At 38.7% G+C, this 144,179-nt stretch overlaps 1 protein-coding gene and 1 pseudogene across 1 annotated transcript; both read right to left on the minus strand.

Moving 5' to 3' along the window:
* Window positions 1-3,166: 3,166 nt before the first annotated feature.
* LOC143385941 (oligoribonuclease, mitochondrial-like) lies at window positions 3,167-21,680 on the minus strand. Its single transcript, XM_076841376.2, has 3 exons — window positions 21,359-21,680; window positions 20,649-20,760; window positions 3,167-3,333 (listed from the first exon to the last, which is right to left on the minus strand). The coding sequence occupies exons 1-3, from the start codon at window positions 21,665-21,667 to the stop codon at window positions 3,167-3,169; spliced, it is 588 nt and encodes a 195-aa protein (XP_076697491.1). The 5' UTR covers window positions 21,668-21,680.
* A 19,921-nt stretch (window positions 21,681-41,601) lies between these two features.
* Window positions 41,602-70,060, minus strand: LOC143385942 (E3 ubiquitin-protein ligase RNF213-like; annotated as a pseudogene).
* Between the last annotated feature and the right edge of the window lie 74,119 nt (window positions 70,061-144,179).

The raw sequence follows: 144,179 nt of genomic DNA on the forward strand, positions 1-144,179 counted from the left end.
TTAGAATCAAATTCACACTCTTACCTGTGATCTGTGAGGTCTGGGATCTGTTCCTACCTTCAGCCTCATCTCCTGCTGACCTTTCTTCCTGTTACCACTCTGTGGTCTCCCTGTCTTCCTCTCCATTTATAAGACATCAAGTTTTTTCTGCTTCAAGATAGTTTCACCTAATAGATAACGCAGAGGGGTGGCGGGGGTGGGGGGAAGGGTGGGGACAGAGAGTTAGAAAGGATGGTGGAAGGTGATGGACATCATCATCCAAAGTACATGTATGAAGCCACGAATTGGTGTGAATATACTTTATATACAGCAAGATATATGAAAAATTGTGCTCTATATGTGTAATATGAATTGAAATGCATTCCGTGGTCATATATTAAAAAATCAATGAAAAAAATATTTCACTTCTGAGAATAGCTGTCATTTATTCTCCTTGAGTGTTTTTTGGAGTGTGTGTGTGTGTGTGTGTGTGTGTGTGTGTGTGTGTGTGTGTTTTATATATCCTGAAGTCAGTGCTAAGTGAAACACTTTCACTTTAGATATTATAACTTATGGTACCAAGACCACTGCTTCCATCCATAGAAACCTCACCAATGAGTCACATTTCTGTATTTCATGAGTTTTACGTTATTCTTACACTAAAGTAACTGGGCTATTTGGTATTTTCTGTTGTTATTATACAATTTAATTAACATACTAGATCAGTTGTCTAAAGTCTCTGCCAACTTTATAGGGCAGAGGAAAATACTCATAGCCAATGGCTTTGGGTAGCCAATAAAGATGGACTGCAGTTCTAAGTGAAATGGAAAAAATATATATATATTACAAGTCAGTATTAGCATGCCAGATATAGGAAGTGTGCTGATTTCTCAATAAGTACTTTCATATATTAGCTTAGGTTTATAATAATTCATAGTTGTTCTTCAAGTGACATTGCCTTTACCATTCTTTTTTCTTTCAAGTTTTTTCTGATAGCAATAAACTCTGCAATTTTTCCAAAAAGTGTGGTATTGCTTTTGATTTACCATTTTCCCCAGAGGTAAAGAAGGCAGCTCCTGATGCTCTTACTTGGCTCTTGCTACCATGATAGTCCCTATTTATTGGTCAGGAGATCTATGTGGGAATTAAGCCAGTTCAAAGTATACTTAACTCATTTATGCCTGCAGAAATCAAGGGAACAACCGCAAAATGGGTCTGTGAGCCTACAGAACCCATAGTGACACAAATCTAGATCCACCATTGAGTGTCTTTCTGTAAACCCCCATTCTGTTCATTCAGCCATTGAGTCCCTGGAGTTGGTTCTAATTCAGAGATACCCTCTGAAGGCCTAGACAGCTCTCGTTCATAAAACAACCTTCTTAAGGGCTGCAGTTTACTCGGGGAAATAATTGGGAAGTATTTGCAACATATCCCTGAGGTCATGCCTTAAGAGTCTTTCTCCACTTGTTTCCTGACAATCTCCTTGTTTTAGGGGCTCAGGATCCATGAATTGACTTAGGCTTAGTATCTGGCTGTGGAATCAGACCAGCACCACATTCAGATTTTAATGCCTTTTTTCATCATACATAGTGATTTTAGATTATGTTAACCAAATACTTACTTAATTGGTCTCCCATCTAATTTATTCATAGAAATACAGGAATTAGCCTGGTGTGGTTGTGCATGCCTGTAATCCCAGCAGCTTGAGAGGCTAAGGCAGGAGGATCATGAGTTCAAAGCCAGCCTCAGCAAATTCACAAGGTCCTAAGCAACTCAGTGAGACCTTGTCTCTAAATAAAATATAAAAAGAAAGAAAAGGGCTGGGGATGTGGCTCAATGGTAAAGTGCCCCTGGGTTCAATTCCTGGTACTAAATAAATAAATAAACAAACAAATAACTAAATAAAATTAAAAAGTAAATAAATAAATACAGGAATAAGGCACAGATTTCTGCATGCCAGGGCACCTTGAGTGCCCCTGCACATGTGTGTCATGGTCATTGGGCAAACCTAAGCCTTACAGAGGGGTCTCTGCCACTTTGTGCTCTCATTCTTCCTACTGACATAAGAACATTCAAGTCAATGGGAACATCTCTCAGGGTCATCTCAAGGCATTGTAGGACAGTGATGCCGAGCTCTTCAGGGAGCTGGGACAGTCACCCATGTTTCTTTTTGGTTCACGGTGGGTTAAATTTAGGGGTTAGCTAAGCATGCTGCACATGAGTGGTCCAGTTTCCTTTGTTATTACACAAGAAAGTTTCCATCTAAACACTTTGTTGAAGGCTTCAACAATTCAAGCTATTAGAATCACTCCTAGCTCTGTCGAATAAGTCCCAAGTCCTGGAGTAGTACACCCAATCAATCTCTCTGTTCACCTGTCTCTCTCTCTAAATATCTTCATTTTTCTTATTCAAACTTATGTAGAGAAATATATTCTACAATTATTTTTAAGTTAATATAATATGTAAGATTTAGGAAAGATATTAATATAAATTATATGTTTTATAGATATATGTATAGATAGAGAGATATATGTCATGCTTGAGTATATATAAAATAATATAATATATACATATTTACTATTATATATCTATATGCCTAAATATAGATGTGTGTGTGTGTGTATATATATATATATATATATATATATATATATATATATATATATATAGTGGTGACTGAAGTAAATTAGCAAGAACATCACTCCCTGGCGGGTAATTAGATATGCAGAATCTGGTCCTAGAATAAAACTGACCTATTGACGACCCCATAGCAGAGGGTAGGGGATGACTGTGAGAGCTGATACCCTGGGGGAGGGGCCATGCAGAGGCAGCTTTAGTTGTGTAAGGACAGGGTCACTCTCAGAGACTTAGTACAGGAGGGGCAGCAGATAGACACCCCGACCTCTCTCCTCTGTCTTACAGTCTTTAGGTGACACTGTTTCTGGCTGAAACCAAAAGGGAGGCTGATTGATGCCCCCGTGTGGATCAACTTCCTAGGTCACAGAGTGAGACAGAAAAGGTTGGAGAATGTTCTAGAAAGGGAGAACACAAATGGGCAATAATAAGTAATCCAGTTTAACAAAAAATCACAGTTAATGTTCAACACCCTGAGTTTAAATTTCAGAGGCTCAGGAATTATAATTCTCAGAGATGATACTGTGATTAGTGAAACATGACATTTTGGGATTTAAGAATTGTAAAGCTGCTCTCTGATGAGAAAGAATGTTATTCCTTCAGGTCCATCACGAAGGTAGGAAGCTGTTCCCACAGCTTCCAATTTACCCTCCTCCTCTTGATGTACTGGGGAAACATTAATCCAGGCATTTCCCCTCATTTCCACTTCTGACATGCTCACTGATATGGAGAAGTAAAGATAAAAGCTTTGAAGGAATTTCCATCTCCATGATTTGTTTTTTTTTCTCTCTCTTCATACTCCTGAATGTGTCCAGTGTTCCCTCTTATTCCAACTATGATTAAGAAATGTATACTTGGTGACTGACAGTGTGGATCTATCTGTGCACTGTAATGTTCATAAACACTGCTGCATGATGCTATTGAAGTATTGCAGGCCTCCTTCCCTATCTGCTCTGTAACCCCAGGCAGACCTCTGCTGACACTTCATCTATATGAGGGCTTGAGTCCATGGCCTGCCGGAGCTCAGGCTACCTGGGCATGAAATACACATTGCTATAATAAGCAATATGCTGAGATTCAGTATTTCTTCAGCCTAAACAGGGATGTCAATGCCCTAAAAACAGAGGCTTATATTGACATAATGGTGGCCTGCAAGACTTCAATATTATATGTTGGGCTGAGAGTGCAGCTCAGTGGTAGAAAGCTCACCTAGCACATGTGAGGCTTTGGGTTTGTTTCCCAATACCACAAGACAAAATCAACAACACAAAAAAGCATTACATTCTAAAATAAATATTTGGGGAAAATATAGAAATCTGTAGGGAAACAAAAATCCACAATTACACTATTAGACATTCACTATGAACATTTTTGTATGTATTATTCAATAGTGATTTTCCTCAATGTACCTATATTTACATTTCCACCTATATATATCTGTATGTTACTAAATTTATAAATCTTACCTAAATTTATATATATATATATATATATATATATATATATATATATATATATATATAATATAAAATTGATATCAATTTGGAAATATTTTTCTCATAAAATTATCTATATATTTTAGAGGGGGTTTTGTTTGTGTTGATTGGTTGGTTGGTTGGTTGGTTTTCTTTTGTGGTAGTGCTGAGGATCAAACTCAAGGCCCTGCACATGACAGATAAGTGCTCTATCACTGTGCTGAACTTCCAGTACTATATGTTTTAAATAATCTTCTAAAGTGTGATGTTTAATGATTTTGTGATTTTGCATTATTATATTTTTCTAAATAATTCTCTTTTAAAAATTGTAAACCACACTCTAAGAAGCCCATTACTTACTTATATCTTGAAGTAATTTATAAAAATATAATTACTGAGCTAAAATGGTTATAAGGATTACTTTCTTAAGTTTCCTTTTTTTCAATTAATCATAAACTAACTAATTTTCTATTTTAAGAAAACTTTTAAAAGTACTCTGTCAGGGCCTGGAGTTGTGGCTCAGTGGTAGAGTACTTGCCTGGCATGTGTGAGGCCCTCGGTTTGATCCTCGGCACTACATATAAGTAAGTAAATTAATTAAATTAAATATCCATTGAGAACTAAAAAAAAAATTTAAAAGTACTCTATCAAAACTTGTAATTTTATTCTATGTATTTAGAATACCTAGAACTGCTATTGAGAAGTGTAATTATTGGGTTAAAAGAACTGCATGGGTAATTCATTTTTAAAATTTTGTGTATTATATGTAAAGGAAGCACTCTCACTTGTTTTGTCTGCATTCATAGCAGATACTTTGGTATGCACTGGTTATGAAAAGTGTAAGAATATTTGAAAACTTGACAGATTATTTTGGGCAGAACATTTTCTTTCTTGACAGAATGCTTGCTTGTAGCCCTATCTCTGCTTCACTGGGCAGGAGTGCCTGTTCTGTTTGACTTCATCCATTTTGAAGTTTCAAATGGTCACAACCTATAAGACAGAGTGACAAAAGGCCATCAATCAACGTAAATCGGTGCTCAGCCCATGGGTCTGGGCCTGGGTTGGGAGATGGTCAGTGGCGGTTCTTTGGATGTAAATCTGCCTCTCATATAGCTTTGGCTAGTGCAAAGGCAGGTCACAGTGCATGATGAGGATTCTAATATTAAGTGCATTTTAAAAACTTGAAATACATGTATATAAATTGAGTTTTGAGCAGATTCTGTTTTCTCCCAGCAATACTATTCATTAGTTACCAGATGGATATCATTTTTGAAAGTATTGATTTTCAATGGCCATAGAAACATCTTTGTGTGTCTGCCGAGCTTGGTTATTAATTTTGTTGTTATTCTGAAAATTATCACTTGAGAGCAGCTGAAGTTTGAGCTGGGAAGCAGAATTAAAATCAATGCAAAAAAAATGTTTCTAGAATGACCTTAAAATTGGGAATATTGTAAGAATCTGAACAGCTTTTTATCCTGAATAAGTATAAATACATACATGCACACAAAATCTTTATTACATGTAATACTGCCACTGCTTCTGGGACAATATCTTTAGTGTGAAATAAGAGAGGGGATGCACGGACATGTAAGAGCATTATAGGCTTTCCTAGAATTCTTCGCCAAGCTGTCTGAGAGGATGGGGGACTTTGTGACAAAGACTGAAGTCCTTTTGTGAAGATAGTGGTTCCCACTCCTCCTTCTTATCCTCCTCTCCCACCCCCTCCTTTTTCCTCTTTCTGTTTCTACCTCCCTTCTCTCTTACATTTTCTTCTATTCCTTTCTTTCCTTTTTTCTTCTATAACATCTTTAAATATTTTATTGCCCAGAGTAATGCATGTTAATTGTAAAAAAAAAAAAAAACTTAGAAAATATAAACAATCATGAAAATAAAAATGATCAGAATCACTTGTAATTCTGTTTCACAGAATGAATGCTCAATGTTTGGAGTGGAATATATATATATATATATATATATATATATATATATAGAGAGAGAGAGAGAGAGAGAGAGAGAGAGAGTTAAAGCATGCACACACACACACACACACACACACAGGTATACATGTATAATTAACTAAGATGGCCAGTGTTAAATTCTTTTGATTAATATGAATAATCAGGTTATTTTGATTAGTAAATGGCTCTTAAGATATAATCAATTAAAAAGTGCTCCTTAAAAAAATAAGTTAGACATAGGAAGATAAGTACTGCACCACTTATGTATTTGTAGAGACTAAAATAAATTAATATTATGAAAATTAAATACAATTGTGATTACTAGTGACTAGAATGGGCAGGAGAGAGAGGAGCTGGAGGGAAGACAGATAATAGATTCCAAAATAACAAAAAGCTGGAATAAATTATAGTGTTTTTCAGCATAGTGGAGTGGCCACAGTTCATTACAACTTATTCTATGTTTTATAAAGAATTAGAAGAGAGGAATTCAAGGGCTCCAAACAAAGAAAAAGGCAAATTCTTAAGGAGATGGAGATGCTAATTGCCATGATTTGACCATTATACATTGTTTATATGTATTGAATTATCACACTGTACTCCATAAAATGTACCATTATTGTATATCAATTAAAAATGAATTTTAAAAAGCTGATGCAATTTTTGAGAATATGTTTCCATCGAGTGACATAGACTGTCTCCTCTGTTTCTAGTGTTATTCTGAATATGATTTGAGGAGGAGGACAGGTATCTTTGAAGCTTCTCCATCAGAGGAAGGCATGTGTCTCTTTGAACTCCCTCCTCATGTCCCCCAGCTCTGCAGCGGTGGCTGCTGCCAGCATGGCACTGGGAAAAGGCTCCAAAACACCCTTGAGGAATTGGATCGAGGTTGAGGATGTTTAAAATGTGTTCAAGAGAAAGATTTCTCTAGAGATTTCGCCTGGAAGCATTTAAAATATTCTCAGTGGTAGAGGCAGGCTCTAAGTCTTGCCACACTTCAAAGTAGGATTGATGAGCAAGGAGAACGCTCCATGAATCACCAGCTTCCCTACAGTAGATGTTCATCTCTACCTATGTCCCCCTACCTCTCCACTGGGCCCGCTCAGATGTCTGGGCCCAGGCTATCATGCTCTGTGTGCTGTTCAATGCTGATCAACACAAAGAGGCAGGGAAGGAAGGCTGTTGTGTGCAAAAAGTCACCAGACGTTGAAAGACAGAAGCTCTGATTACGCTCTTACTATGGATCCACTATATTTTTGTTGAATTGTTCATATGAGCTGGAAAGGGACTCCTGTGCCATGAAAAACAGTGAGATTACTTTAGAAGCTATTATGATATTTTCTCAGTAGATGGCGATGTTTTGAACGAAGAGGCTTTGGGTGAGCTCATTTAGAAACGTGAAATTGAATAAGGTTTCTTTAAATAAAAAGGATCCCATTGTCACAACCTACGAAACTTTGACACAAAGAAGAGTGTAGTAATAAGAGCATGTTCCTTACTTCCCAAATCAGTACTATCCTATAAAAATATAACAGGAGCCATGTTGCACTTTTAAAGTTTTCGGAAACAACATTGAGACAATGTTGACATAAATAAAATAGGTGAAATTCATTTCAGCAAAGTATTTAATTTCATTAAATATACAAAATTTAAGGTTTCAACATGTAATCAATATCAAAATTACCAGGGAAATATTATACATTCAGATAACCTGTATTTAAGTCCTCAATAGCCAGTAATTGATAGCTACCATGCTACACCAACTGATATGTTTTCCTTCTTTTATTTCTTCATAAAAGGGTAAATTTTCAGAACCACTGATTTGAACAGGGATTATGTTTTTATTTTTTAGAGTATTTTGTGTTGAATTTGATCCTTGCCAAAGTAGTGTCTTTGGCTAAGCAAAGACATGTGTGGTGTGTGTGTGTGTGTGTGTGTGTGTGTGTGTGTGTGTGTGTGTGTATCAACACAAGTTTTGGTCCTCTATAGAGAAATCAATGCATATATCAGTATCCAGGAAGAATGTCAGAAAGTTTTTTGTTATCTACTAAAGCAGTGAATCTCTCCTATGTACCAGGAACTGTTCTAACAAATAAAGCTTATCTTTGCATTTCTAAACAAGACCTGTATTAAATAAATGTTGATAGAGACTCCCTATGACTTGGAACTTCTCTACCCATTTCTCGCCATTCAGTCCATTAATGAACTTTTATGGAGTTCCTCACACTTACTGAAGGTGCACAATGTAGTAATAAAGCGGCTACCCCAAAGATCCCAGGTTAGTGGGGGAGTGGACCTAGCTGACAATTACATAAAATAGCATGAATGTTTCTAATTAATACTTAAGGGGCCATGAGAGTTAAGAAGAGGCACACACATTTAGACTGTGGCTGCTCATGATGGAGGGAAGGGACTGAGGGGGTTTCTTTAAAGGTTTGCTGTCTGAGCTGGGTCATGAAGAAATGAACAGGGTTAGAAGAGTTGGGAGATGGCATCTTCAGTGGTAGGGGTGGTGGAGGGGTGAAGATGCATCCAACAGGGGCCAGAGGCATGAGACAAGGCAGCAAGTTTGAAGAACTGCAGGTAACTGAGGCTTTCTGTTATGTAGGAATGAAGGGTTCAGTGTTTCAAGAGGTGAACAATGCTCAGATTATTAGAACATTTATGTTTCAAGCTATTTAGCTCAATCTTGAAAATCAAAAGAAGAATTAAAGGATCCTTATCAGGAGAATGATGTGGTTGGATTTCTGTTTTGGGAAACTCATTTTAGCTTCAGTATGGAGAATGGATTTGAGGGCTGTAAGACGAGGCAGAAAAACTCAGTTTTGAAGTTTTTTCAATGTCTGTGAGTGGGACAGGAAAAGAGTGACCTGCAACAGAGGCCAGAGCTATGAATTAGCATTGGGTTTGAAAGAGATTTGCGAAGAGGATTAATAGGAATGGGTGTGCAGTTGTGAGGGAAAAAGACATAGACATCAGGAGATATAACATAGACATCAGGTGTAAGCCATCTTGTGTGGTTTGAACTCCTAGCTGATGGTATAAAGGGAGTAGCAGAGCTTTGATGTTAGCTTGACCAGATAAGGAGCAGAAGGAAAAATGGGAGGAATCAGTCTTGAAAGTTTTCAATAGTTAAACTTCACAGACATGGAGTCACACTCTTCATATCACATGTATGATAGGAATTGAGAGTTGGGTAATAGTGTTGTGATTTCCTTTATTTGCATTTCTATTAAGAATCCCTGTAGTTTAGACTACTTGGGGAAAGAGTAATTACAGTAGTAAAAAGAAAAGAAATTCCTTGCTATTCAAATTTTAGAAAATTTTACTAAGATCATGATACATTTTCTCATCATGAGCATAGGCCCTTCATATGTTTAAGTAGTTACAAGAATAATTAAAATAATAATTATTTGGATTAAACTCTGACTTCTGATTTTGTAATTGTGGAAAACTAAATGACATGTAAAGAAAAGGTGTTTGAAACTTGTATGAATGCAGTCATTAAACACAAAATAATATTATGTGCTCAGAGAACAACTAGAAAGAATGAAATCATTTGATAAAAGCCAAGCAGGATGATAAACTGGAAATTTGATAGTGAGATTTTCTTTAGTGTGGGACTGGCAGGAAATGCTGATCTTCCAAATTAGAGGTTATGGATTAAATGTCCATTTCAGGCCAAGTCTCTGGATCTCTGTGATATATTTTCATTTCCTGTTGTACATAAATTTGTACCCCTGGAACATACACCAAAGTTAATAAAACCAAAGACTATAAATTTTATATATATATATATATATTTTTCATATTCTGCCAAATAGTTCTAAATACTTCACTTTCCATATATTCTGCTTGAAACAGAATTAAAAAGACAACATTTAAGAATTTAATCCACCAATTTGTGCCTCGTGTAGTTTGGAGATCTTATTTACACAGTTAATATCATCTGGTAGCCACTAGGATAAGAAATGATGCTATTTATGAGATGCATAGTATAAACAAATGAAAAGTTATGCTGAAAACACAATTTTTCATTTGGTATCCTTGATGCTTCCAAAATAAATCTGTCCAATAGTTGTTTCACAATCCAAAAATGACAAACATATAAGGATGTAAAAAAATATTCTGTGTTGACTGAGGATCTAGTCTGTTTTAAAAGATTACCTGGACTAGATGATTTATAAAGACTAGGGATCTATTTTGGCTCATAGTTCTGGAGGCTGGGAAGTCCAATAGCATGACATTGGCCTCCATTCAAACATAGTGTAAAGAGGAAGGGAAGTGGACACATGCCAAAGACACAATATACAAAGGGAAACCTGAATTTATAATAACAGAAAGCTCATGGTGTCCAGTCTAATCCATGAGAATCATTTCAGTTCTGCATGAAACCCTCTTAAAGCCCATAACTCCCAACACCATTGAAATGACAATGTAATTCTAACATGAGTTTCAGAGGTGACAAACCAAATTCAAACCATAGCAATTAATAACCCAATAGAAATAATCTCATAATCTGTGGCAATAAAACAAAATCATGATTTTTGGAACTTGAACTAAATGTTCATTTTGGCAAGAAAAATTACACATTGATGAAGAAAGCATCAATTAATTAGAAGAAGTAATTGTAGAAAATCATATGATGGTTCCATCTATCAAAACTAACATGTTGAAAAATAAGGCATATTAAGAATGGAATTACATAATCCACATATACTTAATAGAAATTTTGAAATGAAAATTTCAAGAAAATGAAGAGATAGTATTGACAGAATAATTAATAAGAACTTAGAAACTGATTCTAAAATGATGTATTCAGGAAGAATTAAAGTAAATCTACATCTAAACATCACAGTGAGAATACAGAACAAAAACAGATGACATCAACAGAGTAATTATTAAGTGATAATAATGCATGTGCAAAAAAATAACAATAAGAGGAGAAGCAGTCTTGTCAACTGTTGTGATGGAGGTCATAAAAAGGTATCTTCAGAATCAGAACATTATTAAAGGCTATCATGCCCAGCTGAATAACTATAAAAAATAGAAGTTGGAGTTGGGCATTGTGGGGCATGCTTGTAATTCCAGCCACAGGAGAGGACGAAGAAGGGGCCAACCTCTGCAATTTAACAGGACCTTGTCTCAAAATAAAATAATACAAAAGTAAAATAAAAAGTTCTAGAGATGTAGTTCAGTGGCAGAGCACCCCTGGGTTCAATCCTCAGTACCATGCACCATAAAAGAGATTAGTATACAGGGCTTGCTTGGGTGGACATATCACAATTAACACTATTAATATGTAGAATTAATACATGTCAAACAAAACTAAACTAAAAAATAGAATGATATAAAAATTTTTAAATTGGATTATAAGAGAAGTTACTATTCACTATCAGTAAAACGGAAAAAGAATGTTAAAGAAAATATTTCAAAATCATCACAAATGGAATGCCAAGGACAGAAGTTATTTAAAATGTTTCGATAAAATCAATAAATATAAAGTTAAATCTTTAGAATTTAAGAATATTTAAACAACAATAAAATTAGCAATCAATGTATGGTGTTTCTCACATTACTGTGTCTTTCACAACTGTTCAGACAACAAGGGTTCAACTTCTCTTCAAAATATATTCACATAAAATATATATTTGCAATCATAGATAGTTTCCTTTTTAAAAGTGTCAACAGACAAAATAGTTATAGTAAACATAAGGAAAGTAATCCTAAATATAAACTGTAGTTAGAAAGTAAAATACAGTTTTCTAATTTTGAAAGTAGAAGCATAACATTGACAGTACTTCAGAATGTTAAAATATTGTAAACTCTCTACCCAGAGGAAATCAAAGAGAGTGGGAGATCAGTCTAAGATGGGGATAAAACATTCACTGAATTTTGAAAATATCTTCTAAAAACTTAAACTTTGAATAGCTCATACAAAATATGTTTGAATTTTTTTCAAACCCCATATATTGTTCAGGTGAGGAAGGCCACATTTGAGCACAGTCTACCCCTGGATCACTGTCCTTTGATAAAATTAAGTATTTGCATCTGAAAGCCCATGGAATTTCTGAACACCTGTTAGAATAACCAAAATCCATCACTATATGCCTGGTTGTAAGGCAACAGGAACTCTTACCTATTACTTACCTATTACTGATGGAAGTGGAATAGTAAATGTTGAACATACTGAACATACTATTATCATATGTATTTCTAAACATTTACAAAAATGTGGAAAAAATATATCTATATGAAAAACTGTACCTGGATGTTGACAGCAGCATTATTTATAATTGCCAAAACTTGTAAGCATCCAGGATGCTCTGTAATAGATGAATGGATAAATAACTATATGGTACATTCAGACAATTAAATATTATTGATTGCTAAATATAAATGAGCTATCAGACTGTGAAACAAGAAAGAATTTCAAATGTACATTACTAAGTGAAAGAAGCCAATATGGAAAGATTATGTACTGTATTGCTTCAACAATGTGATATTCTGGAAAAGGAAATCTATGGAGACTATAAAATGTTTAGTAGTTGGCATGAAATAAGCAGGGAAAACTATGAAAAGGAAGAGTACAGGAATTTTTTTGGTGGGGGATGAAGATATTTGGTATAATAATACCAAATACACATTCACAAGCATCTATCAACTCATAGTATGTAAAATACCAAGTGAGAACCCTTTTGTAAACTACAAGCATTTGGTGATAGTGATGTGTCAAAATAGGTCTATCAATTGTAATAAATGTGCTAACCTTTTAGGTTATGTTTATAATGAGAAAGACTATGCATGTGTGAGATAGTGAATATATGAAAACTCAATGCATTTTTCTCAATTTTTCTGTGAACCCAAACTCCTCTAAGCAATCATATATATTATATGAAATAAATTATGGTGATCAAAACAGGAAGTAATCTGATGGTAATTGGCACTACCTGTAGACAGGAAGGATAAAAAATGATTCCTTTAATAAAGAAACAAGGTAGCCAGGTACAATGGCCCACTCCTGTAATCCCAGTGGATTGGGAGGCTGAGGTAGGTGCATCCTGAATTCAAAGACAGCCTCAGAAAAAAGCGAGGCACTAAGCAACTCAGGAAGACTCTGTCTCTAAATAAAATAAAAAATTGGGAGGGGGATGTGGCTCAGTGGTTCAGTGCCCCTGAGTTCAATCTCTAGTACACACTGCCTGCACCCCCCCACTCAAATAATAAGAAACAAGGTAATTGTAATAGATAGTGTCTTTGTTGCTGTTATGGCTCTTATTGCTGTATAACCACCCCAGTATGTAGTATGTGGGATAATGAAGTCCATTCAAATATTTTATGACTAAAGGCTATTTACTTTCAAATTTCCTAACAATAAATATTTATTTATTATAAATTAGTTTTCTAGTTTGTAGAATGTTTATTAGATTTCCAGGAATAAAATATTCAGATTATGAAGTTTTCTTATTAATAGGTATTTGCATGTGTGTCTGTTTTGTATTCTGTATATGTCTACATACTTTTAGTACCTCAAGATGTGTATTGAAATGTATGTATATACAGATGTATTTCCTATTGCAATATAAGTGTTCAACATGTTTAATAAATTCTCGTTGAAAGAATGCAGAAAAATAATTCACAATAAATGCATGTAATTACCTGCTAGAGATTTCAAAAGATACTAATTTGGAATTGCAACAAGTCAATAAAAGAGTAGAGGTATTTTTAAAAAGTGTTTTATGTAAGAATTCTCTCACAATAATGTCTCATCATCACTGGCTGAAAAAAAAAAGAAGTTTAACAGCTATGCCTCTCTGCCTACTTTATTGTACTATTTTCCAATCCATTAACTAGCAAGTTAATACAAATGTATTTATACGTTAAAGAAAAAAACTGAAAGTACTATACATTATGATGGTAGAAATTACAAATTATTCAGAATGCATTAATGTCAGTAACCCCTGAACTATCTTATTCATTTGTGGAAAGAATGTATGTCATAATTGTATGATATGTAAGGTTCCTATAATATTTATGTTCTCATGACTTATGTTCTAATTGCTTTATCAAATTCTAGCAACTGTTCTCATAGCACATTCATTTTGCACACAGAGGGGGAAAGTGCTCCAGCTACTATTTAATGAAATCAACATATGCTGATACTTTATTTTAGTCTTCTTCATGAAATCTTTAACCAGAAAATAAAAGCATTTAGAGAGCACACTATATGTAATTATTGATAAAACATTTCCATTTTTAATTAAGAATATTCATATAAGATATATGAAACTATGAACATGGGCAATACTTTTTTTTGTACCAGGATTGAAGCCAAGGGAGGTTAAACACTAGCTGAATCTCCAGCCTTTTTTATTTTCTATTTTAAGACAGGGTCTTGCTGATTTACTCAGGGCCTTAAACTTCTGATCCTCCTGCTTTCCTATGAGCTAAGATTAGAGGCATATTCCACCATACCTTAATAGTGCAATATTTTAAAATTAATTTTTGAATACATCTTTTATTAAATTATATTGTGAATGCTTTAAAAGTTATTTTATCAGGATGGGGCTAATACCAACTTTTATATTCCTATTATGACTTAGAAGCATATGTGGTATAACAAAAAAAATTTGATTATTTGATTGAGTGTATATTATATATATATATATATATATATATATATATATATATATATATATATATATATAAAGAGTACACATAGGTGTGTGTGTGTGCATATAAATTTGAATTTTCAAAAGACCTCAATAACTTCACACATGTAAATTACTAATTTTTTTGCTCATGTGTAAAGCACATTTTTTTTTAACCAGTGGAATTAGTATCAATCTGATTTTCAGATCATAAGCTTCAGAGGAAATGGGAAATTGGGGTAGACATATTAGGATCAAAATTGAAGAGTGGGAAGTTTAGATGTAGGCGATTTATCCAAGGAAGATAGAACTTGATTAAACATTATAATGTGAGACTGAGGAAAACTTGTGGTGTTTCTTGAGGGAAAGGATAAGAATAGCATGTAAGTGTTAAGTTAGAACTAAAATAGGGAATAGTAGGAGGATGGAAAAAAGTATTTTATTTTGTCATAGTTTTGCTTAAGGCTTCCTGAATATCACAAATCTGTTAAGAAAATGTTCACTGCACAACAAGAAATAACAGCGTGTATGGGAGTGTTCCAAGAGAATGTACTGTTACTTATTCCTCAAAAGCAACTTTTTGAGGCTGGGCTTTTGTTATTCCCATTTTACACTTGAAAAAATACCTACATTTTTTTTTAAAGATCACGTAAATGTTAAGGAATTCAAAAATTGTAAAATCAGAAATGCCCACTGTCCACTTACTTTTTAAAAAAATTCTTTCTTTAGTACCAGAAATTGAACCCAGGACCTTGAAAATACTAGGGAAACTATTGGGAACTGAATTAGAGCAAACTATATTTTATGCTTGTATAACTATGTCAAAATGAGAATCAATAATGTACTAAAAAAAGAATAGATGAAATCTTTAAGGGGTATACTGTTTATAAGGTCTCTGCCCTCATAAATGGACTAATACCATTATTTCAGGAGTGGGTTCACCCCTCTTGTTCTCTCCTTCTGTTATGTGATATCTCCCATGTTATCACCCAGAAAGAAGGCTCTCACAAGACGCTGGTGTCTTGCTATTGAACTTTTTGCCCTCCCAAACTGTGGGCCAATAAATTTCATTCATTATAAGTTACCCAGTCTCAGGTATTCTGTTAGAGCAGTTCTTAAAGTAACTAAGACACAAAGGAAATGGCTTATTGAATCTGAGCAATGGGTGATTGGGTAGATCAATGTTCAAAAACCTGATGTGTAGGAGCCTAAGTCAGGAATGCAAAATATGTGAAGTGGGCTAAGCGGAATAAAATAGAGTCAAGTGATCCATGGTCAGTTGTCCCAGCACCATTCTTTAAAGATTTTTTTTTTGATCCTCACTTAATTACCTTCAAATAAATTCACTAAAAATATGAGAGTTTCTGGACTAACAATTCTGTTCCATCAGTCTATATGTCTATATTTATATCAATACCACAATGTCTTGATTAGTATTATTTCTGAATTTTGTTTGTTTTGATTTCAGGAGATATTACTATGCTGCTCAGGCTGGGCTTAAACCCCTAGCCTCAGGTGATCCCTTAGACTCAGTTTCCCAATTAACTGGGACTATAGACATGCACCACCACATCTAGCTCATAATAGATTCTGAAATCAGTAAAAAAAAGTTATATGAAGTAAAATAATAAAAATCCTCTGATATTTAAGGCAAAGTTATTTTTTATTATAAGTGTTCTTGAGAACCTTTTATTTTCAAATAATTTCTTCTCAAAATTTTCTGCAGTGACTTCTATAAATGTATTTTTTATTCCTGCTTTTTGTTTTGCTTCTAGGAATATATTCAAATATAATGTATTTAATTTCTTAACTTCACTCATGCAATCCTTTGTTATTAGACCCAGAGGCCAATTAATACAGAACAAGGTGTTTTTGAGTAATGAAAAGATGGACCTCCTTCACATATCACTTACTAGAGATGTCCTGTTTGTTCAGACAGCTATAACAGAATACTATGGACTAGGAGGCTTAGAAACAACAATAATTTATTTTTCACAGTTCTGGAACCTGAGTTCTAGATTCAGTCCCATTTCTGTAGTTGAGACCAGTTTAACTGGTAAGTTGAAATCTGTAAAGCAGTTAATGTCTGTGTATGCCAAAAAGTTGAGAATCATGACAATTACTTTATAGAAAAGAAGAGTTCACAGCATTTCGGCAACAAAGAGAGAAAGAACAAAATTAATGAGCATTTTATAGTGATAAATGTAAAGTCCTGTGTCCTAATCCAAAATATCAACCATTCAAAAGAATGGATCACTTAGTTATTAGTAAAATAGATGGCAGATTTGGCTTGCCAGTGAGATCAGTAGGAATCAATCATAAGATGTCACTCCACCAGAGCTAATGGGAACTTGTGTTTTATAAACAAAACTATAGAAACCAACTGAGGAAGTGAGAACCACACTTAGAAATCTTATTGGTTCTGGCTACCATACATTGTTATGCTTAGTCAACTTAAAATAAATTCAGAGAATGACAATTCTATGGTGAAAATAATTCTTGAAGGCCTACTGTGTACCTAAGACTTCACAACTGCTTTATGTAAATTGCTTCCTTTCTCTAAAAACTAATAAAGTTTGATAGGTGATAATAATGAAATGTTTGTGAGTGTCCTCAGAAGGCATCTGATTGTCACCCAAGAGACCACTCTTAAAAAATCATGCTGATGATCAGCTTTTGCTTCCTAACCTCATACTGGGTCAGAGGGTAGATGTGATCAGCACAACAAAACTGTTCATATCTCTCACAGCTGATTTAAGTTCACCAAGTTCATCAAGACAGAATTTGCCCAAATCATCTGTTTAATAATTCTGAGGGGAAAAAAAAACTACAACAAAATCTGCATTTCAGTTTTCTGCTGACATATTTTGCCAAGAATCAACATCATATACAGAAAGACAGTTTTTTTTAAAGATAGAGAGGGGAGAAAGAAAGAGAGAGAGAATTTTAATACTTTATTTTTTAGTTATCGGCGGACACAACATCTTTTGTTTGTATGTGGTGCTGAGGATCGAACCCGGGCCGCACGCATGCAGGCGAGCGCGCTACCACTTGAGCCATATCCCCAGCCCCAGTAAGACAGATTTTAATCAAAAGACAGCTCAATTAATCTTTATCTTAATGGTACTACATTTGTCATAAAAAATTTCAGTTAAAGCCCAGGTTTTCGATATCCTCTCCAGTGATGATGCTCAGCAGGGTAACACCATTGTTTATGCAAGAAAAAATGAAGAAATATCTTCAGCTAACTCTGATTTGAAAATATACCTCAAATTTAGAAATGTTACAAATTTGAACAAAATGATGAGTCTTGGAATTGATGAGACACATTTCATAATCCTGCCAGCCTCAAAATATCTGATCAAGGGAATCTGCATAACTGTGTTTTAAAACACTAAAAATGGGTTGGGCATTCAGGCAGCATTGTTCTTTGGCAGAAGGTGACTGACTCTTGGTCATGCCCCAAATGGTACCTAATAGCATTGCTCTTTTTGTTTTATACCTGCAAAAACTTAAATTTGATTTTTTTTACAGTTATATCCCAATAAAACTTTATTTCCACACAATGAAATCTGAAATTTATAAAATTTTCATGTTTTACAGAATATAAGTATTTTGATATTTTCTCCAACAATTTTAAAAAGGAAAGGTGGTCAGGGAGGATTGGCCTATGGCTATAATTCCAGATAATCAGGAGACTGAGGCAGGATGATTGCAAGTTTGAGGCCAGCCTAAGCAAGTTAGTCTCAAATTAAAATTTAAAAAAATGGGGATATAGTGCAGTGGTAAAGCATTTGCTTAGCATGCTAGAGGCCAGGGTTGGATTTTCAGTACTGAAAAATAAAAAAACAAACAAAAAAGTAAAATCATTGTTCACCAGCCATTTAAAAATTGGGGTGGGAGAATCTGGCCCCAAAACTTTATTTACTGATTCCTATTCTAATTAAAGATTCAATGGAAATCAGTAGGCATACTCTTTATCTATTTTTTTTAAATGTGGTGCTGAGGGTCAAACCCAGTGCCTCATGTGTGCTGAGCAAGTGCTCTACCACTGAGCTATAACCCCAGCCACAGGAGGCACACTCTTAAATGTTTTTTGAGAAGTGAGGCTCTTCTCAAAAAACTTAAATTTGAATACAGAATGTTTCCTTTGGGGACAGGACTGCAATCAATTTCTCTTCTGACACTAGAGCTTCTGCTCTTATATTACCCTATCCTACTTTAGACTAGCAGACAAGTATGAGAGCCAAATGGAATTTTAATTTGAAGTTGGGAAGACAAGATTTAAGGAGAGTTGTGATTGCCGTGCAATTGATATAAATACTATCCCCAAAATAAATGTGTGAGGGAATTCACTTTTTTACGTATTTTTTGACAAATTTAGGCCTAGAAACACCATAACATTAGATCAAAGTTAATCTTGGGCATTATGAGGATCCTCTTCTTTATAGGGTCATGAAAGAATCTGGGCCAATTGTGATAGCTAACAAAGATTGGAAGATCCTTTATATTTAGTCTTTCATGGTTACCATAAATATCCTTTCAGTAGAAAGTTATTTGATCTCTAAGGTAAGTAATAATTGCTTTCATACTGAGCAATGCACACTGGGTCTGTGGCTAACTTTTCAATTGGTCCCATAATCCTTGCCTCTGGGTAAAAAGATGTGGTCTCTAACATTTGCTGGCAAAATTTATGTGATCAGAAAATACAACACATATCTATGTTTAGGTAAATTTTCTCTGGTTTTGAAAACTTTCCTACCATAAAAATCTGGGTAATGTTGTGAAATAGGGTGTGTGGGGAATGAGGCCAAAGGTATAGTGCAGAGAAATCATAAATTGCTATCTCTACAACATTTACTCAAGAGAGTTTTCTTCAAATATTTAAACTTTGCAAGCAAAAGAGGGATTCATTTTTATTACACACATCTCCAATATAAAACTAAAGGATAGATTTTCTCTAAAGGCCAATCATAGTTTTTATTTATTTTTTTATTTTTTTTCATGTAAATAAATAAGCCTTTATTTACATTCCAATTTTTATAACAAATCACATCCACATTTATGTTTCCACACAGTAATTTATATTTAAAACACTAAATTTAAATAAGAATTTTAAAATAGGTATCAACTACATTGGCTGAAGAACTTTTACACAATGTAATTCTAAGACTTAATGCCAAAACTTTCCTTGTGAATGATCCAGAAAAGTGTCAGTTACCACATCAATGGACATATGCAAATGCAAATACACCTCCACAGAACATTATCACCCCTCTTACAAAGTTGCTGCTTTAAAAATCCTGGTAGAACTGACCTGGTCTCTTTTAAATCAATGTCACAAGGGAAAAAAAATAGAGACAGGTGGACAGTTCTGGGTTAACAGACTAAAGATACATAATAACCAAAATGAAACGCATGAGCCTTGACTGAATCCTGGTTCAAAAACAATTAGACATTTTAGGGAACTCTGAATGTAGACTAGACATCATGTGATACTATTAAATAGTTCTAATTCTTTTCAATGCAATAATGATACTGTGTTACATAACAAAATATCCTTATTCTTAGGAGATGCTCCATGAAGTTTTTAGAAATGAATTGTCATAACACCTACACTTTATTTTCAAATATAAAAAAAAATAGGTACAACCAACAGGCACACATTTAACAATTACTCAGTCCAACTTTTCTATGTCAAAAATTCTTTCATCATAAAAATATGGAGAAATTTTTACTGAGTTTATTTCTAACTTCTCATGTCTTATTTCAGCGCATTTTCCTAATATTCATGTTGTGAACTATACAAGGAAACTTGAACACAAAAGATAAATAATCCAAATCAGAGTAAATAGAAGATATAGATAGGCTTGGCTGGTATTTCTGGAATTGCAGTCTCTTGAATCACTACAATGGAAGACTATCTACAAGATATTCATAGGATTGGATTTTACCTGCAAGTGGACAGAGCCCCGGAGGAGTCTGCTGTCGTACAAAGGACAGAAATTCATACTCTGCCTGCTGCAATGTAATTGTACTCTCCTTCACTGCCTTGGTAAGACCAGACTGCAAGAGAGAATTCCCAGCCCCCAGCAGAAACACATGAAGTCAGTTTTCAAAGGTATCCAGAAATGAAACTTTACTTCAAAAATGGGCAAGTATCACCACAGATGGACCATTATTAGAACTCAAGTTCAAATTGAAACTGCCATCTTTTCACCAATTTTTTCTTAATCCAAGCCAATAAGTTATGTTCCTGATTGTTAATAGCATTTCTACACAGTCAAAAAAAGATGGTGCTCAAAGTCCAAGGATATAACCTCTGGGAAGAAACAACTATTAAGAGGACAGCAGCATTCCCCCTTCTCTGAGAGTTGATGTCTAACCTCATCCAAAAGACTGACTTGAGTAATACTTGACAATCCACAATGCGTTCGCCACAGACTGAATATAGGAGAGAAAAAAGAGGACATTCAGGAGAAGATGATCTCGAGAGGTCCAAAAGATGAAAAGTAAAAAGCAAGCAGTTTCCCAGGCTTGCCAAGCAATCTTCCTCTAACCCTCTTTTTAAATAACATCCAACAATGGTCTAGGATTCAGATGTGAGCGCAATAAGCTTGTTACTGTTCCCCAAAGCAGCAATCTTGTTATTTGGTAATGTTACCTTCCCATGGTGCTCCTTACACCAATCTGACATGCTGTCCAGCAACTCATCTGGCTGTTTTATAATCAGGTTAGGACCTTCAGCCAAAATGTTAAGATCAGAGTCTGTTATCAGACAGGCCATCTCAATAATCTGGTCCTTTTCAATGTCCAATCCTGTCATCTCCAGGTCCACCCAGACCATTCGCTGTGCCATGCTCTCCCCTGCCGCCATGGCTGCGCCACCTCCGCGGACACCTCGCGACCCGAACTGCCGGCGACTCCCACCCACACCCCGCAACAGCCTGGAGCCCACGGAGCCGCCTAGCATCACCCGGCACGAGCCGCCACGGCCCCAGCCTAGCCGCCGGCGCGCGCGCAGGCGCAATGGTCGCTAACGTCGCAAACCCGCGGGGAGGCGCTGAGCGAGAAATCATAGTTTTTATAAGGAGGAAATTTTTTAATTAAAATTCTGGTTATGCGTCGACCTTCCACAGTGAAGAGATCCCTATCTTTTGAAACTGGTTATGATCTATTTTATTAAAAAAAATAACCATAAGAGTCTTCTTTCAACAAATACGCACTGTCACTCAATACATACTGTAGGCACAGTGACTCCTGTATTAAAAGCACTATAGGATGAGAGTTACATGGATCATTTTGCTAGGTTATTATTCCAACTTGTAAGGAATTTTATGAGCAGAAGTCTTTCAATTGATTTGTTCATAAGCTAGCAGACAGAATGCACTTGAAAAGCCATTATTTGTATTGGCTTTTTTCATATTTGTTAAGAAGATGGGATTTATTTTTAACTCATCACTTTCTCTGTTATTTTCTTTGTTACTGATATCACTTGAAGTAGTCACTGAACTAAACAATCACTTTGCAACAGTTTCATCATCATTCACATATTATTTCTTTTAGAAAATGTACCTTTTACAACAAAGCCAGGCTGTTGCCTATGTCTGTTAAGTACTGTTACAAGTTTAGGAGCTGCTCTTGTATCAACTAACACTAATTTTTAAGTTATTTTTGTTTCTGTATGTTAATGAAAAGGATAAGAATTCCTAAATTCTTGATTATCTTACTAAGATTTTATTCCATTACACATAAATCCACTAAGTTAAAAATAAAGACTATTTATCTTATATCTCTTCTTACTAATAAATATAGAACTATTGTAGCTATATTATTATTGGCAAAATGAACTCACTTCGAGGTTCATATTTCATATTGAACCAATCAAACATCCTTGCTAAATTTAAAAAAAGAAATCTCCTTTCAGTTTTAAAATTTCTGCAATTGAGAGTTTATTGTCCAACAAAACTAGCCTGTTGTAAATCAGAGACATAAAATCACAAAGCCTATGAAAAGTTGTGTCAAGCATGAAATTAATACTTTGGAGACACTTTTATGAGAAATATATTAAATTCAATAAGTTCTTTTGTTTCAGAACCTTGCAGAGTTTAGTGAAATAACTGTAAATTTGTCTCTTTTAACCTAAAAGAAATAATCATATTAACATTTGTATGCTGATAATAAGTTTTATTACACATTACTGCTACATTTTAAAACTCTGAACATGATTAATTTGTGTTTACAAAGTTTGTATTCCTTGGTGTACAATTAAATAATATCTCAAATTAAGATTGTATTATATAACTTTAATTCTACAATTGTAAAAATTTTGTTTTTCTGTGCTGAACTGAGTATAATAAGTGATATGCCACTAGAGTAATAATCTAGCTTGGCCCCTTAAATATAATATCAAATTATAAGTACAATTATCCAAAGTTTAGGGTTTCTCTTTTCTTTCATTCTTTCCTAACTTTCTCCCTTTTTACACATTATTTTTTAATTGTTTTAATATTGTCTTGTCTAAATTTCTATAACTCACATATTGCAAAGAAAGTGTCTAAACTTACAAATTATATTCCTATTTTAGGTCTACTTCCCCAAAATTCAAATTAAACTATAACAATATTATATTTATGTAACCTACATTTATTAATTACCTGACAAGCACATTGTCAATCTCCCAATTGATTATTTTCTTCTAATTAGAAGATTATTCTCTTCTAATTTCTAATTTCTATTTGAATTTTGAAATGGTATATGCTTGAGTTTATATTTGAATCCACATAAGGAGACATTGTCAAGTTAGAAACCTGAACTCTAAGTATACTGTCTGGATTAAAATTCCAGTTCTGATTGAGGGTGCTCATACTCTTCTGTAGTATGGAAATTAAAATTATCTTATTCAAACAATAAGGAAAATAAATATACGCATGATTTACACTATATATTGTATATAATTAAATAATAATGCATAGTTTTATATATATTTATATATGCACAGCTGTGTGTTTACATTAAAAACAGATACTCTATATAACAATATATAATTATTTTATATATTTATATGCATATTTTTATACTTACATTTATGTACATATGACAAATTTTGAATTGTTTATGGCATATAATGAATACTCAGTGCATTTTAGTTAAAATAATGAATTTTTGTTCTCTTTGACTTTACCTTTTTTCTCTTCCCATTTCTTTCCCCATCTCACCCCTCCCGTTCTAAACACCTGGATAACCTTTTAGCAAATAAGATCATATAAACCTGTCTTTCTGCTACAAAATAAAATAATTAGTGTAAAATAACACATACAATAAATTACTGAAACTTTTATGACAAATTATAGTGGCTTAGAAGCTAACAATATCCTTAAGGAATAAACAGTCTTGAAGTCTTTTATATAAATACCAACACAGGTTGACACTTACTTGCAGATAATCTTTTTAAAATGAAAATGGACAGTTATAGAGTAACTAGAATATACAAAGCACATGACCATGTGTTTGGGTAGCATTTTGTAACTGGTGTAGCTTCGTCTTGTTTTCCTTATATCTTTGTGATCCTGGAATGTAGATCATAATAAGTTGGCCCTCAGAGACCTGTATTTGCTGCTGTTGATGCCGTGGGTGACACCCATCCCATGGGTATGACTGAAATTCTTCATCTCTACTAAATGCACTATAGCAAAAGCATTGGTGTGTAATTTCTGCAATTAAGTTACAAAGCATACATTGGCTTATATCTTTTTGCCTTCCTTTTTTTCTGCCTGCTGAGGGAAGCCAGCAATCAAATTATGGGTATAGGTATGATTCCATGGGAAATAATTTCCCCAGACAACAGTCAGTAAATATATGTTAACAACCATTATGAATGCATTTGTGAACTAATAGTTCAGATGAAAATCAAAATGTCTGTAGCCAGATGTAATGCCTTGATCTCAGCCTATCGGGGGTTCCTGAGAGAGAAGCACCCTTAGAAATGATATAATAAGAAATATTTATTGTTATAGTGAATAAATTTTATAATAATTTGTTATGTTGCCCCAGATAACCATTACCAAAAATACCACTACTATATGTGGTATTTTTGGTAATGATTACCACTAAAATCCTTTTAAAGTACTTTCTGTGTGCTTTTCTGCAGATGATAGGAAACTGTATAAGGCAGAGAAGTTAAAGCAACAGTTCAGTAGGTACCTGGAACAGTGTCACATTAATGCAAACTGTATTTGAATTGTGTGAAACAAACATCTTCAAATTTATATGTAATGGAGGATAGTGAATTAAACTGGAATTAGAGTAGAATGTTACAGAACTAAATGAAATAAAATGCAAGAAAATAAAATAATAGATAATATAGTACAAACTATCTACTTGTTTTTGCAATTATTAGCTGTGTGTGTATGTGTGGGAGTGTGTGTGTGTGTTTTGTGAGGGTGTGTCCTAAGAGCATGTACATACTCAGTGATCTGCTTAGTACCTGCCATAGTTGTACTCACAGCTGTAACCTATTAATGCAATAAGCTGAGTTTCAAGGGACCCAGGAAGAAACATCTTATGTTCTGCTCCAACCTTTCCCTAATACTTATACACACATGGGCACACAGTGTCCTCCACCTGCAACCTACACTATGTGTGCAATCGTTGTACCCAGGAAAGCCTACTTGAGACTCAGAGTCCAAGGTTATATTGGGGGTTGGTCATATAAGAGTAACAAGTAGCTACACTTTTGAAATTCCATATTTTAAGAAGTAGAGCAGGTATTCAGCATCCAGGTTAGGAGAAAAGACATGTTCCATGATACCAGCTAAGGGCCAGTTCCAAATGGGTTATTTTGAAAATAGAAACATGAGGCTACTGTGTTAACTCTTCGGTATAGCATGTGTATTATTTGTGTGATGCAAAATGGAAGATTTTCTCTTCAGGTAAAGCCTGAAAGACCTTATAATAAATTTCAATCTTTCAGGAACAATACGTATAATTTCTGAACTTTTTCATAATTTTTTCTTCTAAACTTCTATAGGATAGTACTTGAGCCTTGCAACTAGTGCAATCATGAAGACATTTTGTTGATAAAGATACATTCATCTGCCACAATAACCTAGTCCTCTGGGAGAATAGGCATTATACATTGTCATATCTTCCTAATGACCCTTGAAAATGCACAAGTAATCATACTTTCTTTCCCTGCTGAGTTGTTATTAACAAACTGTGATTTGTGGACTAAATTGAAAATATGGGTTACTTTTGAAATGAAGAATACATAAAACACAAACACAAATATTTGTTTATGTACTACCCAAAACTGTTTTCACAAGACAATCACATGGAGTTGAATAGTTACAGAAGAGATTTCATAGCACACACAGCCAAAAATATTTACCATCTGGTCTTTTATAGAAAAACATGGCTAACATTCTGTATTATTAAAAAAATGGAATTCTTTTCACAAATGTTGAGTAAATTATTCAATACCGTCAGAAAATAAAATACAGTTGACTATATATATATATATATATATATATATATATATATATGTAAATCTCATGCATTTTTCTCAATTAAAATTTTTTATATATGCATAACATATATTAAGCAATTATTTTATTATAAGACTCTTGTTTTGCTCAAAGCTACCTCAGAAATATTAATGACTGTTTTTCATGGTATGGTTTAAACCTTCTCCAAATATAATATCCTGTTATCAACAAAATGTATACTCTTATCAAGAGAAAATAAGTAATAATATATTGAGAATATTTTCTCTGAGATTTTGTTAATCAAAAATGTTAGAAAAATATTTCTTCCTTTGACCAGAAATGGTAGAAAATAGTAGACTTTACAGAGTGAATTTCAATAGTAGTGGTCTAAATGAGAATCAAGAATGTGCATAACCTGTCATCAACATCTCCTATAAATACAAAATTCAAAAGATGAATTGAACTCCTTTGAATTATGACAACCACGGACTGACTCTTGAGAATTAAATGATTTTCCAAAGAGATAGAAAATAAAGTTAAGAAGAATGAGCCATCCTGAAGCAATAATGAGAAACTCCTCCATCAAGTGTTCTTAGAGTGGGTAAACATGAGAAAGATAAAAGGAGCAGAATCAGTGTGCCTGTCTGGGCATACGTGTGTGGAAGAAATGCAGAAGTGAGAAGGGGCATGGAAACCCATTTATTTTATTTGTCAGTGGAAGTGCAGAAAAGACAAATATCAAAATTAATTTCTATTGTACAACAATAGGAAATTTTTCTAATATGTCAGTTTTTCACATAATGTACACTAATCTTTATTTACTTAAACCACTTTAAAATTTACTTTAAGAAAAACTTTTAGAACTAACTTTAGAACAATACTGTGAATATAAACTGAATATGTTTTAACATATAAAAAATGTCGTACTTCCAATAAACACATTGGAATTTTATTTTAAATTTTAAATTGGGTATTGCTGCCTGCCAAGATTCTGAAACTGAAAATGTGCTTTTTGGTATAGCACCAACATACAATAATATAATTTATCTGGGACTAGTTTATATTAGATCTAGTAAGGAGAGTAGATAGAGTGAAATAGGAAAGAATAATACCTTGGTAAGTTTTCCATTGTGGTAAGTGATACTAATCTTCATTACAATAGTCACTAGCATCAGTTGATGAACAATTTAATCGGGGAGGTTTGGTGAGCAGGACAGAAGAGTGGTTGTATAAATGATTCTCCAAGGCAGAGAAAGTTAAGAAGAAAGAGAAAAGGTGTAAACTATATAGTAGTAAAATATAGCAGGAAACCAGGAATTCCAGTTTTGGAGTTAAGAAAGAGGCTTGCCTATCAAGAAAAATACTGAACTTGAAAGAAACACATAGGTTGTAATTAAATAAAATATGTGAATCTACTACTTGTATAACATTATTTGTGCAGGAACATGTTAAAACAAATGTATATAAATCTTTAAATAATGTTTAAAAATTATATGTCATATCTTGTGGAAGAAATAAGTAATACCTCATTATGATTCTGTTTTAAATTTCCCTAATGATTAGTGATACTGGGTACTTTTTGTATACTATTAGTCATTTATTAGTTATTTTATTAGTTCCTGGGGGAAACTTTAGAATATTCCAAGTGTGGAAAGCAGGATGTCTGTTACCAGGAGTTTGCTCACCAGAGAAACACTGTCTGAACATTTCCCCAGCCAGAATTCTTACAGTCATTTGCAAGTCTTCTTTGGATAAATGTCTATTCAGATCTTTGCCCATTTAAAATTGAATTATTTTATCTTCTGCTGCTGAATTCTATGAGTTTCTTACATATTCTGTATATTAATCCCTTGTTTGATGGTTAGTTAACAAATATTTTCTCTTACTCTATACATTATAGTTTCTTCACACTATTGCTTGTTGCCTTTTCTCTTTACTTTGATATAATCCTATTTGTCTGATTTCCCCTTGTTTCCTGTGCATTTACCCAAAACAAAAAGATTTTTGTATATAACAATTTCATGAAGTGTTTCCCCCCATTTTCTTCTAGTGATTTTTAAAGTTGTGGGTTTTATATATCTGTCTTAGATTAAGTCTGATTTGATATTTGTAAATAGTGGGAGATACAGGTCAGTTTGTTATTCTGTATAAAAATATCCAGTCTACCCAGAAATCTCACTAGTACTGTTTATGTGTTCAAAGGAAAGGACATCAACATATTGAAGAAATAGATGTCTGTAGTCTCATGTTTATTGCAGAACTATTCACAATAGCCAAGTGTCCATCAATATATGAACAGAAAAAAAAATGTGACTATGTATGCAACAGAATTTTAAGCAGTCATAAAACAAATAGAATCACATAATTTTTGGAAACATAGATGAGCCTTAAATACATTATATTAAGTGAAAAAGCCAAAAATAAGCACATAAAGATTACTACCAAATGTTCTCATCCATTTGTGAAAGCTAAATAAATTGATCTTCTACAAGTACAAAGCACTCAGTAGAATAGTGATTACCAGAGAGGTGGAAGGGTGTTAGGAAAAGGGAGATAAAAGTTGTTGAATGAATATACAAATACACTTTAATACAGAACAATAGAGTGACTATAGTTATATTGATGAGTGTGACTATATCCACATATGTGTATATAATGTTCCTGTATATGAAGTTTTTTTTTTGGGGGGGGGTGGGTATTAGGATCAAAGCCAGATCATTCTCTCTCTGACCTATACCCCTAACCCATTTATTTTTCCATATAGGGTCTGCCTAAGTTGTCCAGGTGGCCCTCTAATTTATGTTCCTCCTCCCTCAGCTTCCTGAGCAGCTGTGATTACAGGCATGCACCATAATGCCTGGCAAGAATATTTTATCATATATTCTGAAATAAATTGAAAAAATTAATTTTCAATGTTCCCAAACAGATTATTAATGTTTGCCTTAAATTGATCATTAAATATTTTATGTACCTCTATTAAAATGTCATACTGTATTCCAAAAATATGTACATATACTGTCAACCAAAATAATTGTAAATAAAACAAATGGTAAGTTGAATATATTTAGATGAGTGGAACTAAATGAAAATATAACTTTAGTAAATATAAAATATGTTTTTATTCATTTCAAAATATGTCTAATTTTGAACTTAGAATCTTAAAAAACTAGCCCCTAGCCATTTTTTAAATGACATTGAAATTACCAATATTTAATTTAATTTTTGGACTATATTACACATTAGCCAAATGTGTGTGTATGTGTATATATATTTCTGAGGCACAATAAAATGGTATTTATATCTACAGCAATTTGTTTTTCTTTCATTTCTGAAAATTGAAACGATTTACTTACATATCCTTTTTAAGATAAGTTAATATTGGAGATAAACACACAGAATTAGTGACTAGAAGCTAGTACTAAATTTTTTGAACTATTATTCCAAAATTGACTTTTTTACTTCACTGTGAAAACTTAAAATGTGACCTCTAATATTTAATTGACACACAATGCTCCATCAAATCCTATTTATGATTTTCACATTTATGTAATTGAGTATAGGGTACAAGGAGACAAACAAGGACAATTTCTAAATTTTTAATTTCATTGGAGGCTGTCATCCAGTAATATTCAAAATTTATGTCCTCAGTGAATAAGTCAACTAGATCATGTATAAGAATATCAAGTTCCAAAAACCCCAACATTTTTAAAATACAATCTTTTAAAGAAGCCATCCTCATTTCCCCCAATGTCTGCTCTTCAAGACTATTCTTAGAAGCCAGACACTCTTGCCTCACCAGTCTTCCCCAGAAAATGCATTCTGGTCTAAGTGGGAAAATTAATAGGTTCAATTACTCTGACCTAAAGAGTGCAGAGTCTATTAGTGGGCAATTGCAGTCACTTATTTCCAAAGGAAACCTGCCCATTGCTGCTGAGAATAATAGCTAACAAAGCTTTTCAATTATGGGTTGGAGTTTAAAATGAAGGAAAATAGGTCAGTACAAGGGATGAAATGAGAAAGGGAGAGTCCAGTGGTAGTAGGAAACTTGGGGAGTGTCAAGTTGGTAACAGCAGAGCCAAAGAGGGAAAGAGAGACCAGAAAGAGAAAGAAGATGCATTGAAAAACCTCATTATATAAATTACACTAACTCTGTGCCTTACTCATTTTGCAGCCTCAATTCCTGCTGCTGAAACAGAAAATTTGTATTGATTCCAGGCCATGTAAATATAGTTAATCTTTAGAATGATTAATGAGATTGAAACCCACCATGCTTCCGATTACAGTTCTAAGCAACAAAGATTTGCTAAGAAAAATCAAGATTTTCATGTTCTCTTTTTCTTTTCTTTTTTTTTTTTTGAGAAATACTTTGTATAATATTATTCAGAATTGGAATACATACTTTATATTATAGAGACCCCAAAATAAAATTTTAAAATGTAATAAATCATGGATTTGAAAAATCAGCTGACTGATCCTGATCATGCATAGTTTATACAAATACTCATTCTTTTCATATTTTGTTACATTTATAGTGAAGAAAGACGATTTGGGGGAATAAAGAAATTTACACTGTTTGCTTTTGCCCACAAAGTCCTATTGTGTCAATAGTGATTGTGTTTAAGTTCCCAGTAAGCTATTCCCATTACTGTTCTAATTATGACTTACAAATTATGAAAACAAATATTCCTACCAAAATTATACAGGATGTCTTTTTATAAAAATTATAAGCATGCATTTCTCCACAGATCACACATTGTAAAAGCTAATAAACAGTATTAGCAATAAGAAGATTGACTCATTTAATAAATTTGAAAAACAGAGAGCAACAACTGTTGATAACATGTCACATAGCAGATGAATTTTCAGTATTTAAGTATAATAATTTATTGAAAATGTATTAATTATTTACTAGAAACAAGGACCCAAATTCTGTATGAATCATGGAAGTTATAAAGATGAAAAGATTGCCATCTTCAATTATAGGATTAATCATTATATTAAGCTTTAATAATGTTTTTTAATGTTTAATTTATTTGTCTTATCAAATGAGTGACTCAGAATTTTTAAAATTATTATTTTGCATATTTTCTCTTAGTTTATGCAACAAGATACACATGAGTTAAATTTCCACTTAAGTACTTGTCAAACATAAGAAATATCCTTTGTGAAAAGTACTTGTTTATAGTGAAAATATTTTCTCCCATATGTCTGAAACATATTTAAATATAAATAGTTAGGAGACAGCCATTTCTGAATTTCTACTTAGTGTTTCTGAAGTATAAGTCTTTGAAAAACATCAAAGTGGTGTTCCAGAAAGAGCAACTACATTTAGATCCCAAGGTAGAGAGAAATTTAGTTGGATAAACTTCCTTCAGGATTGAAGCAAACAGAAATAATTGAAAAACATAAATCCCCACTGGATGTGGTGACACATGCCTATAATCCCAGCAAATAAGGAGACTGATGCATGAGGATTGTAAATTCAAGGCCAGCCACAAAAATTAGCATGACTATTACAAAATGGAAAAAAAAAGCTCTGGGAATGGCTATCAATGGTAAAACTCCTGGGGTTGAATTTCCAGTACAAAAAAAAAAAAAAAAGGAAAGGAAAAATCAGAAACAACAAGACAAAACTCAAAATTCCATAACAGGGTTTTAGCATCCACACAATAAGTTTTCTATATTATTTTAATGATGGAAAAGCTGCTATGGCATCCTGACTCAGTTTATAAACACATTCTTGTTTCACAATATATTGTTGGTTCTAATAAAAATTGTATTTTAATGACCACTCTTAACGTTTTAAAGATATATTATTAATTAAGAAAATTTTATTAAAAAATAGAACAGTATAAAGGTATCTTCTGAAGTACTTTATTTTTACACTTTAATTTTCTTGGGAAGATGACATCCAACTAAATTATTTAAATTCAGCAAAATCTGATGAAATGTAAGGTCTCTAGAGAATGATTAAAATCATTTAATCTTTGAAATTGAATTAGTGGTAGAGATTGTTGTTTACATGATGATTAAAAGTAGCCTAACTTCACCAATAAAAATAGAAATAGAGACATTTGAAGGAGATAAATATTGCCTCTTAGAAATATATTTCCCTTGATCGGTGATAAACACATTATGTTTATATAATTTAATTCACTTATTGCTCCCATAATCTGTTAAATTGTTGGAGAAGGTATGCTGGTCAATTATTTCATGGAGCTGAAATAATTCAAAGGTAAAGTAGAATGACTTGAGAAGCGAGAGGACTGAGGAGTGACAGCTCTTTTTTCATTTCCTTTTAGAGATGCATGTACTTATAATGACTGCAAATTCTCTCTTCCTTACTGGAAGGGCAGGTTCCCGTGGGAAAGGCCTCCATAGTATGGAATCTAACTCTATATTACTGTAAAAATGTTGAGGTAACAGCAAGCTTGAAAATGTTGCAAGCCCTAAGCAACATTAATAATCATAGCCAACAAAATCAAAAACAGAAAACTAAATAAAATGCACATTTGTCTTTAAATGTTGGAGTTGTGACTTGTTTTCTAAATATGTAATGAGACTCATAAAAGAACATAGTTAATATATCATTGCAAATCAACATAAACACGGGGAAAACAACTAGTTGAGAAAATATCTGTGAAGCTCATAAAAATAATTGTTTCTTTAAATTCAAGAAATTCTTCAAAATTGAGAAAGAAAAACACCTTTTTTCTTGAATTTCTAGTACTGGGGAAAGGGCAAAAATCAAATAAACAGGCATTTCACAGAAAAAACTCATACATAGGCACTCACAGAGAGACAACAAATAAATGTTCTATCATAGTCATTGGAAAATTAAAATAAGTCATTCAAATAATATAAATAAAGTTAAGATCAACTAACTCTCATATCTAACTCTTCATTACAATTTACTTGTCCCTCAAATCCTGATCCTAAATGAGAAGTACCAAAATAAAATAACATCTCAACAATTCTAATGAAAAAAATGACAATCAAAAAAATCTAAACTGGTGCCACAGAAAATAGGTTAAGTGAACAACACTTTATAAATAAACATATATTATATATTGGTATAACACAAGGGAGGTGTTACATCTTTTCTCCTTCTCTTAAGGAGAAAAATGTCTAGGCAGTAGTTGGTAAGAGAGAGTGGAGGAGAATCATTCTTCAGAAGATTTTTGCTCTTTTGCACTATTTCTTCACCATTCTTTTCTTCTTCTTTTTTTTTTTTTTTTTTTTTTTTTTGGATAATGGGATGTACCAAGTCTAATGAGTTGAGCACTGAGAATTACCCTAAATGAAAACTGCATTAAACTCCTTTGAAACTAGTAAACTTGGAAATGTGGAAATCAAGTATTGACATGGTTGACTAAGTACAGTAGAAGCTGCCACCTCTTCAGTCTCCTCTCTTGGTGAACACACTCACAGTAAAGTATTTAGGATTATTTGAACAGAGTGGTACACAATTCACGTTTTTATGTGACATTTTTAACTAGAAACTCTTAATTTGTAGCTATACCTTTTTCTGAACCCATGGTGTCCAAATATCACTATTTCTTATTTGGTGTATTTTGCGTACAAATATTGGAAATAAGAAAAAAAAAACCATTCTTGCAGAAACATATGAACTCTAAGTTTATTATTTATATTCATAAATATATATATATATATATATATATATATATATATATATATATACACTTATATATATTTACATATATATACACACACAGAATGGTCACAAATTACTTACCTAATTTTAAATCTGCTTGTCTTTTTCACAGCTCTAAAATTCTCAAAACTCCCATAGAATTCCTACTTTTTTTTCCTAGAAAAATTCTGTTAATCCAACCAAATTTAGAATGTACTCTCTGAACATCCTTCCTCATCTCTGAAGGAGGTGAGAATTGATTCCCATATTTTCCTAGAATACTCCTGCTCCTCTAAGTAAATTTAGAATAGATTTCTCTCCTAAAATCCTTTCCATCTAAGAATGTGGCTAGATAAATTTCCTTCTGTCCCTACAGAGTCATATATATGAAATTATTTTAGACATTAACGTATTGTAGTCTTATTGTCCAGCCCTAGCCTTCCTCAATCCACACATGTATGCATGCATGCCTGTGCACAAAGTCTCTGAGCTCCTTGAGGGATGGATATGGCACATTTATGTATTACTGTGCTGCTTATAGGTTCTAAAGCAGAAGATGCTAAAGATTGATTAGTCTGAAGCAATTATCAAATGATAAAAAGGTATAATAATGGAAGTGGTAGAGCAGCCAGAGGTTTTTCATCATCATCATCATTATTATTATTACTATATATATTCTTTTGTGGTGTGTGTACTGATTTATTGGTTAGTTTTGTTGTTGTTTTCATATAGTCCAACATCTCAATAAATTTTCCAGCTCTTCTATGTACTTGCTGAATACCCATTAACTTACTAAGCCTATCTAATGATAATAAACACTCAGGTAATTAGAATAATTTAAAAATAAAAGAAAGTATATATATATATAGAATAAATAAATATTTATACTTATTTGTATGTTTACAAATATATAAAAGAAATATATATGTATACATATGTGTAGATAGATATATAGTATATGTAAAATATTCTACTTACATCTTATTTCACCCTCACTTCCTTTTTCACATTTACCAAACCTCATGAAGTTATCTTACACCATGTGTTTTAATCCACCAAAAAGAAAACATTTCAGTATATACTACAGTATAAATATTCTCTGGTTTCTAATGCACAATTAAATTTTCCTTATTATATAATTACTCCTCTAAATCTTTTGATATTCTGAATCTCCAAAGAAAAGCAAAATTAAAATATTTACTGAAGTAGGTAAAAGACACTTTTCAACTTGAGTCAGTGTACACAACAGATTTCATTCCATGAATAAGAATTTTAAGTATGGCACTGTGAATCACCTTGACCCAAGGTAATGTTATGGACTATGATTTTTGGGTCAATGATATACTGATTTCAGAAATGACACAAGTCTAGTTTTATTACAACATCTTTTAACCTGTACCTTGTATGTAACAATGACACATTTTAAGTTTAAGGTGTACCTCCTGCTGTCAAGGCTGATCTTTCCAACAATAGCAAGTGAGGATTTCTCCTACCTTGGGGGGAAAAATGTGCTTTTTCAATTCACTGTATTGAAGAAAAATTTTTTCCCATGGATTTTCTCTCAATGTAGGTATACACACAGACACACACACACACATACATATATTCATATAATAGAGACATGTATGTTCAGATGTTATATATTTATGGATGGAATACATGATTGAAATAATATAATGAGTCATAATTAGTTTTAAGCATTTTTATTATCTACAGATTTTTAAGACTAAGTTTCTATTTTGATTTCAAAACAACATTTTAAATGTAGTTAGGATTTTTGGAGTACCAGCATTTTCAGTTTCCATCACACATCATTCTTTATACCACATGAGGTATTTTCAGATTTAGCTAGGTAGTATGTCTGAATAAAAAAAAATGTGTAGATAACACTGACTGCAGACTCTGTGCATTAATCAGGCATGGTTTCTTCCCACCTTACACAGTACCTTTTGTCACATACTTTTCCCTCTCAGTAAAGCTAAAATTCAGGTTACATGGAAATATTTGCAATTTGTTCAAGACCTAGAACTTTGAGACAGAAGCAGAAATCCCTTTCATTTTTCCTCTTCAGCCATCTTGAATGTTGATTCTTGTACTCTTGAGTTCACCTCTCCACTTCTGTGCTTATCTATTTAACTGGTTGATCGATCATTGAGAAAAGGATAAGTATCAGAGTTTCCAGCTCTTGTTCCTTTCACAGAACTGTGGGACAAGAACTGACATCTAATTTTACCTTCTGCATGGATTATTGCCAACAGCCACATTCTTAAGATGGGGTATGTTATTATAAATCCCTTGGCTGCTTTCCTCTCTGAACCTATTTTCTCAATTTTATGTAGTATCTTCTTGTTAATTCACAGTGGCCCTTTGCCATTCCTCAATATACCTTACAAGGGACTTTCTATTTTTATTTCTCTGACCTGAAAATGCTCTCTCCAAACCTCCTATGAATCTCACCATCAAATACATTCACAAGATGCTAATTAAAAACAAACAAACAAAAATCAACTATAAACATCAGAAAGATAACAAGAGTAGAGGGAAGGAACAGGGGAGGGAGAAGGAAAGGAAAGCAGACTACTGGGGACTAAATTAGAGCAAACCATATTCAATGCTTTTTACAATTATGTCAAAATAAATTCTAACATTATGCATGACTAAAATAAACCAAGTAAAATGAATAAAAAAACTTTCCATGACTAACTCCATTATGTATTTCAGATCTTTACAAAAACAGCACATCTTCAAGTTGACTTTTTCTAATTGTCCTCTTCTTGTAGCACTCCTACCATAACATAGAATACAACCCCTAAACCAGAAGGTGGGATATGTAGGGAAGATTTAATGCTGCAGATTGAATCTAAAGGTCTTTAAAAAAGAGACTAATCTTTGGTAAGTTCATAAATACATTGTGTAAGGGACAATTCTATTCTGAGAAATTAAAAAAAAATATAAGTTAAAATTTTTCATGAAAAATTTATTTTACTATCATTAAATTGAAGTTCTTTCAGTCATAATCACTGATATTATGTTACGTTTGTTGTGACAGCAGAATTTTTATTACAATAAATAGAATTATAATTAAGAGAAAATACTTTATATTCCAATTTTAATATTAATAATATCTGTACAACAATCATGTCATTTATCCCTCTCCTTTATCAGTTGTCGCATCTATTAATTGATTAGGTTAACTAGATTATTTAACATATTTCTTGAAGATCTAACATTAATGAGCTCTTTTATAAGCATAAAATTCTCTCTTAAATTTGCTTTCCTTTTTCTATAAAATGTGAATATGAATTATTGTCAATGTCCATCAACCAAAGACCACCAGAAATACATTTAGCACAGTTAAACTTATTACTTCTTATAAGACTGCAATCTCAGGAAACCTTCAGTTTCTTCAAAAATAGGAACTTTTAGGGTACACTATTTATATGGTCAAAGCAAAGAACTGTATTAACAGAATAAATATGGAGAATTGAAACAGTAATTTATCATTAAATCTAATGAGTTTATTTGGTATTACTTTTAGATTCTTGTCTAAAAGTAAGTGAACTCATGAATTAAATTATGCTATCGGTTTGTGTGTTATGTATAGAGTAAGATACTCTTGGATATAATTCTATCAGTAGGATATGTTCTTTGTGCCTTACAGCTATAATGCAGATCTATTTGAAGTTTCCCTTTATAAAATCTCTACCATAAAAGACGCTTATTAATTTGTTTTTGTAAAACTTTATCTAGATTTGTATGAAATACTTAATGATAAAATAAGAGTTTGGCATATGGTCCAAATACAGCATTTGACCCACGGTGGCTACATCATAAATATCCATAAGAAACATAGGTATTAATAATTATGTAAAACATTGTCATAGAAACAAAATAGGATCACAGAGCTAAACTGGATTGTGATACTAAAATAGAATGGAAGATGTATTCTAAAACATAAAAAACTACTGGTACAGTATTATGAATTACAAAACTCTTATGTATGTTTTAGAGGTCCTTTTTCCATCTTTACATGAAAACATATAATAAATGTGGAGAGACATTCCTGAAATTCCAGGGACTTGGAAAGCTGAAGAGGAAGAATCACAAGTTTGAGCCCAGCCTGGAAAAGTTAATGAGATACTCTCTCAAAATAGAAAGAAAAGAAAAGAAAGAAAGAAAAGAAAAAAAAAGAAAGAAAGAAAGAAGGAAATAATGAAAGAAGAAAAGAAAAGAAAAGAAAAGAAAGAAAGAAAGAAAGAAAGAAAGAAAGAAAGAAAGAAAGAAAGAAAGAAAGGAGGGAGGGAGGGAGGGAGGGAGGAAGGAAGACTGAGAATGTAGCATTTTATGTATCTACTATAGAACATGAGAGGGTTTAAAACCCAGTACTGGAAAAAGAGAAAAAAATGAATAAATAACAACATGTAATTTGAAGAAACAAACATGATTTTTATTATTTAATTTTGTATAATGATATATTAGAATTAACATCATCAATATTGTATACCAATGTATATATTACTCTGCTTTATTCATTGATTTGAGTATGTATATGATTGCAAAGGACAAAAAATCAGTTTTAACCAGCACTAACCTAAAATCAATATATAGAGGCCAAATATGCAAAATCTGCTAGTTCCTGAGGGAATCAAAGGAAAGTTTAATTAAATGGGGGATCTGAGAGTTCAGGAGTCTTCTTTCTTAATATGCCAACTCTGTTTTTGTTCCTATTTACCCATTATTCTGTTATAGGCCTCAAGGATATATGCCTATGAGAAAAAGATGTTTTAGGATTGATTTCTCTTGAGGATCGGCCTGTGATAGACATACTGAAACTATTTCTCATTTCCCCATTACAAATATACTTAGCTATCTTTGAATTGGACATCTCTGTCTTCCTTTTACAAGATTATTTGCTAATTATAAACATAATACAAATTTATTGTATTGAAAAATTCATGAAATAATTCACATTTAAATTATTATCCCTAACTTTTAGGGATAATAATTTAAATGTTATTAGAATATTTGCCTATATTATTTATTTTTATGTAAATAAAGATATGTTTATAAAAAAAAACTGTTTTCTCTCTTTCACATTACTGAAATGTTGGTGTTTACATTTCAACCAACTTTCAATTCTCATACAATAAAACTTCTCTTACTCTAGAAATAAGATAATCAATTAATAACTACCTTATGGAAAATATTATAGAATTCATATCCATTTACATTACAAATGCTTTAAGGATGTTTTCATCTTTTCAAAATTGGGTCCCTGTATCTTGGCTCCATTCCTGGAATATAAGAAAAGCTTGATCACTGAATGCTTTTTAATGCATTATTTTAATTCAAAGTTATATTTATTTTAGAATACAGCATAATACATATTCAACTACCATATGATAGAAATATATAACTTCATTTTGTTCAGAATCAAATTCCTTACTTTTTGTGGTCTTGACTAAAGATTATTTTTAAAAAATAAACCTTGTGAATCTTGTAGTTTATGAGAACAACAGGCAAATATTAAGCAGTAATAATGAGTATAAAACAAGTTTATTTATTTTCTAGAAATACTAAGCATAGTTTGATAGTAATTTCAAATACTACAATCAAGTATTCCTTAATTATTTCATTGACTTTATAACTATAATACCTGATAATGATGTTAAATTATATGTGATCATCCTATAAAAATAATTTCCTCTTTTTAATCATAGACCATAGCCAAAATGCTCATTATATATGAAGATGAAAATGTGAGATCACAGATAAATTCTTTCTCAAAAATGACAATGCTCTTTAGCTCCCAAGTAAAACATCATTTTTACATAAAACTTAATATAAGGCAAAATATGATTTTGTTTAACTACAGTAAATTATAACTCTACATCCTTCAAAAATATATTTTTAAAGTGCATGTATAATTTTATTTAATGATACATATTGCAGGTGTTGCATATAATTAGGGTTATTAATTTTGGTTAACAGCTCCTTGCAATAAACAGGATAGTTACATTAAAAATCCATAGATAAATATTCTACAGTGGCTCTAATCCCCATTTATGGAGGTGATTATAACATAATAAGATGTTCCTTCTTTAAAAATACCCAATATTAATTGAATGAATTGGTTTAAATCTATGGTAATGCTCAATAAATTTAACAATCTCTTGACAATTGAATCTTGTTTGAATTAATTTTATTAAATTTACTTAAAATTTTAGTTTAGATCTGCAGTAGAGATTACTTAAGGGTCCAAATTAATAAGGTCTTCATAATCTGTATACACATAACTTCAGTGTTATTGATGGCCTATAGTTTTAATTGTTAAAGATATTATTAATTTCATCTATTATGTAAATGGTTTCCAGGGAAATGCTCTTAGTTCAAAAAATAATATATCTGTATTGAAATATTCAAGAATGATGCATACTTGAAGGCCATAAAATATATTATGTTTAACTAATTTTAAAAGATTTGAAAATTTACTTTTATATAGTAGGTGTTTCTACATTGAAGTTTATATGTTTTCTCTGATAGGTGGAAGCTAACCCACAATTAGGGGGTAGTAAAGGAAGAATAGGAGTGCAGTAGATTAGACAATGGGGAATTTTGTTATGGGAAGGGGAATAAGAGAAGTAAAGACATTGGAATTAATCTGACATAGGTTTCCACGTACATATATGAAAACAACACAGTGAATTTCACCACCAAATACCTAATAATGGAACTCTAATTAGACTATGATATACTCCATGCTTGTATAATTGTATCAAAATGGATTCTGCTGTCATATACAAGTGAAAAGAAACAATAAAAAATAAACCATAAAATTGGGAAGTTCTTTACTTACCATTTTATTAAAGAGGGTAACTTAAAAACATTTTCACTTATACCCCATGCCAACTGTGTCTCCTAGAATGGTGGGATTTAAGTAAGTATGCCTACCATCTAACACAGTTTGATATGTATCTTGGGTCTATGACTTGATATCAGAATTTCACAAGTGTTTTAAACAATCCTGTAATATGATCCCAACCTTTATCAGTCTGACCTTATCTCCCCATACTCCAGTATAAATCCAGACCTAAGTCAGCCCAGCTTCCCAGAAGTCAGCTTTTTTCTCCTGTCCAAACTTTGGATTCATTCTCTTTATCTTGCACTTTTTCTCCAGCAATCCACTACCATCAAGGTATAATTAATCCTTTATCTCTTTTGTGAAATATCATTTAAATGCATTGCTCTCTTCTGCCTCTACATTCCTTATCTGGGTATTTTCTAGATCATTCATTGTGCCACTTTTGTGCATGTGTCCATTATTTTCCCTCTTTTAGAATGTCAGAAGTTTAAGAAAAAAAATGCATTACCTATGATTGATTTACATGATGATACTAAGTAGATGTTGAAATTAACTGAATTTTTTCATTGTTATGCACAAGCAGATAAGTGCATGATATTTGAAGTATATCAATTTTCTAATATTACTGTTTTACTCTCCCTTATGTTTTCATACCCTATTCATGATCTTAAAGTCTACTCATAAGTTTAATAAAATATCTAGTAATAGAGTGTTCCATGAAAAATAAATGGAACTGTCTTGAAAATTTTTAAAAATTGAAGTCACTGGTAAGTATTCACATATCAGGAGGCTGAGCAATGACCCTCTCATAGTAATCAGAGTTCCTTACTAGTGGTTACCACACTCTGGCATGCCACACTACATTCCCAGGGCAGGGGCCAAGGGTAATGGGCAGGTATGACACCTCACCAAACTTCCTTGAGGAATGAGTACTCAGTGTCAAACTGCTGCAGTGACAAGATCACAAGTTTCAGGGCCAAGCCCTTCACTTCTACCCATAGGGCCTAGCAGTCATGGCTCATCAGCAGTCTGGAGAAGGCCAGCCCAGGAGGTGTCTTTTAAAGAGAACCAACTATGATCCATGCCCCCACCTGGCTGCGCAGCTTTCACCTATGACACTAAGGGCATCTGAACATGGGCATGAAACATGGGAACACAAGTCATCAGCTGGAATTCAAGTAAGGGCACAGAGCACCAGGTCAGAACCAAGGGCCAGTGGGCACTCAGACAGGAAGAAGCCCAACCCAGAGCAGTTTTTATATACAAGGAGTGGCTGAGGCAAGCAGGACCTCCAGGGCTAATAGATGGCAGAAAGAAGACTTGCCCTGACTAAAAGAAGCCTTTATCTCCTTCTGAGATTCCAATGTCTCTCTTCCAGCTTTGGACCCTACCTGAGAGCCTTTTGACCCTTTAGGGCCCAGAACAATGCCATTACATCTTGTAATCTGACTTCATGCTATCAAATGGAGTTAGCCACTGACAACTCTCTTTCCCCTCAGTAGTTTTCCATTCTCTGCCATGGACCATATCCCATGGTGAAAACCCAGACATTCCCAGGCACATAGGATCTCAGCTATCCAGACCCCATTTTTTTGGTACCAGGGAACAATGCAGGGGTTAAACCACTGAGCAATAACCCAGCCCTTCCTTTTAATTTTTATTTTGAGACAGGGTCTTGCTAAGTTACTTAGGGCCTCCATAAGTTGTGAGGATGGATTTGAACTCTCAATCCTCTTGCATCAACCTCCTAATCCACTGGGATTACAGGTATGTGCCACTCTGCCTGGCTCCAGACCCCTTCTCTGGACCTGGCCTTACTGACAAGCTTGTCATTCCTACATCCAACCACACAGCAGACATCCAAACCTATCCAAAACAGATGTTACCACTGGCTCCCAAACACATTGCCACTTCTTGGGGTCTCCATGATGATTGCACAAAGCTGCAATGAGCTCAGGAAGGCTGTCCTCCACCTCCTGCCACCCCTCCATGGAATTGATGATTAGCCCAGCCACACTGCCTGCTAACCATTTGCAGTTTGCACCATGCCAGAAGCTTCCTGACAGATCCCTCCTCTCAATGTCACTCTCTTACACCACTGTCTTTTCATCACCCAGCCATTAGGGCATGTCTACATACACTTTCCTTTATAGCTCCTCTCTGTGCAGTCAAGATCAAGCTCAAGGCTGTCCACAAGCCCCTCCACATGTCTCTCCACCTGTCCCATCTCCACAACCCGGCACTCACAGCCTGAATTTCAAGCTCTGTCAGCGGTCCCTTCCTAGACTCCTGCACAGATGCAGATTCAGACTCAACACCTGTGCATCAAGGAGGCCTCTGCCTCTGACATCTACCCAGCCAGCCCTCATGGCAAGCCCAGGAGATGTCTTTTAAGGAGAACCAACTATGATTTATTCCCCCACATGGCTGCACAGCTTTCACCTATGAGACTAAGGGCATCTGAATGGGAGGCATCCTCATCCTTTACTCTTAGGCTGTCCAAGGATGAGAAGCAGGCCAATCACTTATATCCCAGGTGGGCCCAGTATTCTGGGAACTGAACGTTGTGCTCTGTACTGCTCTCAGAATAGAGCTCTGCTCACAAACATGTGAGAGAGGCCAAAATGGACTTATCCTTATTGTGCCTAACATGGAGGGACATACGGGTTTCCCAAACTGAATAGTGCCTTAAACAGAGTTGAGACCTTCTGGCACTGGAGATAGAGGGTTCATGGGTGAAAGAGAAAAAGAAAAGGCTGTGGGGGTAGTCACCTCTGTGAAGATGGCATGGTTCTCCAGGTCCACATTGTGAAGATGGGCCTGGAGGAAATCTGCAAAAGAGTGGTGCTCTGCTTGTTCCAGTATTTGTGTTACAGCGCCTGCACCACAAATGAGCCCAGAGTGGAGATGCTAAGCTGCACCACAGCATCTGGTGTGGCACAATACAGTAGAATCAGCTTGGTCTCCTCAGACACCCTGTGGTACATCTCCTCCATCAGGTCCCCAGGGCCCTGCCTCTTCACAGCCTGCAGTACCATGGAGGCATAGGTGTCGGAATGGAAGCTGGTAAAAACATCAGCAGGGCTGTACTTGTGCCCAGCAAGGAATTGATGGGCCTTCACATCAGCAAACTGCTCTGCCTACTGCATGAGCTCCTGCATGATGTTCTTTTGCCACCCCCTGCAGCACTGAGCTGAGGTCCAGGTAGTGCCGGTTCATGAGGGGCATGGGGAACTGATCGTACACCATATTTTTCTCCTCAATGACAAGCAGGTGGAAGTCAGGGTGGACCCGACACTTGACATGATGAGTGGCAAGCCCAAGGTCCACATACTTCTGATCCCCGAGGTAGATGTAGTACTGGTTGAGTGCATTGTACAGGCTCTCATAGAGGTGTTGCAGGTTCAGCAGCACCACCATCTTTCCTGTCTTCATGCAGATCTTCACCTGGTTGATGTTTCTTCAGATCTGGGTGTACTCCTGATCCCAGGAAAAACTGGAACCAAAGATGATCTCAGGCTACTGGTCCTCACTGAAGAATGACTGCTGCAGGATCTGCAGGGTCATGTAGTTTTGGGTCAGTATGAGCAAGTAGCGGGATTCAGCTTCTTCCAGTTCCCCAACTCTGCTTGATGAGTTCCAGGGTGCTGACTGACCTCTCCCACGCACACGGCCGCAGGTAAATTGGCCATGAAGATGTCCAAAGCAGAGATGTCACCTTTGCCCCTGAAGTTCTGAAGGACTGCCTGTGCTATATCCTGTGGAGAAGGCTTCTTGTTAGATGCTCTGGCAGTGGAAAAGACCATCTTGATGAGGCTATAATAGTTGTGAAGCCTAAAAAAATTCCTTGTTATGCCTGCTGCACACTGCTTCATAGGCTTTGGCAAAAGGAGCAAAGTACCCTTGGACCCTGTCCTGCACCAGACTGTCTGAAGAGCAGATCCTTCTGGCACTCTCTATGAGCTCCTTCTCACTGGGGCTGCCGTGGGACACAAATTACCCTGGTTCATCTTGGCAGGGTCAAGGGCCCAGTTGGAAATACCTATGAAGCCAACTTTTTGGTGGGGGTTAGGGTCACCTTCAGTGCACCCATCTTCCAGCAATGGGTGCACAGCCTTCAGGGGCATTTTCGGGGAATCTTCTGCCAAGCCAACCTCATTCAACACCACCACAGACACATACTGCTGCAGGTCCTTCCCCTGCTGAAAGTGAGCACACTGCTTGAAGGTGTTCATGATGCCCTGTGGGGTGCAGTGGAGGGTACACTGGAATGACACCAGGTGGATCTGCTTCAGGCTGTGGAATAGAGTGGAGTGTGAGGCCTGGGCCTGTATGGTATCTGCCATGATGGTCTTGGCAAGAGATTTGGAGGTGCCAGGCTTTCCCACCAGGAAGAGGGGTATCTTTAGCTCAGTGCAGATGATAATCATGAAGAAGTTCTCCTTCAGAGCCAGGTTCCTGGCTATGGTTTTTCTCAGAGGCATCTCACTCAGGAAAAGACCCTGTACATGCCTGATCTCATCCAGGATGACCCTTCTGTCATCATATGGTTGTGGAAAATACCTGCAAATGGCTCTGCAGTAGGATTCCTTCTCCTTTATGGATTCATGGTAACAGACCCCCACATCCAGCACCAGAGAACAGAAGATGGGGTCTCTCCTGAAGTTATTTTTGCTGACACTGATCTCACAGATAAAGGTGTTCAGCTTCACCAATAGCATTTTGCTGCAGCCATGAAACCAAGTGAACACCTTCAAATAGCACTCCACATCCCAGAGGCTGACAAAACTGCACTTACTTTCAGTGTTGCTCATGAACCTCTGAGAGGCAGAGAGCACTTCTGTGATCACATGAGTCTCATCCTCACTGATCCTGATGTAGTCCAACAGTCTCTGCACCATCTGCTGGATGTAGAGCTTTTCAGCAGTGCTATTTAGCTGCCCAAAATTTCACACTAGAGGAATCAGCCTCAGGGGCAGGGTGTGAACATGGTACACCAGCTGTCTGAGGGGAATTGAGCACAGCCTGTCTGCTGTCTTCTCTGAACTGACCCTGTATCCCAAACCACCTGACTCCAAATGGCAGATGGTCTATTGGGAGTGCTTCCTGTAAGAATTGCAGGCAGCTATGATGTATGTGCAAGCCTGAGTCCTCCTCCAGGGACTGGCCATCCACAGTATAGTCACACAAGACTTCCTTAATACAGCTTATGGCTTCTGTTGTGTTGGCTTTGTCAAAAAACAAGATGGTGTCTAACTGCTGTTGGTTCTTATTGGATAAGGAAGTTTTCTCAGCCTCTAAGTCTTTGGAGTGAATCAAAGCTGCAGTTGTTCCTCCATGGACCTTGACCGGTTTTATGGTCTTAGCCCAGGCATCAGCATGCTGCAGATCATTAAGGAGTTTAATGAGCCTGGTTTTCCCACAGCCGGTTTCTCCCATGATGATAACTGGGATCCCACACCAGAACCACATTTAAATGGCCAGAATCTTGAGCATGTTGTCCATTGTAAGATCATATGCTTCATCAGGGATAAGGGTCTGAGGAATTCCTAGTAGCTGGCAGGAGTCTCAAGAGTTTCTCATGTCTGAGTAGGTTATCAAAGTCAACATTGAAGGAAACCCCCTGAAGTAACAACCCCCTGTACAGTTCTTCTGTCATGGCATCTTTCCTGATTATCTCCCCATTGAGATGGTTGATGGCATCAATGTTGCCATTCTCATTTGCCCAGAGATGGTGCCTATGAATGTCATGGTCTCGTGGTCACCATTGAAGAACACCTATGGGTGAGGCTCTGACTCCCACCTCCTCCAGAGAGTGAATGGGGCAAGTTCTTCTTCATCAACCCCATCCATGGTGACTGTGTGCTTCCCTTGGCTTTGGTCAGAAGTATGAAGTGTTGGTGTAGCAAAGTCTCTTGCCATGACAATCATAAAGGTAACCACAAAGTTCTTGAAGCCTTGTAGTATATCTCCAGTAAAGTCTGCATTGCAGAACACAGAGGCCTCACAGTCCTTGAGCTGAGAGTTGAGGAACCAAACAAAGTTCTGGAGCTCAGACCACGAGGGGTTTATGACCCCACAATATATTAGAAGGTGCTGGATGCACTCCACTGAGTCTTCTTGATATTGAAATGTGTCTAGGTTTTGTTTTGATGGAATCTTTTTAAATATTGGAAAGGTCTTTGGGAAGTAGCACTGCAGAACTCTCTCTCATCTATTCCAGGCTCTATGAAGCTCCTCTCAGGGCTCAGCTCCATAGCTGTCACTTCTTTGGAGGTTTGCAGGTGACTCTGGGGAAGATGTCAAAAAAACTGAACTGAGGGACATGTGGATTCTGCAAAGAAGAGACATAAATAGAAGTTAGAATTTGTTTTCCTGAAAGACGCCGATATGTGTTAACCCTCCATGTGGTCTCCTGTGGATAGGCCTTTATGAAAACAGTCACTTGAATACGCGTGGCTTTCTGCAGCCTCTTGTTCACAGAGGCTGGCATCTGCATGTTAGAGCATTACAGAACCTCAACTATGGCAGCTGCATTATGAACCAGAAAGCTATTTCCCATCCTGTGGCTTCATCTCTCCACCATGCATGAACACATGTGCAACAAAAGGCACATTTTCACAGTTGAACTATTTTTTTCAAGTTTTCATGCAGTCTCAGCTAACAGATTTCCATAAATGAAGTCTCAATGCCATCTTCACTAGCAGTAAGGGAGACAGTGGCCATCAACAGAGGAATTTCCCACACTCAGAATGCCTGGGATTCAACCCAGACATAGGACCAATCTGACATATCCAGACAAATCCAAGATGCTATCAATCAACACGAGAGTATCATCATTATAGATATCATTAAGATTTAAGCCCAAGCATGCATTTTCCCTTACATGTACTCATAGCTCCCCTAAGGTGAAAGTGGAAAACAATCAAGATGTGTCAACCCAGGCTACAGGCCACAGAATCAAATGCCTTGTGTAAATACCAGCTTTGTAGACCTTTTTGGCAGTACTGAGTTTCCTTCTGGAATTTCAATGATATATAAATGGAATAGGTTCTGAAGCCACATTTTCCCACTTATATCCATTAGGTATTGCAAAATGAGGATTTTGAAAAGAAAGACCCAAGTTCCAGTCTGTTCCTAAAGACATAGAAGCACGGGTTTGAAAATACACAATTGCCAACCATTCTTCCCAAACCCCAGCACCCTCCTGTCTTCTTCTTTGAGAGAAGGGTACTTACTACAGGCAAGTGAAGAAGGAAAGGACTCTTCATACAAAGAGAAGCAGATGGGGCCCTGGGAATGTGAGACTTCTGATGTAGCCATTCAGTTGCAATGTGGACACTTACCAAAGCAGTCACATCAAAGTGGAATATCATGGGTGTTTTCCAATACTGAGCATCCCACAAAGAAAGCAGGGAGCCCAGGACCTGGCCCTCATCCACCTGAGAGTCAGTCACTGAACAATCTTTAAAGGCACATTTTCACTGATGAATTTCTTTTTCAGTTTTTCATGCAGTCTCTTCACATAGAGAGATTTCCGTGTAATGTTAAAACAAGGAAATTAGATCCTAAGCCTCTGGATCCAAGAAGAAGAGATTCAGATATATTAGAAGTTACTTCTCTGCCAAGAGCAGTGGCACATGCGTATAATCCCAGGAGCTTGGGATGCCAAGATAGGATCATTATAAGTTCAAGGCCAGCCTCAGTAACCTAGTAAGGCCCCAAACAACTTAGTGAGACCATATCTCAAAATATAAAATAAAAAAGGCTGGGGTAGGGCACCTCTGGGGTTAATCCCCAGTTAAAAAATTTTTTAAAAGTTACTTCTCTGTATAAAATTTAAAACTGATACAACAGAACATCATATTAGAGAACAACTCCACCATGAAGCCAGAGTCCCGAGCTGTCACCCACCCAGCATCCTCACATTCTCCATGATGACAGTGATGGAAGTGTAATAAAGTAAAAGCATAGGCATGTTCCTTGGGGGAGGAGAGATCAGGTTGTGTCTGGAAAGGGCTCAGTGATGCTCACAGGTTGAAGTCAACAGAATGGAAGTCACCACCTCTTTCCAAGGAAACATAACAGTGACTAAAGGGAAGGTACAAAGGCACTCTTCTCCTGGAGCCAGAGCAGCTGTGCCTCTTCTGCTCACATCAACACTGTTATGCTCGAATTCAGGACCCCCAAAAAACCACCAGAGACCAAGATCGATATAAACAGCAAAGAGGTGTTTATTGCGAGCTAGCTCGGTCCTCTGCATGTACACAGCAACTGGTGACACTGAAAGGCCCCAAGCCCAGGGTTTGCAGCAGTTTTATACATTCTTTGGAGAAGGCAGGAACCCCCACATACATCATAGCATCTCTTAGCAAATCATCACACACCGCGGGAAAATCAAATAACAACTCTAAAACATGATTAGCACATTCACTGGCGGAAACAAATTGGGTAGGGGTGATTGGTAACTACAAAAGGGGGATTCATTTGAACTGATTGGTTTAAGCCAAGAGGGGTGTTCATGCTGAATTTCATGGTTTCCCAACACCATAAACTACTGGGAGGGTCATCTGGCACCCCAGGTATTTCCCTGTTTCATGCTGATTGGTGGCTGCTAGGAGGTTACTATGGGTCTCCACCTGGAGGTTACTATGGGTCTCAGCCTGACTGACTCAGGGAAACCTGGCACAGAAGATCTCTCCTGTTATTTGTGGATAAACCACTTAGCAGGGTGGGAATGTGCCTAGGAGCGCTCTGTGGGTCTTTCCAAGGACAAAGGTCATGTCCCTTCCTTGGACAGGCTTTGCTCTGAGATAGAGGCTGGTTTTTCAACACAACCTGGAAAAGATCAAAGGAGGTTATGCAGGAAAAAAGTGTAGAGAAGTCCACACAAGGAGAGGAGCAAGGCTCCCAGGAATTGCAACCTGGGTGGAGAAAAAATCTAGGGGATGCACTGATTGCAGGGAGTCAGACCCTCCTGAGACTCACTTTCCCACCTGCAGAGGGGTGTTATCTGAGGTGCCCACTACTACAGAAGCAGGGGTCACTTGGAAGCCCTGAGAAACTGCCTGCCCACCCCAGGGCTCTCATTATTCCTTCTCTCTCCAAGGGGCCACAATCCCCACACACATCTGGTCTCTGAACACAGCTGCCACTAACAAAGTCTGTACTGGGACCTGGTAGTGATGTGCCAAGTAGGCCTGGATGGCACAGAAGGGTGCTTGGGGGATGAGGTGGACTTTGTGCTGGCTGAAAGCTGAGGGCAGGGAACAGCATTCCTGTGATGTCACATATCATCACCAGCTGGTAGTCCTCTAAGGGACACTGTGTGCACAGGCTATGGAATAGGGCCTTTGCCTGGCAGGCCACCTTGTAGCTCAACTAGTCTGTGAATAACAGGCTGCAGACCTTTTGCCCTCAGGAAACTGGAGCCAGGCCATGGTGCAAGAGCAGGGCCACCTACTCAAACATGGTCCCTGGGGTACAGAGTAGTACCTCATTGAAGGTGGGGCAGGTAATGGACTGAGGCCTGCATGTAGATGGCCAGGGCAGCCAACAGCACCTCAGAGGGGCCACACATGACCAGGTTGGGCTGGCCAGCCTGAAGGCCCTCATGGAGAGACCGCTCCATGGGTCACCCATCCTGGCCAGGTGAGCCAGACAATAGCCCAGGGCCTCCAGGTCCAGATAGCCAGGCAGAAAGACTCTCATGCTTTCCAGGAACTGTTCCATGATAGCCCTCAGCTTGGTCACCAGACTGATCTTAGAGGATTGCAATGGTGGTAATTCTTCCATCACTGTCCTTACACAGTGTCTGGTGGCCTCCTTGAACCCCTCAATGGCCCTTATGATGTCAGCTGGGGTGCAGTTGTCTTTGATGAAGGACAGAATCATGAGGGCAGCTTTGCTGGGACTCTGCTTCCTGAGCTCCGTGCTCAGGTGGACCAGGCGCTCAGCCATGTAGAAGTTGAGGTAGAATTGCTCCCTGTAATTCCTACTCACCATCTCCTTCCAGTCATCCAGGAAGTGCTCCATCTGCCTACAGAGGGCTTCCAGCAGCTGGGTGACATCCCCACTCTCTGTCAGCTGGCTTACCAACTCCAAGTGGAAGTCCATGCAGATGGAGATGCCATTCCTGGGGCAACAGTAGACTTCGGCAGTCCAGATTAGGAACAGCAAGTTTCTCACAGAATATAGGTTCAGGAAGGCTTGCACAAGCCACTGCACATGGCAGAATAACTGGGGGAAACAGAGGCATGAGGCAGATGTCACAGTGAGCTACTGCAGGGGGACATACCAATCTAGACACACAGGAGTTCTACTTCAAGCGGCTTGGGTTCACTCCTCCCATAGGGTCACTGGGAAACATGATGAGCCTAGGGAGAGGGCAGCCACCTTCAGGAAGAGATCAGGTAGCAGATAAGAATGTAGACTGTGGGCTGGGCTATGCTCAGTGGTAGAGCACTTGCTTAGTATGTGCTAGGCCCTGGCTTTCTATCCAGCACTGGGGAAAAAAATGTCAATTGTAAAGTGCAAATAAACTGTAAGAAAAGAACCTTTACATGAGATAGAGACTATTATATAAATCAATAACCTGTGTCAACATTTACTTCAGTTTTTTTTTGTACTGGAGATTGAATGGAAACATACCACTGAGCTATGTTTCCAGCCCTTTTTATTTTGAGATAAGATCTCACTAAGTTGCTGAGTCTGGCCTTTAACTTGCAATCCTCATGTGTCAACCTCCTGAGTTGCTGGAGTTACAGGAATGTGCCATCACACCTGGCTTGGTTACTTTAGTTTTGATGAAGAGTGCCCATTAGAATCTTGAGATGTTTGATTTTACAAATTTACAGAGTAAATGAAGCCATTCATACTTCTTCTTAAGGAGTATCTACCTGATCACGTCCTGTTAAATGCAGTGGATTGACCAACAGTAGTGAGATCTTTCTGATGCTGTTAAGGAGTAGCTGATGCCTCCAGGGTCTGTCCCACCTCAGATGTGGCTCCAGGCAAGGTGCACCCTGCAGACCCATGAGCTACACTCTCTGGAGCCACCCTGTCCACCAGAGGCCAACCCCTGCCTGTTTCCTTTTGCAGGCAGTGGGGCAGTGAGCATGCCCAGCCTGAGGAAACAGGGGCACCTGCTTACCTCAGAAAACCTCTTCACTTCCATTCTCTTGTGGTCTTTCTTGCCAGACATCAGCATCAGCTTATTTAAAAAATCCTTCAGGTCTTCCAATGTATAGGAGTGATCTGGCTCCAGGCCACTGTGACCCCCAGGGAGGATCAGGTGCAGGATGGCATCTGGGGAGATCTAGGATGCAGAACATGTTTAGAAGCAATTTTCTGGTGGCTGAAACCCAGACTCTGCAACAGGCCAGTGCACGCCACCAACACCATACTTAGAATCTGGGAGGGCTCACCTTCTGGTTGCCTGTGGATGCCCTGATCTCATTGATGCCTCTTCTGTTGATTGCTGTGGCCAGGGACAGGGAAGAGAGCTTGATGGACCCATGGCTTTCCTTCACTGTCTTCAGCCAATCCAAGTTTCTGGCAGAATCTCACTGTTGGGACAAATGCAGAGAACATGGACCAAAGTTTGAATGACTGTCTTCCTTCCTGTCCTCCTCATGCCTCTGCTCTTGCTGGGCAAACTCCAGCCACACTCTTCCAGGGCTCTAGGCATAACTTCTTGCCCATTTCCTGAGGTTGCCTCAGGTACCCCTTTCTGGTACCCCAGGACACTGACCACTCATTGTGGCTGCAATGGTGCCAGGTTCCTAGCTGACACTGGAGTGCACATGGCCTGTACTTATGGATGATTGGTTAGATGACTACAGGCTGTGCCCTCTGGTGACAGGCCACCATCCTCCTGGGTTCCCAGAACAAAGACCCTCTGAGGAGAAATGCCTGACTGAACAGGATCCCTAAGTTCTTAATGTCCTGCCATGGTCCCTGAGTATGACCAAAAAAACTTAGAAAAATTTTAAGAGAATATGAGCTTCTAGCAGGCAAACTGCAAACTGCTCTCTCTGTCCATCTCCCTACCCTTCAACCACATGCAGGACCAGCTGTCTCAAGGCCAGTGCAGGTCTCTGGGCATCTTTGCTCATTGGGTGAGTTACGTAGTGAAGGTTAACTCAGACTCTGGTGTAGACAATTTACTTAAATGTTCATATTTTTCTGATAAAAAATTAGTCAATATCAATTGTTAAAAATACCCAAAAGTAATAAAATAAAAGACAATTACTACCATTCAGAGAACCACTGTAACCCTCTTTTAAACTTCCTATTGTGCTGTTTTCACACTTGTATTGTAGGGTGGAGACTGCTCTTGATTTGCAGTTCCATAACTCTCTTCCAACCCAAGGCAAAGAAAGCATTTCCATTCATGAAGAAAAGCTGGTTTTCAACATCAGTTTAAATGGCTGCCTGTGTGGCCTCAAAGCACAGAAGTTCCCCAGGGTTGCAAGATCACCATGTCTTGGAACAAGGAACAAGACTCACCAGCTTACTGGGAAGGTGAGGATCATTTTGAAGAGCCTTCCAGAGTTCTTTCAGCAGTTTCATGAACTCACCGAAGCTTGCCTTCTTGTCCAGCTAATACAGCAGGAACGCATAGCCCTGCACAGCATCATGAAAGCAGACCACCCAGTCCACATCAATGTCATTTTCTTCATCCAAGATGAAGGCAAGGTCCACAAACACCTGGAGCTCAATGATGCCTGGGACAGAAAGGGGACTTGCAGAGGACCACTCCAGGATGTTGCACAACTCATACCTGGGGCATGATCCTTAGTGAGGCAAGGCCATCAATAGACACTAAGTAAACATCTAGGGCCTACTCCCACTTCCTTCCTTCAGTTAGGACTCCAGGATACCTTGTCATTTGCAGGATATGATGACACCACTGATCAACATCTAACCTCTACCAAATAATTCCCAGGCACTGTACTAGGCTTGTGTGCACCTTATTTCCTTTAATTCACAAACATCATCACTTAAACAAAAACAGATTCAGTTGGTAAATAATATGTGTATAATTAGTTATTTTTTAGAAATTGAGATAATTCTTCTGAGTTAATTACCAAAGATTATACATCAAAGCAGACTCAGGAGTACAAGCAGCACAGATCTGGATGAGAGCTGGAGCCAGCAGAGCCTCAGTGCTAGCAGGAGGTATCCTGCCAGGCCTCTGTGGTGCATCAGTGCTGCTCCTGCTCCATCTGTTTGGCCTTTCTTACCTCCCCTCCACCACCCTCTATCTAATCTACACAACCACATAGGCTGTCCAGCCCTGGACTGGGAGAGAAATGCACAGATTCTGCAAGCTTGCTGCAGCAACATTCCCCTGTGTGCAAGAGCTTGCCTTGTCCTCTAGCAGAATGAGTTGGAAGGCAGAAAAGGAGTCAAGATACTGAAGAAAATGATGCCAGCATCCAAAGATGGAGAGAGCAGCAAAGAAAAGAGTTTTAATCAGAACTCTGAAAAGCTGTCCTGAGGCAATCTACTGGAAGCAGACACTGCACTCCAACTAACACACACATGTGATTGAGGGGGGATGTCCTCAAGTTCAGGAGCAAAGCTTGGCAAACACCTGAAGATTAGCTACCCCTGTACCTCCCAGAATCTCATGCAGTCAGCTGACCAGCTCCTTCTGCAGGGCCAGCTTCTCCAGACACTGGCAGTGGGGCTCACTGATGTCTTGTAGCAGCTTCTTGGCCTAGATGAGCTGCAAGCTGATCTGATCCAGTCTCTAATGGCAGGTGGCCTCAAAGTCATCAGTCTGCAAGATGAAGCTCTGCTGAGGGCTATTGTAGAGATTACCCATGCCTGCCTTCCCACAAGCCTGGACAAGAAGATGCTACAGCAAGAGTGTGACACACTCTTGCACCAAAAATAGTATGACCTCCATGGCCCTCTTTGATATGCTACGGAAGCTACTGTCCACAGTACCTAAGTGCCATGATGAAGCCTTCAAGGACTTTGAAACCTGTTCTGCACAGCAGCCCTGCCAGATTCGGGTTTCTCTGTTTATGAGAGTTACAGACTTGCTGAAAGTTTCAAGATTAGGTATGGACTATTCCACACTCTGCTAAATTTTAAGCACTATCGTGCCTGTCTCTACTAAACATAGGCCACACACATCTTAAAAATGTGAGGCTAAGAAACAGGAGGGAGAAACTCAGGCCTGACCTATGAAGGGAGCAATGTACCATTTGGTACTTCCGGTTGGAACTAGGAAAGGTACCTGGACAATTGACAAAATATTTCCTTCTGTGCTTTTATGACCTAGTGAAATAAGATTCCTCTGGAAAGAGGATGGTTTCTCTCTCCTGAATTTTTGGTTCTCATATCGACCCAAGAAAACTCACTAGTTAAGGAACAGTCACACTATCTCAAACAAAGGTAAAAATGCAGGCCATGGAATGTTCTAGCCTCAGTGCAGCCCAAACAGAGCCTTTCAAGGGGTTGCCACACTGCCGATCCCAGAATCCCTGGGGCTTCCAAGGAGTCTGAGGTTGGCCCCCACCTCAGAGGAGTCCCCAGCAAATAACTAAAAAAGCTTATTAAAGTGTAAAGAACACTGAAATCACCAGTCAAACCAAAATTCTTTTTGACCTTGCAGATAACCTTGGCGGAGCTGATTGCCTGGTGAATGCTATGGTACTCCTTGATCTGCTCAACATGCTCTGATATCTAGCCCCTCGGGGCCTGAGGGTGTACTTCACACATGATCTGGCGATCCAAAGTCAGGTCGTTGTATTTATTTACAAAGTCTTTGAAGATGACATCAATTTCTGCCAAGGTGACATCTCTTAACTTCAGATCCTGATATAGTTTTATGAACCTTTGATAACAAGGTGAGTATAAGTACTCATAGGCCTCTGTAAGTGCAAGAGGTCACCTTTCACATTCCCTTTTGGGATCATTCAATGACTCTGCAGCTTCTTCCCAGAAGATCTGGAAGATGTGGCTGTCTGTCAGTGAGTCTATCCTTTCAGCCATTTCCTGGACCTCAGGGCCTAGGTTGTAATGTGTCATCTGTTTACAGGATGAGGACTCCAGCTGGCTCACACTCATGGTTTCATTTAGTCTTTTGCAATTCAGGTCTTCTAGGTGTCTTGCTTTAATCTCTGCAAAATCCACTTTGGAAACCACAAGGAAGCATGGAAGTTAAACTGCTAGTCATGATAGCTTCTTATTTTACTTTATAAGTACTTCTAATCACTGCCTTAAGAAAACTAAGTGAACACCATTGCTGGGATTTTTGTCACAGGAAGAATTCATTCCTTCTCCCCTCTACCCTGCTGTGGGCTCATTCATCAGTTTTCATGATAAATAACAGACTGTAAGCTCTTTTGTGAAAAGGACAGTTGGAAACACATATCCATCTCCTTTCCTCCCAAACCCAACTCCAGTGACAGATTAGAAATTGCTTTTTAAAAGATCATAACCAGCAGGAATGAGGAGAGTAGAAAAGGAGCCCAATAGGAACACACACTGGGAAGTGGAAAGATGACCACGCCAGTGGCAAGTGATACTCCAGGGGCCTAAAAACACAGACCCTGAGGCCACAGTACACATAAGCTCAGCCAGGCCAAGCACAAGCACCTGGTAATAAAGGACACTAGTTTCTAAGGTCACCCTAGACTGAGGGAGGCAGAAAGTGAACAGGAAGTGTGTTCAAAGTCTGTTAAAGAAGCAGTTGGTGAGAGTTCACTCCACCATGGAGGCTGCCCTCTGCCTTTCAAGGGACAGGAAGGACCACCTGAAGGGCTCTCAGGCCTGGAGGCCACTTCTAGACATATACCTGTCTTGGGTAGTTACAAAGGACAGGGTGTATTCAATTTAAGGATGAAGAGGACCACACAGCCACCAGGGCAGGAAACTGGAGTAGAGGAGCTCACCCTCCTACTCACCCTCTTAGATCCAGAAACCTGGCAGCAGGCAGGGGGCTGCAAAAGTGACCAGCCTTAAAGAGAAGCCCTCGAGAGCCAGATCAATTCAAGGGTAGCCACAGAGCCTCAGGGGCCAGGGACCAGAAGCCCTTAGCCTATCAATCCATTTGTGGTGACTGTCTTTATACACACAAACAAAAATCTCCAACCAGAATAGAAAAAGCTTTAGCATGGGGAACATACCAAAAACCCAAAATAGGGCTTATGTAGCTCAGTGGTAGAATGTTTGCCTACCATGTGTGAGTCATGGGGTTTGATGCTCAGTGCATCATAAAACAGGAAAAGCCTAGATTTCATCCTCAGTGTGCAGTAAAGAAAAGAAAGGAGGAAAAGCCAATGGAAAGAAGCAAATTGGATGAAGTGGAAAACTATGCAAGGAAAAGAAAAATCTTTAAAAATACCAATAATCCTCAAAATATAAGATACTTCAGACATGATCCATGACAACAACATAGTATATAAATGGATCTTTAAAGCAAAATGGGAGGGGATGCAGTTGTGGCTCAGTGGTAGAAAGCTCATCTAGCAAGTGAGGCACTTGATTTGAAGCTCAGAAATACATAAAGATAAATAAATAAAGGTATTGTGTTCATTTACAACTAAAAAAATAGAAAAAAGGTGCTGGTGTGGTGGCATATGCCTGTAATTCCAGTAGCTTGAGAGGCTGAGGCAGGAGAATCACAAGTATAAACTCAGCTTCAACAAAAGCGAGATGCTAAGCAACTCAGTGAGACTCTGTCTCTAAATAAAATACAAGGAGCAGATGACAGTGACTTCAGCCTTCCTGCCACACAGAAGGAGGTGGAGCAGACAATAGCGATTCCAGCCCACTCCACAGTAGGAAGAGAGTGACCATGCTATGGCCCCATCTACTGATGCATGGGGTGGCTTTCCCCTGGCTTCCATTTAGTGACAACAGGCAGGACCAACAAGACCATCTTCCAGGTTCCTACAGGCAAGGTATTGGTAATATGCAGGGTCACTACATGATTATAAGTTGGAAACTATAATACCTCAAATCCACACTGCCAGAGAGGAAGACACATGGATGACATGAAGAAACAAGGGAGGAAAGTGCTTGAAACACACCAAGCTGATACAATAATAGATTCCATTGACATTCCATTCCAAACGTACATAATTAAAATGATCTGCAGAACAAAGAATAAATTAAAAGAGCAAATACAGGCAACAATTGACTGTTCAACCAAAGAGATATGAGAGGAAATACAGGTAACAAAAGGTTACTTCAAGAAAAACATAGAGACTGTGAAAAAAAAAAAACAAAACAGAAATCCTTAAAATGAAGGAAACAATAAACCAAATACAAAAATTAATAGAAATCACCAACAGTAGACTAGATACTTGGAAAACAGAACCTTAGGCAATAAAGACAAAATACATAATCTTGAAAATAAAGTTGACCACACAGTGAAGAGGGTGAGAAACTATAAACAGAACCTTCACGAATTATGGGAAAACATGAAAAGACCAAATATAAGAATTACTTGAATAGGGGAACACACTGAGATACAAACCAAATGAATGCACAATCTCTTCAAGGAAGTAATAATAGGAAATCTCCCAAGCATGAAGAATGAATTGGAAAATTAAAAACAAAAGGCTTTTAGAAAAGCAAATATACAAAATTACAACAAATCCACAACAAAGCACATTATAATGAAAATGCCTAGCATATAGAAAAAGGATAGAATTTTTAAAACCACAAGATTAAATTTTCAGATTACATATAGGGATAGACCAATTTGGATCTTAGTAGATTTCTCAGCTGAGACCTTCAAAGCTAAGAGATCCTGGAACAACATATATCAAGCTCTGAAAGAAAATGGATGCCAACCAAGAATCTTGTACCCATCAAAATTAAGCCTCAGATTTGATGACAGAATAAAAATCTTCCATGATAAAAATTAAAAGAATTTACAATGAAAAAAATCTGCACCACAGAATATTCTTGACAAAATGTTACATGAGGAGGAAATAAAAATAACAATGAAAATCAGTAAAAGGAGGAACTACACTAAAGGAAAATCCACTCAAAGGAGAAACCAAGTCAAGTTAAAAACCAAAAATAAACCAAAATGACTGGGAATACAAACAATGTCTCAATAATAATCCTGAGTGTGAATGGTCTAAACTCATTATTCAAAAGATATAGATTTACAGATTGGATTTTTAAAAAATCCCCAAATATGCTGCTTTCAAGAGACTCATCTCATAGCAAGACATTCACATAGTGAAGGTGAAAGTGAAAGGATGGAGGAACAAACATACCACTCACATAGGCCATGTAAACAAGCAGGAGTTTCCATCTACTAATGGATAAAATGGACATCAAACCAAAGTTAGTAAGAAGACGTAAAGAAGGACATTTGATACAACTTAAGGGAACCATACATCAACAAAACATAACAATCATAAAATATGTATGCCCCAAACATTGGAGGTTCTATGTATATCAAAAAAACCCTTCTCAATTTCAAGAAGAAATTGATCACAACACAATCATACTGCATGACTTTAGCACACCTGTCTCACCAACAAAAACTAAACAAAGAAACTACAGAACTCATTAATATAATTAATGATTTATACGTAACAGACATATATCAAGTATTTCACCTATCATCGAGTAAATACATCTTCATTTCAGGAATACATGGATCCTTCTCTAAAATAGACGATATATTAGGCCACAAAGCAACTATCAGCAAATTCAAAAAATAGAGATACTACCCTGTATTCTATCATAGCATAAGGAAATGAAAGTAGAAATCAATGATAAAATAAAAAATAAAAGCTTCTCCAATACCTGGAGACTAAATAATATGATATTAAAAGAGAAATGAGTAGCAGAAGACATCAAGGAGCATTTAAAAGAATTCTTAGAGGTAAATGAGAATATCAACACATCATATCAAAATCTCTGGGACACTATAAAGGCAGTGCTAAGAGGAAAGTTGATTGCAGTAAGCTCATTCATTAAAAGAATAAAAAGTCAAATAAATGACCTCATATTACATCACAAGCCATTAAAAAGAAGAACAAATCAACACCAAAAGTAGTAGAAGACATGAAATAATTAAAATCAGATCAGAAAACAATAAAATTAAAACAAAAGAGACAATTCAGAAAGTTGACAAAATAAAATGTTGTTTTTTTGAAAATATAAATAAAATTTATAAACCATTAGCCAGGCTAACAAAAAGAAGGAGTGAGAAAATTCAAATTACTAAAATTCATGATGAAAAAGGAAATATCATGATGGATATTACTAAAATACAGAAGATTATTAGAAACTGTTTTGAAATTTATACTCCAATAAAATAGAAGATCTCGATGACATCAACAAATTTCTAGAAACATATGATCTATTCTATCTGAATCAGGAGGAGTTACACAATTTAAATCAATTTCAATCAAGGAAATAGAAGACATCATCAACAGCCTACCAACAAAGAAAAGCCCAGGACCAGATGAATTTTCAGTTGAGCTCTACAATACTTTCTAAGAAGAACTAATACTAGTACTCTTCAAATTATTCAGAAAGGGAGGAATCCCTTCCAAACTCATTCTAGGAGGCTATCATCACCCTAATACCAAAACCAGACAAAGACACATTAAGGAAAGAAAACTTCAGACCAATATCTCTAATGAACAGACACAAAAATTCTCAATAAAATCCTGGCCAATCACATACAAAAACATATTAAAAAGAGTACACCATGATCAAATGGGGTTCACCCCAGGGATGTAAGGTTGTTTCAACATTATGGAATCAGTAAATGTAATACATCACATCAATAGACTTAAAGACAAGAAACATATGATCATCTCAATAGATGCAGAAAAATCATTTGACAAAATAGAGCACACCTTCATGTTCAAAACACTAGAAAAACTGGGAATATTAGGATCAGACCTCAACATTGTAAAAGCTATGTATGTTAATCTCAAGGCCAGCATCATTTTAAATGAAAAAAAATTCAAAGCATTACCTCTAAAAACTGGAACAGGACAGGGATGCCCTCTTTTACCACATCTATTCAACATAGTCCTCAAAATTCTAGCCAGAACAATCAGAAAAACAGGAAATTAAAGGGATATGCACAAGAAAAGAAGAACGTAAACTATCACTATTTGCTGACAACATGATTCTATATATAGAAGATACAAAAATTCCACCAGAAAACTTCTAGAGCTAATAAATTAATTCAGCAAAGTTTCAGAATATTAAATCAATACCCATAAATCAAATGCATTTCTATACATAAGTGATTAATCCACTTAAAAAGAAATTAGAAAAACTACCCCATTCAAAATAGCCTCAAAAATATAAAATACTTGGGAATTGACCTAACAAAAGAGGTGAAAGACCTGAAAACTACAGAACAATAAAGAAGGAAATTGTAAAAGACCTTAGAAGATGGATAGATCTCCCATGCTCTTGGATAGGTAGAGTTAATATAATCAAAAGGGCATACTACTCAAATTGTTACACAGTTTTAATGAACTTTCTATTAAAATCCCAATAAAATTCTTCATAGAACTAAAAAAATAATCATAAAATTCATTTGAAAAAATAAGAGACCCAGAATAGCCAAAGCAATCCTTAGCAAGAAAAGTGAAACAGGGGGCATCACTATACCAGACCTTAAACTATACTGCAGAACAATAATAACAAAACGGTTTAGTATTGGCACCAAAATAGATATGTACACCAATGGTACAGAATAGAAGATACAGAGACCAACCCACACAAATACAGGTTTTTCATACTAGACAAAGGTGCCAAACACATACACTGGAGAAAGGATAGCCTCTTCAACAAATGGTGCTGGGAATGCTGGAAATCCTCTGTAGCAAATGAAATTAAACTTCTATTTCTTACCATGCACAAAACTCAACTCATAGTGGATAAAGGACCTAGAAATTATACCAGAGACACTGTACCTAACAGAATAAAAATTAGGTCCAAATCTTCATCATGTCAGATTAGGCCCTGAATTTCTTAACAAGACCCTTAAGGTATGAGAAATGAAATCAAGAATCAATAAATGAAATGGATTCAAACTCAAAATCTTGTTCTCAGCAAAAGAAACAATCAGTGAGGTATGGGAGCAAAATTTTCCCACACATGTCAGATAAAGTGCTAATTTTCAGGATATAGAAAGAATTAAAAAAACCTCAATACCAAAAAAAGAAAAAAAAACTAAACAACCCAGTCAATAAATGGGATAAGGAACTGAACAGACACTTCTCAGAAGAAGATATACAATAAATCAACAAATATATATATATACTGTTCAACATCTTTAGTAATTAGAAAAATGCAAATCAAATCTACTCTAAGATTTCATCTTACCCCAATCAGAATGACAGTTATCAAGAATACAAGCAATAATGAGTATTGGTGAGGAGGTGGGGAAAAAGGTACACTCATACATTGCTGGTGGGATTGCAAATTGGTGTGTCAACTTTGGAAAGCAGTAAGGAGATTTCTTTGAAAATTTGGAATGTAACCACCATTTGACCCAGCTATTCTATTCCTCAATCTATACCAAAGGACTTAGAATCAGCATAGTATAGTGACGTAGCCACACAGATGTTTACAGCAGCTGAAGTCACAATAGCTAAACTGTGGAACCAACCTAGAGGTCCATCAAAAGATGAGTGAATAAAGAAGCTGTGGTTACATGTATACACAAACACACACATACAAACACACACATACACACACACACAATGAAATATTACTCAGCATTAAAAGAGAGTAAAATTGTAACATTTGTAGGTAAATGGATGGAGTTTAAGAATATAATGCTAAGCAAAGTAAGCCAATCCCAAAAAACTAAAGGTGGAATGTTTTCTCCCTTTAGGGGATTCTGATCTATGATGGGGGGAGGATGGGAAGAATGAAAGATCTTTGGATTGGGCAAGGGGAGGTTGGGTAGGGGTTATGAGGGTAGAAAAGATGGTGGAATGAGATGGACATCATTACCCTAGGTACATATATGATTGCACAAATGATGCGTCTCTACACAATGTACAACCAGAGAATTGAAATGTTGTGTTCCAGTTGTGTATGATAAATTGAAATAAATTCTGCTATCATGTACAACTAAGTACAATAAATAAAAAATAAATATAATAATATAAAAGAAATTACTCAGTCCACCAAAAAAAGATATAATCCATGCTTATACAATTACATCAAAGTGAATTCTACTGCCATTTGTAACTAAAAAGAACCAACAAAATGCAATCTCAAAAAATTCAGCATACTACAGTGATTCAACCACATCAATGTTTATAGCAGCTCAATTCACAATAGATAAGCAATGGAGCCAACCTCAGTGCCCTTGGACAAAGGAATAAAGAAAATGTGGTAATTGTACAGAATGGACTGTTACAATTACTTTGTTATTATGAAAAATTATTTTATGGTTGTTTTTTTTTGGTTAATGGATGGAAATGGAGATTATCATAAGTTAAATAAGCCACAGCCCAAAAGTTAAAGGTTGAATATTATGTCTGACATGTGGATACTAATTCAAAATAAGGGGGGGGCGGCATTAAAAATAATCAAAGTAAGATCAGAAGAGTAGATGAAAGTGAATGAATATAAGGGGGGGGAGGAAAGGGATAGGAAAAGTCAGTGTAATGAATGCAACTTAACTTTCCTATATACCTGTGTGAATATACCATGAATGTACACACTGAATCTCATCATCCTGTATATCCACACAATACTAATTTTAAAAGACTCTTAAGTAAATAGCAAAATGATCAGTAGAGGGAAAGGAACAGGGAGTGGAAGGAAATTAAGGTAAAGAAAAATACTGGGGACTGAATTAGAACAAATTATTTTCCATGCTTTTATAATTATGCCAGCATATTCTATTTCTATGTATAACTAAAAAGAACCAATAAAAAAGAAATATTTTATTACTTTTATTTTTTTATTTCTTTATTTCTAAATAAATAAAATATAAAATAGGCCTGGGGATGTGGCTCGGTGTTTCAGTGCACTTGAGTTCAGAGTTCAGAGGGTTTTGGTATCAATACTTGTTACAAAAAAGGAGAAGGAGAAGGAAAAGAAAAAAAAAAGAAAAAAGGAGTGCCTTCAAATTAACTATATGTGAGAGCTGATATGAAGAGTTCAATACCCAGGCTGCACAAGAAATTTGAGGAGAAGGCTCAGAAAGCATAGCCTAAACAGGAGAAATGTTATGAGAATCAGACAACCATTTCAGGAGGCCCAGCAGATGCTGATGTGAACCCAGCAAGAAGGAAACCACAATAAACCAATTCATGAGAACTCCCTAGAGCTCAAAGACTAGACCTCCATCTGACAGAGATCTGCCATGCCCAGTCCTGGAGATGGAAAACAGATCAACAGTCAAGTACAGTTGAGAAGAATGGACCCATGAGCAGAGACCTTCCAGAGAACCCTGAGCCAGGGTGCCATGCAAACTTCTGGCACCTCTTCCTCAGGGATGTGGCCTGAAGGCCAGCCAGTCCTCTTCCCTTGGCAACTCTGTGCAGACAGCCACGTTCTCTACTCCTCTCCTCCACCACCACACAAACGAACCACCCCCTTTGGGGGCTCAAGGCCTCTGACCCTCCCTCAGCCACTCTTTGTACTCCAGAGGTATCTGCCAGGGACCACATGTAACACCAGTTCAGGCCCCTCTTTAGAGAGGCCTCTCCTGAGCTCCTGAGGGCTGCATAACTTGTGATTTTACAGAACCCACAAAACCTGGGTCTGTCAATTCCTGCCCCCCTTGAGGCTCACAGAACCACCCTGGGGCCTCCATATGGGCAAACTGATGAGGTGACCAAGCAGATGCCATTCCTGCAGTAAGGAACCAACCAGAGTGGAAGACCCATTCAGACAGCAGAAAGAGCATGGTCATCAGCCACAGTAAGCGTCAAGATGAAGAAACACAAGGAGCTGGGGAGACATACCAACAACAAGGCTCCAGGCAGGGTAACTAGAACACAGGGCACAGGGGAGAGCAGGGCAGTAGAGCACTGAGGGGTCTCAAGAGAAACTGAAACAAAGGCCCTTGCACAATTTCATTGAACAGCACAGCACCTTTCAGGACAATCTGGATGCCTCAGCGGGGCATGCATTTCCCTTGTGCTAGGCCTCAGGCATTCCACCAACTCCAAAAGTGGCCCTAGTCCCATACTGACCCATCCTGGTGTCATCCAGGGCTGTACAGAGGTGGTCAATAAATGAACTGCAGGAACAACCCTGAGGCTGAATAAGCAGCAGGGCCCTGAACTGTGCTCTGATTCTCATGGCAGCCGCCCAGATGACCACCTGACCTGACAAGAGGCTCCCACATGCCCTAGCATATTTCTGTTTTGGTCAATTTTAGTACTGCAAATTTTGTTTTTATAGCCCAAGGAGAGAATTTGAGACCACAGATCTGGGACCCAAAACAACAAATGAGGACATTTCCTTCTGCAGAAAAGTAAATCCTAAATAATTGACAAACTTCCAAAGAACCATCTATTGGAAACTGGCACCAACCTGGGATGGATAAAATAGTACCACCTGAAGAAAGCAGACACCTTATCAACAATCATTCTTAGTGCCTATAATCCCAGTCGCTCAGAAGTCCAAGGCAGGAGGATCCTAAGTTCAAAGCCAGCCTCAGAAACTTAGTATGGCTCTAAGCAACTCAGTAAGACCTTGTCTCTAAATCAAATAAAAAAATGGCTGGGAATGTGGCCAATGGTTAAGCACCCCAGGGTTCAACCCTGGCATAAAAAAATAGAGTTTATGGGTGGTATTTTAAATAATAAAGGCTGAAAGGAATAAGGTGAAAACATAGACTTAACCATCTCTATTCCTATGTCACAGTTCTGAAGTGGAAAAATTTTAAAAAGAGAGTCACCCCAAGATGTCACTCTGCATCACCCAGAGCAGAAACTCAGTACCCACAGTGGAGAAGCTCCAGAGCAACATGGAGCTCTCCACTCAGCAGCAGGAATGCTGCCCTAGACACAGCTGAGAGAAATGAGTGTGAAGGCCAAGGGGAATGCATCTTCAGAGGCAGAAATCAAGTCAGGTTCCCTCTGGGGCACGAGGGCGAGGATGACTGCAGGCTGAGGGGCACAGGGACCTGAGCAGTGCAGCAGGACTCGGGCTCCGCTGCCATGTTGTGTTGCGACATGAAGAGAAAGGTTCTGGTGGGGAAGATGAGGCATAGATATGTGCTTTTTTAGGGGGAAACAGGCCCTAGTTTTCTGTGAACAATAGAATTAAGGACAAGGAATGGGTCATGCTTTTCATGAGGCTAAGAGTGAAGTGTGTAGTCTGCACAAAACAGAACCCAGCATCTAGGAGGTGCCAAATAAATACATGACAGCTGACTTGACCACTCTGTCTCATCCAGGCTTCCCCAAATACCCCAAGTTCCCTTCCAAATCAGGCTGCGTGGAATCTCAGACCTCTCCTGGGTATAACATTTGGTCCATAAATCCCACTCACCACTGGAGGTCTAAGTCCAACGATTCTGCAAATGAACTCAGAAGATGAGGCAGGGATCTCATAAAACCTCAGGTGTTTTGTGATCCTGCAGACAGCTTCATGGAACTTCAAGCCCACAGTCAAGAGGATTCTCATGAGGTCTTCTGAAGAATATTACCACCACCAGGAGTCCAGAGAGATCATTGAAGTCATTGGGAAATGAGAAAACAATACCAATTATCAATTACCAGTCCCTTCTCCTTTTTGAGATGTACAAGTATACCTGTACTCACAGCTCCTCAGGAGGCTGAGGCAGGAGAATGGCCCAATTCAAGTTTAGCCTCAGCAAATTAGAAAGACCTTATCTCAAAATAGGAAACAAAAAGGGCTGGAGTGTGGCTCAGTGGTGAGAGCCTCTGGTTCAATCCCCAGTACTGCAAATAAATTAATTATTTAAAATAAAGTAAATGAGCACAAGTAAGGCATTTACTTGATCTTCTCCAGGCTACCATTACAATGAGCCTTAAAGCTGTGACTGTGATAATAAGGGAACACAGTCATTTTGACTTAACTTAGCAGTTGAAACTCTATAAAAACCAAGTTAAAATATTTTCAAATACATTCCCTTCTTCGAAAAAATAGCAAAGAGTGACTCTTTCTAATAATTTAAACATAACTTAAGAAAAAAATCAGAGAGATATAGGAGAGAGGGAGGGAGGGTGCTAGAAGAAGAGTGTGCACTGTGTATGGAATTTTTTCCACCTGGTGTGAACGGGTATTACATTTACTAACTGACAGCCTGGTGATACAAGAAATAACCCTGCAAAGTCCCAAAGACTTGTCATGCAGGGAGACCCTGTGCTGTTCCCCACGTCCAGACATCCCAGGGGCTCAGAGGAGGGAAACCAGCAGTGCTGAGGAGACTCCATAAACACCTGGGCCCCTGGTGAACATTCCTGTTCTGTGTTTCCTGTGCTGTTTCTCCAGGTGGCAAAGGTCATGCACAGGTGCGGGAGTAAATGATTCTGCAAGGCAACCTTTGATTTTTGTTTTAAACTCATGCAACTTACAAAAACCATAGAAGCAAACATTTTTAAAAAATGCAGGACACATACATTTTCATTCTGAAAATGATCATTTAAAAATAAAGAAAACACAAAGGCCAAAATGTTGGATGGGAATTAAGCAAAATCTCAGCACCCAAGAGCTATGATTGGCTTTTTTGTTTGTTTGTTTTTAGTCCTGGAGACTGCACCCAGGCCTTTCACATGCTAGGCAAGCGCTCAACCCCTGAGCTGCATCCAAAGCCCAATTCATTTTCTTTAAGAAAAAGAAGAAATTAAAACCTGGATGGCTGGATTCACAACTGCAGAGTACACTAGGGCACTTGCTGGTGTGCCACCTTCCCCCTTTGACAGGAGGTGGCTCACACAACATAGGAGCCTTGCAGCAATTGGCTGATCTACTTACATGACATTATAGATGTTCATGAGGTAAATGAGCATTTTGAAAACCTACCCAACATGCTAAGGCAAGAAAGAGAAAAGGAAATATGAAACTATCAACCAGAAAACTGGTGTTCATGCTTAGAAGAGAGTAGGGCATGGGGACTTGTCTTGTTCTCCCTGCACATTAAACTTCAAGGGCTCAAGAGCCAATCTTCATTTTCCACTGGTAAAATTTGTACCATTTTCATTTTTTTGGTTGGTGTTCTTTTTATTGTCTTTTGTTTGGGGGGGGGGCTGGAGATCAATCCCAGGGCTTTGCCACTGAGCTGCATCCCAGCCCTTATACCATTTTCTTTACCCCAAAAAACATCAAGGGAAAAACAGCAACTATGACACATGTGATGTTCACAGAGCCTTCTAAGACTCATAATTAACAGGTGGCTATGTTCCTTTGTGCTCTGTATACTAGACCAGAATCAACTCTGGGAAGTCAATCTTTAACCCTAAGAAATAATGACTTCTTATTTCAGCAATTCTTAGCACTTCCCCCAATCTGCACTTCAGGACAGAAGACCCACAAGCATTCAATGTTCAGTGTGTTACCTGCTTTTGCTAAGCAAAGACCTGACAATCTACTTCCAACCACAAACCTCCAAGACATCTTCTGAATCTTAGAGATCTTCTGAAGCCATTGCAGCCTGTTGTGAGGCCCTAGAAAACAGTCCAGGACCCAAGCAGGCATAAGACTCAAGTATTATGTCTAGTTTTCCATATATGGAACGAGGCTTCCCAGAGATAGCAGACTTAACCAGGATCGAAAGACATACTCATCCACACACAGCAACTGCTTCCTGCTCTCTGTGAAGTCAAGAAACTGGTTCTTGAAGGAAGAAACTGGGACAGAGACCAGGGCAGCAGTGAGAGCACTGAACAGACTCAAGACAAGGAAAAGCAAGGCTGGGAAGGTCCAGAATTCTAAGATTTTAAAGTAGATATCAATGCATCATGGAAACAAACATATGGAGTGAATCAAATGAAAACTGAACAAAATAGCCAAATGCATGGCACACCTGTGATCCCAGCAACTCAGAAGGCTGAGACAGGGGGATCAAAAGTTCAAGGCCGCCCTCAGCAATTTAGTGAGGCCCTGTCTCAAAAAAAAAAAAAAGACATTAAAAATGGACTAAGGATGTGGCTCCATGTTTGAGCACCCCTGGTTTCAATCCCTGACACTAAAAAAATGAATTTAAAAAAAAAACATTTCCATTTTGAAACCTTCATTTCAAAAGGTTCCAAAACTAGATGAGAGATGGGAACAATTGAGCTCACTACCTTTATCCCTAATGATGGCACTGAATCCCAGTGGATGGAGTGGGCAAGGGGACAGGTTATTCCACACATGAAAATTATCTGTGTGTGAATACAGTGATGTTTTCATGTTTAATTCAGGGTTATTTTAAGTTTTATACTTAAATTGAATTTTAAAAAGTTTTTTTATGGTGTTGGGGAGACAACCCAGGGCCTTGCCCATGCTAGGCAGACCTTTGTCACTGAGCACAGCCCAGCTCCCTTTGATTTTGTTTTTATGTAGTTGTCCTTTCCAAGTCTTCTCTGAAGAATCTTTCCTCACTCTAAGATGACCTTATTTAGAAGCATGCTGTTAACACATCAAGGCATGTAAGGATTTTTCAGAGAGCCTTCTGCTCAGCTGTGGTTAGGGACATGCACTCTTGAACAGCAGCACCTTCAGGGTACTGAGAGTGGTTCAGCTCAGAATGCAGCCTGTCTTGTTGCATGTGCTCACGGGAATACCTGAGAAGGGTATGTGTCCTGGCATGCAGGGTGCCAGAGCCCCTGGGTGCCATCTTGGCCTCCAGCTTTCTCCCCAACATCTGTACCATATTCATTCTCCTGCCAATTGTTTTACAGTCACTGAAGAGGAGGCACAGAGCTCCACAGAGCTATAGATCTGGATCTGCTGGCTCCTTCTCTCAGGCTCCTGTGTGGGATTGGATTGAATTCTCTACCCTGAGGTTTAGTCCTACTTGGTCCCTTTGTTCTCTAGTCCTCTGTGACTCTTGCTCTGACTTTTATCTTTTTGGTGGTGCTGGGGATGGAACCCATTGCCTCGGCCAAGCTAGATAAGTGCTCTGTCACTAAGCCCCAGCCCCAGCCCTGGCCTTATTCTGGCTTTTTAAATTGGTGGAATGCATATTGCTTAGTATTTAGTTTGGAGTTTTGCATCTGGGAGTCCCATTTCTCCTGCTGAAGCACAGTTCTCAGTGGGGGCAGTGGTGTTCAAGCCCACCTTCCATCCCACCCAGGGGTGCCTAGCAATACCTGGATACACTTGTGCCTTTAAGACCTGAGGTGGGGGCAAGACATTGTCTCTGTACCCTTGCCCACCCAAGACATCCATTCCAGGAGGCCTGAGCTTCCCACCCATGGGCCACTGCAATGCCTTCACAATCAGAGAGTAGAGAGTGTTGAAGTCCTCTGCTTTTTTCTGGCCAGTTCTATGGCCTGAGCTTTATGGCTAGCAGAAGGAGAAGCTTGCTCCAGTCCTACCAAATGCACTCATCACCCACCACTTCAGCTAAAAGGCAATGTCAGAGATCAGAAACTGTGATTTGTGATACTCAGGGCTTAGTCTTGGGATATACAGAGTTGCTAAGTGTCTGTCACACAAATGAGTAAACACACATTAATATAGTCATAAGAGGAAGACTGCATAGCACTTTGGCCATGCCAGTGATCCCAGTTGTTTCAGAGACAGGAAGATCATGAGTTAAGCCCAGACCAGGCAACTTAGCAAGACCCATCTCAAAAATTAAATATTTTTTTCTTGGTGGGGAGTGGTTCTGGGGATTGAACTCAGGGACACTCATCTACTGAGCCACATTCCCAGCCCTATTTTTTATTATATTATAGACAGGGTCTCACTGAGTTGCCTAGTGCCTTGTTTTTGCTGAGGCTGGCTTTGAACTCTGGCCTCAACCTCTGAGTACCTGGGATTACAGGCATGTGCAAACATGCCCAGCTTCAAAAATTTAAAATTTAAAGAACTGGTGATGTAGCTTCATGACAAAGTGCTGACATATCATTCCAATATGCATTTACATTAATGCAGCTTTACAACTTACTCATTTAGCAATTCTTCCTGAAACTGAGAGAAGGAGGTTCCCTTGAGGACAGCTTAGACGTTCTCAGACTGGCTCACAGAGTCTTTTCTTGGAGGGACCAGCTGCATATAGTAATTCAGGGAGGATGCCAAGCCAGCCAAATACCCTTGCAACAATCCATCTGGAAGGGAACCAAGACCTACTGTGAGCTGTGGATTTCTATGTCCAAACTGCCTTGTGGTCTGATGTCCCAGGAGGGAAGGGACAGCCACTTGCACCCAGCAGAGGGAGCATAATACACACCTGGACTGAGTACCAGACCAGGAGGCACAATGTGGCAATGGGGACAAGTTCCTGGCCCCCAACCCAGTGCACCAGGATACCACAAATGCCAACAGACACCCACTAGAGTCATTTCTACCCACACCATACAGCTGAGGTATTGAGGTGCTTGGTTTCTGACTAAGGAATTCACATAGGGCCTAGGGTTTGAGCCAGGCAGTCTGACAATGGTGGACCTAAACACAAAACAAATGTTTTTGTTTTTAAACTGGAATTAAACCCAGAAACCTTCTACCACTAAGCTATATCTCCAACCTTTTTTTTATTTTGAGATAGGGCCTCCCTAAGTTGCTGAAGCTCAAACTTATAATCTTTCTGCCTCAGTCTCCTGAGTCGCTGGAACTACAGGAATGTGTCACCATGCCCAGCTACAAAGTCACTTTTTAAAAGGAATGGCACATGATGTGTGTTCCATGGACACAGAAATTGATGCTTCTTCCTTCTCTCACACCCATACACAGCTGTTGGTAGATATCCTTACCACTGTCTCTCTTTCATACAGGGCACAGCAACTGCCTGGGTCTTTAAAGCTTAGGAAACCCACAGGTGCTAAGAGTTCAGGAGAGACCACCTGATGTTACCCAAGCTCAAACCAAACAGAAGCAGATCCTCCAAGCACAGCAGCTCAGAAGAGGATTCCCCTACCACATAAAAGGCCATGGCTGACACAGCAGGGGCAGTGTGCTTCCACCAGCACAGGTGGGCCAGCAAGAACAGCATCCATGTGGGTTCTGCAGCTGACCTAGGTGACACCTGCAGGCAGGCCTGGGCCCCAGTGCTAAGGCATGCTGAGTGTGAAGAGGAAGTTCCTCCCAGGAGCACTTTTATCATGTACTTTATATTATTCATTTATTTTTTCCAGATGGGGTTCCACTAAGTTGCCCAGGCTGGCCTTAAGCTCTTGGGCTCAAGCAACTCTCCTGCCTCAGCCTCCCAAGTAGCTGGGATGACAGTGCTGCCATGGTGCCTGGTCCTGTGAAGCTTTTTGAAGTCAGGGTATTCAGGAGAACACAGAATTTAACAACACTAGCAATGACATACATGCCAGCAAAGTGACAGGAGCAAGTGGTGACATGACTGTGGTTTTATTTTTCCCCAGTGTGCACTCAGCCTTTCTCTATCACTTATCTCTATAATCAGATAGAAATCATGATAAATGTCTACAAAATCTCTGACAAAAAAAAAAAAAAACATGGGATACCTCTCAGATGTTACCAGGATGTGGTGGAGGTCACCGTGCAGGGCATCTGGTGAGCAGGGACTGTGGCAGAGAATGGAGCACTGTGAGGTCAGGTCACACTCCGGTAAGCAGAGTTTGGTATCTTCCCCAAGGAAGAGACTGATCAGTCCCATTCTCAGTCTGCTTCACACAGGGCAGGCTTCATGCAGGACATCCCCACTTTTTTCTTCTAGAAATGATCTTATCTGCTTTTTAAAATACTCCCACAAGTGTTTCTTCATCTGACGCAGGGAGAAAAGAAGAGGCATGACCATGGAGTGCATGCCCTGGAGGCTGGAAGGCCCCTTGGGCAGGGGATCAATGTCCTGAGGACAGAGAGCTCTAGGGAAGGCCCCATCTGCCCTACCTCCCCACCTTCTCAGCATATTAGCTTTTGAAGCAGCAGGAGCACGTCGATGCTCAGTCCCAAACCGTGTAGTGAGGGGGTCTGGGAGGCCCCAAGATGCTCATGATAGCTCAATGTCAAACTGAGAGAGAGTGCCAGCTCTGTCTCCAAGTCACAGTGTGGCTGAAGGGGAAAGGATGGGCTCCACCTTTTCTTTCAACTCTGCTTAAGCCCAGAAAGAATGCAAGATTGGTGCTGGGAATGAGGCTCATGGGTGCAATCAGGGAGAGATAAGGAGAGAATTTCCAAGATGTGGTGCAGAAATGAAGGGATGGAAAGGCCCTCCTGATCCCTCTACACCTTCCCTACTTAGCCACAGGGTCTCTATATGCCTCTAATAGGTCAGGGGACCCTGACCACCCACACCAGAGCTACTGATGATTGGGGGAAAACTGATACCTCTTTCTCTCTGAGGCCCAGGCTATGCCAGGGCTGAGATTTCCCTTCATAAATCATAGGCACCTGAAACTGGGCAAAGAAGTTCCTCAGGTTGATGAAGTTCCAGGTCTGGGGATGTTGAAGATGTGGCTCAGCATGATGTTGGCTGCCATCTTCTTCCCCTTCACCACCTCCTTCTTTATCTTATTAGTGAAGAGGTTGTGGAATTTTTCCAGTGTTCCAGGTGGCCTCATGCAAATTATGTCATCATATTGATGCCAGTCTATGGGTGATAGCAAGAAAAATGTCACACTTAAGATTAGGCCTCTGAAGAAGGCTGATTCAGATACTAAAATAAAATACTGTTCCAAGTGTGGCAGCTTAGTGTGCATTTGCAAACACTCCCTAAAATGTCATTATGTTGTAGTAGGATTTAAAATATTGAACCATGCAGTGATCTTTCCTTAGAAGGAAGAGGTTTAACCCTGAAGCAAAATTATTGAGAGTTGCCTATATCAATTTAGAGCTTTTTGTACTCCAGCAAATGTAGAATTATTTTTTTTTCAGATTATGTGGCTCCTAAATTAATGACATCAGGGTAATTTAAAATTGCACATTCTTTCTCCATATTATATTGGTTCAGTCTGGATTTCTGCTTCTGTGTCTTCCTTTCACACAGAGCCATTCAAGGCTCAGTACCCCCAATACAATTCTGTGGCAAGGCTTTGAGCTCAGTGAAGCTAGGTACAGAGGACTCAGAACAAATGGACAAGCAAATTAATATTTAAAAGACAGTAAGCTCATCTAACTGCAGGCTCCCTGTTGACTTACAAGTTGATCAGCAAGTCCCAGAAATTAGAGGCTAACTGAGCTCATGCAGAAAGGCTGTGATTCTTTGCTTTTCCAAGCCTGTGCACAGAGCTGAGATTCAGATGTGGCTGGAGTGAAAACAAATTCAAATTTCCAAAAGGAGAAAGAGAATTAAAAACAGCAACAACAGAAGCTCCTCAAACAATGACCTTGGTGGTGACAGCAACTCTGCCTTAGCAGCCTGGAGTGCTTAATATATTTAAATGGTTCATCTTCCTGCAGTGGATTTTTAATAACTCTGCCAAGTGAGAAGCTGTGCTTCATATTTATTCATGTTCTTGTTCCACATCAATGTATCTACACATCCTGATGTGCTTGTCTGGTAAACTTTATGGCCTCGGTGCATGCAGCCCCAAGAGCCTTGTTATTATCTTCATCAATAACCTGGTGCTCCTGCTCCCGCTAATCCCTCATGCCTTCCTGTGCCCTGCAACAGCTAATAAGTGCTTTTCCATGATCACTGATTCATACACATGGGCACCTGTTCCATTCAATCAATTTGCCCTGCTAAAGTAACATGACAAAGAGACAAATATGATTTTGACTGGATCTTGTCAAGTAACAAGGAAACCAATCTGGAAAATTCCCCTTAGGGGCCACTTTATACAGACAACCAATTTTTACAACTGGGATTAATCTCTTTTTTCTTCCTTCCTTAGCCATAATACTTGGAAATAAATACAAATCATATTGAGTATTATGTTAACACATTATTGCTTTAAAATGGTCTAATATTCATGCAAATACCTATAATTCGAGTGAGTTGTGAGAAACTGCCAGTATTATATATTTCCAAAAGTTTAAAAATACACATTTATCCCCAATACTAACTTTTATTGCCTAAGTTTGATTATGCAACATTAACCTTTTATATTAGGATAATATATATTTTAATTCTGCAATTATTTTAATACTTAGATTTCAAATGTAATTATGTCATTGGTGTCATTGGGTGCACCAACATATGTACAAGTAGCCTGCCTGTCCCAGTACTTAGACCTGAAGGACTGAAGGACTCTGTTCTCCTAGGTACAGGCATTGCGTGAGCCCATTAGAAACCCTTCAGTCCAAATCTTAACACTGAAAGCATGCTATTTTTAAAGGAAATGCCGTAGTGTAATATATTAGCATTTCTTCATAAAATCATTACATGAAACATACACAAAGTGGGATGTCAGAATCAAACTTAATAACTTAATGACTGTAGCAGTTTTAGGTTGGGAGTGTATTTCAAAATTCATGAAAAACCTCAAGCAATGCTACTTCAGTACCATGGTCCCATTCTCCTGTGTTTGGGGCTGTGTGTGCCCATGCAATACAGAGATACCTAGGTACCACCCTGCCACTGGCATTGTGAAAGTTTGCCCACATTCCAATGTTGAAATAATATTTGTAACTGTTGCAATACAAAATAAATTAATCAAAATGCAGGATATATAATCTAGATATGACAACATTCCTGGTTATAACTTTTAAAATTATGTACTAAATATTTATTATTTCTCCCAACAAATTACAGCCATCTTTGCAGAATGCATAGAAAGTAATACTTTTCTAAACTAAGTATTTGTTCTATTAGTTTCCTTTTTTTGATGGAGTTTTTAGTAGCACATGGCATTTCCGGCTTTAATGAGGATTCAGCATATTTAAAATAAAATTTTATTTTTAACTATTTTACAAAACTCTCTTTCCAGATCACATAGTGTTTGAAGTTTCAAGCATATCCAAATATCTATCATATATAATTTAGGCTGGTAGCTGTGCTTATTATACATGAACTCTGTCTCCAGACTTTGCATTAACTGTACTCCCTGCCTCAAATACTTTTTTGGTTTCTGAGACTTTCTTATCTCCTCTCCTCAAGAAACTGGGTTAAATATCCTTTATGAGAATTACACTGCTCTGTGACTATATTTCAGGCTTGCTTTTTCACTATATCTAGTCTCTTTGAGGACAAGACATTAGTATGTTCATGATTATTATCTTTGCTACTTAGCGTGAAGCTTGGCACATCATAGGTATTAAATAAGTATTTGTGGAAGAAATGGATAAAATTACCAGAAAAAAAATGTTACTTAGTTTCATATTTCTTCCAAATTTAAAAGCCATTATAAATCCAATATGTACAAATATCCACTTGTTATCTTGATGAATGCTATACTTCTCTATATAAGTGAAAAGTTTCTATTATTTGGTTATATTTTGAATTTGTGACTAGCAAAATTGGTTCTTTAGTGAGAGATCTCTAGTTTCCCTTGAAGAAAATAATGGTAGATCATCTATTCAAACAACATGTAATTAGTATCCCATGTTACTCATTAATATAAATTCCTGAAATAGCTGAACTTAGTTTTTTAATGATTTAGAGTTTTGTGTACACTAGTTGTAGAGCTTTGAACATGAGTGGGAAGTATGGTCCTGTGCTCCCTGCCCATGTAAGTAAACATACAATGTAAAGATTACATTAGTTAAATGTTTCTTCTGTTGTACTGCAATTTACCACCTACCACAAACTCTGGTTATTTTGGAACCCAATAATTATATGTTCAATAAATTCCTGGGAGAAGCAATACTAGAGTGCAGATCCTTAATCAGCATGTGCCCTGTGAGTGAGTGGTTAAACACATTCACAAACAATTTAATAGATGGAAGTTACTGTCTACATGTCATATGCTTTCTGAAAATTAGTAAAAATGTCCTAATGGGGGTTAGTTTTACATAATGTGTCAATCTTTTAGTTAAAGATATGTCTAAGATTAATCCATATACATTCATTAAATTTTTCAAATTTAATCTAGCAAAAGGAATTGAGAAAGATAGTGTTTGTGTGGCCTCTAAGAAGATCTTGATTCTAGAAGACATAAGGTAAAACCTCTAAAGGTCAATAATCATGAGGCTTAGTTCAGAGAATTATATTTTAGAATTTTACAGAAGTTCCTCTCCTGCCAGACTCCAGCCCAAAACTGGGAGAATAACCTCTTTTGTTCTCTCCACAGTTCCTTCTTTTAATGCCTCTAGTCAAAACATTTCCTACTCACACAAAAATATTTTCCTCCTTTAGCAAGGAGCTAAACCAAGAAACCATGTCATCCACTACTGCCACTAAATTGACTGAGCATTAGATGGTGAGTGCAGTATTCACCTGGCACCTGAGCTCCAGGTGGCCTTTGCGCACTGGTCCTCCATGCTTCTCCAATATCCTGAGATCATGTGGTCCATCATCTCTTGGTTGTGTTCAGGTAGCCACTGTCCTTAGGTTCTCCAGTCCCTCTGTTCATGGCCCATCTTTAAAAGCCATTATAAATCCCATATGTGAAAATATCCAATTGTTATCTTGATGAATGCTATACTTCTTTATATAAGTGAAAAGTTTCTATTATTTGGTTATATTTTGAATTTGGGACTAGCAAAATTGGTTCTTTAGTGAGAGATCTCTAGTTTCCCAAGCCACACCTCTGTTTATGGTCCATCTTCCCAGGAACGCTGCTACCACCTTTGCAAACCAATGAAGAACTCAGGATCCAGGTTGGTACCAACTTGCCCCTAGGTGCACACTCCCACCTCCCAGAGTTCTCTGACAACAGGCTCCTGTGGCCCCATGTCATATGCTGCCTCTGGGCAGTGGCTGCAGAACCTGCCCAAATGGAAGCACTCAGGGCTGGGAAGAGCCACTTCCTATGCCCCTGATTTCCCTGCATGCTCTGGTCATTTCTGCTCACACCTTTACCCCACACTCTGCCCTCTGCCTTTTTTTCCATTTCTCTATTCTGTGTCCTTTATTTTGTATTCCCATTTTCTTGGGCTGCCAAATCCCAAGATGCAAACATAGCTGCAACAAGGTGCCAGGCTGAGTGGCGGGGTGCAACAAGGGAAGGGTAATACACACACATACCTCACACCACACAGGCACACAATCAGCCTTACTCTTTCCCACAAACTTATGAATCACACAAATACAGACTCACAAAAACAGTTCATGCACACAGATACGAATACACACAATACCTAGGTATACAGTTGGACATCTCCAAAGAGATGCAAATTCATTCTCTTATATGCATACTCCAGACACATGTCCTCATGCACACACAGCCATATTTGTTTACCCACACTCACAGTCCAGACATGCAAATTCTATCCTTAGTCTCCACAACTGTAAACATTCCCAACCTCTACAGGGACTTGGCTAGCTATGAATCCAGAGGCAGGCTAAGCTCCAGTCTGGCCCAAGGGAGAGTGAAAAGGCAGTGGGACAACAGAAACCTGTTATCTTCCTGTCATAGGAAGCAAGGTGTGAGGAGAACCTACATGCCAAAGAAGCAGTCCACACACTCTGACCTGGAACCCTCAGTGAGGGGCCACCTGGCTCTTAGAGTTGTCCCCCAGGAGTAAGAATTTTGGGGTATGGAAGGAAGTCTTTATGGTCCCAAACTTAACCTCTCCCCTTTGTTGAAGTCAAGTCTCCCAGTCAGCTTAAGACCTTGTCTGCCTTCGATGTTCACTCACTATTTTTACTGAGCACCTACAGTGTGGGTTCTGCTCCAGGTGCTGGGGCTACTGTGAGATGCTACAAGCCAATCTTCATCCTGGCCCTGCACCCAGCCCCACCCATCTCTTCCAGAGCCCGACACCTAACAATCCCAGGATTTGGAGTGTTTCCTACTCATAAAGGCACTGAGCTAGGAACACCACCTCTGGTCAACAGCTGTGGTTTATAGATGAGGCCTCCAGTTACCAGGGAAGGCCGGTGCTACCCAAGGTCACACAGCCAGCCAATAATTCACAAGCTGATCCTAAGGCTTCCCAATCTTTGGGGAGGGGGGAACTTCTGGAAGGTCCCTGAGCCAGCCCCATCTGGGCTCTGGCAGGAGGGCAAATAAAAGCAACATATTAACAAGGTTACAATGGCTGGGGCAAATTGAGGACACAGTGCTGGGGATCTAAACAAGCAAGGAGCAATCTGAGAGTGCTCCCAGGAGGTGGTGAGGTGCCTGAAGTCTCATGCTGGCTTAAATCCCTTTGTCCTTCAGCCTCCTCAACCCCACCCTCTTTCTGGATGGGCCCCTCACCCAGCTTCAGCCTTGGCCTGACATTTCCCATGACGTTTGCTGCAGAGAAATGGAGTCATAAATCCAAAGATTAAATTTGTACATTGCCTTTCACTGCTAGGCAACATCATGGTCCCTCCACCCATCAGGAACCCCACGGGTATAGATTTGTGTGGGATTTCCCACTTATCTCAGGGCCTCTGCTTGCTGAGGGCCTGAGGGTTTTCCCCTCCACTTCTCTAAAGCACCCCAGTCACCAGGTTCCCAAATGGGTTCCTGGGCACACCAGGCCCTGAAGTTTGGCACATAGGGATTCTATGAGAGAGAATATTACCTACCCCACTCTAAAACCAAGGCCCTGAGATGACCTGCAGTCAAGAAGAAAAGAAAGAATTTCAGTACCATTTAACCCAAATGACCCCAAATTTGACCTTAAACCCTTGTTTGACATCTACCAACTGTGGAGATTCAATTCTATGGACTGTGATTCATGAGGGCCAGTTAAGAGTGCTGAGGTATTGACTGGAGGGCCAGAGAGCACCCCTGGGAATGAGATAGGCTATATGAATGAGAATAAATCAGCTCTTAACACCCCTATGTCCCAGATCAGCCCAGGTCCATGTATCAGAGTGCTGAATGGGGCTCACTGTGTGCCAGGCCCAACTAGGCTGACCTGGGAACTCTGGTTTCTGTCCACTCAGCAGCTCCCCAAGGCTACTTAGGAAGGTCTACCAATAGACCTGACTCCGGTCCCCACTACTTGGGTCTGGCTACCATAAGGAGGGTCATCAGGGGCCATGGGCAGCCTCCATCAGAACAAGGCACCAGACTGCCATCAAACAAGGCAGGTCAGTGCCACCATAATCTCAGTCTCTATCCTCCCACACCAGGGCAAGGATATGGACTCTACCCAGAGATAGGGAAGACTATTAGACTTAGCCTGTAAGGCTGGAAGCTATGTGAAGAGGGTAGGCAAGGAGAGGCGCTGAAACAACCTCTGCAGAGATGGCCATCCTTAGATCTGAGAACTTGCTGGGGTATGTGTATGAGAGGAGAGCTGCATCTCTAGAGTCCAGCTACCTGGCTATGGCCAGTATAAGAGGCCAATGCAGGTTTGAATAAATAAATTACAGTATATTTTCTGGAAGGGATTCCATGCACACTAGTAAAGAATGATGAACAAGAATAGTTTCAGATGTGCAAAATGTTTAAAATATAGTGACAAAAGAAGAAACTTCAGCACAAAACACACAGTGTGGTGAGATCCAGCCAGAGCCACATACTCCAGAGATGGTGTAGAGAGACACAGATCTTGAAATATGGCTAGGCCAATACCTTGAAGTTTTTGAGAATCCCATGACCAGAATTCCCTGGAGAACCTTTAGATCTCCTGTTGCTCATCATGACTGAACCAGCGAGTGCCGTTTTAGACTGAATGGAATTCAGGACCATGGTGAAGAACAGAGATGCCAGTGAGTAGGATCCAGCAGGGAACTGGGCCTGGAGCAATGCAGTACAGGTGTGTGATCCAACATCTGTGGTGGGCCCCTGTAGTTCTGTCATTGGCTTCCAAATGATATGTGACTGACAAAGTGCAGCCAGCAGACCATAAAATGTAAAGGCATGTTGTTGTGGGGAGAGAATTAGGTGTGATGCTCAGTATCAAGTTGCTATGCTCCAGTGGGAAAGATATATGGGATAGCAGCCCAGTTTGTGTTTTTTCCTTCAGACCCTGACTCACCCCACATGACAGAGATCCCTCCAGCACTGTGTCTCTGTTGACTTTTTGTATTTCAAAAACAAACACCAATTTTCCAGGGAAGCTGCAAGAAATGCCATTAAAACTTGAGGGTGACCCAAAGGCTTCACAATTCCACCAGGGAGACATTCACACCCCAATGGCCACAGTTACCTACAAAGAGAAGATTTAGATCTGCAGCCTCCTGTTCATATTGGAAAATATGAACCCATGTTCTACTGTTCACATAGATTCAGACCATGCTTTGATGTTCTCACTACAAAGGAAGCTAAAGCACAAAGCTATATGTCTAGTGCACAAATGTTAGAGGCAGATAGTCAAGAAGTCATAAGGCCAGCAAAGCTCCCATGTTTGTGGAATGTTTACCCTGTCCCCTACTTTTGGGATCTCTTGTGCCACACCCAGGTTTGTGAGCTGCTCAGAATTTCCAATTCCAGATATGTATTCACAGATTTTTTTCCTCTTCTCCTCTTATTGTGTCTTATTTGGGGTGATAGTAATGTCAAGGCATTGTGGTGGATGACAGTGGAAGATTTTTGTGTGCCACATGCTCGCATGTATATTAGACTCATTTTCCATTTTGCCATTTGAAATATTGAATCTCTGACACTAACCCATTACCTCCTAGACTCTACTACTTATCCTAACATCAATAAAAATAATCCTAAAAGAATAGAAGTAGAGGCTTTGATAAGAGGCATGGTGTGTACTTGGACTTGCCTTTTGCTTCATCAGAGATACATATTATAAAAACTGTCACACATTTTTCTCGTTTTACTTCTCCATGAATTATCAAAATTAACAAATATATAACTTCCTGACACCCTGTCTCTGTCACCTGGGTCACAATGTACAATTTTATGTACATATATATAATCCTACCGCCATCACAGGTATATTCTTGAGAGTACTCTCACTTTGGAAAATACGAATTTCATGAAGAAATCACTGCCCCCCAATACACTGAGGTAACTGAATATTCAAGCTGTGGTGAGCTTTATACTTCAACAAGTTTATACATGAAAAAATGTATAGGAAAACAAATATTTTGGGTATATGTGTGAAGGATATATATCCCTTTATGAATTTCAATTGGCATACGTACTATTACACTTTAATGTATTAAATATGTTTGTATATATATATATATATAGATAGATTGGATTTGCAAACATGAATATGTGTGTCATATACTTATACTACCTTGATTCTTCCATGTCTTTCTGCGTGGATTTATAATCAACTTTTCACAAGGTATTTCTCAGAAATATTCATTTTCTTGACATACATATTCATTTCTGAACACTCAAAATGAACTTCAGGGAATATTGAGTACTAAGCCTAATATTTCTACAGTAAGTGACCCAGTTTAACATCAATGAAAGTATATTTATATGGAACATAATGTGTATTTTGAAGTAAATTTTCAATCAAAATTGTTATATTCCTATTTATTCTGTATATATACATCATAGGATGTATCATTTCATCCACAATGTACAAATTGATATGCATGTGATTCAATTTCATTCACTCCCTGTATCAGAACCCATATATTTCTCCATGTTGCTTTACTTGCTTTTTCAAGAGATTTCTTTTACAACACATTACTTTTGAATTCCATCATCATTTTTGAAGCAAAACTCAAACCCAGTTTGTTATAATTAGTAACCCTAATATTACCACTACATGTATAACTACTTGGATTGAGTGTTTGTATGTGAAGAACAGATTTTATGTATTTTTTAAAATATCAATTCAATCCATTATTTAAAATAGTAACCTTTTATATTTTTTATTCACCGTATGGTCTACTCATGCATCATCTCTATATAGGTAGACCCAGGGTACACCTATTTTTATCCCCAAACTCTAAATGATACTGTTTCAAAACATGCTCCCAAAAATGGTGGAAGAAATACGCATGTCACCTACTCCATGTATTCCATTCCTCATATTATCTTCTGGACACAAAATGCAAAACTCACACTTATCTTATTCTTCTACCAAAGACTAATTTTAATGAGAGCATGGATTACTAAAATCATCTACATCTGCGTTGCCTATTGTTTTCAAATTTCAATCCTATGGTGATTATACACATTTTTCTTCCTAGGATAGTGTATTCAACCACCCCCCTGTTGAAAATATCCCTGATCTTATCACTCATTTTGTACTTTGCCAGATCAACTAACATCCGTATTGATATTTCCCCAAGTGCCTTGTTGTGACTGACTCTTCATGTGTGGTGACATTCCCATTTACACTCTAATAGAAATTCATTCGATGTCAAAAAGGGTCTATGATCCAAACCCTAACCTCACTCTTCTTCTTTACCCGACACTGAAATCCTGCCTACTATCTCTATTTCACTGGAAGTTCTCTTCTACATTCAGTAGTCCCAGGTACATGATCTTATGCCATTGTCTATGGATTTAGAGGATTCATCTCTGCAGAACATAATTCAAAACTATGTATCCAAACCAAGGGCCCAACACTTTTGTGTGCTTGAGATCTTACCTAGTTTTCTATTTTCCTACTTACATTTCACCTTACATTCTTATAAATATCCCAGTTGCCCAATTCCTGTATTCATTCAGCAGAATGACTCCTAATCCAAATCGAACATGATATGACCCTTAACCATACTCTGTTCCCTCAATCTATTTTCAAATAACAGCAGGTCCTGAGTTGATCTTGCCATACAGGTATGTAGGGAATCCTACAGCTGCTGAGAAGCTCAAAGGTAGATGCAGAAATAATCCCTGGAGCAAATGTAGGCAGCTAGGTAGGACATGTGAGGTCTAAAGTAATCTTCCATGGCCAACAACCCAGTCAGGATGAAGGGATGTGGCAGAATCAGCCTCTCTCTTCTCACTGCAGGGAAGATTGACTCAATTAGGCCTGTGTGGATTGAGATCCCGGGCTCCTAGGGTATATAGACATTTCTGTCTTGTGAAAATGTCCCAGGAAGGTGGGGCAGCCTCCATCTCATGGGACCCTTGGAAACAACTGTTAGGACAAAATGGTTGCCAAGGCAGTGACCTCATTCACTTCCCTGAAGGAAGTGACCTCACCTCAATTCCTTGGTGATGGAACTCTCTGAACTTGGGATCCAGGAGGCGAGGCACCCAGAGGCAGTTGCAGTCCCAGTGGGCTCACTTGTTTGTCTGTACCAAGGCCAGAGTCATTCTTTAATGGCACCTAGTGATGTGTGGATAGCCAAATGCCTTGAATAGTCTGAACAGGGGCCTTTCCTGAGATAGAAGTGTTGGCTCATTGCAGGTTCCTGACAGCTACAAAGAGATGGCCAAGGAGACCAGTGCTGAGACAGGACAGGCCACTGCTGGGGAACATATTTTCACCCACCAGTCAGAGGACAGAGTGGATAGATGCAGACCAAATACAGGGGTGGTTTGTGTGCCTTAGTGGGTGTGTGTTTCAATTTGTCATTTTTGTCTCCTGTTCTGAGAACATGAAGGCAAATCATTGTTTTTTGTTGTTGTTGTTGGTGGTGGTGGTGGTTTGAAATGGACTGTTAACTAGTGAGTCTTTTTATGTCAGTGGACCCCACTGGGTTTGTGCTTAAAAGAGTAGAGAGAAGAATGCAGCCATGAATGTGTCCTGTCTGATGGAAATCTTTGCTGGAATCCTCATGGCCAATTTTGAATGAACTTCTGCTTGCCTTGCAGATGGGCAACACCTGCCAAGATCCTTGGTTCCTGCATTCTTCCTGAATTTTGTCCACTCTCTGAAGGGGTTCCTGGCTTTGTGTCCAAGATGTGTACCACCTTCAAGCTCTGTGACATGGTCATGGACTGCATTGCTGAAGGGAATGCCAAGCATCTCAAAAAACTCAAAAATTAGCATGACTGGTAAGGATCTCTCTGGAGAATCCCTGCTTGGCTAGATAGCAACCCACGTTGCATGATTAGGAGCCATCAGTGCCACAGTGTTCAATTAAAAGAAAAGCTTTTCTCCAGGCTTCTTTCTTACCTATTGTTCTTTTCCACTGAATGTCAGGAAGGTGTTTGCCTTGGGGCACTCCTTTGGGAATCCTCAAGAAAACAGTTTCAAATGAAAATGATGAGGCCTAATCTGTGCCTTTTTAGGTAAAGTGCTTTGTAAAAGCTGTGTCTGAATCAGACTCTTGGCCCTGGGTGTGGCTGTGAATTACATTCTCAGCACCCCAAGAAACACAAGAAAAATCCTATGTGTCCATTCAAATCTAAAAGGATGAAAAAGAAGTGTAATATTGGATGAAGTCTCTTGCCTTCCTCTGGTCAGGCTCCTGACCCCTATGAAGTAAGAACAGGTATCCTCTGGGTCAAATGAGTTGTTGCAAGCCCTCCGGTAACTAGCACACAGGTATTTGGGTTTTTTCATGAGTCCAGTGCACATAAAGAATCTACCCCTGGCAGGCAGGAGGCCTCTAATAGGAGAAGCAGAGTAGTATTAACTACAGAACTATTTTATCTATCCTGTTTCTCAGGAAGGGTGTCCAGGCCACCATGACATTTGGCATATGATGGGCATGAGAGCTTACTTTACACACCATCTTAGACTGCTCCCCCTATGGAAATCCCCAGCCAGAATGTTATGATGAGTGTCTGTATCGAAGAAGATGAGGGCCATGTGGGAGTGTTTTTGTTAGAATAGTGGTCTTTTGTGTGGTGGTTGGAAAAGATGACTGGGTCCAGCTCAGCTTGAACTCTGGTGTGATGCCATTAGAGACTGAGTTCTGGAACTGATCTCAGAGAACTATTGCCATGAATTGTGTTGGGATTTTACAAGGCCAGGCATTTGAGGAGCCTTTGGAAACTGAGATCTAGGCCAAGGGGGGCTTTCTCCAGAGCACTGGGAATCTCAGCCAGGAGTTTACATGATTTTGCTGTTAAAGCCTTTTGAGGTATAGTTGAGAGCCAAAACTCACATGAACCTCACATTTTAGACCCCAATGGGCCTGGATTCCTGGGACCTTTTGCCACTCCTTGAAAAGCCTTGCCTGCATGGGATCTTAAGAGTTTTTACTGAAAGGAGATTCCTCAACACTTAATGGCTCCTGAATGAATCAAAACCCACAGTGCCAACTTCTTCATTCTTGAAATATTGCTAGGCCAATACCTTGAAGTTTTTGAGAATCCCATGACCAGAATTTCCTGGAGAACCTTTAGATCTCCTGTTGCTCATCATGACTGAACCAGCGAGTGCCGTTTCTGACTGAGTGGAATTCATGACCATGGTGAAGAACAGAGATGTCAGTGAGTAGGATCCAGCAGGGAACTGGGCCTGGAGCAATGGAGTGCAGGTGTGTGATCCAACATCTGTGGTGGGCCCCTGTGGTTCTGTCATTGGCTTCCAAATGACATGTGACTGACAAGGTGCAGCCAGCACACCCTAAAATGTAAAGGCATGTTGTTGTGGGGAGAGGATTAGGCGTGATGCTCAGTATCAAGTTGCTATGCTCCAGTGGGAAAGATATATGGGATAGCAGCCCAGTTTGTGTTTTTTCCTTCAGACCCTGACTCACCCCACGTGACAGAGATGCCTCCAGAACTGTGTCTCTGTTGACTTTTTGTATTTCAAAAACAAACACCAATTTTCCAGGGAAGCTGCAAGAAATGCCATTTAAAATTGAGAGTGACCCAAAGGCTTCACAATGCAGCCAAGAGACATTCATACCCCAATGGCCACAGTTACCAACAAAGAGAAGATTCAGGTCTGCTGCCTCCTGTTCGTATTGAAAAATATGAACCCATGTTCTCCTGTTCACATAGATTCAGACCAATCTTTGATGGTCTCACTACAAAGGAAGCTAAAGCACAAAGCTATATGTCTAGTGCACAAATGTCAGAGGCAGATAGTCAAGAAGTCATAAGGCCAGCAAAGCTCCCATGTTTGTGGAATGTTTACCCTGTCCCCTACTTTTGGGATCTCTTGTGCCACACCCAAGTTTGTGAGCTGCTCAGAATTTCCAATTCCAGATATGTATTCACAGATTTTTTCCTCTTCTCCTCTTATTGTGTCTTATTTGGGGTGATAGTAATGTCAAGGCATTGTGGTGGATGACAGTGGAAGATTTTTGTGTGCCACATGCTCGCATGTATATTAGACTCATTTTCCATTTTGCCATTTGAAATATTGAATCTCTGACACTAACCCATTACCTCCTAGACTCTACTACTTATCCTAACAGATAAAAATAATCCTAAAGGGATAGATGTAGAGGCATTTGAAAGGAGGCATGGTGTGTACTTGGACTTGCCTTTTGCTTCATCAGAGATACATATTATAAAACCTTTCACATATTTTTCTCATTTTCCTTCTCCATGAATTATCAAAATTAACAAATATATAACTTCCTGACACCCAGTCTCTGCCGCCTGGGTCACAATGTACAATTTTATGTACATATATATAATCCTACTGCTATCACAGGTATATTCTTGAGAGTACTCTCACTTTGGAAAATACGAATTTCATGAAGAAATCACTGCCCCCCAATACACTGAGGTAACTGAATATTCAAGCTGTGGTGAGCTTTATACTTAAACAAGTTTATACATGACAAAATGTATAGGAAAACGAATGTTTTGGGTATATGTGTGAAGGATATATATCCCTTTATGAATTTCAATTGGCATACGTACTATTACACTTTAATGTATTAAATATGTATATATATTTTGGATTTACAAACATGAATATATGTGTCATATACTTATACTACCTTGATTCTTCCATGTCTTTCTGTGTGGATTTATAATCAACTTTTCACAAGGTATTTCTCAGAAATATTCATTTTCTTGACATACATATTCATTTCTGAACACTCAAAATGAACTTCAGGGAGTATTGAGTACTAAGCCTAATATTTCAGCAGTGACTCAGTTTAACATCAATGAAAGTACATTCATATGGAACATGATGTGTATTTTGAAGTAAATTTTCAATCAAAATTATTATATTCTTATTTATTCTGTATATATACATCTTAGGATGTATCATTTCATCCACAATTCACCAATTGATATGCATATGATTTACCTTCATTTACTCCCTGTATCAGAACCCATGTATTTTTCCATGTTGATTTACTTGCTTTTTCAAGAGATTTCTTTTATAACACATTACTCTTGATTTCCATCATCATTTTTGAAGCAAAACTCAAACACAGTTTGTTATAATTAGTAACCCTAATATTACCACTACATGTATAACTACTTGGATTGAGTGTTTGTATGTGAAAAACAGATTTCATGTATTTTTTAAAATATCAATTCAATCCATTATTTAAAATAGTAACCTTTTATATTTTTTATTCACCGTATGGTCTACTCATGCATCATCTCTATATACGTAGACCCAGGGCACACCTATTTTTATCCCCAAACTCTAAATGATACTGTTTCAAAACATGCTCCCAGAAATGGTGGAAGAAATACGCATGTCACCTGCTCCATGTATTCCTTTCATCACATTATCTTCTGGACACAAAATGCAAAACTCACACTTATCTTATTCTTCTACCAAAGACTAATTTTAATGAGAGCATGGATTACTAAAATCATCTACATCTGCGTTGCCTATTGTTTTCAAATTTCAATCCTATGGTGATTATACACATTTTTCTTCCTAGGATAGTGTATTCAACCACCCCCCTGTTGAAAATATCCCTGATCTTATCACTCATTTTGTACTTTGCCAGATCAACTAACATCCGTATTGATATTTCCCCAAGTGCCTTGTTGTGACTGACTCTTCATGTGTGCTGACATTCCCATTTACACTCTGATGGAAATTTATTCGAAGGCAAAGAGGGCCTCTGGTCCAAATCCTAAACTCACCCTTCTTCTTTACCCTACACTGGAATCCTGCCTACTATCTCTATTTCACTGGAAGTTCTCTTCTACATTCAGTAGTCCCAGGTACATGATCTTATGCCATTGTCTATGGATTTAGAGGATTCATCTCTCCAGAACATAATTCAAAACTATGTATCCAAACCAAGGGCCCAACACTTTTGTGTGCTTGAGATCTTACCTAGTTTTCTATTTTCCTACTTACATTTCACCTTACATTCTTATAAATATCCCAGTTGCCCAATTCCTGTATTCATTCAGCAGAATGACTCCTAATCCAAATCGAACATGATATGACCCTTAACCATACTCTGTTCCCACTATCTATTTTCACATAACAGCATGTCCTGAGTTGATCTTGCCATACAGGTATGTAGGGAATCCTACAGCTGCTGAGAAGCTCAAAGGTAGATGCAGAAATGATCCCTGGAGCAAATGTAGGCAGCTAGGTAGGACCTGTGAGTTCTAAAGTCAACTTCCATGGCTAACAACCCAGTCAGGATGAAGGGATGTGGCAGAATCAGCCTCTCTCTTCTCAATGCAGGGAATATGGACACAATGAGGCCTCTGTGGATTGCTGATCCTTGGCTCCTAGGGTATATAGACCTTTCTGTCTTGTGAAAATGTCCTAGGAAGTTGGGGCAGCCTCCCTCTCATGGGACCCTTGGAAACAACTGTTAGGACAAAATGGTTGCCAAGGCAGTGACCTCATTCACTTCCCTGAAGGAAGTGACCTCACCTCACTTTCTTGGTGATGGAAATCTCTGAACTTGGGATCCAGGAGGCGAGGCACCCAGAGGCAGTTGCAGTCCCAGTGGGCTCACTTGTTTGTCTGTACCAAGGCCAGAGTCATTCTTTAATGGCACCTAGTGATGTGTGGATAGCCAAATGCCTTGAATAGTCTGAACAGGGGCCTTTCCTGAGATAGAAGTGTTGGCTCATTGCAGGCTCCTGACAACTACACAGAGATGGCCAAGGAGACCAGAGCTGAGACAGGACAGGCCACTGCTGGGGAACATATTTTCACCCACCAGTCAGAGGACAGAGTGGATAGATGCAGACCAAATACAGGGGTGGTTTGTGTGCCTTAGTGGGTGTGTGTTTCAATTTGTCATTTTGTCTCATGTTCTGAGAACATGAAGGCAAATCGTTTTTTTGTTTTGTTTTGGTTTTTTTTGTTTTGTTGTTGTTGTTGGTTTGTAATGGACTGTTAACTAGTGAGTCTTTCTATGTCTGTGGATCCCACTAGGTTTTTGGTTAAAGAGAGTAGAGAAAAGAATGCAGCCGTGAATGTGTCCTGTTTAGCGGAAATCTTTGCAGGTCTCCTCATGGCCAATTTTGAATGGACTTCTGCTTGCCTTGCAGATGGGCAATACCTGCCAACATCCTTGGTTCCTGCATTCTTCCTGAATTTTGTCCACTCTGTGAAGGTTTCCTGGCTTTGTGTCCAAGATGTGTACCACCTTCAAGCTCTGTGACATGGCCATGGACTGCATTGCTGAAGGGAATGCCAAGCATCTCAAAAAACTCAAAAATTAGCATGACTGGTAAGGATCTCTCCGGAGAATCCCTGCTTGGATAGATAGCAACCCAAGTTGCATGATTAGGAGTTGTCAGTGCCACAGTGTTCAATTAAAGAAAAGTTTTTCTCCAGGCTTTTTTCTTACCTATTGTTCTGTTCCACTGAATGTCAGGAAGGTGTTTGCCTTGGGGAACTCCTTTGGGAATCCTCAAGAAAACAGTTTCAAATGGAAATAATGAGGCCTAATTTGTGCCTTTTAAGGTAAAGTGCTTTGTAAAAGCTGTGTCTGAATCAGACTCTTGGCCCAGGGTGTGGCTGTGAATTACATTCACAGCACTCCAGAATTCACAAGAAAAATCCCATGTGTCCATCCAACTCTAAAAGGATGAAAAAGAAGTGTAATATTGGATGAAGTCTCTTGCCTTCCTCTGGTCAGGCTCCTGACCCCTATGAAGTAAGAACAGGTATCCTCTGGGTCAAATGAGTTGTTGCAAGCCCTCCGGTAACTAGCACACAGGTATTTGGGTTTTTTCATGAGTCCAGTGCACATAAAGAATCTACCCCTGGCAGGCAGGAGGCCTCTAATAGGAGAAGCAGAGTAGTATTAACTACAGAACTATTTTATCTATCCTGTTTCTCAGGAAGGGTGTCCAGGCCACCATGACATTTGGCATATGATGGGCATGAGAGCTTACTTTACACACCATCTTAGACTGCTCCCCCTATGGAAATCCCCAGCCAGAATGTTATGATGAGTGTCTGTATCGAAGAAGATGAGGGCCATGTGGGAGTGTTTTTGTTAGAATAGTGGTCTTTTGTGTGGTGGTTGGAAAAGATGACTGGGTCCAGCTCAGCTTGAACTCTGGTGTGATGCCATTAGAGACTGAGTTCTGGAACTGATCTCAGAGAACTATTGCCATGAATTGTGTTGGGATTTTACAAGGCCAGGCATTTGAGGAGCCTTTGGAAACTGAGATCTAGGCCAAGGGAGGCTTTCTCCAGAGCACTGGGAATCTCAGCCAGGAGTTTACATGATTTTGCTGTTAAAGCCTTTTGAGGTATAGTTGAGAGCCAAAACTCACATGAACCTCACATTTTAGACCCCAATGGGCCTGGATTCCTGGGACCTTTTGCCACTCCTTGAAAAGCCTTGCCTGCATGGGATCTTCAGAGCTTTTACTGAAAGGAGATTCCTCAACACTTAATGGCTCCTGAATGAATCAAAACCCACAGTGCCAACTTCTTCATTCTTGAAATATTGCTAGGCCAATACCTTGAAGTTTTTGAGAATCCCATGACCAGAATTTCCTGGAGAACCTTTAGATCTCCTGTTGCTCATCATGACTGAACCAGCAAGTGCCATTTTTGACTGAGTGGAATTCATGACCATGGTGAAGAACAGAGATGTCAGTGAGTGGGATCCAGCAGGGAACTGGGCCTGGAGCAATGGAGTGCAGGTGTGTGATCCAACATCTGTGGTGGGCCCCTGTGGTTCTGACATTGTCTTCCAAATGACATGTGATTGACAAGGAGCAGCCAGCAGACGCTAGAATGAAATAAATTCAGCTCCAGACATTAGAATTTATAAGTTTCCACTGAGATTTATAGAGAATTGTTATTTGGTCAGAAGGAGCCAGAATTTATGAGGCACATGTACGGTTTTTAGAGAGGATTGTTATCTGGTAAGGAATAGCCAGGCATAGGTGAATTCAAAACACAGGTAGAGATTGCAAGCAAGTTCAAAACATCAAAATATTGTCAGCCAAAGAGAAATTTTAGTTTTATTACACAAAACAGAAATAAACTTTTTACCTCTAAAAGCTCTAAGAGAAGATTTTATTTATTTTTATTTTCTCTTATCTAATGGCTTCTGGCATTCCTTTGTTTGTGACCATAAATGCTTCTCTTCTGTGTTTATGGGGTTTCCAAAACAAATATATATATATATATATATATATATATATATATATATATATATATATATATATATATATATATAAGCCCTTTTTATAGGGAAGATTTTTCAAACATAGCAAGTAACTACCCTTTAACCTACAGGTTCTGACAACCATATTATAGGATAGGAAAGACGCTCCAATATAGTTGTTCTTCGAACCATTGTTTGCAATGATTGACAAAAGTCAATTCATTGCACAGAATGAGTGAGGTGAGACTCTGCTCTGCAGTACAGAACAGGAGGTAAAAGAGCCCCCAAAGTGAGTTTAAGACAGGGCTTTACATGACATAGCTGACAAAATCCTAAAAACAAAAGAAAACATTAATTCAGAGAGAACCATACCCACATAATCTCATTTGACAGAATCTTATTCATAAGAGGAACAGAGGACAGATGTAAATCTAAGGGATTTAACTATATTTTCTTTTTCTAAATTGCTATTAATGTCTCCCAGGATTACAGAGTTCTGGATATCCTCAGTTACTACTTTATCATTACCTTCAACCTACAATGCATAAGGCACACTGAATTTACCCTCATACTCATATACTTATTACTTATTTTTTTCTATAGAAATGCATATGTATATGAATATATTTTTCCACATTTCCAAGATTCTACCCTGAAAATTTCTGTGATATCACTTCCCTGAAATGCATTTTCATTATTTCATGTCAGTTCTTCTAAGTATTTCATATCATGTGTTGGAAAAGTTGAGACAACACTAAGGCCATTCTTATTTGACTATTTATAAACTATAATTAGAGGTTAACCTCAATACTTCCACAGAACTTAAGTCTCATTAACCTTTCTCATTCATAGTGCTTTATTTTTTAAGTAGGTAGCAGAAATTTTATTTTGAAGAAGAGTAAGTGATTTAAAGCCATTCAGTGTACTTTAGAGGATCCCAAAAACCTATGGTTGTGGTTCTTAAACAACCTTACCACTGAAAGATCTGGATTACACTCCAGGTTGGACACTGATAATATGCTTCCATGGGGAATGGTTTCTTGCTTGTGAATATTGTCTTTCCCTTTCCACTATAGTCTTGGAAATGTGTGGATTGTGTGGAGTTTTAGAATCACTATTTTCAACACAGTTAGCATGGACCCATTTGATAATAGAAGAAATCTATATTCTGGAAAAAAAGACCCTTCACCAAGGCCTAAAGAAGTGATAAAATAGTCTCTGGAAAAATAACAGTCATCCATTAGATTATTTTTTTAAAAATACTAAGAATAAGTTTAGTTAGTAATACATTACTGTACTAGGAAAAGTGATATAAATGCAATTTTAATTTTTAAAGTTGTTTCTGATTACTACAAAGAGACTATAAAAAGCTGGGTTCATGGGCTGGAGTTGTGTCTCAGTTGTAGACTACTTTGCTAGAAAATGTAAAGCACTGAGTTTGATTCTCAGCAATACATATAAAGATTTTTTGTTGTTTTATTTTTTAAATACATGACAGTGGAATGCATCACAACTCTTATTACACATATAAAAAAACTTTTCATACCACTGTTTGTATATAAAGTATGTTCACATCAATTCCTGTCTTCATCTATGTACTTTATTTTTTAAGAGAGAGAGAGAGAGAGAGAGAGAGAGAGAGAGAGAGAGAGAGAGAGAATTTTATTATTTTTTATTTTTTAGTGTTTGGCAGACACAACATCTTTGTTTTTATGTGGTGCTGAGGATAGAACCCCAGCCGCACGCATGCCAGGCAAGTGCACTACCACTTGAGCCACATCCCCAGCCCCATATATGTACTTTAGATAATAATGTCTTTCACATTCCACAATCCTTGCTAATCTTTACACAACTCTCCTACACTGGCTACTTGACATAAACTTGCCTCAGGGATTTAACACATTAATCAAATAGATTTTATTCAGCCTATGCAGTGCTGTTGGAATGGCTATTATAAAAATCTAAAATTGTCATGTGTGGTGGCATATGCCTGAAATTCTAGAAGCTATGGAAAATGCCACAGGAGAATTGTTAGTACAAAGATAGCCTCAGTAACATCACAAGGCTGCAATCAACTTAATGAGAGCCTGTCTCAAAATATAACATAAAAAAGAATGTGGATGTATCTCAGTGGTATGCACCTCTGGGTTCAATGCCCAGCACCAAACCATACAAAACCAAGCAAATTTCTAATAATTTATAGGGATTCAAGGGTACACAGATATGTAAAAATGTTGGTGACAATATAAATTTAATAAATATATTTTTATAAAAGTGTTAAGGTTCTTTAAAAGACCAAAATAAAAATACCACATAACCACTAGTAATAATTTGGGGTAGAAGTGCAAAATCGTACATGCCTGTACTCTCAGTGGCTTAGGAAAATAAGAGGTAGAAAACTAGGGATTTATTAAGTTAAAGACCAGACTCAAGAACTTGGCAAGGTCCTAACAAACTCAGTAAAAACCCTCCCTCAAAAATAAATAAATAAATAAAAGTGTTGGAGACTGGGTATGTAGCACACTGGTAAAGTCCCCTGGGGTTAATCTCCAGTATTTAAATAAATTAAAAAATTTATAAATAATATTTCTTGGTAAAAAAATGCCATACAATCCAGTAATAATAACTTTGTGTATATATGTAAAAAATTTGGAATCCTTTTGCTAAATATATTGCCACATATCTATTTTTTATTTTACCATTATTCACAGTATCTAATAAAAGGAAACAAATAAAGTACCTTTTAGATAGAAAGTATATCAGAAAATTCCTTCCAGGAGCAAAAAATCCAATTAATCCATCCCTTCAGAAGCTACACACTTAAAATTCAAACTGGTCCCTAGAAGACAAGACTCAGAGAGTGGTGTTTTCTAAATACTCCAAAAAATTTGGAATCTCTGGGAACCTTGTTTCAGATATTCTAAAACTCAGAACTAGGTCATATGGGAGGTCAGAATGAGAACACAAGACATAGTAAATTCTTTAATGGGAAATCTTAACTCAGACACTGACATAACCAAAAGCAGAGTTGCAGATAAAAAATAGATTCTGTTTCACTGTTTTCTGGGTTATGGATTCAAATCAAATATATATTAGAAAAAAAGTTAAGGCTACTGGTTAAAATCTACATAAAACAGGTATTAAAAATGTACCAGGGTCTGGGTGTTATAGTGCAAGCCTGTAATCCAAGTTGCTGAAAATTCTGAGGAAGAATTATCAAAATTTCAAAGCCAGCATTAGCAGAAGCGAGGTGCTAAGAAACAGAGTGAGATCCTGTCTCTAAATAAAGTAAAAAGAAATCCTGGTGATTTGTCTTAGTAGTCAAGTGTTCGTGAGTTCAATCTCCAATATCCCCCATAAAAAATTCTAGGTGCTGGGGCTCAGTGGAGCTCACTTATGTCTGGCACATATGAGGCACTGGAATATAAGGTCTATCAACAACTTTATATATATAGTACCAAGATATTGACATGGACTTTGATCTAATTTGCGAGTACTTTAGCCCTTAAGATTGAAGTTGGTTGGGGCTGGGGATGTCACTCAAGCGCTGGCAGGCTCACCTGGCATGCAGGCTCACCTGGCATGCGTGCAGCCCCGGTTCAATCCTCAGCACCACATACAAACAAAAATGTTGTGTCTGCCCAAAACTGAAAAATAAATATTAAAAGAAAATTCTCTCTCTCTCCCTATCTCTCTCTCTCTCTCTCACATACTGTCTTTAAAAAGAAAAGATTGAAGTTGTCCAGGCATGGTGGTGCATGCATGTAATATCAGCTGTTTATAAGACTGATACATAAGGATCATGAATTCAAAACCAGTCTCATCAATGGTGAGGCACTAAGCAACTTAGTGAAATCCTGTCTCTAAGTAAAATACAAAATAGGGGTAGGGATGTGGCTCAGTGGTAGAGTGCCCCTGACTTCAATCCCTGGTCTCCCACCCACAAAAATGGGGCTGAGTAAATAGCTCAGCTTGTAGAGTGCTTGCCTTCTGAGCATGAGGCCCTGGGGTCAATCCCCAGTACAGAGAGAGAGAGAGAGAGAGAGAGAGAGATTGAAATTGCATGTAATTAAAATTCAAGTTAGTTCCACTTTTTTTTTTCTGCCACACCAGAATAAAACAGTTTTCTGAAATATTTGGAATGTTTCTGTGGGTTATTTATTTATTTATTTTTTATTTACTTATTTTTATGTGGTGCTGAGGATCGAACCCAGGACCTTGCATGTGCTAGGTGAGTGCTCTATCACTGAGCCACAACCCCAGATTGTCTGATCATAAATAAATAAACAAACAAACAAATTAATAAATAAATAAACCCTCAATTGATGACTCATTAAAGTTTTTAAATATCCTTAATTGGTACACATAAAACCTCATTTAGGAGAGATTCGTTCTTTTTAATGTCATCTAATTTTATTCTGCTTTCTTTTCATGTGAAAATCTCAAAATGATAAATTAAAATCTCTTAAAAATGCCCTCCAGTTCTTGAAGAAAAACATTATAAATGATGCATACATTTGAAATAAAACATGGGAGAATGATTAATAATTTTGAAAGTGGAGTTTTGAGATGAACCAAAATTTCTCAGTATGCAAACTGAATCTGGGTGCTTGTCACATAAATTTTGAAGGAAAAAAAAAATCTATTTAAGCAAGAAGAAATAGAACGCCCACCATGTGGTATGAGGAATGATACCAGAAAAAAAACAAACTCATTTTTGTGTGCCAACTTAGAAGTTTAATGATGGTTTTGGGCAGAACACAAAGCATAATGCATTTAGAATAGGCTTTGGAAAAGCATCCTGACTACCATAAGGGTTCACTTTCATTCTTTCTATGACCCATCCTTTTCTCTTCAAATTCAATCAGGAATCACCCCTGGGGCAAAGGACTTTGTTGAAGGTGTTGCCACAAGTGGGCTTCAAGGTCTTTTACATTTGAAATAAGCCTTAATGTTGCTCATTAACATCTTTCAGTTAGCCACCAGTTGTGTTTGAGTGAGGCCCATTATCCCCATTACATGGTCATTATACTATCTATTCTATTTTATATGTATTCTCTGTGAACAGAGAACCCTAGTTTTGCATATGTGAACAGAGAGCTAGAAAACTAGGGGTTTATTCTAAGACCTTTGGAGAGCTAAACTGAAGTTCTGGATTTCAGATTTTTGTTTTGGATTTGAGATACTGCTTCTGCTACATTTAAAAATCTCAGGACTCATGAAGAGAATGAGTTAAAAGCCAGCATCATCAAACTTGTGAGGCCCTAAGAAATTCAAAGGGACCCTGTCTCTAAATAAAAATATTAAAAAAGGTGTGGGAATGTGAATCTGTGGATGAACACCTCTGGGTTGAATTTCTGGTACCAAAAAGAAAACAACATACAAACAAAAATAATAATAATAATAATCAACAAACAAACAAACAAACAAGAAACCCTCATGAGTATCAAGCCTGAAAATTAACAGCCTCTCTCATACATGAATACAATAAATGGATTTGTAGTTCTCGCCTGTTAATTATCTCAGTCTTCACTATGAAATCTGGAGCTAAGCTGGACTCATGGCACATGGAAGCCCAAAAAGGGCTTTAGAAAGAGGCTGAAAACACCAAACAATTATGGAAAAAAATGCCCAGGTTTTCAACTGCTGATCTAAGCTACAGAGAGACCCTCTGGCCACAAGACTCTGGAGAGGACCACGAGGAGTCCCTAGCCAGGACTGCCAGTTTCCAAAATTACCACTCCTGTCAGCTTTAAGCCACCTTCCTACACAGTCTCAATATAACAAGGCACACTTACCATTTCCTGGCTCTTAGGGTTCTCAGCGTTCTCCATGTGGTTTGTTTTCAGATTCTGCATAGGACAGAGAGTTGGGCTCCAGATCCAGGACAGAAGCCTACAAAAAGATTGAAAAAATGGCGGGTTCCAGACACCAAGGGAACAGAAGATTATGGAAGCCCTCCCCCTCATCACTGGCTGCATGAGCATTGGACAGTTCTCACTTAAGAGAGTGATTGGTCAAGGCTTCAGGCACTGCCTCCAACCTGAGCCAAGTGGGCACAGAATCAAAGTCTGAATGACAGGCTGCTCCATTGTCATTGTTAACCGACTACAGATCAGGGCTGAGAATATAGCTTAATCAGTAGAGTGCTTGTTTTGCTGATATAAGGCCATGGATTCAATCCCTGCACTACATGCACACGTTCTCCCTCCCCTAAAAAAAGGATTAAGTAAAGGACTTTGGGGACTAGGGTTATGGATCAGTGTTAGAGAACTTCCCTAGCATGCATGAGGTACTGGGTTGAACACCCAGCACCGCATTAAACAGCCACCCAAGAGGGGATGTGGCTCAAGCGGTAGCACACTCACCTGGCATGCGGGTGGCCCAGGTTCAATCCTCAGGACCACATACAAACAAAGATTTGTGTCCGCCAAAAACTAAAAATAAATGCCGCAGTCTCTGGCTGGGCACAAATCACGAGTCTCCACACAGCTTGTAGATTCAAACAGCAATTCTTTATTCCCGAAACTCACACCGGCCGTCTACAAACACGTTCTGGGGGAATCCAGGTTCTCTGCCCAAATCCACTCCGTTCTCTGCCCAAATCCTCTCCTGCCTAAATCCACACCGCATGGGCTTCTGTCTCTCAAAAAATACTGTCTGACCCCTAGCACTCAAGAGGAACTCAGCAGCAGGATACGCCCTATTCCAAAAGAGGAACACCCTAATCTCCTATTACTAAACCACCCTATTCTAAAGGGGAAACACCCTACTCTCCTATTATGCTAAACTGCCCTATTCTAAAGGGGGAACACCCTAAACACGGATCCTGCCCTGGTCCTTGAGCAAGGTCACCTTTCAGAAGTCCTTCCACTAGACAGCATGGGAGTAAGCTGGCAAGGAATTTGTCATACCTACTTGGCTGATGGCTCCCAGCAAATAAATATTAAAAAAATCCAACAAACAAACTACTAATGATACTGTGTCCATCTACAACAAAAAAAAATATTCAAGAAAAAAAGACTTTGTATTGGACTTATGCACCCTCACTACAGAATTCATAAACACTTTTTATAAATAATATATACATATATGTCTTCAGACAATGTATTAAATTCTCCTGTGATGTCTTTTCAAGTAACTTATATTACAGGTATGCTTCACAACCTGAAATCCTCCCCACCACAATTATTATTATTATTATTATTATTATTATTATTATTATTATTATTGGCCTGTTAATTGCATTAAATGCCTCTGTATGGGGTTATTTTAAGGTAAAGTTTTCTTCCAATAATAGGACCTAGCCCAGAGAGAAATGTATTGACACTTATAACTGTTTATAAGGTTAAAGCAATTTGTGAATAAATATGTATATATATTTTTATGAAAATAATATCAATTAATTTAATATATTTTTAAATTTTTCTATTCTTTGTCTCATAAAAAAAAGTTTGAACTTTAAACTCATTAGCAATGTCCTTATATACCTCCCCCTAAAAAAGTGACCCATAAGAATAATTCAAATTATTGAGACTCATAAATTTTTGATCCTTTATTTTAACTAGTGAAGTCTAAAGATTTTCTTTTTATTTTCACCTTTAAATGAAGCCCACTTTTTATAGCTTTCTTGTTGTGTAACTGACCTTTAATATTCTACAATTTTTACCCCCATTCTGATCACTTTGGACTATTGATGTTTTCATGGAGGGGATCTCAAAGTGGTCATGCACAAGGTACGAAATGGATATAGTAAGATATAAGACTGGTGATTGCTGAGTATGTAGATTTTGCTATACAAAATAAGTCTTGGTGGATGATATGGGGGTAAGGTGAAAAAGAACAATGAAAAAAAGAAGAAAAACTTGAACAGTAGAGGGGTTCACATGCTACAAGTCTACAATGATAGTGTGAATATAGAGGGAAGTGTTCTTGGAAGCAGCAATAAAATTTGAGGGTAAGAAAAAGGTAATTTTTTGCACAGTTCCCAAGTGAGAGATCCAGGTGAATGAGTTCTGTGTTCAACTCTTCCAACCTAGAAGCGGAATTTGTAGTTCATATGGTATATCTCAGTAAGTAGTAAAACACCATTTCTATGTATCTTTACACTTTTTCATGGCTACAAGCTGACTTTGACAATTCCAGTCACATTACATCTCTGCACTTGTTAGCTATCCGTTAATTCATTCATTCATTACATTATTTATTTATTTTTTATTAATTCACTTTTACTTTCATTGTCATTGTTTTTACATTACTGGTGATTACATAATTGCATAAATATTCTGAATGTTGACTTTTGGTTAAATATTGTTTTATGTGTTTATTCATACATTTACTTTTCTTTGAAATGTTTTTCGTTTGCCAAGCCTGATATATATTAGACCTCAATCTTCATTTATGAAGACTAGATAAAATCACATTATTCCAAATAACTCAAGGATTTATCATCTTTGCAGAACCCTAATCCCCCGCCAAATTTGACCCAGTCTGGGTCAACTAAATGCTGTGTCAAAAGTCCTTTTTTTCTTATATACACTTTAATAAAGAATTTCTCTCTCACTTTTATATTTTGGAGAGTAGACTAACTTCCCAAGCAGTAGTTAATAACCTAGATGAGTTTTCCAACAGTGTCACTGATTACTTTTTTTTTATTTTTGCAAGATCTCTCTCTCTCTCTCTCATATGACAAATTGAAATCAGACATGGTTTTCTACTAAGAAACACTCTCAGCCTTTAATAAAATATTCTACAAAGATAAAAGAGTTTTGCTGATTTTCTTAGAGCCTCACTAAGTTGCTGAGGCTGGCTGAAATTCATCTAATGTTACAGAAGTTTGCAATATATATATATATGAGAGAGATAGAGAGGGAGAGAGAGGGAGAGAGAGAGAGGGTACTGTTCATTTGACTCTTTCTCTTGGGTACTGTGCCAGAGTTACCTTCTTCTTTCATTTCTACCTTATTTCTGCCTCCACAGAAACTACCCTTTACCCTCATACTACCATTGATCCACCATTAGACTTTTTAAATCTGAACCCTTGAGCTGGTCACTCTTTCCCTTTTTTCTTCACAGCACATTTTTCTCTACCCGTACCTATTCCACCAATACTTTTTCATGAATACTCACTACTACATACTCAGTATCCACCTATCTCACATCCTGACCCATCCCTGTTCTGCCTTTTCTGTGGATCACTTTGAGACACTCTCCACCCAGATATCAATAGTTCAGAGTAAGTTCAGGTAAGAGTGTTATATATGCAGGTTTTTAAAAGTCATTTACATAACAATAAGCCTATTAAAATTGGGATGTGTTTTGTCTTAGGTTAAAAAAGAAAATCTACAGACAGCACTGATATACTGAATTGTTTAAAATTTATTAATCTTAATAATTTGGAAAAAGAAATTCTATAAAAATGAGAATAAAGAAAAGAACATAATACATAAAATGGACAAATTTGAAGACACACCAAGTGTACATATCAAAGAGTGTCATATATCAGTGCTTTCAAAACACAAATTAATTTGAAATAAATGTAGTTAATGTGAGATGTAGTAATCATTTATTAATTATATACAATGGTAGTATACATGTATATGTACAAAATGCATCTCATATAATTATGAGTATATATTGCAAAAAATGACTCTACATAATGTTTTTTTTTTTTAATTTTGCTGACAACACTATAAATACCTACATCTAGGTTTATGTATTATCAAATGTTCAGGATACATTTTGTACTTTATAAAGTTTACAACTGACCAACAGACCTTTTTTTTCCATTTTTAAAAGGAGTAGTATTTATTTTCAGTTAGAACATAATGCCAGCATTTATCTTTAATTTTTAAATATTTTTTAATTATATATGACAACAGAATGCATTACAATTCTTATTACACATATAGAGCACAATTTTTTTTATTTCTCTGGATTTATACAAATTATATTTACATGAATTCACTTCTTTATACATATACTTTATATAACAATATACATCATATTACACCATCATTTTTAACCCCATGATCCCTCCCCCCACCTCACAACCCCCCAAAGTTCATTTTGATACACACTGATGTATGTAAAGTTATAGAAAAGATGATATACCTTTTAATAATATGAACAGATGAAGTTTTGTAACTAATAGATAGCATCATCATCATCATCATCATCATCATCATCATCATCATAATAAACTTGCATTTAGACATTAATAAATTATACATCTAGCACTATTGACATCTTTTCCAAAAAAATGGCATCTTTTCCAAAAAAAAGAGGGGGTTATTTGTGGGGGGAAATGGTATTCTATGCTTTCTTAATGTCAAGAATAAATTATTTACAGAAGTAATATATATTTCAATATAAAAATAAAATAGAACCAGGTTCCATTGCACACACCTCTAATCCCAATGGATTGTGAGGCTAAGGCAATATAATCCTGAGTTTAAAGCCAGCCTCAGAAACATAGCAAGGCCCTAAGCAACTATGTGTGACCCAGTCTCTATGTGCCCCTGATTTAAATTTCCAGTAAGAAACAACAACAACAAAAAGAATATAATGTATTGATGAGGACACAGAACAAATATCATGAACTTAAGATGAAGTAGAAATTGCTGTTATTTCATCATGAAAACTGTACATATATATATGAAATACTCCTTACCAAGCAGCTTATACCTGTAGAAATTATAGTATGTGTGTACAATGACAGTGTACAAGTATGTGATAGCATAAGACTAGAGCTATACTTATCAATACATTAGAAATCTGCAGCCTAGGAGGAAAGAGGAGGTGATTCAGAAAAATAAAAATAATAAAGTTTGAGAAAAAATAGTTTGTGGAACCCAGAAAGATTTTTGGTTTAATTAGAGTACAAAATACAACATGAGTATTATATTGTTAAATACAACACATGTATAATGGATTTCAAGGAAAATATGTGGAACTTATCACAAACTAAATAAAAATTTACAAAGGCAGATAAAATAGCATGTGTGTAAATAAAACTAATCATTACAAAGACAACTATTTTAATATTTAATAAATTCAATTTAATATATAATATTTTTCTATCAAAATTTTAGCATGTTTTTCTTTAAATAAAAGAAGAGAGCTGGACCTGTTGGTGCATAACTGTAATCCAAGTACCTTGGGAGGCAGAGTCAGGTGTATTGTGAGCTCAAAGCCAGCATCAGCAAAAGTGAGGCCCTAAGCAACTCAGTGAGACACCGTCTCTAAAGTCATATAAAATAGGTTTGGGGATGTGGCTCAATTCCCCTGAGTTTAATTCCAAGTACCAAATAAAATAAAAGAAAAGAAGGGACCAAAAAAATTATCTTAGAAATAAAATATATGTAAAATACCCCAAAACATTTAATAAAAAAACAAATAATATAGTTATTGTTATGAGACACATTTAATATATATTATGAAACTATATTGCAATAATACAGACCAATATATCATAATATAAACCAAATCTGAAACCATATGTAGATCAATAGTATTGTTAAAAGCAATAGAAAGGCATATATAAAACCAACTATATGAAAAATAACATTAGACATGAATGAATGAATCTATCCAAACTAAAGTTAGAATTGGGACATAGAGGCAAAGTTCACTGTTAGAGTGTGTGTGCAGAATGTGCAAGATAGTCAGTTACAAACTTAGCAACACTATGAAAAGCAAATATTAAGAGGGAATGGGGATGTTGAAAATAAAGCACAATATTAAATGAGATAATCTCCCTCCATCTATCAATGAATTTAATAAAAAAAAAAAAAAACTACTGTGAGTATTTTGGTACCTCTGGACAAATTCTGTAAGACTTTTCCAAAACTAAGGAATAGATAAATTTTGGAGCTTGGAATGTGGACAACATACAGTAAATTCCTCAAGGGGGAATCTTAATTCAGACACTGTGACAAGGTGTCAGAGTCTGCAGAAGAAAGAGGAATTAAAATCAGAGTTTGAGATAAAATTAGGTTCTCAGCTTCACTGACTTTGCTTCACTGATTTCTAGGTTATTGATTTACTCCAAACAGACATTGGAAAAGGGTTAAAGCTACTAATTAAAATTTATGTAAAACAGGTATTTAAAAAGTACCAGGAAAGAGCTGAAGGTGTGGCTCAGTGGTACAGTGCTTGCCTAGCATATATGAGGCCCTGAGCTTAATTCTCAGCACCACATATAAATAAATAAAATATAAATAAATATTAAAAAAATACCAGTAAGGATTTGGGTTGTTGCTCAGTAGTAGAGTGCTTGGCTAGTATGCATGAGACAGTCTGTTTTATACTGGACCCACACTAATAATAATAATAATAATAATAATAATAATAATAATAATAATATTTTGTTCATCTACAACTAAGAAGAAAAAGTTATTTTAAACAAGTACAACAGTGCTTTATGGCCTGTAACCTTCTTATTATCTGTGTTCTAATTAAGCCCTTGCAATTGAATTTTCTTGTTATTTAAATTAAAGTCCAGTTTCACTTTTATTTCCTGCCACACCAGGACAAAGGAGTTTGCTTGAATATTATGAATGTTTCTAAATGTCACTTTAATAAAGTTGTTTTACATATTTAAAAACTCAGTTGAAACAAACTTGGTGGCACAGGCCATAACCCCTGTGGCACAGAAGAATTATACATGGATATCATGAGTTCAAAGCTACCATCAGCAAAAGAAAGGCACTAAGCAACTAAGTGAGACCTTCTCTCTAAATAAATACAAAACAGGACTGGGGAAGTATTTGAGTGCCCCTGAGTTAAATACCTGGTACAAAAAAAAAGAAAAAAAATTCAATTAAGGACAAATACATTAAAGAAACAAACAAACAAAAAAAACACCTTAATTTTGGACAAATTAACAACACTATTGTGAGGATGGTCTTAGGCCTGGCCTCAAAAAACTCCATTTTAAAAACTTCAATTTGAAACATGCAGCCTCACCAGGCTTGCCTAAAGAAGCCCTGCAGTATTGCCCTCAGACATAAACAAATCACTTCACCTCACCTTGATGAATAGAGTGAGGCCTCTGTCAAATTGTCCTCACCTAGTAAGAAGGAAGTGTGAGAATACCAAGGTGCAGACCACCAGAGCAGATGTTTCTGGCCCTAGAGTAAATGATGTCATGGAAAAATCTGGTGGTAACTAACAAGGATTTAAAAAAGGGTAAAAAGCTGCAAAATTTAGTATAAAGAGTAGAGCAAATGAACAGATGTTCAGCCAGCTCAATAAAAAATGCACTTGAGCTGGGGAGGCGGATGAGGACTTCGAATGACATCTCATCACTTCTCATCATTTGTATTATCCTCACCACTCTTAAACTCTACAGCCACAATTTAGTGAGAGGGGAAAAAGTAAAAGATTATGTGATGTTCTTCTCATGTGATGAAAACTTCATTTCAGTGGGGAGAAACCCAATGGGGAAAATAAAACCAAGAGGCAAGATCTCCCACACACCTAAAATATATACTTTTATGAATAAAAATTTTATCAAAATTACTTTAAAATTTCATTTAACTTTTGTTCTGTCTGGTCTTATGAGAAAGCAAATTTTGTTTTAAACTTCTAAGCAATATCCTAAGGCATTAATATTTTCCCAGTGGGAATAACAACATAATGCATTAGAATAATTTAAAAATTTCTAGTATTCAAAATAAAAATTAAGAAGGACAGCTTAAATCAATTTAATAACTTAAACCACTATATTCAAAATATTGTTATTTTTGAAAATATAAATTTAAAAATAAATAAATGTATTTTTCAAGTTTCATCCTAAAATTCACTCTAGACCTCTCAGGGATATCTATGTTCACCACAGCTATATTCCATGTTTGAGATCTATAAATACCCTGACTTCAGCAAGGTGAAAAAAAAAATGGACAACTCAGTTCTGTGTCATAGGTTATGGAATAAACATACCAAACAACATTCTCTCAGGGCCAAATAACAGGAGAGATTCTGCACTTTGAGAAAGCAGCCATCTACAACTCAGAAGTGTACAAAAGTGGACACTGTTTCTCACAGGATTCTGGGCACAGATCCATATTCATTTTAGATATCATACTTTAACCAAAAGAGATTGGTATCACTGCAGAGGAAACTCTAGGTCATCAGATCATCAGTAACCCAGAAACTAGTGTCTAAACATATAAAAAATTATTGTCTCAAGTGTGGGCTTATCATCAATTAAGCCTGGGTTTATATGGGATCTTTTTACTGCATTAGGTGATAGTTGGTAAGGTTACTGAACTTCAGAGAGAGATATGGTTTCCAAAAAAAGCACCCTTCTTCTCAGAATAAAATAAATTAAGGTGGGCTCATTCTCATGGAGACGACAGTGTTATGAAAGCAAAAACAAAGTATTCAAAATGTTTCCTGACTAATACACTTTCATAGTCACAGATTTACATAAGTCACACACAAAAAATAAGAGCTCAGATCCAAAGTTTGGGAAACATACTCTGAACTTTGGCTACAAGAGGAGTAAAAACACATTGTCAACCTTATGTGTACAGATAGGGCTAAAAAATTGCTAATATGTTGACACTTGTATCATTCTGCTTTTTGTAATGAATAAGGTTTACATAGCTGTTCGGTGTGAAAGAATATTTGAAAGGTCTCATGAATATTAAGCTACTTTACTGAAATTCAGAATCAATTCTATGTGACCCCAAAGCCACAACTCACATCCTCTAGACTACATGAATTATCAATCTTTCATTATTGTCTTAGAAGTTAGATAGTGGCACAAAAAAGCAGATTTTTTTTGTACTAAGGACTGGACTCAGAACACTTTATCACAAATCACATCTCCAGCCCATTTGTTTTTAAAGACAAGCCAAGTTCTCACTAAGATGCTTAAGGCCCCACTGAGTTTCTGAGACTAGCCTTGAACTTAAAATCCTTCTTCCTCAGCCTCTTGAGTCACTGAAATTACAGACATGCTTTACAATATTGGCTCTTGTTTCCTGGTTTATGAACAGGCAAAATTGAAATGCTAAGCATAGAAACAGCTGTTAAAATCACCCCTTTGTTAATTCTATCTTATTTCCTAAGGTTTAGGAAATAAGTTAGCCAATCCTAATAAGTCAAACCAATATTTCAATGTATATTGAAGGTAACATTATCTATTATAGTCAACAGTCTGTTGATCTCCATTCCATCCAGACATTTTTTACTGCCTAAACTTTTATTTAATTTTAAAAGATTACTCAATATATTTGAACTTCTGGTTTTTCTGCTGGCATTATTAGGATACTAGGTTCAAACCATACAGCCTATGGAAAATTAAGGTGTGGTTATATCTAAAGAGAAGACTATATGATAAATAAAATTTTTAACTAACGAGGATGTTATTTTTTTATGTATCCTTGGTGAATAAGATAGAGTACACAGCCAAATCTTAAATCATACAAAGCAGGCTCTATCTCTAGTTAATAAAGAAAAATATCAAATACAAAAAGTTGTGTTGCGAAATCACATGGCACTTGGTTTGTTAACAGCAGCACAGAAATGGATTTCTGCCATATTCTGTTGTATGCATATTCTATATCACCAAATAATATCAGTATTACTTCAATATATATTGCATCTTTAATTGCAGCCACACAGCAGTTGAACAATGATAAGTTGAAAGAATGATGAGCTTGTCAGGATACTATCTGGAGAATGCTTTTAGTAATCCTAGGCAGGGGGATTGTGTTCTAGTCATATCACAATTCAGTGTATTTTTTGTGTCCTGTGGATGCAGAGCTCTTACTTCCTTGCTAATAGATCATTGCAGAAGACTTCAGGTGTGTAGATTTTTTGATGATGAATCCTAAAAGGGTGGATCATTGGAAAGGCCAAATATGGCTATAGCTACTCTGTTGTTGATGCTTCCAACAGGTTATTGTTGTTGTTGTTCTTGTTGTTGTTATTATTATTATTATTATTTGTTGAAGTAATAAATACCCTGATTTAGTGTATTCATTCATTGTCATAAACATTTTCTTTTGAGCATGTGTTCATTATGTAAAATATTGACCATCCACCTTTGTTTTCTGTCCTATATATGAAAAGACCTATGGAATGATGCAGGAATCTAAGGGCTGAAGGTTCTCGGATGTCTGGGAGCTACTGTGTTTTTTTTTTTTTTTTTTTGCATAAGCATAACTACACTGCCAACTCTGCCTCACATCTCTCAATTGCTAGAGACCCAAATTTTACATCCTGGGTCTCAACATCCACACAGCAACTGGCAAAGTATTTAGGATATTTGTAGGTGAGAGATATCTCAGTCCTGATAGATTAATAGAGGTTGTTAGGGGAGTGGTGGCACCTATGGACACCTAAAAGCATACAACACCTAGTTGCCTCAGTCCAATTACAGTGGACTCCTATGGAGAGTTGTGATATAATGGGATTAGTTCCTTGTAAGCCGAAATAAGGATTCTGACTGCTCTGTGGGAAAACATGAACCCTGCAAGTTGAAGTGTCAATAAAGTGTTGAAGCCTAAGCCCCAGCCCCTGGCCAAAGAAAAAAAGTGGCAGCAGTGGCATAGATGATTTGGGTAAGTAGTCAAATGAGTCATGTGCAGCTACTCTGGCCATGGGATGAATGGTTTATATAGATTTGAGAGCAAAACCTGATGCAAGTGTATGAGAGACTATCAGAATGAGGAATTGCTAGATAGTCAAGAGGTCTAGGAATCCAAAATACATCCAGTAGAGTAAGATCTCTGTATTTTGAAAATACCTATCACCTGCCCCATTGTGATGTTGAGTCTCTAGAGAAGAAGAAGGATAAAGGCCTTCAAGTCCAGTCATTGGATGATGCATAAAGAGAAACAACAGTAGCCAATGGCTCCAGTGAACAACTGGAATGGCCAGCCTGGGTATTCAAGTTTAACCTACTTTACCTGTTAACCAGAACTGATGGACTTAAAAAAATTTACCCAGGTGTCAAGAGAGCAAGATTATTATTTTTTGTATGTTAGAATTAGAGATAAACAGCATTTTGTGTTGCACACTAAAAATGGTGAGGTTAGCATTGCTCCTTACAGTAGAAGTTGTAAAATTCTCAATTCCATGAGGCATTTAGAGCCAAAAAAAGACCAAAAAGACCAACTGTGTTAGTACAGCTTCCAGAGGGCTATGTTTTTAGCAAGTAGCCAAGGTCATACACACTCAGATTCAATGTATGTACTCAAGGTCAAAAACATTTGTTTGTGAGCATGCTCTTAAATTAGTCAAATGTTGTTGATGTGCCTTCTTTGTCTGACCTGCATAAAAAAAATATTTAATAACTTTGGGGGTGAGGGATAGAAGCTAGAGGCTGGTTATGGGCTATTGCTGCCTTCAGAAGCAGCAAGCCTACCATCTGAAAAGTTTCTCACATCTGGGGAATAGGGAGCGTACACCCTGGGAACAATTTTTTACCCCTCAAACATCAGATAAAGCTCTAATCTCTAGAGTATACAAAGAACTTAAAAAGTTAAAAAACAAAAAAGCAAATAACGCAATCAACAAATGGGCCAAGGATTTGAACAGAAACTTCTCAGAAGAGGATATAGAATCAATCAACAAATACATGAAAAAATGCTCGCCATCTCTAGCAATCAGAGAAATGCAAATTAAAACTACTCTAAGATACCATCTCACTCCAATAAGAATGGCAGACATTATGAAGTCAAACAACAATAATTGCTGGTGAGGATGGGGAGAGGAGGTACACTCATATGTTGCTGGTGGGACTGCAAATTGGTGAAGCCAATTTGGAAATCAGTATGAAGATTCCTTGGAAGGCTGGAAATGGACCCACCATTTGACCCAGCTATTCCCCTTCTCGTACTGTACCCAAAAGACCTAAAAAGAGCATACTACAGGGACACAGCCACATCAATGTTTATAGCAGCACAATTCACAATAGCTAGAATGTGTAACCAACCTAGATGCCCTTCAATGGATGAATGGATTAAAAAATGTGGCATTTGTACACAATGGAATATTACAAAGCACTAAAAAATAACAAGATCATGGATTTTGCAGGCAAATGGATGGAATTAGAACAGATTATGCTAAGTGAAGTTAGCCAATCCTAAAAAATAAATGCCGAATATCTTCTCTGATCTAAGAGGGGTGACTCAAAATGGAATAAGAAAGAAGAGCATGAGAAGACTACCACTAAATAGGAAGAGAGGTGGGAGGAAAAAAGAAGGAGAAGGGGAGTTGCATGGAAGATGGAAGGAGGACCTCATTGTTGTACAGAATACATATATGATGTTGTGATGAGAAAAAAAATGTGTGTTGTTGAGAGCCACAGTTTAGTTGGAATTACACCTGGCATTTTGCTAGAGGGAATGGTTGAAAGGTGACCCTGCTCCGGGAATAGGGCAGCTCCAGGATTAGGGCAGATCCAGCTGCCTTGGGCACCCGCTACTTTGGAGTTCCAGTTGAGTTCTCGCGGGGGTGGGGGGGGTGTTCAGGAAGAATTGGCACATGGAGCCTGGTGGAGGGAGTGTGTTGTGTGTTTCCGAGAAGTGTTCCCAGAAGTGTGTGTAGAGAGCCGGTGAGAGTTTGGGAATAAAGAATTGCTGTTTGAACCTAACTAACCTAATGGCTTAGTTATTTGTGCCCAGAAAGACTGTGGCAGTGTGTCACATTAGATTGAATGAAGAGAAAGTATGGAACAGGATGGCAGGAGTAGGGGGGATAGGAAGGGCAGCAGAATAGAATAGACAACATGATTGATGTATATGTCAAAATATACATTCCATGTATGTATATTCCATGTATGTATATGTCAAAATACATTCTGCTGTCATGTATGACTAAAAAAAAAATATAAAAATCACATGGTAAAAAAGAAAAAAAAAGTTTCTCACATCTTCTTTCAACTGCTTGAGCCCCAAACATTGCTTTTATGATATGAGCCCCTACACAGCAGCCACAGATGTGAAACTATTTTTAATTTGAGACTATCACAAATCCTCTGCTTTATGCAAGGAGTACTGTTTTGTTTTGTAGACATGCTCCCAGATAATATTTATATAGTGGATATTTAGTGAATTATTTATTTTAGATTACATATATTGCCTTAATGTTGTCTCCCCCTCACTTTTTTATGTAGTGTTTTTTGTTTCATATTCTCCATTTACAAAATTTTCTGATACAAATAGAGTGGTTTTGTTGCATTTTCCATACCATGCTGCATTTTTATCATGACTGTAATGAAATATATCTGTTTTTAAGTTTCTCCTGATAAGAAATTTAAAAAATGTTTCTTGTCCTTGATTTTTTAATTCAGTTCTCAGCCATTTCCCAAGTTTATTTTAAATCCTTGTTATAAGCTTCAGAAGTTTTTCTCAAACATATTATTTCCATTTAATAGAAAGTTCACCAGATGTATTTATTTTTTTATTTTTTTATTTTCTTTTTCTTTTAAGGGGAGAGGAATGAGTACTTAACCCAGGATAGTTCTCCTAAACCCCTGTATCACAATCCCTTTTTAATTGTATTTTATATTATTTTCAGTTTTCAGACAAAGTGTTGCTTAGATGCTTAGGGCCCTCTCATAACATTTAGGCTGAATTAGAAATTGTGATTCTCCTGATTAAGTCTCCCAAATTATTAAGATTGCTGACATGAGCCACCATATGTGTGTAACCTCCCTTTTTGAAAAAAAAAGTGACTATTTAACTTTTAAGAGAATTTAAAAATAACGATGAATCATGGCTCCTAAAGGAGATAAGATTTGCCTTTGGTTCAGGCATATTTGTTCTTGATATGTACTTAAAAATTGTGGGCACACAAGAAATCATATTTGTAAGATTCTGTCTCAAAACTAAAAAAAAAAGAAAAAATTGAATATACAGCTCAATAATATTCCCTCAGTTTATCCACCAGTACTACACTCATATAAACACACACACACACACACACACACACACACAGTACTTGTGGTACTTTGAAAATATTTTTTGATACCAAACAGCTGTATAAACCTCATCTTTTACAAAAGGCAAAATTATTGCCATAATATCAGTAGTCCTTTAGCCTTATCTGTGTACAGAAATTTGGTATTGTGATTTTACTCCTACTCTAACCAAATGCAGAATGTATTCTCCAAACTTTGAGTCAGGGCTCTTCTTATTTTTTATGGCTTATATAAATGTGTGGCTATGAAAAAGTACTTTTCAGGTACCTAGTCAGGAAATACTTTTTAATGATTCTTCTTTTGCTTTTAGAATACTGTCTCCTTGATGAGAACAAGTCCATCTTAATTTATGTAATTCTGAGATATCATGTGAAGAAGATTCACAGTAATCAGGTCCATAATCAAGGCAGATTTTTCCTGGCATGGAGTGGATGACCTGTTGAGGAGAGGGTCATAGAAAGAAGTTGAGGCTCTCACCATCCAGATGAGGTTATAAAGTTTGAGAGGATCTCATCAGGAGAATGATGATAAGTAATGAGATGTCAGTCCAATTCCTCACCAGGCTCTCAAGCCCAAGTGCATCCTTGTTTCAGTTGGATGAATATCTGTTCATTAGCTCTATTTTTACACTAAATTTTGGGGCTTTATGACTCCCCTTTCAATCCTTATCAGCTGCCACCAGATTTCTCCAGGACATCATTTACCCTGGGGTCAGAAGCATCTGGTCTGGTGGTCTCCACCCTTATCTTCTCACTTTATCTTCTTATCAGGAGAGGACAGCCTGCCAGAGTCTTCACTGTGTTTTTCAGAGTAAGGGGAAGTAATTGTCTGAGGTCATACTTGAGGGATCTGTGGGTGTGCCTGGTGAGACTGCAGGTTTCAAACTGGAGTTGTTAAAATGGAGTTGCTTAGGCTCAGGCATAAGGCCATTCTCACCATTCTCCCACTTGATTCACATTGTACATACTGGGGAAGGGGTGCCTAAGCTTGGCACTGTGAATCATCCATTCCATTGGCCAAAGGCCGGACTTCACCTATGTCCAAAAGTCAATTCTCATTGTGGTTTGTTGCATTGTTCCATAACCACCAATAGTGACTATAGTTGAATTACATCTGGTTAAGACCAAAGCATTTGCAAGGTACCCAGGGATTGAAATGATAATATAATCAAGTGGTATGATAGGGTTGAGACATTTTTAAATTTGTCTTGCATGTAAGTCCCAATGAACTAATTCTGTTACATTGTCTCAGTTGATTCTAATAGTCACTGTAAGGCTCAAAAATGCTCTGAGATATATTGAATCTAAATATTGACTAAAATACAAGAATGAGGGTGGTTCCTCTAATTATATATATGTAGGCATGGCAACTCCAACTTCCATCATTCTGTGTTTATTAAAAGCGGGACTCTGTCCTCAAATCACCTCCTGGGAAAGATGTGGGTAGAAAAACAAAAGATGGAGTTCTCACTGTTCCATTATAAGCTCAGGATTTAGATCTCCAATGGCTATTTTTGCTTAAAAAATAATGTCACTTTCCAGTATTTTGTAGCCTGTGAGTGACTCTTTCAGGCTTTCAGAAACTGTGAGAACCTGGGTCTGTTTTCCAGTCCAGCCATATACACACCCCACAGCCTTGACTAATTGCTCCAGCAATCCCCCTGCTCATTCCACATATGCAAAATGGGCCTTATACAGTTCTGGATCCTATGGTGGTATTGGGGTTCAAAGAACAGGCTGTGGGGATGAGTGGGAGACTCCACATAACTGGAATCCTTGTAAAACCAAGGTATGCCCAGGAGACATGGGGCTGCATTTTGGGCCTGAGAGACATTAGTTTGTAATGCATTACCCGATTGTCTTCTGAGGGAATTTAATCAGGAAACCTACTCTGCATTTAGCATGCTTGTTTTGGTGCCAATAAACTCATAGAGAGACAAAGGGGCAAGAAAAATGATAAGGCCATGGTACACACCCAGACCATATGTGCTTAGCAAGGTTAATTTCTTTACGCTGATTCATTATTAATAAATGGGAAGAATAGGACCCACCTCATGGAATTTTCAGGAAGACTGAGAGATACGGGTGGACAAAGCATCGAGCCCTGTGTCTGGCATACAGTAAGCTCTGTAAATTTTATCTGTGTTTTAGAAGACAATTTAAAGTTTTTCTTCCTCCATATACAGTAACATCCTGATATTTTCTCTTTCTACTTTTAGAAGAGTGGACTCACCCTGACCATCCCTAACCCAGCTGTAACTGGATCCACGGAGGTTCCTGAATAAGCGTGACTGCAAGATGAACCTGGGAAAGAAAGACAAGGAGAGGAGGCCATGGCTAGGAGGCTCAGGATAGACAGTATTTTAATCACCCCCAAGGGCAGGCTTGTAAAGGGCCATGAGAGATCACAGTGATGGAGTGCAGGCTCAAGCAAGGCCAGAAGGACCAGGACCAAGAACACAGGACTTTTGTTATATATCCACTGCCCAATCTGCTTGGTGCTTTACCCTTGACCAAGGAGGGCAACATGACCAAATTATTGCAGTCTTTTCCACTGAGTGAGCACTGTAAGGGTCACTGACTTTCACTGACACTTGGCACCACCCATGTGCTCTCTCTAGAGGAGATAGGTTCCAGAAGGGAAGACCATGGCTTTTCCAGGAGTGGGAGATAAAAAAGAGAAATAGAGGGAATGGAGTGAGAAATCTCAGGATGGAAAGACCAGATACTCTCAATGCTCTGTTCAGAAGAGAAACCTGGCCTCTGACCTAAGCACACAGGGTAGAATGAAGCAATATTTAATCACAAGACACATTTGAGTGAGGAAATTAGGCAAATAAGTAAAGATTTCCTGACTTCGCTCCCAGAGCCCCCTCCCACCTCCCACCCCCTCTTTTATTCAGCAAGACAATGAGGTGACATGAAAAGGTTCCCAGAGGCAGGACACATGTCAAGGTAAATGTGGGGATGAAGGGAGTGGAGATTCCAAAATTCAAACAGCCCCTTAGGGCCAACCCACCCTATTTTTTGCATTTCTCATTGTCTGGGAAATGGAAGGGAGGGTTGCTGTGGTCCTAACAGGCTCCTGTTTGCTCCTGGACCTGCAGCTGGCATGCTGGGAGAGGGACCCCCCCTGTAGTGGTGGTGATGTTCATTCCAGGGCACAGTCAGGCTGGAGTCAGGTCCCTGAACCCCAGGACTAGGACTCAGAGTGGGGGAGGGGCTCTCCAGCTGGGATGTCTGGGGACTCACCTTCCCACAGTCTGTCATGTGGCAGGGCAGCAGGGAACCTGAGCAGGCTAGAATGAATGGCCCCCCAAGGAGAAGCCCCCATCTCAAGTCCTCAGAGGGCCCTGACCTAATCCCTGAAGAGTTAATAGCGTCAGTGCCAGGATAAATTAGAGAGTGGCAGAATGAAGACAAGTCACCCATCAGGCTACCCAGGACCCCATGTATGAGTGACCTCAAAAGTTTGTTCCTTCCCCTTCCTGTGCCTCAGTTGCCTCACATTCAAAATTGGAAAGTGTGCTCATGGCATTCCCTTGGGACCATGAGGTCATCAATGTACAGACGAGTCCCTGGAACACAGTGAGGCTTGGTAAATGTCAGTGATCTGCTCCATTCCCTAAATGCATAGATGAGGTCCAGAGAGGGCTGGTGGATCTCCCCAAGTCACACAGATTAACAGCAGACACAGGACTTGACTGGAGCTTTGGGCTGTCCAGCATAGACTTAGGGGAAGGATGGGTGGGGGCCAGGACCTGGCCCTGGCCCCCTCCCCTCTGGGAATGGTGCATGGCAAGAAGTTAGGAGGAACCTCTGAAGCCACTGCTCCCTAGGGCTGGGGGGAACCAGAGCTGGGTCCTGGCAGGGCCTCCCCAGGGCCTGGGCAGGGGCAGCTGTTCAGAACTGTCTGTCCATGGAGGGGGCAGGGAGGCTGTCACTAGGAGCACGCAGTGTGCCAGTCCCTGGGGCCAGCCCGGCTCAGCCTGATGGCTCCATCCAGAGCCCGCCCCAAGGGATGCTGGGAGAGACAGCCAGGATCAGATCCCCCAGTTGTGCACTCCTCTCCCCTAGCAACAGGGGACTAAAGTGGGTCAAGGAGGAAGGAGGGGGCCCAGGAGGCCTGGTGGAGGGGCCCAAGGAGCTCAAGAAAGCACCCAGGGGTAGGGGACCAGGGGAGGATGCCTGGAGAGGCAAACCCATGTGTGGGGTGGGCCTGGGGGGTGGGGAGAGCAGCGAGGTGCTGTGGCTTTGGAAGTCCTCAAAACTGCCTCAGAATCAAGTCCAGAGAGGCATCAGTCCTGACTCCTGCCCCAGAAGGCCAGTGCTTGCCTCTCCTCATCCCCAACCCTTCAGCTTCTTCCAGAACCCACAGGCATGACTGGCCCCAGCCCAGGGGTCTCTGAGGAGCATCTCAGACCATGGCTCTCTGGCTCAGACATGGAGGGGAGCCCAGCTGGGACCCCGCTGCCGAGCCAGAAGGTGGGTGTGGAGAAATGTAGGGAGACAAGGTCAAGCCAAACCCCAGGCTCAGTGGGACTACAGCCATGTCAGGTCCTGTCACCAGGGAGAAATGTTAGAGTTGGCTCTTCCCCCCAGAGGAACCCCTGGGGAGTCTGGGTGCAAAATGAAAGGGAGGCAGACAGGAAATGCCAAAGAGGGTGGGGAAGCCAGGCCCGGGACCACCAGAGGAAGGGACTGGGGATCACAGTTTGATCCAGGGAGACACAGGCTGGTGTCTGCCTCCACCCCTGGCTGGCCATGACCCAGTCATCAGCCTGTCTCCCAGCTCCCAGCTCCTCCACCCAGCATGCCCCCTCCCTGAAAATAAAAAACAACACCCAGGCAACTCCATAGGGTCCAGAAACCTCCAGGTTCCCTGGGTTCCAGGAAGCCAGCAATGGAGAGGGCGGAGGGCAGAGAATGCAGAGGGTCGACCCAGTGGCTGATTAGCTAGACTTCAGGAGGGAAAAGGGCTGGAGCTCAGAGCCCCTCAGCCAGCACGGGTGCCCCACGAAGGGCAGCCTGAGAAAGCAAGCTTGGGAGGGGGCACACACCCACCCGTTCTGCAGAGATGTCACAGTGAAGATGATGCAGACTTACAGGCCAGGCCCGGGACTAGAGGGTAGTTTGGTTGGTGGCAGACAGAGGTCCAGAGGGCAGGGCCCCAATTTGAGTCTCTCAGCAAGGCCACACACTCTCACCAAGCACATCCAAGTTTCCAAATTGAGCCAGTGGAGCTCCTGAGGCCTGGGGGATAGGATAGGAGGAGACAGAATAAAAGAGAGGACTGTCCACCCCAAGTCCCTAAAAGAGGTAAGCATCTCCCACATGGCAGGACAGAGTTGCTTGTCCAGCTGGGCCCAGCGATGGACACTGCTATTTTGGAGTAGCCAAGAAACCAAGAAGCAGGTAAAGCCCAGCCCAGCACCCACTCAAATGTCCCAGGAGCTGGCCTCATCCTCCCACCCCTGACCAGTCCAAGCTGCTTCTCCCCCACTTAAACCTCAGCAGCTTGCCAGGCCCAGAGTAGGGGGTAGGGTGGGGCTGGCCATAGCTAGCTCCTCAGGGGGGAACACAGTGTCTCCAGCCTCAGAGTTCATAACTGTTTGCCCATCTGTCCCCACGATGTCAGAGGTTCACCAGGTATGTAGGAAGCTGTCCTGGGAGTGACTCAGGCAGGCATGGTGGGTGGCATCAGGCCACCTATATGACCTTGGATCCCTGGCTGTCCCTCAAAGCTGCCTCAACTGCAGACAGGTGAGAATAATGGAACCAACTTCACAGAGCTGTTGATAGGGCTCATGAGAATGGCTCATCAAGCACTCAGCATGCAGCTGGCCCAGAGTACACCTTAGTAAGCACTCTAAATAAATGTCCTGTCCCCTTTGTCTCAAGTCAAACCTCCCTCCCTGGAAGCAGACTTGGGACTCTCCTAAGAAAAATAAAGCAAGACAAGAGGCACAGAGAAGTTCTGGGACAGGCTCAGACTCGCCCAGCTAGTCCAAGTGGGAAAAAAAAAAAAAAAAACTCAGTCCTGGGAATCCACAGCCCTCTCAATTCCCCTAGAAGAGCCTGAGCAATGGGTATTTGGAGCTGGACAGGAAATTCAGAATAAAACCCGTTTGGAGACCCAAAAAAAAGTGGACTTGGGGATACAATGGGCACATATGGGCAGCTGTTTTTTTACTGACCTAGCGATTTCCTGGTTGGATGGGGTTGGCTCAGTCTAGAACCAGGCTAAGAAGCTCAGGTGCATGTAATGGGGCACCCACCAGCATCTCTTTTCCACCTCCAACCCTAACATTGGGATGAGGGGGAGGCAGGCCTTGGTAAACTCCTCTCCATGGGATCTAGAGACCCAGGAAATGAACATCCCAACTGACAGATGGTCACAAGCCCTGCTGCAGGTGCAGCAGGACAAGGCTGCTGGCCTCTGTGGCCCTCCTTTCCTCATTAGAAAAACAAGAAAGATTCCTACAACCTACTCCCTGGTACTCGCAGGTACCAATGAAAATCTCTGGGAACCTTGAGGGTCAAAGCTTGAGGTCCAGGTGGCCTGCCCTGGGGACTCTTCAGACAGAACCTATGTGCATGCACCGAGGGCCACCCCACAATGCAACCCATGCCAGGCAGTCTCTACCACTGTCCTGCCCTGGCTCTTCTTCACCTGGGCTTCAATCCTCTTGGGAGAGTCAGTCAGCACTCGTCCCTGCCCTTCCAGACATATGTGCCCAAGATTCCCAAGATTTCGTCCTTTCAGGTCCTTGCAGGCAGGGGCCACAGCCTCCTCTTCTCCTTCTCCTTTGCAACCCTGGGGAAGCCACTCAGAGCCAGAGGGAACTAAACACCTTCCTCAGCAGTCACCTCTCTTCATCCTGCACTAATGTCCTCTGCAATGTCCTCCCTGAGCACCCTGTCTAAGTCAGATAAGCAGAGCAGTCTCTCAGCAAGAAATTGCCTCTTGGTGGAACTGTTTACTCTTTACTGGGGTCTCACTGCCACATACCCCACCCCACCGATTGTCTGCTCCCGAAAGGTAGAGAGACCCCACAAAAGCAAAAGGCCTGGCCTGGGCTCAGAATATCCCTCGGAGGAAGGAGCCTGTGCATGAATTTGAAATGGCAAACCCAGAATGACTACGATCTGCTTGCTAACCTATCTTTAATTTCTTGGACATGTGCAAATGCACTCAGAATGGCCCCCATGCCCAGATGCCCAGGCCATCCATGCATGCCTGGACACCCTACAGGGACGACACGGTTCTGGAGTCAGAGAGGCCTATATTCAGATCCTATCTGGTCCTAGCTGTGCCTCAGTTTCCTCATCTGTAAAACGGGGATAATCATGGCCTTACTCATAGATACTGTGAAGCGCATGTTAAGGAATGAATGAAGTGAGTGCACAGAACAGTCCCTAGGACCTGGAAAGTGTATTTATTTTTATTGCCATACATTCAGATGGTAGAGGCTGCACTCCCTGCCTCCTTTAACTCCTCCCCAAGTCTGAGGGCCAATCATTGCTCAGCGACCCCAGGGCTCCCCCAAGGCGAACATCTGGCCAGTGGGGGTGTCAGCCCAACAACCAGCGCCCAGCTGAGGGTGAGATGCCCTTTGGTAGGTGCTCCTCAGTGTGGGGCCTGGGACTCTGCAATCCTGGGGGCGCCAGACTCTGAGAAGCAGGCGGCCCCGCGGCACGGAACAAGCCCGCCCCAGCAGGGCAGTGCGAGTGAGCGAGCCAGTGGCGCAGCCTGAGCCTTCCCAGCCAGAACCCTGCCACTGCCGCTTTGTGCCCAAACCTGGCCCTGAGTTATTGCAGCCTTGGAGTCCTCCCCAGCAAGGGGCAGCCCGATGCGTTCCCAGGACAGCAGCCTCAAAGAGGTCCTGGGCTGCCCCCGAGAGCCGGGCAGACAAGGGCCCAGGAGGGGCAGCGTTCCCAAGCACCAGCTGGGCTTGCCCAGGGCGAGGGGCGGGAAGAGCCCCCAGGCCCCCTCCCCTGCCTTACCCAACTCTGTCTCATCGCCACCGCCCTCCCCCACAACTTCTACCGAACTGCCTACCCCACTCCACCCCAGCTCCACGCTCTCTCCCACCCTCGCCCGCTTCCCTTCTCCCGCGGCTTCTCCATCCCCCTCCTCCTACCCCACCTCCCACCCGCTCACTCTTCCTGCTCCTCTCTCAGGACCCAAACCCTACAGGACCACTCTGCAGACAGGCGCCAGGAGGCTTTAAGGGGCCTCAGCTGTCCCGTCCTGGAAATCTCTGTTGTCCCCAACACTGAGGCGCAGCCCCACACACACCACCAGCCTCAGGTCACAGCCTGGCTTGGATTCTGGGCTGGCCTCTCGGGGAATGGTCTGGACTCATTCCCCCATCTGTCAGATGGGGGGTGGGGGGAATGTGAGTCCAGTGCCAGATGCTGGGGACATGGCATGGGCACACAAGTAAGGTGCTTGGCTGGGTGGTGTGCGCAGCAGGCAGGCCCAGGGAGGAGTCATCCTTCTCCTTTCATGGCAGAGAAATGGGCCAAGCCACTGAGGTTCCTAGGACAAGATTGGAACCCTGAAGCACCCATGTCTGCAACAATCCCATTTAACTGACTCAACACAAGGGGAAGCCTCTCTCTGGATTCTGGACTGCAGCAGGGAAACCAAAAGGGTACTGAGTTGGTAGCAGGTGCTCCCAGAATGTGAGGGCAACATTCAGAGAGCCCTCTCTCCAGACTTTCCTAAAATCCCCCAGCCCCTCCCAGCCCCTCCGAATCATCAACTGCAAAGACTTTTGGGTCCATAAATTCCCTCATGAACACCCCTGTCATTTGAGCTCAAGTGTCACCTCCAGGATGGCCTTAACCAGAAAGCCTTCCACACCATTCCCTGCCTATTCCAGGATTGGCTTTTCAGGATGAATGGACCCATATACTTGTAGATGGGCCAATCAATTTTACTAGAATACACTTCTGTCTTCTCACCTGTGGAGCTTCAGCACCTTGAGCATACATGGCATATAATAGGTGCTCAGTAAACACTTGGGCTGAATGAATGAACAAATGAAGAGCCAGTAAATAATGTCAACTCTAAAAGCCTTGAAACTCAAACTGTGTCCAAGATAAAGGACTCCACAAAGAGTAATCTAATAAGTTTGGAAATCACAAACTACTAAAAATATCTGAGTCCTACATTAGCATTTTAAAGACTCAGAGAAGACCTAAAGGTTTAAAAAACTTTTTAATTGTTTATTCCAGTGTTTGCCAAATGCATTTGGCCAGAGAAAATACTTTTTAACCACCCTCACGACCACAGCTTTATAAATGGTCAACTGATTCTTAGAAGAAAGAACTTGCTTCTTAGTTTTTATAGGACTGAGTCTAGCACAGTGCTCCACACACGGAAGATGCTCCAATTATTTGAATGAATGCATATAAAGTAAATTCACCCATGTGCATTCTCCCCGGGTGAAAACCTATGAGCCTAGGAGTTCAAACTTTTGGTACCAACTGTATCCAAAGTAACACAGCCCCTGTACTGAGATTCTGAACCAGGCAAGTGATGACAAAAGTCCTTTCCCTCAGCTGCAGACACACAAGGCCATTTATATACATTCATTCACATTGACTCATGCACACATGTACAGATGCATGTGTGAGCACACATAAGCACAGCAGCACAAATACACTCATATACAAGTACACATACCCACAAGCACATGGACTCATGCACACACAGACACATGGGCAACCCATTCTGGGGCATATGCCTTCCCTCCCACACAACCAGCTTCACTGTGCCTGGCCCAGGAGGCTCCTGAGATGGGCAGCTGTCCTCTGGTGGGGTGAGAAGAATGACATGAGGAGGGATGCACAATCTGGCATCACCAAGAGGGCTAGGTGTCACACAGCAGGTAACAGATTAAAAGTTTGTTGTTTCCTGCCTATTATCTCCAGTGCTGCATTTTGAGTATAGATATAGATAAGAGGGAATGGGAGAGTCTGCAGTGGGATCCCACCAGAAGAAATAACTAACCCTCCTCTGTATGGCTACTCAACTTACAGCTCTCTCTCCCTTAAGATTTCTTTCTATTTTCTGAACTGTGGGTTGAGCCCAGGGATGTTTAACCACTGAGCCATATTCCTAGCACTTTTATTTTTTTATTCTGACACAGGGTCTTGTTGAGTTGCTTAGGACCTCAATAAGTTGCAGAGGCTGGCTTTGATCTTGCAATCCTCCTGCTTCAGCCTCCTGAATCACTGAGATTACAGGCCTGCACCACTGCACTCAGCTCCATGGAGTTGTCCTCACACTTCCCCCGGGAGGTAGGAAAATAAACTAAGACTCAGCAGTGACACAGCAAGTGTGTGTGGGAGCAAGGTTGGGAGCCCAGACCCATCTGCTCAGAATTCCCCCACACTCCAGAAGTTCAGGGGTCTCCAGGCTGTCTCCAAAGTGGGTCCTAGCCTGGGTCAGTGGCCGCAGCAAACTCCCACAGCACATCTTCCCCCTCTCTTAGGCACAGTTTTCCTCAAAATCACTGTATAACCTTGGACACCTGACTTGCATCTCTCTGGGCAAGTCTGACCATCCATATGAGAAGAATTCTCAGCTGAGAATTCTCCAAGGAGGTTCCATTGTTGCTCATGAAAAAGAAAGCCTGAGGCCCCACCTAAGTGTCAATTAGTGCCAATATTAAATGAGACCCTGCCTGTAAAGAACACAGGCTGGCACCTGTACCAAGAGGGCTCTTCTGATGTTAGCTGCTCCTTGTGGTCTGATTTAACCCTTCAGGGTCCAAACAAAATGCCATTCCATATGCTTTGCCTGATTTCCCCTATCAAAAATAATCTCCCCCAACTGCCCCAACCCCCCAGCCCTAAGCCTGGACCTCAATGCTGGACTGCCCTGTCTGGTCTGGGGATTGAGGCCTCATACCCTTCCAGTCTATGGGCTCCCTGAACATATGGCTTCCTCTTGGTTCTCAAGCATCTTCCTGGGAGTCCAGGCAAAGCTCAGCTGGTAAGGTGCTCTGGATTTAGATGGAAGAATGGATGTATGCAAGGGAGGTGGGGGGAAGACTGGAGGACTCACTGAAGGAAAGAGATGCCTACTGGGTGCAGCCTGCCCTGCACCCAGTGCAGCCAAGCTGCCCAGAGAAGAAATGAAACCAAAGTGGTCAACTTTGCTAATAATAAAAGAAGTAGAAACAAAAACAATGTGCAATGTCCTGCTTGCCTGATGGGCAAAAAGCAAAAAGGGCAGGGGGCTTGACAGAAACAAAGAGAAGAAAACCTCCTAGGTGGGCAAGGGTTCAGAGGAATGTGCCATGCACCTGGGCCCTGTTGTTGAAGAGTTCCCCGGCACAGCCTTTGCACAAGGTGACTCAGAAAGATCTACCAAATTGCTGGGCACGGTGGCACAAGCCTGTAATCTCGGCAGCTCAGAAGACTAAGAAAGGAGGATCACAAGTTCAAAGCCAGTCTCAGCACCTCAAGGCACTAAGCAACTCAATGAGACCCTGTCTCCAAACACAATATCAAATAGGGCTGGGGATATGGCACAGTGGCCAGGTACCCCCTGAGTTCAATCCATAGTACAAAAAAAGTATCAAATTTTTGCAGTGATACACTTAGACCCAAAAATTCCACTTCTAGGAGTCCAGCCTAAGAAATACTCAAACAATAACACAAAAATGGATACCTGAGGATGCTCACTGCAGCACTGTCACTAATAGCAAAACAGTAGAAAGCAACTGTATGTCCACCGCTAGATGACTGTAAATTCTAGAGGGCTGAGAATGTAGCTCAGTGGTCCAGTTCTTGCCTAGGGTACTGAAGGTCCTGGGTCTGATCCCCAACTCCATTTAAACAATCAATAATTCTGGTGCATCCTCTCCATAGAGCCCCCTCTTGCTGTAATGTGGAAATGTGTGACAGAGATGTGGTGCTAACTCCTTCACCAACAATTCTTAAGCATGGCTGCACTTTCAAGTTTCCCAGGAAGTTTTCAAAGAAACACTGACCTGGAACCCCTCCTCAAAGACTCCAGATGCTGGGCCCAGGTCAAGTTATCTTTTTTTTTGAGTGCCTACAATGATCTTAATTGTGCAACCAAAACTGAAATCTCTGCTACGTGAAAATATGAAATGAGAGTCAGTGTATCCAGGGAGTAGGAGGTACCATCTGTGTTTAAACTGACACACACAGGTGTACACACCCAGGTCTAGTGTAAAGGTACCACTGTAAAGGCTCTGGGTAAGGGGGCACCCAGGATGCTAGTGCTCTGGAAAAAGAATGGGACTGTTCTTTAAGATGTCAATCCCCCCTCCCAGATTGGAAAATGGACAGCCCTAAAGGCAGAACTCCACGGATGGACAGATAGGTGGGAAGGAGGGCTCCCCCTGGGTGTCTTTATTCATGGCTGTCTCACCCAAACCAGAGGTGGGCCTCTGCTGTCCTTCACAGCCACAGAGTAGTTATAAATAAAGGTGGTGGTGACTGCTCAGGCTCTGGACCTAGATAAGGCCTGCCCCCAAATCCCAGCTCTGCTACTTCCAGAAGTACGACCTTGGGCAAGGGACTTCTGTGCCTCAGTCTGCACAACTGTGAAACTGAGAAAAGTAAATCAGAAAGCTGCTGTGAGAATATCATGGAGGAATGGGGGACAAGAGGAAGACAGAGCCCCATGGTTCCCAAAGAGCCAGGTCCTGATTGTCCCTCCATGTGTCCTCCATAGGGATCAGGGCTGGTGACTCTAAATGGATATGTGTCTGGCCTGGTCACCACTGGATTACAGCAGCATCCAGATGACCAGCAATGCTTTGCAGAACACCTGGAGCCAAAGAGCCTGGGACACCCCCAGCTGGAATCAACAATGCCCATCACCACCAACTCTCCCTCTCAGACACCTGGAAACAACACCGTCAAGCCTCAAGCCTCTCCCAATCTGTTGCTCACCCTAAACCTTTTAAAAGGCTAGGAAGAACCCAGCTGCCCTGCAGCAGATGCCCTAGAGCAGTCAACTCAGATGTATCCACTGTGGCCCCAGCACTTGGAAAAGAAACTTTTTTTTTGGGGGGGGGATACTGGGGATTAAACTCAGGGGCACTCAACCTCTGAGTCACATCCCCATCCCCATTTTATATTTTATTTAGATACAGGGCCTCACTGAGTTGTTTAGTGCCACGCCATTGCTGAGGCTGGCTTTGAATTTGCAATCCTCCCACCTCAGCCTCCCGAGTCGCTGAGATTACAGGCCTGCACTACCGCACCCAGCTTAGCCTGCATTATTTTAAAACCCAAGTTTTGTGTGTTTGCCACTTCTTGTGTTCCAGGAATTAAAATCCTATAGCACCTAAGGCATGCAGTTGATCCAACTGGTTCCATCCCATTGGATAGATAGGAAAACTAAGACTGAAAGAGGACACTCTCTTTCCCCAGATCATGGAACACATTGCCTCCAACCCACACCCATCCCCCACAAGAAAAATAAAGCATTTTGAGCCTCACCTTGGAGATAGGGTTGTTCGTTTTTTTTTTTTTTTACAGAACTGGGGATTATTGAAAGCAGAGGTGCTTTTCTACCTAGCTATATCCCCAGTCCTTTTTATTTTTTTATTTTTAGATAGGATCTGGCTGAATTGTTAAGGGCATCACTAAAAAGCCAAGGCTTGACTCAAATTTGCAATCCTCCTGCCTCAGATTGCTGAGACCCCTTGCTGGAATCACAAGCATGCACCACTCTGCCAGCTCAGAGTGAGCCTTGGATTTTTACTCTGGGCAGCAGGTTTCCCTGCGAGCACTGTCCATTTCCTCCCTCCTGCTTCCTTCTCCCGACCCTACCCCTCACTCTTAGTGCTAATCCTGGGGCAAACCCTCCCTGAAACATGAAGAGGGTCAAATGGTAGCTGAACTACCCAGCACTGGCCAGCACCAAGCCAGTTAAGGATGTCCCATCTGGCCCCTGAATCTCTGTGGCAGGATGAACATAAGCAGCAGGATGGGAATTTATTGAGTCAAACATTCTGTTTTATTTCAAATTAATATAAAAATCTCATATTGCTTTTATCATTTTCAAAAGACTATTTTTCAAGCCTAGGACCATAGAGGGCAAAGGCCCCCCATGAGAAGCAACTACTGTTTCATCTCATGGAGCACCTGAGAAGGAAGAGGATGGCACAAGCCACCCCCAGCTCCAGAGCATGAGGGCTGGCAGCCTCACCTCCTGAGCAGGAAAAAAGGCGGAGGGAGACCAGGAGGGTAAAAGAGACGAGAGAGAGTAACACCCACGGGAGCCCAAGTCCTGCCTGGGAGCTCACCTCTTGCTATTTCTCTTAGAAATTCATTAGTCACAACCTGATCATTCATTCACTTACTCGCTTGCTCACCGGTTCATTCCCTCAACAGTTTACACCTTCACTCATTCAGTTCAGAAGTCCTTTTATTTTTATTTTTAAACACAGTAGTCCAGAAGCCCAGCTTGGGTCCTCATCTGTGATGGAGCATGAGGTCCTGGAGGCCCCCCCAGGCTGCCCTGTGCCAGGAAAGGTGCTCTTCCATGGGGAAGGCAGGACCAGTCCGAGCAGCTATCAACAGGGTTGCTCTGGGGACTGGGAACCTGAGTGGTTCTCTGTGGCCCCAACAAGTGGAACGAGTACTCATGCACCTAAATTGTGGGAGCCAGATTGCAGATGGATGTGTAAAATTAAAGATGCATGGATGTGGCACAGAGAGAAAGAGAGAGCTCCCTGAGAAGAGCAGTGTTCAGGTCCAGTCACACACACACACACACACACACACACACACACACACATACGCGTCTGAATGTAGAAACTCCAGGGTCCCTTTTCCATGGTTTTCAGGATTCTGAGAGATTCAAAGGCAAAAACAGTAAATGACTGAATCTTCCCAATATACATGCCCAGGGCCCTTGCTGACCACTGTCCCTCTGGGGGGAACAGGGCATCTGCAGACACTCTTTTGGGACACCAAGAACAGGTGTACAGCTCACGAATCCCCAGAGAACCCAGCGCTGTCTGCAGCCTTCACCTCAGGTGATGGGAAACTGTCCCTTTTATCCATCTTCCAGCCACCAGCCTGCCAGCCTGCTCTCCTTCCTTGTCCTCGCCCTGCGGAGTCCCTGGAGGTGGTGATTGTCTCCCATCTCCCCAAATTCAAACCTACAGCCCCAAGGGGGCTAAGGACAAAACCAAACCTCTTCTTCAGGAAGCAGAAACACACTGTATACTGCTGGTGCTCCATAGTCCCACCACACCCAGTCTAAGGGGCACAGCTCTTTGCCTGCCACCCCCCACCCCACCCCCACCCCCACTATCTCCAGGAACGCCCTGCTCCCTGACCAGCACCAGATGGCCATCACTCTGCTTTCAGGCAGGTAAAATTTGGTGCAACAGGAGTTAGGTGAACAGTATGTTTTATTTAATTAGGATCAACAGAATAGACAAAACTCACAGCAGGACAGGGAATGACAACGCTGCACAAAATAATTCATGCCCAGGTGGCGAATCTCAATTACAGGGAAATCAGGGAAGGAAAAAGTTCCCCAGCACTTTGGAGGAGGCAGAGAGGAGACAACATGCTGAGGCAAAGCCCAGAACTACAGGCCCAACATGGGGCTTCAAGGACACCACAAATCAAGGCAGCCAGGTGGCCATCCTTTAACAGCTGCTCCTCCCTTCTCCCCATCACAGAAAAACCTGCCCCAAGTGCACTGGGCTGGGTGAGCCGATGCTGCCTGGGCGCTGGCAGGTAAGTGCTGGAGCCACTTGAGATCTGGCCTGTGGGGTCCACTAGGTGAGCTCGCACCTAGCCAGGCTTAGTCTCCAGAAGAATGGCACCCCCCCAAAGAGAGGGCAAGTGTTCTAATCCTGGGAATAGTCACCAGATCACTAGAAAGTTCCTGTACTTGTCCCTGGCACCCCAGCCCCACTGGCCCTGATGGGGCTAGGCTCCTGCTCTCTCGTAGCGGCAGGCAGACTTGACTCACCTCTCACTCTGGGCTAAGAAAAAGAACTGTGAGCTTTTGAGACACCACATCATCTTCTGAGCAAGTTTTTTCAAATCTGCTCTGGAAGACTGAAGTTTGAACTGATGGCCTTCCCCCAACCATCACTAAATACTACTTAAAAATGGTTAAGATGTAAATTTTATATTATGCATATTTTACCCCCATTTTTAAAAAAGGAGAGACACAGAGTTTTTAGAAAAGGAGAGACACAGAGTTCTGAGCCCCTCCTTGGGTCAGCCAGGTGAGCAGAGGTCTCTGGGATCCAGGCCCAGGAATGCGTGACTTTAAGCAGCTTCACCAGGCAACAGCGAAAGGACATGACAGTTTGGGACCCACACATCTTTAGGAAGCCACTCTCCCCCTGCCAGAGCTCCCCTTACCTATCCCAGCACAATGTTTTGAATTATCTCAGCAAATATGTCTCTAGTGACTGAACATCCTCAACAATGAACTCTCCAAGTTTCAGAGCTCAAACAAAAAGATTTTTATTGGTGCAGTCTCCCTCCGAAACAAACCCCCAAGTAGCACAAGGAGTGCCACCCTGGCCCCCTTCTCTCAGCTCCCAATCTCTGGCCTTTGGTGACATAGGCCAAGTAACCCCCATTATGGAGGAGAGGGAAATTGCTGTTTGATTAGTGAGCACATCCACAGAGCCCCATTTTATATCCCAAATCAGAAGATGACATGAACATCTGCTTTCACTTCAAGACATTAATTTTCAATTATTGGAGAAAAACAAAATTAGTTCTGACAAATTGTTGGCGAACACAGGCTCTTGTCTGATGGTTCATAATAATAACTTCGGGGGCCCACCATTAGTGTCCTTGGACGGACAGAGTTTCTGATGGAGTCTGCAGTCTGAGGTGGTGGCGGGCAGCACAGGCATATCTCCTACACCCTGTTCTGTGGGGCGAGAGAGACGGTTCTGCGAGCCCCTCCTCCAAGTGACCGCCTCTTCTGTGACCAGGTGAGGGAACTCAGAACTTTCAAATGTTCTGGAGAAGGGAGGGATGGTGAAGATGGCAGGTAAATAAAAACACCCTCTGGAACCATTTTCAGCTTTAGACATGTTGAGACTTCCTTCCATTCAGTAGCAAGATTTCACACAGGGATGTAATTCCTTCCCAAGTCCAAGTTTGCCCAAAAAGGCAGATTGGAATCCCCTAGAACAACATCTTATAACCCGATTTGTCATCTGCAGTGGGAGAATGGACTGCATGCTTCTCCTATGAGACCACTTCCACCCGTGACAAAAGGCCATTCAGGATCCTAAACCCCAAACTCAATGGCTCTAGCTTAATGCTACATCTGTAATAATAATAATAATAATAATAATAATAATAATAATAATAATAATAATAATAAAATAATAATAATAAACTGTTTGCCAGGGTCCCATCTACCAGGGAACCTGGTTCAGCTCGAATTGCAGACTCTAGGAAGTGGGAGGAGGAAAAATATTTAAAACGCAAGCTCTGAATTTGCCAACCTTAGTGACCCCCAATCCAGAGAACAACCCACTTGATAATAGATTATCAACACTACAATCTTGTTGGATGGTTTTTTTATGTATCTTGACTGCTGTAGTCACTATATCAATAAAAAGCTACTGAGATGGGGGCTGGGGATGTGGCTCAAGCGGTAGCGCACTCGCCTGGCATGCGTGCGGCCCGGGTTCGATCCTCAGCACCACATGCAAACAAAGATGTTGTGTCGGCCGATAACTAAAAAAAAAAAAAATATTAAAATTCACTCTCTCTCTCTCTCTCTCTCTCTCTCTCCCCGCTCTCTCACTCTCTCTTAAAAAAAAAAGCTACTGAGATGTGAATGAGCAGAAGAATTCAGAGATAATGATATAGCAGTCTTTGAATTTGGATGGTCACAATTAAAACCAGAGTGTTTGACTTGCACACATGTTCAGACTTTGGGGGGGGGGCGTGGGGGGTGCGGTTAGCACATGGAAGGGGAGGTAACCAGGGAGGGAGGCAGGTTCAAAAGGAAAAGGAGAAAAAAAAAGCAACAATAACAATACAAAATTATATCTTTAAGAAGACAGTGAAAGACACTGCTACATCCAAAATCAACTGGGTAACTGAGCTGCAACATTGTGTAATTGACTTTGCAAGTAGAACAACAGCAATGTAACAAAGAAAATGTCAGTGTTTTCACAGCACTAATCTATAATGCTGGGAGGCCCTCCCCCTGTCAGGCAGGGCTGACAATACAATAGCTTTCAAAGGGATATTACCATCATGCTTTTATTCCTGACATCAATCGAGACAAAGAGAACCCTTTTCACAAGACATTAAAAATCAAACCTTTGTACAAGAAAGCCATGCAGAGCAATCAGATAATTGGTGATCCTTGAAATCAGTAAAATATTTTTATGTACTGGGTGTACAACCCCAGTCTCTGGCTCCCACCCCATCCTGGCAGGTACGCTATGAATCCAAAGTTTCCATCTTTATCTCCCCCACTCACTTCACCCTGCCTGGCACCCACAGCATGCTAAGGGAACTGACAGCCAGCACTGAAATATTCAAGTGGGATATATAACCAATGGAGGCTTCACTAGTCCACTTTGAGTTCAAAACTACTCTGATTACAGGCTAATATAACTACACACAAAACGCCCTTGCAAGCCAATGGGAATTTGCAGAAATTGACAAATTGTCCCAACCACACCTATTGAGGTTACCTATTATAACCAGGCACTAAGAGTTTCCAAGGTACTCTTCTGTTTTAATTACCCAACACTCACTCAGATAGGAAGAAACCCTGATATCTATACAAATATTTTCAAGACATAAAGATAATACTCTTTGCAAACATCAGTGTACCATGCATAGACAAGTTTGGACTTTACTTCAGCCAGGGATCAGAAAAAGCAAGCACCTAAAGCCACCCACCCAACTTGCAACATGGATGGGACCATCAGGAAACCTAGCCATCCACCACTAGGTTACCTTGAAACAGTTAAGATGCCTGCATGCCATAACTTAGTGACACTTCAGGAAAACTGCAGGTCCCAGAGCAGGAAGAAAGGGGGAACTAATGTTCAAAAGAGTTTATAATCTACACACCTTCTGAATCATTGATGTATCCACCCAGCAGCCTTCCAAAAGGTCCAAGATGATGGCCTTAACACCCAAAGGAGGTCACCCCCACTCAGGGCTTGACAGAGCTCCTGGTAAAGGTAACTCCAAGTCCTAGAATGTTGTGAAGGAGGAGAAGAAGAGAGAAAGACACTTTGCTGAAGAGCCCAGACAAAGTGTTTTGTCCCTCTGATATCCAATAGACCACATGCCAAAAGTATGCAACCAAGTTGAGTCACCCTGAGACAAAGATGTTACTCTCGAAGCACCAGAGGCAGCAATGGTTGCTTTTACTTTTTCAGACAGAAGTAGACACTGTTATGTCTTTTTAAACAGTGTTTGAACAGGCTCCCTTCATTTTATTGATAAAATGAGGAGAAATGTTAAAAGAAGAGGGAACTGGTCCTAAGGCTGCCTTGAAAACACACTCTTCCACCACTGCCACCTAAATGAGTCTTTTCCAGAGTCAGGCAGCAAGTCTGCATGCTGGACTCAGTAGTGAGTTCCTTTCATTTACTCATCCAAATGAACAGTTAAGAGAAATCAATACATCGAATTGGCAGACTATTAATTCCTACATCAGGAGAAGAATTCCACAGCCACCAGCTGAAGAGTTGGCTACTGACATAGCAATTATTACAACTTTGTATTAGATTGAACCATATCCCCAGCCTTCCGACTCCAGCCAGGAGAGCTGTACTCCAAGATGCCTAGCTCCAGTTTCCTCCTTGCATGGTTCCCCCTCCTCCTCCTCTGTGAACACGCTGTAGCAGGCCACAACATTTGCCAGGACTGGCGGGTTCTGTGGAATTACTTAATGACTGTTAAGTCACCAGCATTTTGCACCTTTCATTATTAATGCGCACTCGGCACCTTATGGTTAAATGTTAGCAGGATTCTCCTGCCAGAGGCACATAGTTATCTTATTTTATTGCTTATTAAGTTTTTGCAAGGAATCAGGTGTAAGAATCTAAAAAGCAATTATTAGACATAAAGAATGTTTTCTAGAATAAAACAGGCCCTTCCAAAGCTAAAAATAGGTAACTTAATTGGGGGGAATTAATATTAGGATTAAATATCAGTCACCCCAATCCACATAGAAAGCTATGGAATGTACAAAGGATTTATTTTGCCCTTCCCGCAAGATCATGTACATTTAGCCAAACAAATGTCAACAATTTACACTTGTATGTGGTCTCAGATGAATCAAGAAACCTGTAACCTCAGAATGCCTCTATTTATTACATCTCAATTATTTCCATGGAAACACTAGCAATGTCAAGCTACACTGTTCCCAGATCCCTAGACTACCAAATTTATAAAATGGACTTTGGAGGAGCTCGGGGCAGGCAGAAGAAGACAAAGAAGGGGAGGGAAAGAGAGAAAAGTCACTGGGGGTAGTTTTGCATGTTGGGGTGGGGGTATGTGGACACAACCTGAGTGCTAATTAATATTAAGAACTATAATTAACAGGCAGTTGCTAGATGGAGAAAAACTGACAGCAGTACAAATTATTCAAAAGTTTTAAAAAGGATGGGAAAAAAGACGTATTCCTTTTCCATAGAAATGAGAGAAGTTGTTGCGTGGATCTGAGGAAGCAAGCAGCAGCCAGCCATAGGGTAAAGGGAGACAGGGCTCCTTAACATTGAGGGACAGAGGGAACTGCGAGGTAATCGTTACCAAACCATCTGGTATTATCAGCCGAAATAACATCATTGTGCAAGATGGGAACAGCCTGGAGAATGAGGCCAAAATTATCAACGATAACAAATCATTGCAACTATCATGCCGCACCACCAGGACTCACAAAAGGGAAAAAGGGGTGTAGGAAAATAAGTCAGAAAATACGACTTTTGTAACATTCATGGATTTGTTAGTTTTTTTTTTCTTTTTCTTTTTTTTTCTTTTCTTTTTTTAACAAAATCACAAGGCTTTGGAAAACCAATGAGGCTGCTCACTCCCTGCCCTACCACCCCAGCCCCCTTTTCTATTTGTTGGGTATCCTCCCTCTGGTAAATCTGGGTTTTCCAAAGAAGGACAAACATCCTGGGGGGGACAAATGACTCCCCACTCCAGAGGGAGGCTGTGTCTCCAAAGTGGGAAGTGAGCCCCCCTGAGGCCTGATTGATTTTCAAAGCAGCAATGCCTATGCTTTCAAGTTACACTCTCTGAGCATCCATTCAAAATTGTTACATTTTTGTCTTTCCTTCCTGCTATGGGCTTTCATATTTCCAAGACCAATTATGAATTACGGTCAAGCGACTTTCACTGCAGAATGTTCAGAGCTGGGGAAGTCCACAATAAATTTCCATTGTCCAGAATACAACAGTTACTAATATGGCATTATGTAAAAATGTGGATGTGTAACCGATGTGATTCTGCAATCTGTATTTGGGGTAAAAATGGGAATTCATAACCCACTTGAATCTAATGTATGAAATATGATATGTCAAGAGCTTGTAATGTTTTGAACAACCAATAAAAAATAAAAAAGGAGGAAATGTTAAAAAAAAAAAAATTTCCATTGTCCCTTCTCAGGTGTACATCAACTCTCCAGGAAAATATCATCGTTTAATTTTCAGAAATTTTGATCATTTTTCCTTCTTAAGATATCCAGCTAATTCCAATGATTCAGGAGGGTGAGGCCAGAGAATCACAAGTTTGAAGCTAGGCAGAAATTTAGCAAGACCATGTCTTAAAATCAAAAAAGAATTGGAAAAAAAAAAAGAATTGGGGATGTAGCTCAGTGGTACTGTGCCCCTGCATTCAATCCCAATCCAAATAATCATCAATGTAATGTACCATTATATTGATGACATTTTTCCCACTGGACCTGCCTTAGAATTGAATAATGTAAATCAATATTGAACTTTCAGGTTTAGTTTTATTCAAAAAATGACTTTTGCATTTTCTTTGGTGAATGTTTTACATTTTCTTTTGTATTAATTGTCTAGAACATTTTACATATAAATAATAATTGTCAGCAAATTAACATGTACTATTGACTATGCAAATGTTATTTTGACTTAATTAAGGAAGGAGTATAGATTCCTTTGACTCTGAGGAACAGAGATATATATGGGCCAATACAAGGAGAGTAAGTGAATTTTGCAGATACCCCCCTGGATTTGAACTTAGATTAGAATTGGAGCTCTGCCCGGATCACTGGAAAAATTATTAGTTGCTTTCTACTGATCTCCTTGGTTCTTACTAGGTCATGACTCACCAACCCTTTTTATGTTCTGAAGTCCACAGTTAAGAAAGAAATTAATTTTTTTTTCAGTAGGATGGATTGAATCCAGGGGTGCTTTGCCACAGAGCTACATCCCCTTCCCTTTTTATTTTATTTTATTTTTTGAGATGGTGTTTCACTAAATTGAGGAGGCAGACCTGAAAATTACAGTCTTCCAATATCAGTCTCCCAAGTAGCTAGGATTATACCTCAGGCCTGAAAATAATTGATTGTGATAATGACTCCTGATTTATGGTTTTAATACTGAATTTCAATTGTTTCTCTTCAGCAGATACCTTGAAATATCTTCTCCTTTCTAACTAAAATGCACAAGAATAAGCCAAAGGGCTTTCATACTATTGTTATAAAGAGAAAAAAAATGTTTATATATAATACATACATGTCACACGTTTGTATATTGTATTGTAAATAAAGCATATTTTTGGTACATGATCATTTTGAAATACAGTAGGTAATGTCAGAGAATGGAATAGATAATTGCTATAAAAGATGCACAAACTGATATTTCTAAAGGAAAATAATTATACACAGTTAAGGAATTGAATAAAACTAGTCACAGAAGGGCTAACATTTTAGAAGTCTAGAAGTGTACATAATATTTCAAATGTTAGAAACTGTAAAAGAAGCAGAGAACATTTCAGATAATGGAAATGGAGTGAACACATTTTATAGTGGGTCAGTATGGTTCACCTCAGCTGGAGACTGAGTCTGATGCAATCTGATTCACATAGAGTACATACAGAGACTTGGAAATAAAATTGAATATACAATCCAGGGCCATATGCTAGATTACCATAGACTTCAGGATGAGAAGAGATCAGTTAACTGAATGGGCTTAGAAGAAGGCATTAACAATGTTTGAAGGAAAGAGTTATACAATAAGATCTACTCCTGAAAAAAATGTTATTTTGGCTTAAATTTAAAAAGTATGACATAAGAATGGATGTTAACAAAATCAGTAGTAAAAGGGAAGGCACGAGGCCTGACCAGCAAAAACAATAGGAAATGATAGGACAATGGCTTGAATATAAGTGACAGTGTACAGATATAGACTATAGGATTTGAAGTACTAGAAGTGAGAAGAAAAACAGGAGAAAGGAAGAGATGAAAGGGAAAAGAGGCACTGAGCAGTAGATGACTACAAAAATTGTTTTTCTTTGTTTGTGCGCATAGAATGTTTGTTTTAGGCCATCTTAAATTTTACTGGCTAGCAGTACATTTAAAGCCAGACATCAGAATGTGTGAAAAGCAGAAAAAAGAGAATGTGGAATTATAGGGGCCATATAAATACAGAATCTCACAGATTAATTGTTGCCTGTATGAAAATAAGCAAGATTCCTATGAAAACAATATTGAAAAATAGCAAATATGATATGAAGTTAGCACTGGCTGGTGTTTAAGAAAAGCAGAAATCCAAAGGAGGCAGTCAGTGAAGGAGTCCAGGGAATGGACCAAAAAAAAAAAAAAAAAAAGGAAAGCCAAGAGTTTTCACAATGAATACATGCATTGCCTCTGTGAATTGCTACCAAGAGATCCAAATACCTAGTGCTAAGGTCAATCAAAAGGGATTTTTTTTCCCAGAACTGCAGGCCACTTGAGAGATCAATTTTAGCAAATGATGGCAGAAGCAAGAGTCCAGGGTGTTTGAATGGGTGGCAGAGTTTTTTTACAGGCACAAACTACATTTTCCAGTGAATTTGGAGTAAAAGAAATGGGGAAAAATTAAAAAATAGTTTTAGGTAATTAAGAATTAATATCAGGCTGGAAGAGGTTTGATGTATTTATAGGTTGAGGATTAGAAATCAGCAGAGAAATACAAACAAAATCTTATTCTAACCATGATCTCTGAAGCACTGGGAAAAGATAGAGTAAAGAAGGTTGTGTCAGCCATTTTAGTGAAGCAAAAGATATAATATTTTGGAGAATACAACAAAAGAAAGTAAGAAATAAATAATTTAAAGCTATTTAGAGTAAGAAATACTGAAGGTATAGTAATACATGTAAGAAGCAACCTCACTGCTTCTAAGGTAGGCATAGATAACAAAGGCAATGAAATATGGAGAAATATGTCCAGCTTTTGAGAGCTCAGTGGAATTTACAGTGGCTGCAAGTAATTTTCCCAAGCAGAGCTTAAATACATGAGAGCAATAACACATAAGGTATACATGTGAAATATGATAAAAATTAAATAAATAACTTGAGTATTGAAGTGAGACAGGTTCAAATTTGATATTTGATGCTCCAAATTAATTTACTATAAGTGAGAACTTGATCACTTTAGATGCACTTGCTGAGATTTGGGTTCCTAATCTGTAATCTGGGGAAGATATCTCTGTCCTTGTATGGTTGCTTTATTACCCCAAAGTAATTTGCATAAAGGGAAAAGTAACACCTAGAGTACCTCAAAGTATATAAGGCAATTAATATCAGGAACAATGTAACATTCTTTTCTGATGCTTTTAAATAAACACTATTTTAATTGTTGATAATTCTAACAAATAGGAAATATTGGTCTATAAATATAAATTTCTTCTCAATGATTTCTTGCCAATGTGGTTGGGTATCATCAGATTAGATACTGATCATAGAAATGACTTTTAGATACTGATCATACAAATGCCTCAAGAAAACCCATTCTGGAGGCATATTATTTTACTTAACTTAGGAGTTCAAAATTTTAATTTTCCTCCCCTTTAATTTGGCTTTCCATTTTGAAAGAACATAATGTAAACATTTTATATCAAACTTCATAATTCCCATGAAACTAACAAAATGATATATTTTAAAGTGTAACCATTGTATTGTTACTAAGATAATAACAATATAATAAAACATTAATTTCCATCCATGATTATACTTACCTTATTTAATTGCACATAAATTGGCAAATAGATAAATTTCAAAATTGAAATTGATAAAAGTGTATAAAATACACTTTCAATAGGGGTTTTTATTTTAATGAGCTCTATATTGTCAGAAGCATATTATTATGTTAACATACCATTTTTTCTATCATTTCCTACCAAGATAAAGGACTCTCAGTAAAAAATATCATATGGTGAGAAAAAGAAGAAATAATGAAAGCAAACTTGGTTGCTTATCCCTCAAATGATCCAATGGAGCCAAGGCATCTAAGAGACAGACATCAGAACTGCATAATAAATAATTAACCTAAACCAATTGCAATATACTTGTGGGTACCTATAATGAAAGTATGGTTTTTAAGTATAGTTTATGTGTAGTTACTATATATATATATATATATATATATATATATATATTGCTGCAGTCTGGCTGCAGCAAAATAACCACCGGGGGGTGACGAACAACTTGTGTAGATTGATACAGCAGGAGTGGAGGCCATTAATTGTAAGACAACAGAGGTATTTATACATTCCACACAACTTATCTTAATTAGCATAAACTAGATACAGCAGTCAACCAATAAGAAATCTCCACACTTACTGGCTCGCTGGCATTACTTCACAAACCACTCCCTCTGGCATTTTGCCAGATGCCATCCAGACTTGTTTACAGACCTTAAAATTAACCACTCCCCCTGGCAAAATACCAAGCGCCATCCTGACTTGTTTACAGACTCTAACATATATATATATATACACACACACACACACACACACACACACACACACACACACACATAAAATAATTACTTTGTATTTCTGCAACATCAACTACGCCCTTTTATTTTTTTAATTTTAATTTTTTTTAAACAGGGATTGAACCCAAGGTGCTTAACCACTGAACCAATAATTTAGTGAGTGAAAATTAAATAAATAGTGGAAATAGGAAATGAAAAAGACAACAAAAATATGGATCTACTCTGTGGTCTTGTTTTTGTTTTTGTCAGATACAATGAAAAAACTAGTGTGCTAAAACTATATCTTCCAGTTCAATATCTATTTAAATATTATTCTAAATATAGGATCCTTTAATGCCTATATCACTTCCATAAACACAGTTGAATAAATCAGAACTTAAAAACTTGAAATAGAAATGTAGATTACCCATTTGAATATATACATTTATAATGACATTAGAAAGCTTAATATTTTGAGAGCCACAAGTAATCAAAATAGAAGTCACAGAGCTTTTACCTTTTTAAATGAAATGTCAGATGCCTATATCCTAGATTTTTAAACTTTAATTTTCTGTTAAAACACCAAATACTTAATACAAGCTTCAAGTTTCTTCATACACAAGGTTTAAGGGATAGATAGATTAGCAGTAATAGAGTTACAATCCTGTGATTAATTTTCTAACTTAAAAGTGGGACTTTAATTTTATTAGTGATGTTTTCTTCCTTATGTGTTAGCTCCAAATCATTTGCTTTGCTCAAGCATTCTACATCTTCCTGATTTATGATATTAGCTTTCCTTTAAAATTACTTTTAAATTTTGCTATTAACATAAAGATTTTCTAGTAAACATAATTTGATTTTGTTAAAAAAAAAGGATAATTGTAAAATTTGGTTCTATAGATTTTCAAGACAACATTTTAAAGTGTCCTAAAGCAAAGTTTTAAATATAATACGCAAAAGAAATATTGATTATAAGAGCATATTTAAGTATTATTTAGAATTATAAATATCATGTCATATGTTTAAGCATTTAAACAAATATCTGCCAAAATTTTTGTATTTTTTCAAATTTTCAAATGTCTTCAAATTATTTTGTATTTTGTGGTTGTATCTTTTATTCATATAACTTTTTAGATCTAAATAATGAAAACAGCAAAATTTAATATTTTATAATCCCATTGATACACAGCATTGGTCTTTTGCTTTCTTCTGAGATTTGTCAATTTGTCTTTATAAAAAATTGTACTAGGGATTCACCCCTCACCCCCAATGCCTTGTACATACTAGGCAAGCACTCTATTGTTGAATCCATCAACAGCTATTTTTGAACATTATTTTGAGACAAGATTTTACTAATTTGCTGAGTTTGGCTTAAAAGGTGTTGTCCTACCTCAGCCTCCCATGTAGCTGGGATTATAGGTAATGTACTACCATGCCTGGTTTCCATTTACCTTTTAACATGTTTCTGAGATTTTGCTTTTATTTCAGTACCCATATCCTATTTCCCTTTTCAATTTTTTTTCTGTAATTGATGTCATGACTAGGCCACTATTTCAATTTAATTAACAATATATTATGTGAATATCATAATAAAGGTAGAATATTCTAATCACCAATATCAAGAATTAGAATGTAACAATTAACTTCTTATTAAAAGGGAGAAAAAATATACTTTTTTATATTATTATTATTTATATCTTCCTAAATTTTTTGATAGACTAGCCATTTTTCTCTTTTTTTTCAGAAACAATATTTAGATTATTTTAAAATTTGTAATTAAAATTATTTTTCCTTAGTTTTTTTTTCTAAATATTTTCTTTTTTTATGCTCAATTGACTTCTATTTGCTTTTTAACTTGTTTGCCTGTTTAATACCAATTGTCTATTCTTATGAATCAGGCTGTATTATTGTCTGTATCTATGAATAATAGTGATAAATTATTTGTAGGAGAGGTCATAACACTTTATATTTTTGCCAGTATTATATGAATATTCAAAATTTTTCTCACATTCTTAATGCTGGTAATTTTGATATGTTATTTGGCCAAATTAGTTGGTGTACATTTTATCTCACTCTTTTTAATGTGCTTTAACTATTTAGTAATAGTTTGGGCATGACTACATAGATTTTATGAGGCACATGAACTTTTGTTCTTAAGACACTGCAATTTACAACTTTGTATTTTAGCTTGTTCGTCTTTTCTAAATTATATTGGAGAATCATTTCACAAAGTCTGGTTAATTATCATTTATCTAACTGCGTTATAGGAATTTATCATTTTCTCTTTGTATGGAAAAGTTTTTTTATTTTTTGTAATTTTATAGTTATAGTATTTTCCACCCCAGGTAAATATATTTGATTGTATTTTATATGAAACATTTTTATAGTTTGAACTTTCACATTTAATTGCTTAATCTACCTAGAATTGACCTCAGCATATGAAGTAAGGTAGGGATATTATAATTTTTAAATAAAGTTAGCGAGGTTTCTTGGTAATGCTTACTAAATAGTATATGGTTTCCAGGTCGATTTTTACATCAGCCCTATTATCTGGTTTTTTTTTTTTTTTCTTGAATTTGTGTATGGGTGTTTCAAGGTTCTCTCTTATCTTTCATCTATCATTATTTCTTTTCTTTTAATTAATATAATGTTTAACTCATAATATTGAGTAAGTCAAGACTGACCCCATTTAACGTATTTATTAAAGTCTTAGTTATTCTAATATTTCTTTCATATAATTTTCATTCAACTTTACATGTCTCATGGAAAAAGTCTATTATTTCTGCATGGAATTCTTTGAATTGATGAATTCTTAAGTCAGAATCAGTGAACAAAATATCTCTCTCCACTTATTCGATAGTTACTAATCAAGTTTTACACTTGCCTCAGTAAAAATGTTACACCTTTTTTTGTTAATTTTTAGATATATTTAATGAATATTAATGAAGCAAATAATTATAAAATGGCACTTTTAACTGTTGTTTTAGGTCTATTGAAATGCAATTAGCTCAATACAGTTCAGAACCTTTCTAAAATATCTTACTACTTATAAATCTCTTTTGGATGATACTGTGGAGTTTTCAAAAAAATATACAATTATAAATTCAAGCAATCTTCCTTCTTATTATCTTCATTTTTTTATTCTTATCATCATATCATACTGAAATATAATGAGGATTCATTGTACCTTATGAATTTATATCAGATATCATTCTATTTATTGGAACTCTAAATTGAAAGTATTTTTGTTGTATATGTTTTAACTTCTTTTATACATGGAACATTATTTTCATATAAAAGGTTTTACACACCCCAATATACCTTAAATATAATTCTTTTTTAATATTTATTTCTTTTTTAGTTGTACACAATACCATTATTTTTATTTATTTATTTTTATATAGTGCTGAGGATCAAACCCAGCGACTCATTGCACCAGGTGAGCACTCTACTGCTGAACCATAACCCCAACCCTAAATTTAATTCTTGATATAAGAATTAATTCTGAATGAAAAGAAAAATGTAATATCCCTCCCACTCAAATGAGAGCAAGTGACTATATATCCTTTGAACAATTTTTTATTGTATTTTTAAAAATCTCTATAAGCAAAAATAAATTTCTTGATTTCTAATTTAGGAAAGCTGCCCCCCCCGCCCCCTCAGGGTATAGCCTTCCTGACACCCAGTTATTTCTTCAGTTTCATCCAGTCATGTTTGAATAGTGTCAGCTTAATAAATGGTCAAGAAACACATGTACACGCTACTCGCCACCTGCACTTGTTTTCTAGTCCTCTTCTTTATAGGGACTTTCTAATATTATGTTAATTACAGTATATTACCAATTGACCTGATATAGACAGACATTTTTTTATCATTCCCTTGTTTAACAACTTCCCTTTTATATTTGAGGCAAAATCTCTTCAATTTTATTATGGAAAAAACTCATGCCACTGTAAAGTGAATCTTTATTTCATTAACACATTTCTTTATTCTTGATGTCTTATTCATTTAAAGTACTATGTGATATCCTTACAAATGACAGCTTCTTTCCCCAGTCACTCATTATATTTCCAATACAGAGATGTCAAATCATGGTACATGGGTGATACTCATATGTTGTTGGTTGTGAAATAAGAAATCTGGTCATTATGGTTTTCAACATATTTTTAATTATCCAATGAAAGTGGAGTTTAAATGTCAGGAGAATTCTTGTTGGGAAAAATGGGGGGAAACCATCAGTAGTTAGTGACCAGTTTTTCATACTGTCTTCTGTCTGGTTGGCCTGCTTCCCCAGTAGTAATACTTGACTACCTGTATACACCATTTGATTTTCTTATGGTTGTTGGTGTACCTCTCAGTGTTTGTCTGTCTTTCAATCTCTCTCTCTCTCTCTCTCTCTCTCTCTCTCTCTCTTTCTTTTTTTCCTTTAAAGGGATTCTAGTGCATTCCTAAATAGATGTACATTAGTTTCTCTATCCTTTATTTGAGGAAGTATCAATGGAGTTTTACAGAAAGCTTCCTATCTATTTTATTTTTGTAATAGTTAATTCTTGCAATTATTGAAATCAACAACATATTTGTCAGAAATTTGTCTCTGGTCTCATTTCTTTACATTTCTGTACTTTTCATTACTAGGTCAGGCTTAACCTCTTTTGCAAATCCTTTCATTATGGTAGGGGCACTGGAAACAAAATATGTGTCTATCCCAACTTGCAAATTTTTGCAAGGATTTCTCTAACCATTCTTTTCATAACTACTTATACTCAGACAAAATTAGTCCTGGATTTTCTAACATAAGCTAAAATGGTTCTTTGAATGAGTATTCTGAGCCTTGTTGAAGCACAACTACTACCTGTGCTCATGACACGTCCCTAAGCTTATATTTTTCAGGTGCCATTTGTTTTCATCGCTGTTCTTCTTTGTCAATTTTATAGTTTAGATATAAGATGACCCCAAAAGCTCATGTGTGAAACAACGCAAGTAGATTCAGAGGAGAAATGATTAGATGATTAGAGGTGTGGCCCAACCAGTGGATTAATCTCCTGATAGGGATTAACTGGGTGATAACTGAAGACATGTAGGGTGTGGCTGGAGGAGATAGGTCTCTGGGAACTGATTTTGGGATTTATACTTTGCCTCTGATTCTGGTGAGTGGAACTCTCTCTCTCTCTGCTTCCTGGTGCAATGTTCTGAACTACCTTCCTCTACCATACCCTTCTATCTCACCTCCAGCACAGAGCAATGGAGTTGGCCATCAGTGGACTGAGACATCTGGAATCATGGGTGCCAAATAAACTTTTCGTCCTCTAAAATAGTTTTTGTCAGATTTTTTTTTATTTCAGAGGTTAAAAAAAATGACTAAATAAAAAATAGCCATTCAAACAGTGAAGCAGGTTAGCTAATTACAAAGAGATTATTGTTACACCAGAATCAGAGAGAAGAACACAAAACAGTTGTATAGAATTCTTTAATATGTCCTTTTTTCTGAACAAATAAAATAAAATAAGAGTCTGCACTTATCACTTTGTAAACTAAGAGCCTTAACTTCATTTTTTTTCTGATCTATTTTGTCTTGAATTTGGACATTCCCCCCAAAGGTTCATATATTGAAAGCATAGTTTCCAATGCAGAAAGGTTCAGAGGTGGGATTTCTTGGCAATGATTGAATCATGAGGGTTTTATCCTCCTAAGTGGATTAATCCATTTGATGGATTCATACCTGACTGGGATCTTGTTAGAGGAAGTTGGTCACTGCAAGTATGCCTTAGGATTTGTCTTTTCTCCAGGTTCCTTCATATTCATATTCTCTCTCTCTCTCTTTCTCTCTCTCTCTCTCTCTCTCTCTCTCTCTCTCTCACACACACACACACACACACACACACACACACACACACACCTATCTGAATTTCATGAGTTGAGTAGCTTTCCTATGTCATGCCCTCAACCATGTTGGTTTGCCTCACTTCAGACCAAGAGCAATGGAATCAGCCCAACATTGACTGAATTTTCTGAAACCATGAGCCAAAAATAAACTTCTAAATCATTTTTGTCACATATTTTGGTCAGAGCAATGAAAGGCTGACTGACACGTGATCCTAGTGTTGTCTTCCTTTACTAAATTTCAAAGTGGTGACCCACTGTACTTTGAATATTTAGGTATGTGTAACTCATCTTGGTAATATTGATCGGGTTTTGTGATTAT

Source organism: Callospermophilus lateralis, assembly GCF_048772815.1.
Source record: "Callospermophilus lateralis isolate mCalLat2 chromosome 11 unlocalized genomic scaffold, mCalLat2.hap1 SUPER_11_unloc_1, whole genome shotgun sequence".
Lineage (NCBI taxonomy): Eukaryota > Metazoa > Chordata > Mammalia > Rodentia > Sciuridae > Callospermophilus > Callospermophilus lateralis.

What these genes read in the sequence shown, in the direction of transcription:
- LOC143385941 (XM_076841376.2), bottom strand. Translation starts at nt 21,667, where the DNA reads ATGCTAGGCGGCTCCGTGGGCTCCAGGCTGTTGCGGGGTGTGGGTGGG. An exon ending in GTAAGGAGCACCATGGGAAG is followed by an intron (nt 20,761 to 21,358) that starts GTAACATTACCA and finishes TCTCTCTTGCAG; the next exon opens with TCTGGTCTTACCAAGGCAGT. An exon ending in GGGGCTCTGTCCACTTGCAG is followed by an intron (nt 3,334 to 20,648) that starts GTAAAATCCAAT and finishes TCTCCATATCAG; the next exon opens with TGAGCATGTCAGAAGTGGAA.